Raw genomic sequence first — 116,091 nt, 5'->3', positions numbered from 1 at the left:
TCTCTTTCCTACAGAAGCAAATTTCACTCTAAGCACTTTTATTTTTATATTTCTGGCTTTTTATACAGCTGAATTATTAAGAAACCATTAAGGTTTATAACTCTTAGTTAAAAAGTAAGAGATTCATTAAAATATACAAAAAGCACTATGTAGCACCAGTGCTGCCAGTTCCAGTGACTTTTTTGCTGCTCTTTTGGAGAGCAGGGGCAAAAGCACAGCTGCTCATAACTCATTGCAACATTAAAATTATCTCTTGCACGTGGTATTGCTGTACAGCTTATAGAGAAAGCTGGTCAGCTGAATTTTGGCACTTCCAGGAATAGTTAAGGCACACAAGAAAGGAAGAACACATAACAGCTGCAGATACTTCCTTTGCCTGAAGAAGGGTGTTTGTATCTGAAAGCTTGCAAAAAAGAATTTCTTCAACTATTTTAGTTGGTCTAATAAAAAAGACCAGATTTACCCAAAGAACCTTGCCTGCCAACTAAAACCCCAAGTCTTCTAAGGGAAATATTAAACTGTGTAACAGTGGGGGGCGTGTTTGTGCAGCCCAGTGGCCTGTGGTTTGACTGGTGCAGTCCACATGACATACAGGTGGGCCTGCTGGTGGCTTCTGCCGAGCTATAGAAGTTAGCTCTAACATACTTGTTAATCCCACAACTCTACTGGTGGCGACTTATAAGACGGGAAAAATCCATCCATGCCAAAGGTAATGAAGATTTTACAAGTAGAATAATGGCTTCAGAGACACATTTGTGCAACCCAGCTGTTTTCCTTTAGGGTTGCATAAATGTAGCCAAGCACGAGTAAAAAGGATTCATATCTTTTTTAAAATGCCTTGTCAGATCTGCTTTTAGCTTTCCTACAGTACCAGTTATCATGGTACCTACAAACTGTGGCATAAACTCTTATCAGCACAAGGCTTTCTCTGAGACTATTGCATCAAGTACAGGAAGCAAAGTAAATTTATTGTGATCAAGACCAAATTACTTTTAAAGTCCACCATGATAGAGTTTGGTCTCAAGAAGTCTGCAGAAACAAGCCCCATTTATGAAACAGACGCATATCCCTTGTGACTGCTGGGAACCAGCCGAGAAACAATGTGCCAAGTGCTGGAAAATATTGCCGTCTCGTTCAGAGAGAAAATCCTGCTTCCATGCCACCCCAGGAAAGTAGTAATCTGCTCAGTCCTCAAAAAAACAACACAATGTGTATGTTTAATTTGGGATTGTAGATCATTACATGATTAATCTTTTTTAAATATAATTATATATCAATACAGTGCCATTGTTACTCTAGCTGTTTTGAACACTTATGTATCCTAACTCGAAGATAGAAACTGCAGCTAAGAAAACGGGACAGAGATGCAACATTGTAAGGATATAGAGCAAGTTGTGCATGTATTTCATGCTTCTCTGATTACTTGCTTGTCTTTTAACTGTTCAGATGGTGTTGTGACATTATCATTTTCATGCAAGACATGCATGATGAACTATAAATATTAGGGGTACACTGATAAAGATTTTTTGGGCCGATACTGATGTATGATTATTAACTAGCCATATTGGCCAGTACTGATCCGATTGTTCATATGCAGCCCAGCAGCTTGGAGAGCAGCGTCTGGCTGGTAAGTCTGTTGAGGGGAAGAAGCAGGGGTGGAGGAGGGAAGGGGTATGGGGGGGGCAGATTGAGCCCCCCCCCCCCACAGTGAGGGAGCAGGACTTGGCAGGGGCTGCACACCTGGGGCGCAGGACAGAGCCACTGCTTTTCTGGGGAGGGCAGAAGGCGGTTCTTGCCACTCTATGCACACCCAGGGGAGGCACAGGGGAGGTGTGTCTGTGCGCCGGGTGAGGGGCTGCCACTGCGTGCTCCAAACTGGGGGTTGTGCTGGCCTCTTCCTGGCAGAGGGGCTGGGCCAGGGCTGCATTTGGGGTGGGTGGGGGCGGGGCAGGTGGTGGCAGTGCTGGGAGGGGGGCTACAGCATATATGGGGGGGGGAACTGTAGCCCCCCTCCCAGTGCTGCCACTGCCCATCCCACCTCCACCCACACTGAGCACAGCCTCAGCCAGCCCCACCCCTGCCAGGAATAGGCCAGGACAGGCCCCAGCCTGCAGCAGGCAGCCCATCCTAGCCCCATGCACAAATCTCAGGGACACATGCCCCTCATGCCTCCCCTGAGCGCGTGTGCAGCAGTGGGAGCCGCACACTGGACAAGCTGCGACTCCATCCCACACCCCAACCTGGCTGTGCAGCACATGCCCCAGCCCCGCTCCCTCCTTCACCATGGTGCCTCCATCTGCATCCTTGCTGCCCCGCCCCCAGCTTTTTCTTTCCCACAGATATTACCAGCACAATGCTGCTCTCTATGCTACTAGGCTGGACTCCTGGCCATGCGCATGCTGGGGCTGCATACATGCGTGCGGCTTTTATTGGTGACATTATCGGCCACATCAGCAAAAAAAGGCTGGTTGCCGGTAATGTCAGTTTTCCTTTTATCAGTGTCAATACGATATGGACTGATATATCAGTGAACCTCTAATAAATGTCTAATTGGGAATGTAGGAAACTGCATTTAAATTCACAGGTAGATTGGAAATTTAGATGAGGTAAAAGATTATTTAAGTAGCATTCTTGCTTACATTTCTGAGAATTCCCTTATGTAACTGAAGGTACAACATTGAACTGGAACCATGGTTTATGAGAGTAGCTTTTCCATTATTTCCTTCGTAATCAAGTAATGCAAAGTCTGGATTTTGTGGAGTTTCTAGTCTTCTGTTCGTTAATAGAGGGACTAAGTTCCAGTGGCAAAAGAAGGAAGTTTACTTAGAGAATAGGCAAATAAGGCATTTAATTCCTCCTTTCCCTACTTAAATCAGGTGCACACTGTTTCTTTACAGGTATTTATGCAGCAGCAGCAAGTTTAGGAAATTGAACATTATTCTACTCCTGTATGAAAGAGCATGGAAGAATCGTAGGTTCAAATCAAGCAGCTCTTCCCTTCAATGATTTCTTAATATAGGACAGACAGATTGTGCACTCTACTCATGGATTTAACCTGAATAAAGATTGTAAGACTTGACCAGTATGTTGTGTGGTACCATGCATCCAGATCTAGTTATGCAGGAAGCCCTCATGCTGATCCATTTCCTATCAAAGGAATTAAGGATTAGATGTTTTTAAGGCATGATTCTCTATAGACACTGTGGAGAGGAAGTGCTGTCTAATGAACAGATGGAAGAAAGCAGAATGGACTGATCATGTCATGCATGCAGCCCTCCAGCTGTGCAAAGAGACCCCATTAAATGGAACAGTTTAAAACAAGCGATGGGAGTAGCTGTAACAAGAAGGCATCCCTGGAAGTACAGCTGCAATGGAGACATGGTGGTAAGAAACCAAGAGAACTGCATCAAGAGTTTTAAAAGGGTCTCTGGTTATCTATCATATTCAGGGCTGCTTCTCTGGCCTTTTCTTCTGGAAGGCACAGTTCACTCTTAGTGGGAAAGAAACATTGGCTACTTCTGTTGGTGTCCATCCTCCCCGACCTAGTTTTTCTTTGAGAGAGAATATTCAAGTCACCACTGTGAATGATGAATACATAAAGAAGGGGTTCCACTGGTGACCTTGTAATCTTTGTTCTTTCATGCACATTGTCAGCAAGGGTATAGGCTGTAGCCTACACCTCAGCTTGACGAATCCTCAGCCTGATGAAGGGTTTTTAAACCCGAAAGCTTGCTAAGAAAGTTTTTTCCCAACTATTTAAGTTGGTCTAATAAAAGATATCAGATTCACCCAGAGAACCTTGTCTATCATTATCAGCAAGGAATTTTGTGACTGTTTTTGTATGTAGTGTCCCGTCCCATTGTCGTCATCCCCCCTCCCCCCCCCCCCCCCCCAGTCCTTTATTGGAAAACTACCTCTTATCAAAAGAACCATTAGATTTTTTTTTTTAAGTTGGGGCCACATATTGCTTTTGCCTCCTTTGTTATTATTTCCAACAAAGATAAGGCTCTACATCATTTATAGCCTTTGTTAACAGCCTGCAAAGCAGAATAGAAAGACATAAAACACCAAAGGGATAAATGAAGTGAATGAGGTAAGGGAGGTTTCAGCTCCTGTCTAATAAAGAATGGGCTATGGTGCTGCTATAGTACACGACAAAAATGTATGTGTGTGTGTGGTGGGAGGTGATTTCTGTCCTTGAAGGAGTTGGTTCTAAAATAGGTGGAAAATGTTTTGTGAGTAATCATGGTCTCCACTGTCTATCTCTGTGCATGTTAGGAATCCTATTGTTGGGCACAGGATACCATTCAGCCTTTATTTGGGAGGCGCTCATTTCTCTGAAGAGGTTGCAAAACCTAACCCCATAGCGTGTAAAAGTCTTGAGGGATCCTTTTTACTGCCTGTTGGACTGAACATAAACCAGTTAGCCCTGCTAAGAAAAGCAATTGGAAGGGCAAGACATGCTAGGAGTATTTCCTGTTTTTGAGCATCTGAGAGAACTCCAATTCTGACTGCACTTTGCAAGATGCTCTTGGCTCTCTTCCTGAGAACTTCTCTGCTGATTTATTTAACTTCAGCAAGTTATGTAGACTTCGAAGAAGGTGAGTGAGTGGCACATTTCTTCTTTTAAAGAAAAATATTACCATTATTTCACTCAAAAATGAAAATTCAAATTGAAGTCTTAGGGGCTTGTTTCTGAAATTACACTGGAGAGATTTCATTGGCTTAGCCAGTATTAGATCAGATATGAGTCATATGCATATAGGAAATGGCAGGCTTTTAAAAAACATATTTTCTTTATGAATCACGTTAATGTGAAGTTGATATAGATTCTGGCCATTGATTTGTGTGCTAATATATAGAAACTTCTTCATGAATTTCATGTGAATTACTTTTCAAGAAGGACTCCATTGTGCCCATTATACATTCATAATAATGTTAGGACATCCAGAGCCCTGAATTAGCATTTACTAGTGTTTTAAATTTAAATGCCATAAATATTGCTAGGATTAGGAGGATATTTGTTTTTATTACACATGTATGAAAGAACATGAGTCTGGTCCTTAAGAATTGTTGGATACCCTATGTACCCTAACCCTAATTTAATTATAGGATTCCAGAATGGAAACTGGAAATAATTGAAGTTTATTAATAGAATGGTGGAGCTGAAGAATTTATATATCACCAAAGTCATTAACCAAGATTTTTAAAATTTAAAATATAGAAATTAGTAGGGGAAAACACATTTTTAATTGTATTCCAAAATTGAAATTCCTAGGTTATAAATCTAGAAGAGGACCGTTGTGATTACTTCTCTGTCCTCTGTATAACCCAAGTCTTAGGACTTCCAGGGAATGATTTCTGTTTGAAGTAGAGTGTGTATTCTGGAGGGTGGGTGGGGGGTACAGTGTTGATTTTAAAACTGCTAGTGATGGGAAATCCATTGCATATTTTATCCCTAGTCTCTCAATAATTGCATGTCTGTGTTAGCACCCTTGTGCTTTCAAGCCCTGTTTTGGTATTAAATGCATTACTTTTTCCCTCACAATTTTCAGGTAGTTCAAACTGTTTCTTGCTACTTACCCTGTAATTAAAATAGACTGAGTTTATTACAATATAAATTACTTTTTTTTTTACTTCGCTGAAATGTATTTTGTTTTTCATTGAGCCACTGAGACAAGCATATAGGAACATTCCTGTAAGCCAGTTGTTAAGAAATCCCATGTTCCTAATCTGTTTTCTTTACATAACAAACTGCTGAGTTGTGTGACAGATGTAACCTGTACTACACTTTATTAGAATAGTTTAATGAATGCAATTGCTCCAAGTAAAGTATGTGTAAAGAACTAGTATTCAGAACCAAGGTATCTTTAGTGCCACACAAATCAGAGGGAATCAGTAAAGGGGGGAAAAAGGATAAGAAACTTTTGTCTTTTCTTTTTTTTTTTTGCATCATCTTAATATGTGTTAGATTTTTCTGGCTTGCTTTTTAACTTGGAATTCCAGCCTTATTTACCCTGCCAGAGACAGTGGGCGCCTAAGGAAATGCTGGGATTATAACAGTGCCACAACAGTGCTACTTGGTGAATTGGGGCTTGGCAGTCAAGGGGAATGACTGGAGAGAGGAAGTGGATTATTAGTCTAATTATTCTGTTTTATTTATTGTTAATAAATTATTTACAATTGATTTTGGAGTCAGCTAAACTGCACCATATTTTCAGTGGTTTAGTATTCCTATCATCATGCCACTGTAGCTTTATCTCTCAATCAGTCCCTATATGTAAAAAGAATAAGTATTATTGAAATTGTGTTTGAAGAAGTAAACCTCTTATTTATGCTTCAGTCTAAACATGAGTTTCTCAGGTAGCTGTAAACCAGTTATTTAGAGCGAAGGAATGCTAGGTTCACAATGTTTTTTCTCCATACCTCAAGGTACCTGGTGGCTTGTGAACACTGAGATGGTGGGGCAGATGGAGCATCCCATGGGAGCACAGGGTTGGGTCTCCAGTGTGCTTGGCACCTGACCTGAAAGTGGACCAGAACCACTTCAGGGTCCACCGGGGAGCGCGTGGACTGCCCCCCCTCCAGCTTGGCGACTGGTGCCTCCTGGGCATGGGGGGGCACCCAGGGTCCCCCCATGGCCAATCGCCAATCCGGGGGGGGTCTCCCTGTGTGCTCAGTGGTGGACCCAGAAGTGGACTGGAAATACTTCCGGTCCACTTCCAGGTTCACCGCTGAGCACACCGGGGGGGGGACGGGACACGGTCCTGTGGGATGCTCCATCCACCCCAGCATTGCAGCATGCATGAGCTGCACCTGGTACATCGAGGTATGTAGAAAAAATATTTAAATCTGTGTTTATGGCTGAATCACTGATTCTCTGAGTCGGCATTGAATCTTCAATTTCAGTCGAATTGAATCAGGACAAGGATTTGAATCAATGAATCGAATCACTGTCCCTGATTCGGGCCGAATCTGGATTGAATACAGCCCATTTTGCACACCCCTAATAGCAATAGCTGAGAGTACAAGCCAGGCTTCCTGACTTTACCCTGTTCACTAGGTTGTGCCATCCCCTTCATACTTAGGCAACAGCAACCAAACATGTATCTGCAGTATCTATTGTGAGACTGTTAGCACAATTGGTCTGGAGCCCATTCAGGATGTGTTTGCACACATGGTGCCTGTTGTGCATTATCTCTGTTATAAATAAACTTCTTGCTGGTTGCCTTGCTGACAAACTGGCCCCAGGCAGGCTCCCCCCCCCCCGGACAAAGGAAACAACGGCAGGAGTCGCAAGAGAAACTAAACCAATTCTAATCTCACATAATCTTACTGCATGGAAGAATGAGATAACTCCACTAACATCAATAGGCTAGTTTCTATTTTCAAAATAATTAAGATACTGACTGTAGAATTACTCTGGATGTGTATGCCAAAAGAAGGGGCTATGAGCCTACATGCAGTTATGTGGTGCCCAGTTGGTATGATAAGTACCTACTAGCATTGCCTGTTGTTGTTTTTCTCTGGCAGTGTTCACTTTTATTCAGGACTTGGTGAAACCAGAACCAGATTTGTCACCATGGCCAGATGTTTTGTAGGTGCTGCTGCTTTTACTAAATGCAAACAGATAAGCAAAAGGGGACTTGTTCTTTTAACAGGAGGAGGAATAGGAAGTACCAGTCCAAATAAAGAACAACAGTTCTATGTTTGTAGTGAGCAAAGGCATAGGTAGCTATTTTGGCACCCTAGTAAGTATGTGTTTGGGGGTATGGAAGGGGTATAGGGAGGAGGCATTGTAACTAGTGCTGGAAAATGAGGCTTGTGTGCATCTGTGTGTATTAACCTTCAATATGGTAAAACAGTCCAACCTGCTGATAAAGGTGTTTCATACTTGAGGAGGACCTTGTGTGAAAACAGAAGATTCTATGCCTACCCTTATTACAAGAAAATCTGAAAGGAAGTTCGTAGTGGAGGCCCTTGAAATAGATGTTGGATTTAACAGTATGTCACTTGCAAGAAAGACAAGGTTTAAACAGAATTCAAAAGCTTAATAGGTGTCTTATAAATGAAGTATCTGAAATTTTATTCACTACACTTGTGCCCAGGAAGAACCTATTTAAATACGCTTGCTTTTAGCTTGAAAAGCTGTCTGTTAGGAATCCCTCAATTCAAGGATGATTCTCTGCTAAGGCACATTGATGCGTCTTGGTGACTGAAGGGTCCAATCCTTGAGCCACAGATCAACCTGCAGATGTTTTAGCTCTTTCTGCAGGAGAGAGTAGGGAGTAGGCTGTAAACTCGGATTCCTTTCCTTTTGCTTCTGTGCTGTCTCCTCTTCTTCATGGGCAAGGCGCTTTACCTCAAAACAGGCTGCCACTGGGTTGAGGTTGTGATGCCACTGGAGTCAGTTGGCATCCAGCTTGGAATAATCTGAATTAGAAATGTCATATGTTAATAGGGCAAGGGTTGTGAGAGATTCACAGGAAAAAAATGAACTTCTGTCTCAAGGTGGGGGGCAGGGTGGAAACCAAGCAGAAGTGCTGGTTTAAGCATGAGATCAAAGAGAAGTGAAAAGACTGGGATACTTTTTTTTTGTCAGTTACTTCATATTCAATTGGGAATTAAGAAATTTCCCTGTAGCTATTCCACTATAGACAGGACTGAACCTTGGCTCTTGTTTCTTCTTCCTAGAGCAGTACACAGCTTGCTTTATCTTTGCATGTGTGAGGACATCAGCATTTGTTCTGATAATCCCTAACATTGTGGTGATGTGCTTTTCAACATTAAAGATTTACAAATATTATGATTCTCTTGTAAGATGCAACTCTCTCCTGCTCAAGATTTACATTGGATTTAATTCTCTCTGGATTTACACTGTGCTTAAGTGAGTAGAGAAAGGGACCCTAACTGATTATCTGCCAGGAATACTCTGGAGCTTAGTTCCAAGTATTTTCTGTCCTCACCTAGTATCTGCTACAGAACTGCAGGGTTTTTGGTTGTGGTCCTGTTGGTCTAAGGACATAGGCAGGTAAGGTTCTTTGAGTAGATGTGATATCGTTTATTAGACCAACTGAGTAGTTGGAAGAAAATTCTTAGCAAGCTTTCAGGTGCAGTCACCTTTCTTCAGGCATAGGGAGTCTCTCAGAACAGCAGAAACTCCCTTTCAGTGGTGTACCATGGCTTTCCAGAGTCCAGGGGCCAATACTTGCATTTGCAGTCCTCCCAGTGGCTGATCGCTGAGTGGGGGAAGGGAGCCCCTGGTGGCCGATCACCAAGCATGGACCCCCCCTCTCCCCTGTAAGCCACTGTTCCCTATGCCTGAAGAAGGGTGACTCTGTCTGAAAGCTTGCCAAGAACTTTTTCCCAACTACTCTGTTGGTCTAGTAAAAGATATCACATCTGCCTACAGAACTGCAGAGCGTTAAGGAAATGAATGGAGTTTTACATGAAGTTGGCTTTTTCCTTTCATATTTGTTAATGTTTCTACTTATCCCTTAGCTTTATCTGAGATTTCAGTGGGAATTGAGCACCTATCCCCTAGGCACTTTAAATAATCCCAGCCTTACATAATGCTAAACCATTTGCATTCCTGGCTTGGTTACTTGGCTTCTGTAACTGGCACTAGGCCATTGTCCCAAATGAATAGTGACTGAGATGCTAAGAAAATGGAGAAAGGAAGGGATTTGTTTGGAAAGGGGAGTTGCCTCCTGAATCTTTTTATCCTTCCCCTGCCTGAACCTCAGGGTTGTTGGAAACAAGATTGGTAATTTGGATACATTATGTCTACAGAAATGAGACCCCTTATAAATACCAATTGTCTGTGAAAAGCAGGAAATTGACTTGTCTTTTCCTGCCACCCACAGCTAATGACCCATACCAGAATGAAACATTTAAACCAGGAACCACTGTGACATTTTGAAACACAATTAGAACATAAGGGCCTTCATGAGCTGTTCTGTTGAAGCACTAACTGCTCATAAAAGTGGAGGGAGTCATTCTCCAATATGACAAAAGTGTTCATGGCTTGTTGTACCAGGCTTTGCAGGCAGCAGAAATTCCTCAGAGATAGAATTAACTGGCTACAGCTGACAGGGAGTGGCCAAGTTGGTAGGACTAGTGACTCAACTGGAAACGCAATAGATTAGAGCTAGAAGCCTTTCTGTAGCATTTAAAAAAACTTGGTATTTGCTGCTTCCCTTCAAGCTTTCAGGTAAGAAGGGCTTGGATAAGCAACTGCAAGGGCTGCATCCAGAATTCAAGGTTTCTCTGACCTTACCCAGTGCAAAAAATGTATTTTGACATAACTACTTCCAGCTGCAACCTTGAGTCTAAGGATACTGTGTTGTAATCCTGATTCACAAATACACTCTTCCTCACAGAAGGATAATAATAGAATTCTTACTTCCTCCAGTCCAATCAAAATTATCTCAATCTTACCTGAAATTGAGTCTTAGCAGCTAGACTTATCAAAGCCCCAAATTCCAAGAGTAGTGATTCCATCTTTTCCATATGCCAGGGGGATCAGCAATAGTGGGTATAAGGCTAGGTACCATCTATATACTATAGATTACCTAACTAGCATTTCCCTAATAACCTGCCTAGTGATTTTTATACACTGAATAAGAGGAAAGACATAGTAGATTCCTGCTCTAGCGGGGCAGGTTGGGAGGGGGGTCACAGCTCACTCCTGTTTCTTTCATATAAGAAATCTAGGTTTAATGACACTCTCAAGCTCTTTAGCTATATTCCTTTTCTATCACCTGGAAAATAGTAAGCTGTGAACAGAAAGTTTGAGCTGATGTTTCAAAAGTCATGAACAAGAATATTCATACCAGCAGGGCAAAAAGGTTATTTGATAAGTTAGTACATTTCTTCATAACTTTCTGAAAGGTATCTCATTCCAGCTGTGTCCTTGGGCAGACCCATCAAAAACGATGATGTTTCTGTGACAAAAGACTACCTTGGGCTCAAAACACAGGAGGGAACAATGGATCAATAATAAGCCTGCCATCATTGCCTATCAAATCTGTACAGCCAACTACACAAGTTAAGCACAAAAAAAAAATGTGTGGAGTCTCTGGCTGTTGTTGTGATGATAAAGATACCTGAGTGAATCCAGAAGAATCATCACTGAGAATAAATACTGAAGTCATCAAAAAACCTAAGGAAGCCAGCTACAACTGACTAATAAAAGCTACAGCTTTTATTACATCATTAACCCAATCCAAAGACTTGTGCATAGCGCTTTCAAGTTATGGAAAGATAAAACAAGATTCTTTAAAGGGGAAAGAAGAGGGGAAATATACTGCTTGTGAGTATGTCAACTGACTGTTGTAACTATTTTGTATGTGCCCTTATATCTTTTTGTAAATGAAGCTAAACTAAGGCAGCTTTCATCAGAATGAAATAGCTGCTAAGTTACCAGTTTGGCGTCTGCTTACTGTGGGATAGAGTGAACACTCATGATCATTATTACACTTCAGGCTGATCCATTGCAAGTCTCTGCTCCTCCTCCAAACTTTTTCAATTAGAATAATTGTTTCATCTGTTCATCCCCTCAATTAGATCCTGTTGTGGAATGGATAGCTTCCTGCACCTGAGTCATGGAAACCAAAGCTGCTTTTCATTCTTCTTGATTCTGTTAGAATGATGTTCGCCCTGCAGGCTCCTCTCAAAATGTATCTCATACATAGAATGAGCCATAAATGGTACAATGTAAATTTCTCACAGATTGAGGCAGCATGATTAAGCATTCAGGATCATTGGGTACTGACACAAGTGTCATTTTGTTGTGCTATCAGACCTCTGAAGCACTCCAGAGCTGTGCTCTTACCAAAGTGCACAGCTGCAGAGTGCTTGAAAAAGGTACAGTCGCATGACAATTTGAACCCTCATTACATAAGTGTTCAAATGAAGGCACTCCAAAGTGGAGCACCTTGATTAACACCTGCCAGCACACACTGGGAGCAGGGCTTGGTTTACACAGCCCAGCCCTGCTCCCAGCACTGTCTTCAGGATGGGAGGGCAGGCAGCTCAGTCTGGGGTTTACCCAGCCTTCTCTGGAAGGTAGGGTGGGTGGACTGGAGGTGGGGGGCTACAGTCCACCCACCCAACTCTCCAGCAAAGGTTGGGCAAACCCTGAACTGAGTTCCCTCCCCTTTCTTTTCCCCACTCCCATCCTGAAGATAGCACTGGGGCTAAGAGCAGGAAGGGATGGGGCTAGGGAAGAGTAATTTCAGACTTTCAGGTGCTCCAAACTGCAGCTCGATCTCCCAAGCCCCGGGACCCAACAGCAAACATCTGTTGGGTTCAGAGGCTTGCTGTAACTCATGATGTTTCTTGCAAAGTGCCATGAGTTAGTGGGGAGCAGCATGTCTGTCGTCACCCATTGTGAACCAATGTGCACCTCTACACATTCATTAATGCACCTCAGATACTGTGAGTTTAGTACTTCCTTAATAAAGCACTAAACTAAATGCACAGTACCTACAGTTACTGCACAGTAGCACTGGCACACGTTTAGTGATGCTGCGCATTAGCCTAATAACACTGTGCAGTAGGCTGTTAGCGTGGTTTTTGCCATTACATGCTACTGCACAGTGTTATTAGGCCAATGCACAGTAAGTATCTTGTGTAGACTCACCCAGTATCCAGTTCCTGACAGTCTGTACTTTGAGAAGAGCTAATGAAACTAAGAATAATCGTCTTGTTTTACAGTTAATGGATTTTTCTTATCCTTTTGCTGTATCTCAAGTGACTGAAGTTATTCTGTCTTTGGCTTCATTGTTCCATATTACACTGAAAACTGGCCCTAATAGTCTAGACAGTACAAACCTTGATGTGCCTTATTGCTGCACTGATGTGTGAAGGACACTGAAAATATTTAAGATTGGGCCCAAACTGTGGTGCTAATTTTAAACCAGATTTTACTTTGTTCTTGCTCAGGCAAACAGCAGTTCTTTCTAAGTAAGGACTTCAGGTTTGGGTTCCTTATTTTAAAATATTATTTATTAAGAAACTAATTGGTATGTGTGCATGTTGGATGAGGACATGTTTTGAAAGTTTCCCCTAGAATGGAGTGTTCAATGGAAGATTCTCAAGATGACAGAATTTATTCTTCTTTTTTAAAAATATTGGTTATATTTAAAGAAGAATAATAAGAACGCTTTAACATCAAAGGTGCTTGGTAGAATGTAGGTAAGATTTACTGTACACATGTTAATACTATGGAGAAAGGAGATGTGCTGGTTTATTATTCCAAAGATCATTAAGAACCTTTAGATGGTAAAGACGTAATTACTATGTTCCTTATTGTTTCTGTCTGTGAATTAGGGAATTGCTAAATTAGGTTTTAATTGATAAACTGTGATGGAGATGGGATGATTCACACACACAAAAAAGACTGGATTAAAGATTCCAATGTAAACTTTGACTCACTGGGGTATTACTATCTCTTGTATTAATAATTTACATTGTAAAGTTTCCCCCAAATAATATTTAGATTGGCATAAAGGCACAACAGAATGGATACTATGCAAGTGTTTTTACAAAGAGAAGATTATTCTCCTAAAAGGAATGAACAATACACTAACACAAAAGATAAAAGTTTTGTATCTGACTCAGATCTCAAATCCATATTCTTCATTGACTGTATATGGAACAATGCACAATATGTGAAGGAAACATGCACTTTGGGCTTTACTCTTGCTCTTATGTAAAGAGAGAGATTTTTTTTTAATATTAAGAATAAAACTAATAATTTAAAGTTCAGCTCGTCCTACAGTGCCTTCTACCATATGACATGTAAAACCACACACCTGTCTGAGTCTCCTGAAGTCCCTAGATGTGACGTACATGTGCACCTTTATAAACTAACTAAATCAGGCTTATATCGCATAAGCTTTCATGAGCCCAAGCTCACTTTATAAATGCTGTGGAAGGACATGCAGAGAGCAGTGTATAAAATGGAGAGTGTGAGTTGAATACAAAAGACAGGAATGGAGGGAGATAATTTGTAAACAGAGAAATAACTTTGGGTCCTAGAGCTGACCAGGAACTTTGTGTCAAAATAATTTTCCAGTGACAAATACAATTACAGCTGATTGAAAATGTTTCAGAGGAAAAGTTTCAGTCTTGCTGGCATTTTTCCATTTATGTTGTAAATAATGATCATTAAATATTTTGTTTTTGGATCATTTCAACACTAATCAGATTGTTACGGCTTGTTAAATTGAACTAAAAGAAAGTTCACATCAGCTTGCCTTGTAGTTTGTGTGCTGCATGTCTCCATTCTAGCCTGAGGGTAAGGTTCTTTCACAGGCAGATCTAGGAGTTTGAAAGTTGGGGGGAGGCAGTGGCAGATGTGGCCAGTGCTACAATAATCCCACCCTCTGTCTCCCAGTCCCCTACCCTACCTTGTTCTGTGCCACAGCTGTCTCCAGCTTGAGCTGCTTCACTAGGTGCTGCATGGTGCTCACACCATGGCATGAAAGACATGCCTACAGCTCCACTTCCCCATGGCCCTGGACTTCTTGTTTCCACAACAGCAATGGTAGGCAGGTTGCTCTTTCTGTACCTTCTCCCTCTGAGCCCCACTGGATGTCACCCACAGGCCTAGGGGCTGTAGCTGAGCCTCCCCATCTTCCTCTCCACCCCCTACCGTTTTAGTTTGAGCTCAGTTCCTGCTACCCAGACTCCTCAGTGGACCCAGGCATTCGGGTTCCAAGGAACTGGAGTCACTGTTATTTCTTTTGAAGAGTTCGTGCTGTACTGCGGAAGGGAGTGCAGTCATAGCACTGTACTCCCCACCTCCATCTCCGGATGTACCCTTGGGTTCTTAGGCTGGGCTACATCTCTCAAAATGCACTGTCTCCTTTGATCCAGCTGCATTGGGCATTGTCAAAGACAAATGACTGCAGTGCCTCCTCATGTGGCATAAAGTCCAATTTAGGAGCCTGCTCCAGTGGGAAGAACAGGGGGCCATGAAATGCCAGAGCTACAGCATCTGTGAGACACTGGATAACTTGGGCAGTTGAAGTTTAACGTCCAACTCACTGGAAACCAACAGTTTTGATTTAGAATGTTTAGTTTTGTCATCTTCTCAATCTTTATTGTCTTCAAAACCTCCCAGTCCCCCCAAAAAGATTGGTATTTCAAACTCAGGGTGAAAACAAATGTCAACATTTCCTGTGGCGGTACAAATTCTGTTTTGTTTCTCAGGTGTACCTGCCCTTTTCTTAATTTTTGTTATATTCTTATGTGTAGGGAGATATATATATATTTACCCAAATATGCACCATATTTACCCAAATCCAAGATAGCTTTGACGACCCCTCCCCAATAATTAAATTCTACATATGAAAAATGTATACATTTGTTATAATTTTCCAGGTATAGCATCTAATTATCAGAGGGTCATTGTACATTTGCCTTCCCCTTTCCCCCCACTGCTACAGCAGGGAAAGCTGCAGGGGGGCTGATGGCTGGGGTGATCAGGCAACCCCCTCTCCCTCGACTCCCCCCCCGCCACATTTTCCCCTTGCAGTGAGCCCATCACCTGTGCCTCTGGTGCCTGCCCTGTGGCCTCTGCACCCTCTACTGTCAGATGCAGCTCTGGCTTCATTCCCTCTGTAGCACAGGGTACATGGTAGCATGGTCCCTGCCCATCCACACAGTGGAGTCTAGGGACTAGAGCTGTCCTGTTATTCATTAGCTAGGCAGGGGATGGAGCTTCCATGGGATCTATGCCTTGGGAGGGAATGGAGCCGAAGCGAGAGCTGTACCTGATGGTAAGAAGGACGGAGGGGGCAGAAGCCGTGGGGACAGGCAGGGCAGACAAAGGCAGTAGAGGGCATGCAGAGGCAGCTGCTGTGGCTCTGATTCTGGCCCTAACCCAGATTCTGGGACCAGTGTCCAAGTAGCAGCAGCTGTCTGCTCCCTCTTCCCCTCAAATGCAAGACAAAGCACTTTTTCCCTCATGCTGAACGGTGCGGGGAGAAACCTTGTCTTGGATTCACATAAATGTAGTATATATGTGTATATGTATATACATGAATGAAGTTTCAGTATTTAAACCAAGGAATCCTTGTTCACTTTTAGGTAGAATATTTTTGTTAAATATAGACTGTAATGTACTGAGAGTCAAGTTGAGTTACAAAACTTTAATTTTAATGTTTATACAGAAATCAACGAAACCATCACCTGTGCTAAAGACCAGATTGAGGTGGAGATTCCAAGTGATTTTTTCCTAAGCAAGAACCCTCCAATCCTTGTAAGTTCCGCTTGTACATCAAACTGCTCAGATGCTTTGTTTAAAAGAGTGTCTTCAAATACAGAAATTTTATTTTTTCTTGAGTGTAGCATCATTTCCTCTCGGACAGTTCTAGACCTGCATTTCATGCAGTTGTAATACTGTGCAAGCTCCTAGATTTTAATAGACAACAAGTGATGAGCCAGCTCTACTGTCATGGCTCTTGCTGAAATCAATGGAAGCTTCTGTGAAGTCAATTATATTTGGCCCTGTGAACTGTTATTCACACTGCACTTGCATTGGTACTTGAAGTCATTTGTATCACTTTCAGTTATGAATAAAACATAAACGTTTACCTTCTTGGCTCCTTTTAATAGTGTTCATGCTTAAGTTACCCAGATACTGAGTTATAATGTCCCAAAAGGGAGATTACACCAGCCAGGGAAATGCTACCTTTCATAGGTGACAGCCTGCTTTATCAGCTACTAGAAAGTAGCTTCTGCCTCTTGCCTTTGAAAGTCATGCCCAAATATCAGATTCCACAAGAATTAAGAAACAAAAAAGCTCTAAGGAAAACTATTGCATCTCTATCATTCGGGTATCAGTAGCATCCCCTTGATATGAGGATGACAGTCTTCCAGTAAGTCTTTCAGTCTTCCAGAGAGTTTTCCAGTTTTATCAATATCTTTAATAGGGCAAAAACTTGTTTTCCATTCAGCTCACGCACAGGGATATTTCATGTGGCTGTTTCTACTCACTTCTCCATAAACCATCAAACATTTAGGTTTTATATCCTATAGCATGAGAGAGATTTTTCCCTAAGAGTCGATTCTCTCTCCTCCTTGTCTGTATAGAATGCATGTATTTTTCTGCAATAGATGAAAACAAAATTTGATAAAATGTGAAATGTTTTCATTCTTTCATACTGCTGCATGTTTTGTTAGGAGAGCTATTTTCATATTGGTTATTATTTATTTCTCTCTGATTACATTGTCTACTAACTTGTTTATTTTACAAGTTTCTGGAATGTAAAATTTGAGGGTGTAAAGAACACCACATATGGTAATCACTCACTATTCTTTTGCCACCATTTTGCTGGAGCTGCTCTGGAAAGTGTGAGACTTTACTAGCTTGTCTTCGGCTGATAATTACAGCAGGGAGTGGTGGAGGATATATAGATATAGCTATATATACTTTTGGCGAATACAGCCAAGATACAGTCTGAGGGAATACAGAAACTATTTGCAGACTCAGGCCTAATTTAGTGAATGGTGTCAATCAAAAAACAGGACAAATTTTTTTTAAACCATTTATATATATATATATATATATATATATATATATATAAAAACAAAGGTCTTTCATTTAGGAAATGTTAGATTCCAGCATTTAAAAAAAAAAGTATGGGTTTTTCATTTTCAAACAACTTTTTTCACCCATTCATTTATAAGCTGATATAAATTGATAAAAGATTAGCCCAGAAAATTGTTTCTTTGTTATTTGGGGAAAAGAATGTTTCAGTTCAATCATAACTTTATTTGTAGTCCTGCAACAAAACCAAAATATCCTTTCTCAAGTTCTGCTGAGAATACTTAAATTGTCTTAAAAGATCAGGCATGATCACATTAGCATTTTTACCCAAATCCAAGCCAACTTTGAATTTAAGACTCCTTCCCAATAATTAGATTCTACACATGGAAAACTATAAATTTATTATAATTTTCCATGTATAAAATCTAATTATTGGAAGGTTGTTTTGAATTTTCCCCTCTATTGCTGCAGTGGAGAAAGCAGTGGCTGGGGGAAAGCAATGGGGAAAGCAGCACCACTGCGGGGGCAGGCATCTTTCACCTTATCTTCCCTATACTCCCAGTGCATAGCTTCTGCCCCAACCAGGCAGCTGGAATGGTGGCAGTTCTAGTTCCAGGTCCAGGACCAAATCTGAAGCTGCAGCGGTTTTTCTGCCAAAGCTTGGTCTACTGCAGCCTGAACTGCACCATGTCCCTTGTGTTCCCCTTCCCCCATTATCCTTCCTGCCCCCACACACCGCACAGTCTTCCCTGAGTCATGACTGCAGCTGGAGCAGGACCTACAGCAGCTGTCTGCTCTGACCATGCTCAAATCCAAGAAAAGCTTCTTTTTCCCTAGGTTGAATGAGGGGGGAAAACACTCGTTCTGGATTTGAGTGAATGCAGTAAATTAGAAAGCAGTGCTTGACAGCATGTTTAAAACAAAAAGGGATCATCTGAACTTGCAGGCTATAATTACATCCGCCTTCTACAGCAGTAAAGAATTAGAGGAAAGATTACATGACACTTATCTGCCACCGTTCCTCAGTACAATTCTGTAGGAAAGAGTTGCACACAGTATTATTGTCTGAATTGTGTCAGTAATATCTACTCAGATACGTGCAGTCTTGGCCCTGTTCCATCAAAGCAATTTGGGGAAGCAGTTTATCCACCTTTTTATATAGGTATACAAGTGCAGCTATTTATTGCTCCTTTCCCCAGCACCTTGGAAGCATTATGCAGTCCCTTGCATGCCTCCTCCTCCTTGTGGTCCATGGGCCCTCAGGACCAAAATTTGATCCCAGGGTATTTAACAGCTTGATTACGCTCTGAGAAAAGTTAAGTGGGAAAAGAATCAAGGAGGAGGGTTGACACATTCTGATTGGTCACTGCTTACTTTCTGTTGCAGTATGTAGTTAAGATTATTTTTCCTGGTTGAAGGTGAAATGTTATGTCTTGAGACCTGCATTGTTGTATAGATTTAAGTAGTGGTGATCTAAACATGAAATAGGCTTTTGCTAAAGATGTAATAAACAATTAAAAAAATAAATGATCATTTCATTTCAGATCTCTGATTTATACCTCAATGACCCTGCATGTCACGGTACTGAGACAGCAAACCTTTACGTGTTCAGCATTAAAAACAATTTCACAGACTGTGGAACTCAAATGGTAATATATGCACAAGATACTGCTGTTGTGATGAAGTCATCTTATATAGTTTAATTTGTGCGCCACAGTTATAATTAACTAGAACCACAGAATAACAAATACATATAACATTGAATCAAACAGCCTTTTATTTTCTGTATGTGTTTTATTGCTCAGTATTAATTTATTGTTATTCTAAACATTAAGGAAGACCCAAGAATTCTTATACTAATATTGAGTTAATACAAATTTTACATGTAATCTGAATTATTATTAGTAGTAGTAGTAAAATATCTTAGTGCATGAAATACATTGACAGTGGAAGCAAGGACTCGTGTCTATTGTGTTAAAGTATACATATCCTATCAGATCTTCTCTGTCAGTTTATTAACAAACTAATAATACAGGCCTATGTAAACTCGCTTTGTTACAGACAAATGCAAAGCCTTGCTCTCTCTCGCTCACTCGCTCGCTCTCTCTCTTCATCTCTCTGTGCGTGCGTGCGTGCGCACACACACACACACACACACACAGAGTCTGCATACAGGCAAAAGATGATATTCCATAGCTATAAAAAAGCCAAATGCTGCCATGAATAGTCCGTACAACTCTTTAGATGCAAAGGATTAGCAGTAGGGGCAATCTGAGAGAGAATCTCACCAAGAACCAACTTCCTCCAATTGCATTCATTTGACCAATAAGTACTATTATCATTTTTAGTATGTATTGCACTTAGCAGAGTATTGTAAATAAGAGGGCAAATGTATATGTGTGTTCACTGCAAAATATTTAAAATAAGACCAGAACTATTTCGAATTCAAAGTTATAGGGAAACAAATGACTAAAATCTTTTATCTTGATAGGAAGTTTGCTAGAAATCAAACATCTGTGCTATCTTAACAACTATCCTCATTGGCGAGTTTCTGATTGCACTATTGGCGTCACCTCTGCACCCATTCATTTGCCTCTAGAATACAAGCTACCAGGGCTTTAGTTATCTTCAGGCATCCTTATGACCATGTCTTAATAAACGGCTGATGCTCCACCTCAGTGAACATACTTTATCGTACATCTAAGCACAAATATAGCTATTATCTATCTGTACATCTGTCTCTTTCAGTCCTATTACAGGGTGGAAAGAAGCTATGCACTTAAGAGGTTTCTTACTGTTACCTGATATGTAGATAAGCTGGTGTTAAAATGTAAGCAATAGGCAAGTTAGGACTGGTGCTGTCTTATACAAAGTGAATTATGCACTTATCCAATATGCATAGAAGTAGGATATACTGTACGTTTAGAAAATAGTTTGTGGGTATTTTGAAGATTCTTTAGCTACAAATGTGTGGATTCTAGGGCATAGACAAAGAAGAAACCTTCATTAATGTGGCAGAAGATAAGATCAGATGCCATGACCCCCTATGCATAATACAGTTATCCACAGCACACAAAAAGGAAGATTGTTAGTCCGTAAGTATTGGCTTCATTTTGAAGGAGATTGAGAATGAAAGAAAGAAATAGCTTAAACTTATCAGCTGACATTTTTATCAGGCCTATGGGGTAGAGAGAGGCTGATTCCTTTGTCTGAAGAGCAAACCCAAGAATAAACTGCATGTAGGATTTTATAGCTGCTAATATGCATTATCAATTTCTGTATTTAAAGGAACAGTAACAGTAAGTAAACATTATAATAGGATCTGTACAGAGGCCCTGTGTGCTAGGCATGGTATAAACATGTGCAAGGACACAGTCCAAACTGCTGAAAGCTTATAATTTAAAATAATTTGTGACACAAAAGGAATTCTCTATGTACTACCATAGCCTTTCTTCCAAGTCATATAGATCCATTACTGCATACCCAGAGTTGGCAGCTGCCAGTGAGAATTAGCTATCCAGCATTCACTGTACTAGGTGCAGCTGCATTAAGTGGTACAGTTGGGGTATCTTGGCAGTGCTGTGGGGTGTCAGAGCTCTCGGAGTCGGGGAGAAAACATGACCTTTGTGGCAGCGGTGAGCCATGTCCTTGATCCCTGTATGTGATCAAAGCAAAGAGCTACAGGATATAAAGCTAAATAATAATGATGTGCACTCAGAGAACAATAATAAGCCTCATTTGAGTGCTACATTGTGCAGTTTTTTCAGTAACAGAGTTCAGGAATCACCTTGCATAGAAGATTGTTAGACGGTAGGTGGGAGACAAGTGTTGTCTGTCAGTTTAATGTTGTACAAGTGAAAGTACAGTGTTATATGGCATTGTGAGAGTAAGGTCAAGGGGCCATAAAAGCAGGTAAAGGAATTGTAAAATTTAGCAGATGTGGTGCTTTCCTGTAGAATAGGCTAAGGTTTTGACTATACAGCAGGCACAGGTCGCTCTGTTCAGTACAGTTCAAAAGCAGGTTATGTGTATTGTGGGCCTACTGAGGTATTGCTCCAAAAAAAGCAGATTTATGGTTGCCTGGATGTATGCCTTAACTTCTTAAAAACCAGGAACTGAAGAGTTTGAGTTTTGCTATGTTTGAGAAGAGTATGAAATACCCCCAAGCAATCTTAATTCTACAGTTTGCCATTGAATTTCCTGTCTTTTATAACCAAAGTCGAAATGCTGTTTATAGGAACAAATGATTGTTAAAGAAGTTGTTATTATGTAGGTTTGCAGCAAAGCTGCTGCTGTAGCTAAGTGAAAGTAAAGAACACTGTGTGGTTCCTAAGTAATTCTTTCTCATTCTGCACGTGTTTTAGTGAAATAGGGATTACAGCTAGGCTCTGAAACATTTGCAGTATTTAATTGCTAACACTGCCTGTGTAGGACCTCCTAGACATGTGGACTAGAGTTCAGATAACCTTACTGGGACAAGATTCCTCCAAATCCTAATACATTCACCAGAGACGGGGAAGGAACCTTGACAACCCCCACACCACATCACTGTCTGATCTTGGTCCATATGGGTACAGGGAAGGGATTCAGACCACCACTCCCCATAAAGGAGTAGGGATTTAGATCCCACACACAAACAACATAATGCACAAATACTTCTAGGGGAGCAGCTCCCTGAACCCCTGTAGGTGTGTGCATGCACGCAGAAGGACAGAATATGGGGCTGATAGCTACTCTAAACCCCCAGTTCCCTCCCTTTTGCTTCACCACCCATAATTATGTCACCCTTCTGCTCCTATGGTTCTCATTCCCATCTCCACCCCTTCTCCTCCCCTGACTGAAGCCCCCTATGAGATATGTGAATGTGTTAAATCTGCATGTGTGAATCTTAAGGTACTTTCTGTTGAATCTACTAATGCTATTGTATGTATAGTTTGACTTTGTTTACAATATCATAGAATCATAGAAAGTTAGGACTGAAAGGGACCTTAGGAGGTCATCTAGTCTAGCCCCCTGCTCAAAGCAGGACCAGCCCCAACTAGATCATTCCAGACAGGGCTTTGTCAAGCCATGTCTTAAAACCCTCCAAGGGTGGAGACTCTGCCACCTTTAGGTAACCAGTTCCAGTGCTTTACCACCCTCCTAGTGAGAGTTTTTCCTAATATCTAACCTAAATTTCCCTTGCTGCACCTTGAGACCATTGCTCCTCATTCTTTCATCTGCCACTATGGAGAACAGTCTAGCTCCATCCTCTTTTGAAACCACCCTTCAGGTATTTAAAGGCTTCTATCAAATCCCCTCTGTCTTCTCTTCTGTAAACTAAATAAGCCCATTTCCCTCAGCCTCTCCTGAGAAGTCATGTGCCCCAGCCCCCTGAATCATTTTAGTTACCCTTCGCTGGACTCTCTCCAACTTGTACACATCCTTTCTATAGTGGGGGCTGGGGGCAAAACAACACAGTACTCCAGATGTGGTCTCACCAGTGCAGAATACAGCAGAATAATTACTTCCCTCAATCTGCTGGCAATGCTCCTACTAACGCAGCCCAGTCTGTTGTTAGCCATGTTGGCAACAAGGGCACACTGCTGACTTGTATTTAGCTTATTCTCCACTGTAACCCCCAGGTCCTTTTCTAAGGAGCTGCTGTTTAGTCAGTCAATCCCTGGCTATGGCAGTACATGGGATTGTTCCATCCTAAGTGCAGGACTTTGTACTTGTCCTTGTTGAACCTCATGACATTTCTTTGGCCCAATCCTCCAATTTGTCTGGTCACTCCAAATCCTAGCCCTACCCTCCAGGGTATGTACTGAACCCCCACCCCCAGCTTGATGTCATCCATGAAGTTGTTGAGGGTGCAATCCATCCTATCTTCCAGATGGTTAATGAAGATTTTGAACAAAACCAGCCCCAGGACTCACCCCTGGGGCAGTCCACTTGATACCAGCTGCCAGCTAGACATCAAGCCATTGATTAGTACTCATTGACCCTGACAATCCAGCCAGCTTTCTATCCACCTTACAGTCCATTCATCCAACCCATACTTCCTCAACTTGCTTGCAAGAATGCTGTGGGAGACGGTATCAAAAGCCTTGCTAAAGTCAAGGTAGATTATGTCCACTGCTTTTCCCACATCCACAGAGCTAGTTATCTCATCATGGAAGGCAATCAGATTGGACAGGCCTGACTTGCTTTTGGTGATTGTTCCTAATCATCTTCTCCAAGTGCTTAGAAATGGATTCTTTGAGGACTTGCTCCATGATTTTTCCAGGGACTGAGGTGAGGCTGACTGGTCTGTAGTTCCCTGGATCCTCCTTCTTCTCTTTCTTAAAGATGAGCACTGTATTTGCCCTTTTCCAGTTGTCCAGGACCTCCCCCAACCACCACAAGTTTTTAATGATGTCCAGTGACTCTGCAATTACATCAGCCAACTCTCTCAACACCCTTGGATGCATTGCATCTGGCCCCATGGACTTGTACACACCCAGCTTTTCTACATAGTCCCTAACCTGTTCGTTCACTACTGATGGCAGCTCACCTTCTCCCCAAACTGTGCTACCAGGTACAGTAGTTTGGGAGCTGACCTTGCCTGTGAAGACTGAGGTAAAAAAGGCATTGAGCCCTTAAGCCTTTTCATCACCTGTCACTAGGTTGCCTCACCCATTCAGTAAGGGACCCACACTTTCCCTGACCTTCCTCTTGTTGCTAACATACTTGTAGAAACCCTTCTTGTTACCCTTCACGTCCCTTGCTAGCTGCAACTCCCATTGTACTTTGGCCTTCCTGACTTCATCCCTGCATGCCTGAGCAATAGTCTTATACTCCTCCCAAGTTATTTGCCCAAGCTTCCACTTCTTGTAAGCTTCCTCTTTGTGTTTAAGCTCACCAGCAATTTCTCGGCTAAACCAAGCTGGTCACTTGCCACATTTGCTATTTTTCCTGCACATCAGGACGGTTTGCTCATGCCCCGTCAGTAAGGTTTCTTTAAAATACAACCAGATCTCCTGGACTCCTTTCCACCCGAGACTGGACCCCCCCAGGGGATCCTGCCTATCAGGACTCCTGAGGAAGTCGAAGTCTGCTTTTCTGAAGTCCACGGTCTGCTGCTCTCCTTTCTTCCTTTTGTCAGGATCCTGAACTCAGTCATCTTGTGGTCACTGCTGCCCACATCCACTTCTACATCCCCCACCAGTTATTCCCTATTTGTGAGCAGTAGGTCAAGAAGAGCACGGCCCCTACTTGGTTTCTCCAACACTTGCACCAGGAAATTGTCTCCAATGCTCTCCAAGAACTTACTGGATCGCCTGTCAGTTGGGCAGCATTCTTTCCCACACTTGTGGCTGGAGTCATTTATTTGTTAATGCTTTGAACAAAATTAACATTCTCACCCCTTCCAGCCTAGCGCAAGAGTCCTGTTCTTGCATTGGCTCTAGGCACAACAAAACTAAACATAATTATAATTAATAATAGCAGCCACCTTTGGTGGAGTTACCGGAGGGATAATGTACCTACTCGCAGTTTATTATGCAAGTTAGGCTGTTTATGAATAAATAGCATGTGTCAACAACTCTTTTTTTCTATCACCTTTCAGGCTTCTGATGATACACATATTGTTTTCACCAACACCATACAGAGTAACTTTTCTGAAGTAATTACAAGAACCTTTATCAATATTACATTTGCTTGCCGATACCCTATTAATTACCTGGTGCAGCAGCCTAATGGGGATAATAAGATCAGTGTTGATATCAGGTAAATCCATTATTTTTTAATCTTGTACCATTAAACTGTCTAGAGTCATTAAAAACTGAGGCAAATTAAGCAAGAAGGTGGGTAGACTTCTTATTCCTCTGATACGTTACTTTTCACGTAGCTCCTTTCATCCAGAACTATAGCTAGTCCTTTTACAAGTTGTGCACAGTACAGTAATACTGGCTGGGGGGCAGATTGATTAAAATGAAGAATGATCTTATGAACACAATGGACTGGGATTCAGACACTTTGGGCTCTAGCTTTGTCATAGACTTTCTCTGTGATTTAAGGCCTCCTCTTTTATGTATTCCCAGTGCTTAAAAGTGTAGGGTCTTAATCACTCATGATACCTTTAGGCTCTTCTGTAACACAAATCACTTACAAATTTATCAGCATCCTTGAGATGCAGGCCTCCTGTCAGAGAGACTCTTTCTTGAAGCAGTGCCTCAGTGTGCTGCAGGCATTGTGGCAAATGTCTAAGCCCAAAATACAAAGACCAGAGAAGAGGCAATGAATTCTAGGGCCACAAAACCTCCTTCCAACCCTTGCAGCATGGCACAATGTGAGTCACAGTAAAGAGAGCACCCACAACAGATGGGAGTTATGACTGAGTCTGATGGTATGCATGAATACATTTGCAGCTCTTAGAGTGGCCAAGAAGTTAAGTGGATCTGGGCCTAGACTAATCAATTCAACATTAAATACTAGAAATGGAATCTGTCTGGGACATGGGAGCTGACAACCCTATTCTTGCAAAAAGTGCAGTTAGGGACCCAATTCAGCAAAGCATTTTAAACACCTGCCAATCTATACGCAATGACTTGAGTTTGTATTTAATACTTGGCTGAACTGGAACCTAACTCCTTAGTAACTGTTTTATGTATCACCTGGCAGAAAAAATCATTAGGCACCCATCTACTAGCCTGGTTTATAGTACATCTATATAGTGTTCCATGGCAAACCTGGTTTCTTTGAATTATTTTTTAATAAGTAATTTTGTTTCCTGAAACAAGAACATTTGAAGGTGAAAAAATCCAAAAACCTAGGTAAGAAGAAACACTAGGGGTCAGCAGCCTCTGACCCATGGGCTGGATCCAGCCTGCCAACCAAGTGCATCAGGTTTGCAAAGCTGCACCGGTGGCTGGGTTGGAAGCAGTGGTTTACCATTGGACCAAGCTTCATTAGTTTAGTCTGCTGCTTCTAAAAGGTTGCTGACCCATGCTGTAAGACATGCCAGGAGTAATTTCTAGCCCTGGTGCTGTTTACACAGCACCTTGCTACTTGGCCATTTGGGTTATACCAAAATAGTTATGGTTTCTGGGATTTAGGGTATTATAAAATATGCCCTTGTTGGCCCAGATCCCATCTTTATGAGTTAACTTTGTTCAAGATGAGACCTTTGGAAAGGAGGAACATAAGTTACCTCTGTGCTAGCCTGATCTGGGAACAGCCAAGGGAAAGGCCATGTTCTGTCTTAAATTAGAGATCTGATTTATATCATGGTTTCAGTGGCCAGAGGTCCATTCTGGCAGTTAGAAATAGTGGGAACATGTTGGCCTGTACCCGGTTCCTCTCAAGAGACCCCCAGCACTGAAGAGTAGGATGGTGGCCCACAAGGCAGCATGGCAGTTCATTACCCATTGAAAATACCTCTGGATAGGATAAAGTCTTCTTTGGGAGTTGAATTGCCTGAGGGCTGGATGTGTACATGGTGCTAGGGTGAGCAGCAAAAGCAGGAATTAATACAGCTGTCACTCATCCCTTGTTCAGACATGCATAACCAATGGGGCTCCATGCCCTGGATTTAGGCAGCAGTCCCCACCCCAAGGTGTCCTACCCCCAAATCCCCAGCTGCTCTACCAGTTTCACAGGGCACGTGACATGGCTTGGCTCACGAGCCATCAGTTTGACATCCCTACTATAACTTTATGGGTGTTTTGCATCACTGAAGCTATGTTAAGGACAGAGATTTTGTTTCATGAAATTGTCTTGTATATTAGTTCTGAATAGGAAAAAAATATTGTAAATTTTGGAATTATCTGTGAAAGAAAAATCTGGAAAAATGTATTGTCAGCTACATGTTTTGATTTTGCCTTTTAAAAATATTATATGATGCAAAGTTTTAAAAATTGTGAAATGAAAACAGACCAGTAACTAATGGAATATATTTTTCTTCAAAAATATAAATGAGTTGTTTCACTATTGTTAGAACTGGTTTCCTCTGAAACAATTTTTTGGGGAAATCAGTGGAATTTCCCAGACCAGTTTGAATGAACCATGTTCACACACAGAAAATAGTTCCAACTAAGTTTTTTTTACCAAACTCTACTGGAAGTGTTGTTAAGCAGTCAGCGAGGACCAAGAGCTGCACCCTTCTGAGGGTTTAGAGGAGTAAAGTACATCTAGTTCATTTCTGCTTCTCTATAGAACACACTTTACTAAACACGTTTAGACAGTGTGGTACAGTTTAAAATAGTCCAGCTTTATTTCTTTTTCTGTGAGATTATGCCCCACTGTCCCTTTCTGCCACAAATTTACCCATCATCATTGATTTATCTAAATTGCTTGCAGAACCATTACACTGAACACAGAAGATGGGAATTTTTCTGTCTCAATGATGCTGTACAAGGACCCAGATTTTGAGGACATGTGGACTACTATTCCCTTCCTAACCCTAGAGGACAACATCTTTGTCAAAGTCAATATGGTACTACCATAATTGATTTCTTAATAAATCCTTTGAAGTGTATAAACAATGCATAGCAAAGTGAAGCCAAAACATTTTTGCAATCATAGTACTTTACAAAGAGCCCAAGAGAGATTCTTCAGCATTATGAATGGTTTGCATTTCTGGAGGGGAGTGCTACGTAGAAGACAAAATTTCTGTTTTGAAATTGTCTGGTAAAGAAAATTCTGAAAAAGTCATGTGCATCCTTTGAAATGCTTTGTCTTGATGGTTAATCAAACAATACAGAAGTTAGTGCTAAACAGAATAAAAAAGCAATTATTAAGCATGTTTATAGATGTTAGGTGTTAGGGTCGGAAGGGACCTTAATAGATCATCAAGTCCGACCCCCTGCATAAGCAGGAAAGAGTGCTGGGTCTAGATGACCCCAGCTAGATACTCGTCTAACCTCCTCTTGAAGAACCCCAGGGTAGGGGAGAGCACCACCTCCCTTGGGAGCCCGTTCCAGACCTTGGCCACTCGAACTGTGAAGTTCTTCCTAATGTCCAGTCTAAATCTGCTCTCTGCTAGCTTGTGGCCATTGTTTCTTGTAACCCCCGGGGGCGCCTTGGTGAATAAATCCTCACCAATTCCCTTCTGTGCCCCCGTGATGAACTTATAGGCAGCCACAAGGTCGCCTCTCAACCTTCTCTTGCGGAGGCTGAAAAGGTCCAGTTTCTCTAGTCTCTCCTCGTAGGGCTTGGTCTGCAGGCCCTTGACCATATGAGTTGCCCTTCTCTGGACCCTCTCCAGGTTATCCGCATCCTTCTTGAAGTGTGGCGCCCAGAATTGCACGCAGTACTCCAACTGCGGTCTGACCAACGCCCTATAGAGGGGAAGTATCACCTCCCTGGACCTATTTGTCATGCATCTGCTGATGCACGATAAAGTGCCATTGGCTTTTCTGATGGTTTCGTCACACTGCCGGCTCATGTTCAACTTGGAGTCCACTAGGACTCCAAGATCCCTTTCCACCTCTGTGCCAACCAGCAGGTCATTCCCTAGGCTGTAGGTGTGCTGGACATTTTTCCTCCCTAGGTGCAGCACTTTGCATTTCTCCTTGTTGAACTGCATCCTGTTGTTTTCTGCCCACTTGTCCAACCTTTCCAGGTCTGCCTGCAGCTGTTCCCTGCCCTCCGGCGTGTCCACTTCTCCCCATAGCTTTGTGTCATCTGCAGACTTGGACAGAGTACATTTCACTCCCACGTCCAAGTCGCTGATGAAGACATTAAAGAGTATCGGTCCAAGGACCGAACCCTGCGGGACCCCACTGCCCACACCCTTCCAGGTCGAGACCGACCCATCTACCACGACTCTTTGGGTGCGACCCTCTAGCCAATTCGCCACCTACCGGACTGTGCAGTCATCCACATCACAGCCTCTTAATTTGTTCACCAGTATGGGGTGGGATACCGTATCGAAGGCCTTCCTGAAGTCCAAGTATACGACATCCACCCCTCCTCCTGTGTCCAGGCGTTTTGTAACCTGGTCATAGAAAGAGACTAGGTTGGTCAGGCACGATCTGCCCGCCACAAACCCATGCTGGTTTCCCCTCAGCATAATTTGTCCTGCCGGGCTCTCACAAATGTGAGCCTTGATAATTTTTTCAAATACTTTACCAAGGATGGAGGTGAGACTGACCGGCCTATAGTTGCCCGGGTCCTCCTTCCTCCCCTTTTTGAAAATGGGGACCACGTTAGCCCTTTTCCAGTCCTCCGGGACTTGGCCCGTGCGCCACGAGCATTCGAATATTCCCGCCAGTGGCTCTGCAATGACGTCGGCCAGTGCCTTCAGCACCCTCGGATGGAGCCCATCCGGGCCTGCCGACTTAAAGGCATCCAGTTCTTCCAAATGACTCTGCACCACCTCAGGATCTACGCATGGAAGTCTGGCGCCTTGCTGCTGCCTCTCTACAACCCCAGTGAGAGACTTGTCGTGCCCCTCGCTTAGGAACACTGAGGCAAAGAACTCGTTGAGGAGTTCAGCCTTGTCCCCCCTATCTGTCACCAATTGCTTCTGCCCATTTAGCAGGGGTCCTATTCCTCCCTGGGCCTTCCTTTTACTCCCTATATATCTAAAAAACAATTTCTTGTTGTCCTTTACTTGGGTTGCCATCCTCAGCTCCATGGTAGCTTTGGCCCGCCTAACTGCCTCCCTACAAGCACGAGCAGAGGAGGTATATTCATCTTTAGTGATCTCACCCTGTTTCCACTTTTTATGTGCTCCCCTTTTGGCCCTTAGGCTGTCCTGGATTTCTCTGGTCAGCCATGGAAGCCTCCTGGCCCCTTTCCCTCTTTTGCCTCGCTCGGGGATCGTCTTGCTTTGTGCCCAAAGGATCGTTTCCTTTAGGCACAGCCACCCTTCTTGGGCTCCCATCCCTTCAAAACTCCTACTCTGCAGTGCTTCCTTGACTAATCGCCTGAGTGCAATGAGATCAGCTTTCCTAAAGTCTAGCACTTTTACCCTACTAGTTGCCTTACCCACTCGCCGTCTTATGTTGAATTCTATTATAAGGTGATCACTGTCTCCCAGATAGCTACCGATCTGGAGGTCCCCTATCATGTCATCTCCCGTTGCCAATACCAGATCCAGTATGGCATTCCCCCTAGTGGGACCATACACCTCCTGTGTCACGTGGAGGTCCTGTACACAAGTTAGAAACCTGCGTGAGCGATGGGACCTTGCTGTCTGCGTCTCCCAGCAGATGTCCCGGTAGTTTAGGTCCCCCATGACTACCGCCTCTTTAACTTTTATGGTCTCCGAGAGTTGCCTCAGGAGCCCCGCATCTATTTCTTCCCCTTGGTGTGGGGGTCTGTAACAGACCCCTACTACCAAATCCCTTTCTCCTTGCCCCCCATGTAGCCTAACCCACAATCCTTCTACTTCCTCAGCCTCGGATTCTGTCTTGATGAGGGTTGATGTATATTGCTCACTGACATAAAGTGCAACCCCCCCCCTTTCTTCCCCGACCTGTCCTTTCTATACAATCTGTAGCCCTCAATATGTACCGCCCAGTCATGGGATGAATCCCACCAGGTCTCTGTTAGCCCCACTAAGTCATAGGTGTTTAGTGCAAGCAGGAGCGCTAGTTCATCCTGCTTGTTCCCCATGCCCCTAGCATTAGTATATAGGCACTTGAGCCCTGCGTCTGGTGCCTTTGCTGCCCCCCCGCTCCCAGTCCCATGGGGCCCATTGTTTCTTACCTTCTTGTTTCTTACCTGTTCTGTAGTGCTGGTCTCCCCATGGCTTTCAGGTTCCCAATGCTCTCTTTCTTCAGGCTGGTCTGTCCTTGTGGGTGCCACGTGGTTTGGTGGTCCACAGCTTCCCCTGCCCTCGTACTCCCCTCCCCCCGACGAGCCTAGTTTAAAGCCCGCCGGAGGAGATCCACCAACCTAGAAGAAAACACACGCTTACCTTTGGGGGACAGGTGAAGCCCATCCCAGCTGAGCATGTCCCTCGTCGTGATGTGCGGGTCATGGTCCAGGAAGCCGAAGCCTGCCTCGAGACACCACTGCCGAAGCCGCCAGTTGGTCTCTCTGATGCAGTTCTCCTGCTGTCTTCCTCGTCCGGTCACTGGTAGGATGGAAGAGAAAACCACCTGGGCACCGAACTCCTTCAGCACGCCACCCAGAGCACAGTAGTCTGCCATCAAGTGATCGGGGGTTCTCCTGGCCGCATCATTAGTACCCACATGGACTAGGACCATGGGGTAATAATCGGTGGGCTTGATCCTGGCCTGGATTACCTCCGTCACATCCCGAATCTTTGCTCCAGGGAGGCAGCATACCTCTCGTGCCGAGGGGTCCTGGCGACAGATGGGTCCTTCCGTACCTCTCAGGATGGAGTCTCCTATGACGAGCACTTGTCGCCTCCTCCTCTGGGTCCTCGTGGATCTCTTGATCTGTTTGGAGTGTGAAGAACGTGGTGTTTCTTCTTGCCCAAGGGTTTCCTCCTCCCCTTCCATCTCCTGCAGGGTCGCCAGGGCCTCGTACCTGTTCACCAGTCGGACTGGAGAAGCTGGTACCGGTTCACTGCGTGCTGCTCCGGTCCTGGCTGTGACCGTCTGCCACTCTGCTGTGGAGGGTATTCCCCAGGGTGCTTCTTCCTTGGGTGCCTTGGCCTGCAGGGAAAGGAAATAACTGTCAATTTCATCCTCCGCCTCCCTGATCCCCCTCAGCCTGCTAACATCCTCCCGGAGCTCCCTCACCTGCGCCTCCAGAGCCCTAAGACGGGCACCTGCTGGACAGGTGTGGGGGCCCCCAATCTCTGCTCTCCCCGGCCCTGCTGGGGATACCCCACAGGCCAGGAGGTAGGGGGACACCGGCTCCCCCATGGGCTCGGTCTGGGTGGAGGCCTCAGACCTGCCCCTGGTAGCCTTGTCCCCCTTGGCAGAGGCCCTAGCAGTACTCCTCGTCGACACCATTCTACAAGCTGCTGTTTGTAGACCTGCGCAGTGTCTACTCCCTACACCTACAGGAGTCCCACTCCTGGCCCTCCTGGCCCGCCCTCCGGCACGAACGCCCGCGCAAACGCCGGCGTGCTCTTACAGAGCGCGCCTGTTTGCGCGCTCTGTTCGCGCCGCGCGGCTCCCTACCGGCTCAGCTATATGGGACCCGGGGGGCTTCCCCTCCTGATCCGGCTCAGCTGCGCCGGGTCCCTCTGCCCCACTTACCTTCGGGGGATCAGCTGCTGCTGCCCCCGCTGCCGATTCCTCTGTTGTTGCTGCTGCCGCCGCCGCCTCCGGTCAGTTGGTTGGTAAGAAGGGCACACGTGCGTGCGGGACACACATGTGCTGCCTCCTCTCCTTCCCGCTGCTGGTTCCCGAGTTTATGATAGTTTATTTTGATACTTTAACACAGATGAACATAAAAGTGTAACAAAGAAGAATAATTTTCTGTCTGGAATGAGATTGAGTGATGGGGTTGGACAAGGGGACTATGGAAGTTGGGAGACAGGTTGCCTTTTCGACTAAGGCAGGAAACCAGTGGGCAGAGGGGATCAGGATAGCTGTCGGTAAGGAGCTCCTTCTCTCATCTCTGCTTTACAGCAATTGACAGCCTCTGGGCCTTCCTCCAAATATCCCTCACATCCATGCTCTCTCCCTGCAACTATATATCCTTATCCAATTCCTCTTGTGGCTATGCCTCTTTGAGAGGCAAATCCCCATCTTAGAGGATCTATTACATTTCCTTTAGTGGTGAATCATAGGAAGTACTTCAGAAGAATTGGCCTGAAGTGTAGAGTGGCATACTTAGGTAGTGCCATTAGTACTGTCCCTCAAGCCCTCTCTGCTGCAAATTTACCCATCATCTTGCCTGCTCCCACCATGTCTTCACCTTGATTATAAGAATGGGGGAATGGAGAGGTGAATACTTGAAGATCATGATGTTTCAGGAAGGAGCTATCATTTTCACTCTGGAGGCAGCCCCTCTGATGAACTTCCTGTGATTCACTGGATAAAAGTTCTCCTTCTGGTGAATTTGAGCAAGTCTGTTGAAGTTTATAGATTAGGATATTCCAAGATGTCCCTCTACCTCCTCCACTCTGCTGGTCACTCCCTTATACATCCAGCACTTCTGTAATGAACTTCTTATGACCTGTCAAAAGAGAGCTCCACTCTTGGGCAATGAAAGGTTCATCACAACAGATCTTCACTGTGTCCCACACGTGTGACAATTTATATGAGCACCCCCTAAATTGCCCAACAGCCTCTCCTGCCCCCACAGCCTGCTCCCAGCTATGTGTACCTACCATATTGCATTTTCAAATGCAGATTTATAGCAATGTTTAATGCTAAATTTTGATGTGCTTATGTTTATATATGAACAAAATGCAAGCTTTTAATTTTTTAAAATATTTTAATGGCCTGAAAAATTGTCACAAGTGAAGGCCATATTGGTAAGTTAGATGTTCAGTGTCTTTAATACTGTATTGATGTATATAGAAACTTCTGTATTAATGTTTCTAGTAGGCTTGTGAGGCTCTCAACTAGCAATGTGTGTGTAATGAATTTTTCAATCTCGCTTGTGGTTGAACCAAACCAATATTTTTTTCTTTTGCTTTTCTCCCGAAGAACCGTAGAGTTTTGAGGATTGGTAGGGGGAGGGAGGGAGGTGGAATCAGTTTCAGGTCAATTTAAGATATTTTATTCTATCTGAAATTAAATGTTCTGTTTATCATGGAGGGAGGGCTGGAACACATTAAAAAAAAGAAGTCATTTTTTAGAAGAAAATGTTGAAACAAAATGTTTCAAAGCAACTAATTTTCCCTTTGCTTTTAGACAAAATTATTTGCTGAAATCAATCCAAATTTGGGAGAGGTTTCAACCCTCCCTTCCCAGATTTTTCATAGAATGTAATATGCGTAGGGGGAAAAAATGACCTGCCTCTAATTAACATGCATCTGTATCTTGAAAAGGGTTTGATGTAATCATTTGTTACATCATTAGCTTCTCCAAGTTCTTCATAAACATGTATTAGGTAAAGATGAGACTAATGTCTCTTAAAGGCAGAATGCTGCATTCATCAAATTAATTTGTATCTGTCCTCTGACAGGTTCCAGGCCATCTAATAATCCGCCTTGAAAACTGCTGGTCCACACCAGCGAGGAATCCTTCTCATGCAGTTCAGTACTCTTTTATAGAACAAAGGTTTGTATCATAATATTATGCATTAGATACATTGTCTTAAACCTCAGAGCTGGTTGAAATGCTTTTAAGGAGTAATTTTCCTTTGGAAAATGCTGGTTCCATGAAAATGTAAGCATTCCATAGAGACATGTTGCTTTGGTTCAAATTTTCAACAAAATTTATCAGTGCATATTTCTATAAGTTTGAAGTGCTGTGTTTCAACTTTATTTTGAGTATTATGATATATTGGAGAAAAAATCAAAATGATAAGGTTTAACTTAATTGAAATAAAGCATTTTAGTAATGTAGGCTTCATATTTCTAAATGACATCTTTATTTCATAGCAAATGTCAACATTTAAATTTTTCATTCCAGCTTGTGACAAAAGAAAATCTAAGAATGCTGAAATTTCCCACAAACTGATTTTTAACAGCCCCTACTGAAAATACATCAGTTCTGTACTGTGATTATGAAGCCACCTATGTTACCATATGATCTTAAGTGGCCATAACATTTTATTTTTAATTTTTAAAAGTAGCTTATTTTTATTTTTTAAGCTTCCATTTCTTTAAAATATGTCTCTAAGCCTTACAGTTGGGAAGAAAAATGTTGAAAGCATGAGCTAACTGTAGACCACTATTGTGTGATCTGTCTAAGTCTGCACATAGCATCAACTTCTATAACAAAAATGAACTTCTGCAGATTTGTGGAATGGTGTCAGTGAACACTTTAAGCACATTTAAACAACTCTTTTGCTTTTTTTTTCACTGTCCTCTGAAGGGAAAGAGGTTGGTCTGATACAAATCTAGAGTCCTTAGCATGTAACTTAAATCTGCATAGGTTTGCTTTATGAGATTTAGGGTATTCATAATTTTATGAATAATTCTTGGCCTGCTAATAGGCTTGTAAACCCATTCATTGTAATTATCTGATATTTGAAGAAACTCAAATTTTGTTAGTTAGTTTTTGATCAGCCCCACTGAATTCATGGTGCTATTTCTTTTCTTCAGTTGAATGAGTACAACTCTTAGCATCAAGCCCTCAGTGGGCATGTCTGTACGAGACACTTTACTGCACATTAAATTAATCTAATGCACAGTAAAGCATCACCTTCTACATGTGCACAGCAACTACTGTGTAGTAAATTAAAGTGCCATTTGCTAGTTAATGGTACTAGAAAACTGCTTTAAATTAACATATGGAAGTGCATGTGTAGACACTGACCAGGAGCAAATTGCTTTCAGTCAGCCCAGGCAGCAGAGGGCCACAGCTGCTGTCTGGCTAAACCCAGGGCCAGATGAACCTTTTAGGGGGTCCTAGGCAAACAAACTCATGAGCCCTGGGCCAGTCAAGACCCCCCTCCCCACCCTGGTGCTGCCGCCTGTGGGGAGTGGGGCTTGAGCTGCCACTAGAAAGCAGCCACCACAGCAGTGAGGCCAGTGGAGAGGAGGGGAAGGGAAGGGAGGCGGATGGGGCCATTCACACTGGTGCCACCAAGGGAATGACTCGAGCCCCCTGCAGCTCAGGGCCCTCGGTGTTTGCCTATGCATTAATATAGCCCTGGCTAAACCCTGAGCCCTGGCAGGGAGGTGGGGAGAGCTGTTCCGACTCTGGGGGCAGCTCCCTCCCAACCACAGGGAGATTGGGGTTGGCCCTGAGCCCTGGAGGGTGAGGGGAGCTGTTCCAGCTCTTTGCAGCTGGAAAGGAGCTGCCCCCAGAGCCGGAACAGTTCCCCCACGCCCTGGGGTTCGGGGCTGCCCCTATCTCCCAGAGACTGGAGGGAGGTGTCTCCAGAGCCGGGACAGCTTCCCCTGCCCCTCAGGGCTCTAGGCTGTCCCTGATCTCCGTGGGGCTGGAAGGGAGCTTTCCCCAGAGCCAGGACAACTCCCCCCACTCCCTGGGACTTGGGGCTAGCCCGATCTCCCTGTGGTTGGAAAGAGGCTTCCCCTGGAGCTCTTCCTGCCCCCCTGGGGCTCAGGGCCAGCCCCAATCTCCATACAGCTGCAAGGGAGCTACCCCCAGAGCTAGGACAGCTCTCCCCACCGCCCAAAGTGCAGGCCTGACCCCATGCCTCCTGCCAGCTAGGGGATAGCACCTGGGGGAGTCTGGAGCTCCCTCTGGCTTATGCAGGGGGCCAGAGCAGGGCAGGAGCAACCCTGGACTATGCTGTTCCTGTCAGGCTGTTTGTTCCTGATGCAGGTGCACATGCAGACATGTGCCCTAATATGCCTGAATCTTCTGCGCAGAAAATTCAGGTGCATTCATTGCACATATAGCCATGCCCACTATGAATGCTGAGTGTTGAGTTCAAAATTTGCTTTACCCTTGCCATTTTACTGTTAGTCTTACAGGGCTTAATATTCTTCTTAAACCTCAGTTGCTGGACTCACGGGATAACATTCACATCTCAACATTCATTTTTAAGAAAAGTAAGTTTCTAGCCTTCGTGAACACAGAAAAAAAGTTTGAAAACATGACGTGAATGTGCTGTATAGACTCAGAAACAAGAAAGAAAACTGGGGTTGGTCAAAATTATTTTTCCAAAATCCATTGTTTTTCCCACAATGTTGTAAATCTGGTAGCAATTTTGATATTTCAATGAAAAAACTTAAGTCCCTAAATCCAAAATATTTTGGTCAAATCCCAAAATATTTTAATTCAAAATGGAACCATATTTGCTGGATGTGGAGTTCAGGTGCTTTATGTACCTCTTGTCCTCTATGACCAGGTCTCTTTGGCTAGACTGTGCCTCTCAGGGCAAAGGGTGATTGAGAGCAGGTAATGTGCTGCAGTCTGCTAAAACAGTTCAGCTTACAGTATTTGGCTGTTGTTTGGGCACTGTCCAGGGGAAAGGTAAACTCTATTTTCTGAGCAATCGTAGGCTGTCTAAAAATATGCTGTCCTTTTAAATGTCTCTGACAGTAAACAAGAATATTTGCATAAACACACATGAAGTAAACATGACTAAAGCTAATTCAGTATTTTACAGGAGTGAATGTTCATGAAAAAAATATCTGGGCTCTTTTTTCAGCCCTGCTTTAAATCACTGATTCATAGAAAGATAGGGTTGGAAGGGACCTTGAGGGCCTATCTATACTGTGGCAGCAGCGTGGCTCCATCGGGGCATTTCCAAGAATGCTCTATCTGCCAACTCTTGCTGACACACTCTAAAACCAAAAATACAGTGTGAAGACACTCCAGGATATCCCTCTGCAGCTGCTTTTGAAGCTTTGGTCTCTGGTGTGCTCGACTGTTGCTGGGGATTACCACAAGGCATACTCACTAGTATATTTCTGGATTTGGAGTGCGCCTACAGGAGCAGGTGGGCTGGGTGTGCTTGAGGCCATCCTGGCTTCAGCATGGCACAGCTGTGGTGTAAAACTGAGATAATCTAGTTCAGCCCTGGGCACTGAGTGAGGCAGAGCCCAGTACACCTTAGACTATCTCCAGTAATTGTTTGTCTAACTTTGTTTTTAAAACCCTCCAGTGAAGCAAATTTACCAGGTTCCCTAGCTAGCATCTACTGTTTCATTATCTTGACAGTTTTTTCTTAATATCAGCCTAAATGTTCCACTGGAAATTAAGTTTCTTTCTTCTTGTCCTTTCCCCTGTGGCCATAGAAAACAACTCATTGCCATCTTTATAATATAATTTTTTTTTAAATTGAGAGACTTTGAATGTCTTTCCTCATTTTTTACCCTCCTTAAAAAAAGGGAAATAAAACAAAAATATTGTAAGGATACAAAAAATTAATTCCATTTGAGGTGCATTTATCACAGAAGATAGTTTGGTGGAAAGGAAGCTCTTATGAGTTTACCCAATAGAACTCCATGCCTTTAAGCCATGAAATGTTCCAATTTTCTGTCTTGTCTTCAGGCAAGCTTGTCAAAATGGGAATGCTAACTTTCAGAAGATTTTGTGGTTTCATTTCAACATTTTCAGAAATTGTTTCAGTTCAAATTCTTAAATGCAGTGAAAATCTTCTATTAATTTTGACTTAATTTAGATTTCTACCTGTTCCCTTACTTTTATGATTGTCCTTTTTTCTGCATTTGAAAAGAAGAAAAAATATGAAATAAGAGACTGATTTTTTTTTTTCTCCTCCCCCCTCCCGCCTATATTCTCACACATTTTCTCCCCACTGGAATAAAGGGGGAAAAGAAAAAAAGAATATTTAAAAAGTGAGAGAAAGGAGAGAGACAGAGCAGAAAATGGGAAGCATTTTAAAAATAAAAAGTTTGGTTTGAAATAGTTGATTTTTTGCAACAAAAAATTAACAAGAGTATCAATATTATCTGAAAAACAGAAGACAACAAAAAATGAAAACATGTTTTTTGGGTTGAAAATATGTTTTAATCATTAAAAAATATGACCAGTCCTTCTTTAATCAGTTTGAAACAGCAAGTGCAGCCATTAGTTGGGTAAAATCACCTTTAGTGTTTGATACATCATGTTTCTGTAACAGACTAATTATTGCATACCTTTTATTTTACATAGCTGCCCACAAGTTATCAAGGATGAAACGCTGTCAGTTATCACAAATGGAGAAAGTGCAGATGCAATGTTTAGGATCCAGATGTTCAAATTTGTTGGTATCTCTTACAATGATGTGTTCCTGCACTGCACAGTTCAGATCTGTTACAATACACCTGCTGTTTGCAAACCGGTAAGGTTTGGATTATTTTTATGTGACAGGAGGATAGGAATTAAGTTGTTGTTTTTAGACCAAGCTGAGGAAACTGTATTGTATTGTAGACTGAATATGGGCTTGGCAATCAGAAGCTCCTGAGTTGTAATCTTTGCTACTTGGACGTTTGGGCAAAAGACCTAACCTTAGCTTTCCCACCTGCAAAGTGAGAATAGTAATTTTAAACCTAGGAACAATCAGCAAAGGTTTATATTTAAGATTAATGTTTATGCTGATAAATCAAATGAACCAAACACAAAATAGAAAATTTTACCCCTTACAGAGGCAGAATTTCCAGTGAAACCAATGAGTGTTTGCCTGAGTAATGTCACATAACTTGGATTGATATTTAAAATTATTTTTAGAGCTGTGTACCCAGCAATATTCAAACACATATAGAAGACAAGGACCAGGCTTCTGGAAGCTTACAGCTTAATTTAGACATGTATGTTATAGCAAAAAAATGTATAGCATGAACTTGCTTCCTTTGGATCAGAAGATGTAATATGGTATGAGACAGCATTAAATATTAGTGGATCTAACAGGAGCTATAACTAGTTGACATTTAAAAGCATTCAGTTAATGAATTATGGGCTGCTGAAATAGAAGTTTTCTAATGGGAGCAACATAATATTCCATCTCAGAAGTACACTTTTACCTAAAACTGTTTATGTAGATGGATGTTTTCTTATTATCTTATTAGCAATAAAACTGATTGTATCTTTCATCACAAAAGACAGAACAAAAGAGGAATCTTTTTTGACATCATAAGGGAAGATACTGTACAGTTTCCTCAATACTTGTGAGACATTGTGGTTCAGGCTGTAACGTCAGTGTGATAGTTGTTTAGTCATTAATAGCAGCTGCAGAATAATAACAGTGCTTCATACGTTGACTTGTTTCTTCAGAATTACCTCTAAAAGGCCACCAAGCTGACATTAAGCAGGGAAAGAAATCAAAGCAGAAGTCAGTATGACATTTTAGAAATTGCCTCAAATAAAACCAGATGCTAGTACTGAAAGTCACAAGACAGTATATCAACACCAGTAGTAAAGTCTGCCACTGACCATGTAGGGTTTGTTTTTGACCACTGATTCATGTATCATTTATTGCTGAACACCTTGTCTTGTCAGATATTTTTAAGTTTAAATTATATGCACTTCCTTTAAATAAAAAACCCCTTTTATTTGTAAAACAGAAACAAACCAACAAAACACTTTTCTCTGTTACCCTGTTATTCAAAAAAAAATAAAAATCAGCCAGTTCTCTTACCACCTTCATGATTCAAAATTTTGGGCGTATAACATCATCAGGAAAAATAATTATTTTTCAAAAGACAACAACTGAGTCATTCAGATTTGCACCTGATTTAGTACATATATTCTAAATATTAAAAATCCACAGACATTTTTAAGTCATGGGAATTAAAAAAAAAAAAAAATTGAAGTCTTATTCTTTTTCTTAACTTTTTACATTGGTGTAAATTGGGATTAGCTGAACTCACTAGTCATCTGAATGTATAAAACTGATGTGAGAGGAAAATCAAGCCCTAGAAATTTGGGCCAAATAAACATAGGGACAATTTGAAAGTGTCTAAAGTTCAAGCTGCAGTGTCACTGAATCCATGAAGCTATGCCTGAATGTGGCCTGTAGTGTAGATATATTTTTATTTTTCTTTAGCTGACAGGTTTTCCCCAGTTTTTGGAACACTAACATAATAAAATTGTGCTATTAAAACCCCGTAAAACATGCCCTGAAATGAAAACACCTCTGGTGTCTTGAGATACCAAAATTTGGGAGGATGTTAGGTGCCCATTGTTCATTAGAAAATTTGGTCTGCTATAAAATGCTTTCAGTATTTTCCATTTTGCTGTAAACTGCAGATTTGCCCAGGAGGCACTGGGCAACTCCTGTGAGTCAGCTCTCTTCTTCTGACATTGGACAACTCCATTATTCAGGGCATTCACAAATTTCCACCATCAGCACATGTGTTTGTGAAGCGAGAATAACTCTCACCCTAGTAACTCCTTTGCACAGCTGTGGGTGGAGGGACTGATATGCTCAGTGCCCAACCAATGGAATGGGGTTTTATTTTTGTCTGTGCAGCTGACCTGGATGTCCAGTCCAAGCGTATTGCAAGACCGTGAAAGGGGTAGAATTTCTGTCTCCTGATCTTTGTTGATATTGATGCTGAAAGTTTTTCTTGATTCCAGATCCTTATTTTTCAATATGAATTGATCTTTCAAACTATATTAGCTATTTGCTGAGATTCCATGCATTCAGCTCAGGAACCCTTTCAAGATTTGTTCCCAAGTGACCACACTTTTGGGAAAATCCCACTCCCCTAAAAGGATGTTGAGATACTCATAGTCATTACTGAGTGGGGTTCCCCTGATATCCCTGCCAAGAACTATACTGACTTTTTTTGGGAGTCTTAAATTTTGCCCTTAGAAAAGAGGAAAGTGTAAGGTAACCTGACTTGACCTGTGACTTCAAGAGAGGTAACGTTTCCTCCTCAGACTAGATATCATGTTCCGTAAAAGCAGAGACTCTTGGCTGGATCAAGTTAATTGTTTTGGTGGATAAGAGTGAAAAGAAAGCTTAATGAAAAAGCTAAATGTATTAAAATTGGAAGAGTCCTACACAGGACCTTCTGAAATAACCTTTTAAATGTGTACATTTATTGCAGTATTGCTGTACAGCCATCCCTCATCTCAGCAGCATTACTCACTTCTGGAGTTTGTCAATGTCAGGCTGAATGCTGTGCCTATTAAACTGGCAGAAATGCCCCTGATTCATCCACTTGTGATTGATCCATTTCAGCTTTGTTATGCAGAGCCAACCAGGTGCCAGCCATTCTTACAAGAGTCACAGTAACTATACTTTGCATCTGCAGTGCACCAAAACTTAAGCAGAGCTGAGATTTCTTGATACATATATTCCCTCTATATAGGCTTTACTGAGAAATAATGTACCTTTTTAATAAGGAAGCAAGTGGTTTCCTTTAACCAGACCTGTCAACATTTGAGAAGGAGAAATGGGAACACTTGCTGGAGTTTGCAAAGTAACTAACTGAACTCAGTGGGCATGCCTTGATCTCCCCCAATTAAAAAAAAAAGAAAAAAATACCATGTAAAACTTTTAATTATTATCCTAATATTTAATATTCTGCAATCCAGAAAGCAGATTTTAATACACTACTGTATCTAATAAGTTATTAGAGTAGCTGGTACTAATTCTGCAATATTTTTGCAGCTGGAGTCTGTGCATTAAGATAGTTAGGCAAGAGCCCTAAAGCTGGGTCAAATAGTCTGTCTTGAATCTCATTAATTGCTCTTGCTGTTGCTCTGCATGTGTATACACGAGAACAAATTAATCTCAACTGATCATTTGTTTCTTGAACACTCTTATCTACATTTTTTTTTTTTTTTTTTTTTTTTTTTTACTAAATGACATTAGTGCTTGTTGACAGGTGTACAGAACACCATAGACTAAGTGCAGTAATCAGCACCAATGCAAGCTGTTCCCTGATGTCCCTGGTAAACCAGAGGCATTATGTCAGGTTGCAGGGTCCTTCCATCTTCAGATCTGTTCAGTCATTTTTCCTTCTGCTGAGAAGGGCAAGAAAGATGCTGATTATGGTTCTGTTACGAAAGTGATCCTATTTGTGCTTTTTTTTGTCACCTTGTGAAACATAGACCACCACATTCATTTTATATAGGTCACTGAATAACCACCAGATGGTGGCAATTTAAATTCAGTCACAACAAAGCATACTGCCCTGAATGGCATGGCCCATCAGAATAGAAAAGCAGGTAAGTGTTTGCAAGATCAAGTCACTACAGTTCTGAGATAAATATGAGCTAGTGATCTATATGGGACAGCTTTGTTTTTTTCTGTTATGAGTTACCTGACTCACAGATGTTCCAGCTTCATAAACTCCAAGACGCATGTGAGTATTCACTTAGCTAAGACGGTTTGGACAGGGATGGTCCTGCCCTGAGGAGGGGACTTGGACTAAATGACTTCCTTGACATACTTTCCAGCCCTGCTCCTCTCTAATTTTACATTAAATATGGATTTGTATCTATAGGTGTCACTGTCCTCTCTTGTCTTATCACTAACATTTTCTGTTTACAAAGTTGGTGGAGTTGTTGATTCATCTAATCATAGGTTTTTAAGGTGATATGAGGAACATGAGTTTCTAAGGAATGTGAATGTGAGTTCCTTAACTTCCTTTTGGGAAGGATTTGTGTATGTAAGTGAGGGTACTTACTGTTTGCAATTTGTTTTACCAGAATTGTACTAATTATGGCAAAATTATTAGAAATAAGAGAGATGCATCATCATTTCCTACTCGCACTGTCTCTTATGGTCCCATCAAGCGAAAGATGGATGGTAATGAAGAAGCAAATCGAAGTAAGTGATTCATAAAGTCAGGTTTTAAAATACAATGCCTGGAATGATCTCTGTAGCATATTTTTAAAAGTCATAAATGTCACAAATGTGACATTAACAGATTTTTAAATGCACAAAAATCCAGGAAGATCAAGCTGACGCATACCATAAGCAATTTGCTTTCCTTTTGTCTAACTTGTATTATGTTGTATTTATTTATATGTGCCTCATTCTTCAGAGTGTTTCTGGATGGTTCTGAACATACTTACCCCTGCTAGAAAACATGACACAAGGAAAAGTTGGAAGAAATTGAGTTTAGTCTGGAGAAGAGAAGACTGAGGAGAAATTTAATAACAGTTTTCAACAGCAAATTGCAAAAAGGTTGTAACAAAGAGGACAGCAATTATAAAGAGGATGTCCTCTGTGTCCACAGGGGACAGGACAAGATATTATTTTAAATTGTATCAAGGAAGATTTAGATTGGATATTAGGAAGAGCTTTCTAGCTACAGGAGAGTAGGTAAATATTGGAATAGATTACCTAGAGAGGTTGTAGAATCACCGTCTCTGGAGATTTTTAATTAGACGAATATTTGTCTGGGATGGTTTAGACAGGGATGTTCCTTTGTTAAGTTGAGTTTGGACCAGAAGACCTTCCAAGATCCTTTTCCACCCTGTTTTTTTTAAGATTTTCTGATTCTATAATACACAGTGGCCCTGTGATATATGAGTGAGTTTTGATGGAAACCCTAAACATGAATTGGGGATGAGGGGTTATGTCCAAAAATTTAGAATATTTTTTTACATGGAAAAAACCAGGATCCCTGCTGATCACCAGTATGACTGATTGATTCAAATCAGCAGTGCCTAATTAAGCTACATATATTTAATTTTTGAGAAAAGGTATCAGTGAATTTGAATCAGTGATTTGAATTATTTTAGGTCCTTTGTTCTGTTTTAAAAAATATAATAATTATGTGTCAAGCCAACAGTACGTCTTGGAATTATGATATCCATTGAAATGGAAAATACAGTATTTAAGGATCACTGTCCTCCAAATTGGCCGAATCCAAATCTGAAGCCGAATGCTTGGTGCGTTGCACAGGCTTAGTACCCACTATTAAGATATGATACTGGATGAGACAAACTACTGGTCTGAGCCAGTATGAATATCCCTATTTTTCTATATGAATTTTGTCTTAGCCTGAAATCCTTGTTGTTATTTCAAAAATCACACATTAAATAACTGTTTTTCTCCTATAAAACAAATTATTTTATTAAAAAAACCCCAAAACCTGATATCACAGTTCATAGATTTTCTATGAGTCTTTTAGTTATCTCCAGAAATTGTTCTTCCCCATTGGTTAGAGTCAGGGACAGTATCTGAATATCAAAGGTCATTAGAATATGGTATCATGGAAAGGATCAGTTAGCCTTTATTATAGGTTAAAATGAAGAGCCTGTTTCTGATTTACAGGAAAGCATATACTCTATATCAGCTTGGCAGTTAAAGGGACCCATAAAGTGAGCGTAAGTGTAATCTCATAATTACTTTCTCTATATCTTCTTTACATTTCTACCACCTTATAGCTCTTTTTATCATCAGTGTAGTGTAAAGGGCTTTAGCATAAGCCAGAATCAAATCCAGTTTTGGACCACCACTCAAGAAAGGATGTGGACAAGTTGGAGAGAGTCCAGTAGAGGGCAACAAAAATGGTTAGGGGGTTGAGGTATATGACTTCTGAGGAGAGGTTGAGGGAACTGGGCTTATTAGTCTGCAGAAGAGAAGACAGAGAGGGGATTTGATAGCAGCCTTTAACTACCTGAAGGGGGGGTTCAAAGACGATGGAGCTGGATTGTTCTTAGTGGGGGCAGATGACAGAACAAGAAGCAATGGTCTCAAGTTGCAGCAAGGAAAGTTTAGGCTGGATGTTAGGGGAAAACTTTCTCACTAGGAGGGTGGTAAAGCACTGGAACAGGTTACCTAGAGAGGTGGTGGAATCTCCTTCCTTGGAGGTTTTGCAGGTTTGGCTTGACAAAGCCCTGGATGGGGTGATCTAGTTGGGGATGGTCGCACTTTGAGCAGGGAATTGGACTAGATGACCTCTTGAGGTCCCTTCCAACCCTCATTTTCTATGATTCTATGAATTTTATATGTTAAAGCCCCAATTTTCCTTTACATCAAGGGTCGGCAATGTTTTTAGGCAGAGCGCCAAAAATACCCGGAACCTTGACTTGTAAGATGTTGGCATGCTGGAACAGACGACTGGGGAGCCACAAAGGGACCCGATCCTAGTTGTGGCAGCGCAGCCCTGGTCCCTTTACTACCATCCTCTGAGGCATGCTTGCACCTGCCACAAGCAACAAGCTGAGCTAGGGTTCTGTGGACCCTGATGCAACTGCTTTCAGCCTCCCTGTCATCTGCTGTGAGCAGCCTGGGCTCTGTGGCAGGCAGCAGTGACCTGCTTAGAGCTCAGACCAGTTGTGGCAGGCAGCTGGGAGGCTGCAAGCAGCTGCACTGGGATCCATGGAGCCCCAGCCTGGCTCGTTGCTGGTGGCAGGTGCACACATGCCTCCGGGCAGACAGAAAGAAGCTGAGGCTGCATTGCCACAATAAGGATCAGGCCCTTCGCAGCTCCCACACCATCTGTCTGAGGCATGCATGCCAAGCAAAATGCCATCATATCCCATGCTCTGGCATGCATGCCACAGGTTGCCAACCCCTGTTTTACGTTAAGTCAATTTTACCCCATGCTTGCAGTGTGAAAGGTCATTGAAGTGAGCATAAATCACTTAGAGCAAGTAAAGGGGCTTTAGTGTCCATGGGAATTAAACACAATACAAGTATTTTTAAATGATTTTTTTTTTTTTTTAAATCTGAACGTTTCTTTTTGAGCCACTAGCACCTGATCTTAGACATGGACATTTTTGTAGTGCAGAGCCCATAGTAGCCACAAGAGTTCATGTGTAGCTTTAAAAACCAATCTGTGTCCTCTTTGCACTTCACTTATCTCCACACATCCCATGGCCACCCTTCAAAGGATCTCGCGGCACTCCAGGGTGCTGTGACATCCTGGGTGAGAAGCACTGGTGTAATCCAACTGCAACAAGTGGGATTATATCATAGCGTGCATTAACCATGCTCAATGCCTTCTTAATATCTCAGAAAGAGGATATGTTATTCCTGAATTTCCAGCCGATGCAGGGGGGAGGGGGGCATGATGCAGGCGCAGCTCACTCTGGGCGGAAGGGGGCAAATCCCTGAATTAATACGAAGCCAAAGAAGACTCCCAAAGGACAAATGATCTCAAGAACAATCATAACTGACAGATATGAAACAGTAGGACAAGGGACCCAGGATAATGAAAATAACCACTCTCACTATAAGAATCAATGAAGAAGAACTATACCTTGGATCTAACACATCCCCACCCTTCAGGGTTGTCTTTCTGCTGTTGTATTTGAAAAAAACTAGACAAAAAACCATAAGATCTGTTCCTCATTAATACACCCTAACAGTCCTTTCCTGCCTTCATTGTTCATGGAATTAGAAGGAAGATTGAATACTGGGTGAACAAGAGAAAGGGAGAGCACTTACAAGAATTCACACTCCCCACCAGCAAATCAACTGTTTTCATCTGCTTTTGGGTTTGGGTTCTCTCTTCCTAGATAAATGATCCTGGTATACATTTCTTTTGGAGAAATCTAAACTAATTTTTCTACATGTGTATAAGATCAGTTCATAATTAATGTAAAATGGGAAAACCCTGATCTGTGCCAAGTAACGATATAAGTTTGATTTTATGACAAGGAATTCTTCTGTAAACCTTTTCTGTTTTTTCCAGTCCCCACAGATGGAAGAAATCTTCCTCCTGTAGAAAGCTTGGTTCTTGGTGGAGTGCTAATGGCAGTTTTAGTTATAACTGGAGTCTTTGGAAAACTTTTACTTCAGTCAAGAAGAGCCTATCCTCCTATGCAAGCACAGCTCACTATGTCACATTTTCACAACTCAGAAGTACCATCATGATCCAGTGACTTCCCCATACTTGATCTGATGCACAGCAAGAGTCATAAGATGTAATAGGAACATAATCCTACCTCCAAGTAACCGTTATTTTACAAAATTAAATTTTTTATTTGGTTGCAACTGAATCATACGAATTATTGTGGTATGCTCTTCTGTTCACTTCCATGCCACTATAGTTTACAGAAAATGAGTACAGTTTAAAATAATGCATGATGAGAATTTTACTTTCTAAGATTTTATTTTTTGCAGGTTTATTGTGATTTTTCTCTATCAAGGAAAAATCTGTTCCCAGTTGTTTTTATGGTATAAGCACCAAATGACTTGTCACTTTCTTTTGAGTTTCATAAGACAAACAGAGACTGTTCTTTTGATTGAAGTTGTTGCTGAGTCACAGCCAAAAGTGTATGAACAGAGACTTTATCACTGTGGCTGTATTCCAATGACTACCAGGGCAGCAAAAATAACTCTTGTTCTCCCTTTCCACTTGAGTGGAAAAAATGTAATTCAGTGTCTCATCTTAGTGGGACTTAGACAGGACTCCCATGCCACCTGCACCACCACTTTAAGTATATGAAGAAATTAATTTTTCCATTTTTTGAGATGAACATAAATCCTTGATATCTTACTCTGACCATTTTCTTCTGAATCTGGGAAGCTGTTTCAATATGAATAAAATTTGTAGTCTAGACCTAATCAGATCTTTGTAACAGGGTAAAAGCACAGGACAGCTCAAGGTTTATTGCAGAAATACAGCTGGCACCAATTCATAGTAGGCTTTTTAGGTATTACAATATAATTGATTGACTATGAAGGTAATTGTGTTGACCCTAACCCTAACTCAGTTAGAATGCTAATGCAGATGGGATTTAAAATTGCCCTTTCCCTCTACTAAGGCATAGGTCTTTCATGCTTAAGGTTGGGAATCACAGGAGAGAGTATGACAGTTTCTGAAATTGTTTCTTTTATAATGTCAGTATGAAAGATAATATGGCACAGAATTACTAGTATTAGTGTTATTACTTTTCAGTATTACAATCCATATACAATTTGGTGTTTTGGGATCACACAAAACTTACACAGGAGCAGAATAGATCATAGGTGAAAGGGTCATAAGCAGGGATCCTGGTTTTCTCTGTTTAAAAATCCCCAAATTCTCTGATTAAAAACCCTGAAATCTGTGTTTTTCTGCAATTAAAATGAAACGCCACTATATACAGGTATCGGTTGAATACAATGTTTTATTGCTATGTTTACATTGTTAAAGCAGTTTGAAAGCCTACCGGTGCCTCAATCATTAGACTAAAATAAATTCTAAATACCTATATATTTTAGTGTTTTGATTTTGTTTTTTTTTATCATGGAAAATCAGAGCTTCCCCTGCCCACTTCATTCATCAGCATGTGGACCCAGCTGCAGCTGTCCCCCTCACTGCTGTGTGGTGCTGAGCAGCTGTGATATGCCAGTGCCCCTCTCTCAAGCTACAGTGCTCCCACCCTTGCTCCTGACCTGCAGCCTCCGTCACTGCAAGTGCCCCTCAATCCCAACCCACAGCCCCTCACCCCGCAGCCCTGCTGGAGCCCCTCTCTCCCGACCTGCTGCTCCCATCCCCAGTCCCCAGTGTGTAAGGATGGGGGATAGATAGGTGTGTGGGTGGGGAGGCCAACCATAGGTATGGTTAGGGTGGTCTGGGGGTCACCTACCCCCCCCCAGGTTTTTGCTGCCACAGAGGGGCATAGGGCTGCAGCCTGGCCAGTGAGTGGGACCTGGAATGGAGCCGCAAGACTCATTGCTGCTGCTGCCGAGACTCCCATGCCAGCTGTACCACTAGCAATGCGAGGAGTAATGGACCAGGGGGCCACACTGCCCTTGCCGCCCCCTGCCACCAGCTGCTTGCAGGCTGGGTCATAACTCTATCACACTGCCATAGCCCGGCCACCACTGCCACTTCTCCACTCAGGCTGCCCATGCTTCACCTCCCCTCCAGGATAGAGCTGCAGCCTGGTGCATGAGCAGCTGACAATGCAAGGAGGTAAGGGCAGCATGGCCCCCCTCCCCAGTCCATTACTTCTTGGGCTGCTTGTGGCATGGCTGGTGCAGGGGTCACAGTGACAGAAGCAGCAGCAGCATCAGGTCTCGCTGCCCTTCTCTACCCTCCTGCACTGATTCCTGCCCCCTGGGCCGCAGAGGCAGCTCCTGCTTGTGCAAGTCCAGCCACACTGCAGTCCTGTGCCCTGCTGTGAGCACAAAAATCTGGGGGAGCACATGTCCCCTATGCCCCCCCATAGACTGAACTGTGGGGAACTGCAGGAGCTGCTCTCCACCACTGCCTGGCTGCTATATACATGTGCGCGCACACACATGCACCTGGTGTCCCCTGCCTGATCACCCTCCTGCTCCCCCCAGGCCCAAGCAGCTCCTTGTAGGCTGGAACTCTACCAGCCTGTCAGGGGAAACCTGTGGTTTCCCATGCTTTTTTCCTTTAAAGGAGAAAATCTGCATTTCTCCACAGCAAACAGAAAACCTGGATCCCTGGTCATAAGGTATTGTCATAGGAGAGTAACAAAAAAAATGCCCTCAAAAAATCCTAGGAGGCATATCTTTCAACATGCTAGGTTTAAAACTTTGGCCCTGGATGCATATATTGAACTTGGTATGAGGTCACTGGTGTTTGTACACATTCCATTCTCAGACTGGGCATGGAAACAATGGAAGTTGTATGTGCAGATCTAAGGGTGGAACTTGATACCGTAAATTTTTATGTTTGATATTTATGCCCTGTCAAATGTAAGTGCTTGTGTATGTGCAAATCTTTTACTAATGTGCACATAATATGTTTACCTTTTTCACATTTATGGTCTGGACCAAAACTTTAAGTAAGTTTACCATACATAATACTTATGCACAAACTCTTGCAAGAAAAAAAAATACAGTTCTGAACTTCAGTTCACTTATAAATGTTTGCAACTTGCAAGGTCTTATGCAGTTAAAAATTATAAGAACAACTGGAATTTAAGGCTGTTCCTTGGGAAATAATTTGCAAATTTTTGTAGTCTTAAAAGTGTCTAATATTTTACATCTCATAAAATTACTGAGTAGCAGGAATTTCTCAGTTTGCCCATACAGTCTGACAGCATGGTCTTTGAAATAGGTTTGAAATAGGCTTTATTTCTGACCAAGAGAAAGCCAATGTCATCTGGTTCTATCTGGTGTGGCCAACCCATATGGATCTGGCATAAATTGCAGTCCAGCCTCTCATTGATTTCTGTGGAAATTTCATATACAGAATATCACCAGACACAGATACTCATTTTCCTCTCATAACCCAAATGTAGTTTCATTCATTTGGCTTTGAGCCAGCAGAAATAGCTTCTAGATTTATTCACCTACAGCACTGCCACAGGCCACGGAGTGCTAGAATCTTGTACCTACTTTGATGGAAGATGACTACTGAGCTAACAGTGCGATTGATTTTATCCAGGCTGCTTAACCAAAATGGCAGCTCATATTATGTTTGTTATTGGGGGGTAGGGGAAGAAGAGATGGAAACAGTTCACTGCATATCAGTGAGTCCATCCATGTGCGGTGATAGATTCTTCCCTGAGTCACTGAGAGTGCATCTACACATGTGTTTTAATACACAGTATCCTATTTTACTGCACATTAAAGTGTCACATCAAAAACCGTGCAAATATGCTAATGCACACTAAAATAGGCTACTGCACATTAAGCATCACTAAAAAGTGTGCTTTCACTACTGTGCATTAGGGTTAGGAGCTTAATGTGCATTTATTTAGTACCTCACATTGGAGAACACTTTTACATATGCTCTGGGAGTTGGGGTGCAGTGCTTTAATTAAATAAAGCACTGCCACGTCTCATGTATCAGCATCCTCACGCTTAAAAATGGCAGTAGGGGTGCTTGAAATAAAGCTCATTCGACAACCTTTAGTTCAAGTGCCCCCACCACCATTCTTAAGTGCAGGGATGCTGATACATGAGAAGCAGAAATCTGATGGAGTGCAGCAATTGCCACGCTCCAGCAGACTCGATGAACTGAGTCTGCTCCAGTGTGCTGTAATTCCAGTGCATCGGAGCAGCCTCCCTGCTCATGTATAGGTGCCCAGAGGTACTAAATTTAATGTGCATTGGAAAAAGCGCATTAATGCACTTGTAGGTGCACTCTGAATATCCATATATGAAAGCAGCCGGGGCAGGTAAACAAAAGGCCTGGTACCAGCACCTTGTGGCCCTGGGTGAATTTTTAGTATCAGGCCCCCCTTTGCCAGAAATAATTCTAATATTATAAAAGCCTTAGTCTGTCTGCCCGTCTGTCCATAACACTTTATTCGCACTCTGATTGGTTGTCTGACAGGAGACGGTGGTGGCGGTACAGTGGAGCGCTGCCATGATGGTGGGAACTGGAGCTGGAGGGTGGACAATAGGAAAAAATTACCTTTTTCGGGTTCTCTTTGTGTCCAGGCCCCAGGTGGCCGCCCAGTTCATCCATGCCTGCGTCTGGCCCTGCCTGGTACTAAAGGATTGTTCTGCTGAGTGGGAAAAAAATTAAAATGACTAACTGTACTTCTGCACTACCACATTGGCCATTATAAGGAAAAAGACTTCTCACAAATATGCACGGGGCTAAGGAATTAGAAATGCCGGGGCAGGTCCATCTCAGGCCAGATGTGGACTCCATCCTGGCTGCATGCAGTAGGACTATGGGAACTCTGCCAGCTGGCACCCACCAAGGTGAAGACACGTTGCCAGGAAGTAAGAGGAAACCCTGGATGGATCCAGGATTTTGTCAAGGGGGTGCAACCAGTGCTGCACCCCAGCCGGGGAGGGAAGCAGGGCAGGAATCCTGCTCTGGGCCGGCCCCAGCGTCACCGAGTCTTAAATATGAAATGATCATCCTGGAAGCTCAACATGGTCGTACTTGCTGAAAAACTATCGTGTACCAATAACATATGCAAATAAATCGTCGTCTTTACTTTCTATTGTTCACTGTAAGTCTCCAGTGAGGGAGCGAGAAACAGGTCCTCGAAAGTTGAAACCTTTACTTCGAGGCAAGCAGGGGCATAAAGTGCTGCCATCAAGCCCGAGAGTGGGCTAAGACTCCCCAAGAGCCGCTTGGGTTTTGCACGTGCTCCATTCGTGACCTGCCTCAAAAACGGTGGTGCGTTCCTAACACTTTTCCCCTCAGTGCTCCTACGTCGCGCAACGGTTGAAGTGAGCGTGTAAATACGGTAACAGTCGCGCACTCGCGACACCCCCTTCCCTCCGCCCCCAACGTCACAGGCGGGGGCGGGGCCGCATCCGGGCACTTGGCGGCGCTGGGAAGCCCCTTCCCGGCTTCTCCCGTCGGCGTCGGCGTGCGTCCGTGCGTCACCGGCGCCACGCCCCCTCCCCTCCCTTCCCCCGCCCGCGGCGGCGGTACAGACTCGGGGCCGGCCGTGAGCAGAGGTTTGCGGGCTCGGCGCGCGCGTGTGCGCCTGCGCAGGAGAGAGAGTCGCCGGCTGTGTGCGCGCGCGCGCGCGGAGGTCGGCGCCCTGCGGCCGGTGAGTGTCCGGGGGGTTGGGGCTGGCGCCGTCCCCGCGGCTTCGGGCCGCGCCGTCGCTGCCTGGCAGCCGCGCAGTAAACAAATGGCGGCGCGGCCCGACCTGGCAGCGCCCGCCTCGCTCCCCGGGGTGCGGCGCGGCGGGCCCCTCCCCCCCTCCGGTTGATAAGCTGTCCCTTGTTAACCTTCTGCCCTCGCTCCCCTCCCTGTCTCCTTTTTTATCTGTCGGCTGTGCTCAATGGCTGTGTTCAATCGTTGTGTCTCCAGTGGGCTCTCCTCTGGAGCCTGGACACTCAGGAGCACCGCGCCTCGGGCTGTCCCCACCACAGTTTCTGAGTTGTTCCGGTGGGGCCCAGCCCACTGCCTCCTTGGCACAGCATCCAGGCCTGTGTGTAGTTGGGCGACATTATCGCGTGTTCCTTTGTTTGCTGGAGTCCTGTCTTGTTTCCTGGGGGGACTGAGTTTTGTTTAGGATTTAGGAATCGGACTGAGGATTGTTTTGTCAGCTCTCTGCTTTTTTCATAGGGAAATAAACAGTAGTCCCATGACTGAGACTGGGGAATACCATGCCAGAGCACAGTGTCATTCCTGTCTTTCTGACTCTTCTTCTAGATGATGCTAAAGCAGAATTGCGAAAGGCGCTACATCCATAGATGTTAGGGGCTGGGAGGGACCTTATCCCCACAGTAATGTTAGTTACACTTTCTTCTTTTCTCTAGGTGCCCCACTGGAGGTGCTTGGGGCTTGAAAGTGCTGAGCCACTCAGCACTTTTCTCTGTAGTTGGTCAGAAACTTTCTGATGAAACAGTTTCCTGGAGGTAGGGCTGTCAAACTCATCAGGCCCTATGGGTCGGATCAGGCCCACAGACCAGCTGTGTGTGCTGGATCCAGCGCACGTGCCCGAAACTGGCCCTACAGGCCAGACCCAGAGCCGTGTCCAGTCCAAAACCCATAGGCAGCACCTATGAATGTTCAGGCTGTATTGTTGACAGCCCTGCCTTAGAAAATGCCAGAACCCCATATGATGAGTATGAAAGGTCTTTGGTTTTGCAGTCTTCCTCATGCAGGGTCCCTACCTGGATACCTGGCAGCTACAGGTCCAGGGAGTTTCTGGGTCTTCTTTGTATATGATGTTTTTTGTGTGATTTTTAACTATCTTTTCAGAACACTAAAATGTCCACGTGAACTAGAAAGCACTTTTGGCTACTTTCTCATATAGCATCTTTGTCATTAGCCATCATGGGCCAGAGGGGGTGAGCTACAGATGGGTGGAGGGAGTCCTAATCCTATATCACTAATTCAGAGCATGACCTCTGGCAAGTCTCTGTTTCTTGTTTGTATAATGAGGATAATGATGCATTTTCCTTTTACTGGAGGTAAGCTCATCTTTGGGAGGCAGTTGGACACCACAATGAAAAATACCCTGGAAAAGGCTATGCAGAAATGAATAACTGTTGGTTGTAAAGCTATCAGTTGTGTACGGAAGCCTTTAGTTGGTGATAAAAAATACATTCATCAAGCTGTCTCATTCTCTGATCACAGCACTGAATGAGTGGAGGTTCTGTGGAAAAGTATCTAATCACATAATTAACTATATTGTGCTGTGTATTCACAGGCCTCTGAATTATGGTTGCATCTGCATCCTAAGTTCTGACATGTCCAAGCTTATGAGTGTTTGACTTTGCGCTCTAATATTAACTGGGTTTTTAAAGTTGGCTTTTACTGTTATGAGCATTTTGACATCGTGTCTGAATATTTTTATGTTGTAATACTAGGCAGTACTGATGAATCTAAAGAATATGCCATAAACATTCCTTAATAGGTAGAGAGGATATAATTTAGTAAAAAACACTGTTTACTAAAGGCAAATAGTTATTTCACAATTGGTGCTATGAACAATAGCATTCTGTCAAATGGCAATTTAAAAAACAAGCATGAGAGATACTGTGGGCTAAATTTGAGATACTGCTTTCTGTACCAACCCCCCCCCCTTCCAATTTTTCAGCTTAAAAAAATTAAAGATCCATGATACAGGTTGCTTACTGAAAATTACTGATACCTGTTGCAACAGCTTATTTTTAAACTTAACATGAGTGCCAAAAATTCTCTCTCTCCCTCTTTTTTTAGTGATATATTAATAAGTCAGGCTCTTAGTTGAAGTGAATTCAAGTAATTAAGAAGTCCCAAATCTGTGTCTTTAAAGTGTGTCTTATACAGGGTCACTGGTTCTTCCAGAATGCTGTGAAGTAAGGGGACTGAGTGACACTTCAGTAATGAATAACACTGTTTTAAGGGCTGTGCTTTATTTACCACTGCCATAAAGCAGTCAAGCACTGGTTTTAGCTGAGTCATTATTGTCACCAGTCTTTGAAAGGGTTTGAATAGGGCTTTTCAACTGGAGTCTGTGGAAACTACATCTTAGTTACATATCTGCTGGCATTTGGGAAAGATATTTTAATTAGTAAATATATGACAGGGATGGGCAAAATATGGCTAGATCTGGCCTGCTGAGGAATTATGTCTGGTACATAACAGATCTCTCAGCCCCACCTGGTCCAGGTGCAGGGGACAGCTTAGGCTGTGGAGCAGGTGGCCAGTCCAACTGCCCCTAGGTGCACAGAAGCTGGACGTGGCTTCCCTGCAGCCCCTGTGGTGGTGGCTCTCTCTGCCTGGCTGCTGCTGCCAATGCTTCTGCCACTGGCCCTGCTGCTTGGAACCCTGGTTCATCTGCCCCGTAGGGATGCCGGACAAAGCAGGTGGGTGGGTGGGGTCTCCATGGAGACCAGCCAGGGATTGCTGTGGGCAGCGTGTACACAGGAGAGGGATGGCATATAGAACTGCAATGGGCGGTCAGGGCCAGGGTTACAGGGCGGGGACAGCACAGGGCCTGGGCGGAGCTGCAATCAATTGCTCTCCCATCCACAACACCTCCCCTCCTTCCCAGCCTGCAGCAGCTCACCAAAACTCCTTAAGTGGCCCTCCCGCCCAAATAATTGCCCACACCATCCCTGATGTATGATATCACAAATTGTTGATTCATTATGTTCCATAAATATTTATATACATTTTTTTACCAAGTCTTTGTTCAGATGGTTCTGTCAGATGGGGAGTGTTTTGAAAAATGTGGTGCTTGAACATTCACTCAGCAGTGTTTTGTCAAATATATGCCTAATAATCGTATGATGTCTTGGCTCTTCAGTTTTAACACTACTGACATGTTCATTCTTACAGGTACTTTCAGGGCCTCAGTGTCTTATTTGTCCAACTCAAAGGTGTCTTTTTTAAGGCTTAATAGAAAAGTATCTAATTTTTTCCTGTGCTTTAAATTACATCCCTGTCCCTGAAATGAGAAAAAATTACTAGTGAAAGCAGTCTAAGAATTCTGGTGATTTAAAACTTAACTAGCTTGGGGAAAAAACACTGGAATGTGAGTGAGTGATTTGAATGTTTTTATACTACTGAAGTGTTTGGAAGTGGATAAGTTGATATTCTTATTTTTTAATATCTCCTTTGAGTTTACAAGGTCCCCTTCCTCTTTGAAGGAGACTGGGCTTTTTGGAAGATGGACCAGATGTCCCTTAAGGTCTCTTCCAACCCTGTGATTCTATGATTCTGATAATCTTGCTGTTTACATGTGCACATGATATATTCTTTTCCCATCCTCTGTCTTAACCTTAGATCAGTGAAGGCCAACCTTTTCGGTAGGTGCATCCACATCCTCCCTGAGTGCAGAATCTGTTGCTCTGCTTTTTGGTCCCTTCCCTGTTCTACTATTTCTTTCTCCCTCCCTGATTGCCACTTGTCGCACACGTTGCAGGTTGGCCATCCCTAGCATAGACTGTAATCCCTTTTGGGACAAAAGTTTCTCTCAGTACTTTATATTTTTTGTGCTGCGTCTTGCATAGGGTCCAGGTTGGAGCCTCTAAGAGGTGTTAGTACTGTTAATTTAAATACAATGATCAGGTTTCAAATGACCATTTACCCATATTAAATGTATATTTTATATATAGCCCCTGCATTTCAGTGCTCAGTCAGTGGGGACATTGTTTTGGGACACTTTTTGCTTGCTTTTAAAGTTACTCATTTTGGTATGGGAACCAGGGAAAGTCTGTGCAGAAATAACAAAAAACAGTGTATAAAGATATTATGCCCAATGTGTATAATTAAACAAAGGCCAGGAGCCTTAAAGTTTTGACAGCTCTGTTACCACAACATACCTGAATTAAAATATTAAGCTAACACCATCTTAAGAGCTTAGTTAAATATATACAAGAGGGTTTATTTATGATTTTGATTATATAAACAAAAATGTCAGCCCTTGTGCAATAATTCAGTTCTTTGTATTCATTAGTATAAATATAGGTACACACTAGTTTATGTGGCGGTTATCTCTCTGATTTTAGGAGGAGATAGAAAATGTTCGTAAATAAATGCCAGTTGAGGCTGCCACTATGCTATCTTTTTTTCCCTTTGTTCATATTTCCTCTCTAGTATTCATTTCAGTAATGTCTGAGTATCTGTGTTGTGGTGGTGATGTTTATCTAAACATTTGTTTGGGATTAGGTCACATATTTTGTATTACACTAGCATTCAATGTTCTCTTAAGGCTGCTAACATTCAGCAGAAGCTGTAATGGGATCTGATCTGCCATCCCAATGGCATGATCGTGCCTCCTGCCATGTCCCCACGTGTATGGCAGGGGGCATGATTGTGGCATTGGGAATAATATCCAATGGCAAGCTGTAATGGGATCTGATCTGCCATCCGAATGGCATGATCATGCCTCCTGCCATGTCCCCACGTGTATGGCAGGGGGCATGATTGTGACATTGGGAATAATATCCAATGGCAAACTGTAATGGGATCTGATCTGCCATCCCAATGGCATGATCGTGCCTCCTGCCATGTCCCCACGTGTATGGCAGGGGGCATGATTGTGGCATTGGGAATAATATCCAATGGCAAGCTGTAATGGGATCTGATCTGCCATCCCAATGGCATGATCGTGCCTCCTGCCATGTCCCCACGTGTATGGCAGGGGGCATGATTGTGGCATTGGGAATAATATCCTAATCAGGTCCTATTGCTGATGTAGGGAGAGATCAGGATCGTGATTACACCAGTCTTGAAGGACTCTAGTGCACTTCCAAGCCTGGGAGTGCTGGTCATACGTTCAGTTTAAGGTGCTGTGGAAACCAGCTACAACGTTTTTACATTCATTTTGTGTGTAATAACTTTGTGGCTTATTCCCTGTTTTATTGCACTGTAAGTGAATGAATGTGTGGCTGGTTTACTATTTAAAACATGATCCAGTAGTTCAGTGTTTCTCAACCAGTGGGACGTGAAGGTCGTGTAGGTGGGACTTCAACTCATTTGAAAATGTCCATTAATGATTAATATAATACTAAAATGCATGTAAACATAAAAATACACTTCTTGGGAAAAGTGGGGTTTTGTTTTCATCATGGTGGGACTGGGTTTTTTTGACTAAATGGTTGGTTGGTGGGGGATGCAAGGTGCAAAAGGTTGAGAACTGCTTTACTAGTTAATTGCATCTTTAGTGTGATATCTGCCAGGGACCTAAGTCCCTACTAGTAATCCACGGTTACAGGTATAATGGGAGGATATTTGTTGGTACCAGAAGGCTCTTAAATATAGCTGGTAGATATTTAAATTTCCAATATGTGGAGGCTGAAACTAGACAATTTTTTAAATGGAAACAAAAAATGAAAATTCCTAGATTAAGCAATGGAAGCTATAAACATAGGATGCAATACATTCTCTATCACTTAGAACAGAAGTTGGACTTGCCCAAGAGGTGAAATCTATATGTTGTGCAAAAAAATCAGTGTAGATCACAATGTCCAATCTTGATTGATAATGAAATATATTTTATCTGTTCATTGAAAGAATTATTAGCCATTTATGGGCAAGTAGACCTTTGCAAAATGTCTAATGTAGTGTAGTGCCAAATAAGGTACTTGTCCTATTTGAAGGATTGTGCACCTAGGGAGTGGTCCTTACAGTCTGAAATAAAGCCTTTATGTCTGATTTCATCTTTTTCAGAGTCTGCAAAACACAAGGAGTCATACTGAGGTCAGGTCAGGTTCAGTAGTGACTTTACACATGAAATCAACTGGCTCTCTAGCTGTCTTCCCTTTGCCACCATCTTAACAGGTAAAATGCTTTCATGTCTGTACTATGCACTAAGTATAACTTCCCCTGGTATAATTGGCATGTAGAAGTCAGTTGCCTAAAGTACATTAAGGCCTTGTACTTCTTGTTTGGGGATCATGACAAGGAGCATACATTTGGGGACTATGATAAGAAGTCAAAATTACATGGAAAATAGGTCACAAAAGTACTGTAAGCCTAAGGGAATCCTAGTGCATTGTTTTAAAATGGTGGCTCATAAATTGAATTTGTGTGAGGTAGTCCCATCACAGAAATAGTTGAATTTTTAAAGTAAGATTAAGTTGATTTCTTACAGAGACAAAAGCATCAGCTGAGGAGGGTCCAGTTGCAAAGTAGTACAGTCAGTTTCTTTTTCATTTCTTTTATCTTTAAATTCTATTTTAAAAGGCAATTTTCACAAAAACAAAAGAAAAGTGAGGCATGACGTACAAATATTCATTAGAACGTAAAATATGGATGGGCTCAAAACTCCCAGGAACTAGTTAATAATAATTATTTATAACGAAAATTGTGACTAGTTGTAATGCGTGTTTGAAATACTAGCGTAGTTTTACTGCCATAGAGGCAGGTGAGGTTATAACTACCTCTTTGAGACATAAATTAATAAAATTTTGTCTACAAGAAGGATGAAGTGGCGATTTATACGTAGAATTTAAAAATGCTTAGGCAGCAATTACTTACCTAGGATCTGAGCCAACTAATTGAGATGAAAAATACCTATGCCACCCTGCATTGCACAGTTTAAGAACAGATTGGTTTGGTTTCTGTTGTGTATTTAACTGTAACGTTGTTTTACTGAAAATTGGTTGTCAATAATTCAGTAATAAAATTTAAAATTCTCTTTCGTTTTGTTTTGTTCGGGTTTTTTTGGCCCCCTTTCATTTTTTGTCCTCTGATGAATCCTGAATTGTCTTCAGTTATTCTTCTCCTTTTTTCTTTGTTTTGTCTCTTCCTCCCATATTTTCTTTGTTTTTCTCTAAATGTTTTTGTTTCCATTGGTTTTTTTCTTGCATCTCATTCTCACATCTGTCAACCTACTCTCAACAGATGCATGCACCCTCTCAAGAATATGGTGTGAAGTTTTTCTTGCAAACAATAAAATTTAAACTTCCTAGCCAGAGACTTCCATGAAAGGTGACAGGGCAGGCCAGGAGTTTGGCAGTGTCCTTGAGCCACTTCAGATGAGCAGGATTCCTTTCATAGTGCTTTTTCTAGATCTTGCTTTGGAAGAGCTAACTTTTGGGTGAGGCAAAGGAAGCTTGGTCCCTACTTTTGTTTTTTGAGTGCCATCTTCTTCAGTGACCAGTTTATTGCCTGCTGCTTCTACTGATGGTTTTCCCAAGCACTTGTTAACGTGCAACTCCATAGGGTTCTGAACAGATTCTGTTCAGTTTTGGATGCAGTTTATGAAGATCTGAAGAACAGAAACACAAGATCAGTTTACCTGCAAAGTTGGCCAGATCTCGCTGCAACAACATACATGTTATTTTTGTTGGCAAAATATCTTCAAAAGTGTAAGCGTTAAAAACTTTTTAGAAGAGAAAAACTTAGATTCTACTGAAATAAGTATTGTTAGTCTGAAGAAAAAAATCTCATAGCAAGGAGGAAAAGCAGTCTTTTTACCAGCTGTGATTATACAAGACTAGAAGATAAAGATTAGATTGAGTTTGTTTGTGTATATTTCCAAACACTTGAGATAAAAAAGATAATCATTTATAGCCCAAGAGATTGAGGGTATGTGATTGGAGGGGATGCAGGCATTCCATTTTGAATTTGAAAAAATGTGCATATATAGAGCAGCTCAGCAGGTGGAACAGAGCAGGTAGAGTTGCTGCTGGAATACTGGGCACTCGCTGTTTAAATCCATTATTACACAGTTGTTGTGTTACACAAATATTAAGGTAGAGTAAATCCATGTGGTTGTAGCAGCTGGAATTTTAATCCTTTTGATTATGACAGATTTTCAAAGCTTGTTCTGGCAGATTTGGTCAGCTGACTGTATAGCATGTACAATAACATCAAGTGATCCTACAAATTCTGAGAGCAGTGGTCACCTCACTGGAACTGGATGTATTTTTAGTTTTCTCTGCTAGTAACCGTCAAGCTTGGATACTTAAGCATCTCAAATGAACTGAACCTAGTTGCTGACATTACATAACCAGAAATGTACAGCTGTTCTTTCTGGATGTAGTCACTGATTTGACATATAACTTCTTACCAAAGTACTAGTACAGAATTAGTTTTGTCTAAGGTAAAATAAATCAATAATTTTCAGTACATATTTTAATTGCAAATAATTTTCGATGCTTTCTCTAGACCGTTCACACCATTGTACAATAATTACTCTTTGAGTGTTTATTCTTTGAATTTTATTTTACTATTTAAAGAACACCTTTCATACCAGGTTAAATATTGAGGTGCTCTCTAGTGAAAATTCTTCCTCTTTTTTTGCCTTTTTTAAATAAGTTAACTTGTAGTGTTTACATAAGGTCTTTCTCCCTGTTTTCAGCTAAGTAGTAATGATAAATGTAATGCTGCAGTCTCTTAAATGTAGAATAAGTGCAACAAAACATTTACTTGCTGGATTAAATGAAAGATATGAGGGAAACCAGTTCATGAAAAGGACAAAATAGTAAAAATAAGGAGATTCATAGAGTACTGACTTGTAAAGTTAATTGTAAGTGTTACAGTGACAAGTAATCTCTCTCTCATGCATTTTGATTACTCTTAAAATTAATGTATGTGGCTTTAAAATTTGAATTCTGTAATTGGAAGAAGTATAAACCTTAACTTAAACAATCTGTGTTCTGCGTAACTGTATTAAAATATTGATAAGGTTATGATTGCTTTGAAACTATTATTAAACCATTTTAAAACCCAAATTATCAATGCTTTTAAAAACTACCTGGACAATAGTGTTTAGTAAATTGTTTTAATTGGCATCAGTTAAAATAAATGCATAAAAAGAACATCTGAAAAGATCCAGTGCTGCATAATAAATTACAAATAAAATGTTCCACTGACAAATCTTATCACCTAGTGCTCCCAAGTTTAAACTCTGTACAGCACAGAGAATTTTGGTGAATTTGTAGTGTTGTCTACCGACTCCATTTGCAGTTTTTTAATAGCACAGCTAAGAAGCATTCTAAGTTGCTCTGTTAAGAACAACAGCAACTAATATTTAATGGCTAGATCCAGTTTGATCCTGTATCAATTTGAATCTTAATATGTGAAATTTAGGGGCTCCTACAGATATGCAGGGAGCCTGCTCCGACACGCTGGAAATCCAGTAATTAATCGAGTCTGCTGGAGCGTGGAAATAGAAGTGCTCCAGCAGCCTTCCTCATCACATGTATCAGCGGCCCCATGTGACTCTGTGCTGGAAAAATGGCAGTGGGGCTGCTTTAAAATAAAACGCGTTCAGTGAGCTTTAGTTCAGAGCCGCACTGACATTTTTTCAGCATGGGGATGCTGATACATGGGATATGTGAGTACTTTTAATTAGCACAGCTCGCTAATTAAAGCACTTGGTGCTGCGTCCCAGTGCATATGTAAAAATGGCCTGCTTTTGTGGGACAGAGATCCACTTGCACACTAGTCTAGTGGCAATATCATTTATTTATGGAGACTTGGATTCTAAGACTGGGTCCTGTGGACCGCTACACCCTCATCTCCTACTTCCTTGGAGAGCACTCTAGCACGGGGTTATAGACTAGGATCTGAGGGAGTAACCTCTATCCCACTGTGGCTGGGCCAGGGCACCCAAGACTGCACAAGTCATGGGACTCTACACTCATCACTTCAGAGGCACCCAGGTCTCCACTTTGACACTGTTGGGGTTCTAGGTACATACAGAAGACCAAAGTAAATTGCTCTGGTAGGGCAGGGCTCCTAGATTTTAGGCAGTCAAATGCATAAATGCCTCTGAGACAAAATTGGGTCTTGTCTTTGCACGCTGTGACCTGTGAAACTCTAATAAGACAGAGAGAATTGAAAAAGGATGTATGAGACACATACGAGACATTTAAAATGCATCAAATATTAAGAAGCAGATATATATAAAACCTCACATATATTACTGCATTTAGTTAATAAGTATAAATTACTACATTGTTTAATTTGGCACTAATACAGTGCCTGCTAGCAATATTTGAAGTTTCAGTCTGGGAACCCAGAAAATGTACATCCAACTGTTGTATTAAGGACACTGTTTATTTCTGATATGTACATCTTTTTGTCATACATTAGATTCCCTAATGGAGGGCTGTCAAGGATAGAGGTGGCCATCCTGATCTGGCCTCTGGAGTCATGTCATCTTCTCCAAGGTGCTGTCTGTGGGTCTTGGACTGGCTTCCCAGTGCTGCATGCACCAGCCCTGGCCCCACATGGTGCATGCAACACCCATGCTAGAGTGACCCCGTACTCTGAATTTAGCAGCAGAGGGAAAGGGGATAAGCTGTGGTGGCAGTCAGCTTCCTGGGTTCCACAGCTGTGTGGAAGCTCTGTGCCTGGGCTCTGGCCACAGCTTGTGCTAAGTAGCTGGTGAGTTCATAGTTTCTGGTAGGAGCCCATGCTGACATGTTGGTGAGCTGAGAGAGCTCACTGGCATCCAGGATTGCAGCCAAGGTAGTAGAACTACACCTCCATTGGCCATGTGCTGCATTCACGGTGAGCTCTTTTCACCATGCATGTGCCACACAGCCAAAGGCAGTTTGGCCATACCCACCCCTTGTGATTCTGAATCTGCCCAGGTCTGCACTCAAGATCTGAAGAAATTCAGCATATATGTGGCCCTTCCATGCTTACCTTTAAAATAACTGTTGAGACAATACAAGTTTCTATCTCTTCTCCCAAGTAGAGAGGAGCAGTACAATTCTCCTCAACTATCTCATTGATATTATTGCTACCTCAGCAATAATACTTGCCTTTCATCAGAAGCCCATCTCTTCCTTGCTCCTCATTTTTTCCTCCTCACCTTGATGTGGAGAGTTGTCAGTGAGAATTAGAACTTGTTAGTAAGACTGTTTTTGTTTGGTAAGCCGGCATGAAAAATAGTCAAGAACAAACTTACCTTTTGAGCTTGGAAATGAGCTGTTTATCAGGGATAATCTTGCAAAAAGACTATCTTTTTATGGAATTCTGCCGTTTAGCACTTTCTCTATTTGGTTCAAAAGTAGAAACAATTTGCAAGCTGCTTACTGCCTGGGCTAGGAATGAGAGATCTTGGTCTTCTGCCAGGGGGACTAGAAGAAAGAAGAGGAATACTTTTTTCTTTATTTAAAAAAAAAAAATCCCATTTGTTCTCAACAGCATCAGAAGGGGAAGGATGCATTTTTCAACAGCTGTGAAAAAGATTATTTTAATTTAATGGTATTTAGTTTACATATAAGTGCAGGAGTAATTTTTGTAATAACTTTTGGCAGAATAGTAAATAAACCTAGCCCCCAATTTTGCCTTTCGATAGTTTAATAAACATGTTTTGGCTTTAATTGCTATAGACCAGTTATTCTCAACCAGGGTGCCTTGAGATCCTTTCATAGGTGCTGTGGGGTGTCATGCAGTGTTAGTACTGTTGTACAAACAGGCTGAACCCAGAGATTTCAGATAGGAATCCATCATGTTAAAAACCTTCTGACCTGTTGTGATCTTTCAGAGTTCTTTGCAACAGATGAATTTCTATTACTATTTTTTGTAGTAAAAAAAAACTAGTGAAAACTAAGAGCTGGCCTTTCCCAAGGGGTGCATCAAGCCTAAAATGCTTGAGAACACTGTCACAAAGTTGGCACTAAATCTGTGGGATAAAATAGGTTGTGTCTAAGAAATCTGTGATAAAAATTGCATTTTAGTGAAAATATGATGAGAAGGTAATATGTTGCATACATATAAAAATAGATTCTTCAGAATGGGAAGAGTAGTCCACTGTTTTGTCTAGCAAGTGCAACACATGCTGCTTTGTTAGAAGAGTTCAGAAGAGGGGGTGGCCAAAACATTTGAGTTATGCAACTTAGAGAAGGGGCATTAAAATTGCTCTTAATGGCAAAATGTGAAATCTTAGAGAATTGTATAAAAATTATTTAATGAGATTTTAAATATATGCAACAAAAGCACTTTAAGTTACTGAAAATGGAAAATATGAAAACTTGCCTTTCAGCTTGGACAACAAATAATAATGATCCGCTTCACTTTTGTTTGGTTTATTTCTAATTGCCTGTGCTACAGATTTCTTCTGGAGTAGCACAGTGCCACAATGTTTGGGCTGGAAACACTGCTTGGTAATTCTTATTTGCCAGTGAAATAAAATCAAACATGGAACTATTTCAGTTTTATCCTTCTTAGGTTTTTTAGGCAGACTTTTTACAAAACCTAATTTGGGGGAGCTAGTGAATCTGAGGGGAAGATAAATTGGATCTGACATTGTTCCTTTAAGTCTGTGAAGAAACTAGTGATTTAAGCTTGTTTTAACTACTTTACTAGTTTATTCTTTCAGTAAAGTCTTTTATGAGTTTATGTATGAATGTAAACAGCTTTAAGGAGGGGAGGGAAGGTCTGGAAAAATGGGGCTTTTTCTTCTCTTCAAATTTGAATTAATTCCTCAGTGATATCTTCAAAAAAAGGATAAAACCAAATTAAATGAAGGAAGCTGAAATATCCTCTCAAAATACAATGCAAGTGGCATGATGGTGAGAAATAGAATGCTGTTTCCTCTTCCCTCTGTACCAGACTAAGAATCCAAGTGCTCAGTGCCAATATGTGGTACAATGGGCCTGCTTCAAAATAAAACTGGTCACATGATCTGACCTGCTTTTTATTCTGGAACAGGCTCCAGTCATGTAGAGTTCCTTTGTTGCTCCCACAAATGCTAAGTAGCACTAGCCTAATCGTATTGGAATGTGCATGTTTTTGCTGGCACTGAAAGGATAGTAAAAGTCCCATGCACTGGAGCTTTGAGCATAGACTTTCATAAAGGTGCAGCATTTTTTAATTTTGAGCCTAATTACTTCCCTCAGCTGTGACCAAGCAGCCTGCTAACAGCTACTTGTCATATAAAGGCTTCAGTCTTAGCAGAACGGAGGCAAAGCAGGTGGAAGATCTGGGGCTTCAGAGATACAGGTTGAGAGAAGCAGTGGAAGGAGCATGGTAGGGAGACGAAAGACAACTGAGCAGGGAAGATAGAAGGCAATCCAGGGAAGGTATGTACTTAACGCCTGGCCTTGGGCTGGAATTCAGAAGAGAGGATGGGTCTTTATTTTCTCTCTATTGTGGAAGGAAAACTTGAGAGAATAAATTTGCTTTTTTGTTTCCCTGAAGGGGGTGACACACTGTAAGCTACCATGTACAAAGGGTAATGGTCGACAGAAAGACTGCTATACCAGACTTAGCCATGAGAAAAGTGCCTTGGACATTGCCAGCCCACAGATTTTATTTGAGATTTGCTTTAAACTAACTTAACTTCTTCAGTAAGCCACTCCTGGGAGGTACTGGTAGTGAAGATCTGATGGCATGTTCCAGGCAAGTGCCCTTACCCTTGGGGTGCCTACATGCTCTGGAAGAGGCCTCTAAAAGGGACGACTGTAGCAGCAGACCAAGAACCTCTCCAGATTGGATCTGTGATGGATCAGTCTTGGCAAAGATTCAGTACGTTAGCTAGATTTTAGTTAGCCTGGCTAGCTCATTCTAGTGTTATAAAAATATTTTTCTTTTTTCTTTATGGGTCCTGTAATGGATCAGAAAGGAAGAAGCCAGTATTTAAGAGGTCGAACCTCTTGTTCTTCTCTGTCCCCTGAATTGGTCACCTATAAAAAATGACCAACTTTCTTGGGAAAAGGATACTGTTCTTCATAGTGCACAGTCTATAGCCTTTTACTCCAGGTAGGTTTCAACAGGCTCCTAAGATGACTATTTTAGGAGGCACCATCGGTTAAACCCTCTGGTTTTTTAGCCAATGATTCATTCTGGAAGTAATAATAACATGGTAAAGACATTAGCAAACAGGTATCCAACAGTGAACCAGATCAATATTGGGACATCAGTTTTGTCCATATTCATGTTAGGAAGCCTGTATTTGAACATCTGAATGAATGTCATCTTTGACTCACTGATCAAAACATCATTCACTATTAGCCATAACATCTGGTTTTCTGCAGGACATATCTGTTTTCCATCTCCACCCTAAATTTTTATCCAAGTAAAATTTTTCATCTTAGTCAATATCTCTGCCAATAATTTTTCCCAGAACCCATTATCATGGAGTTTCATGAAATGAAACTCCAAATGTTGGATGTCAAGACCTTTCGCTTTCTCCATAAAAAAATGTTCAGAAAGTCACTAAACAATATGGACACTAAAGAGGTTAGGTCATGGGTGTTAAACTCATCTAGTGGTGCAAGACTAATCTGCAGGCTGGATAAATGGCTCAGGGCCACATCAGGCCCCCAGACCCTTCCCACCCCTCCAGCTTTTGTGTGTGTGGGGTTTGGTTTGGTTTGGTTTTTTTAAACTAGCCACCTTTCTATTCACTCGTAACCAGAGTTCTTGAAGATAGACTCTGCACATTCACACTCTCCACCTCCTTGTTGTTGTTACAGTCCTGATTATAAATTAGGACCTTAGAATGTATAGACTCATCCTCAGAAGTAGAAAAAGGTACAAAAGCATTCTGGTGGGTACCGTTATAAATGTTCTTCTATCAGGTTTCTACAGCCCACATGCCCAAGTATGTAAAGGCACCAAGTTCACCTTGCAGAGCTCTAGTACAAGTGAGTAACCCTAATTGCTGACTGGAACTTTTTGGGGAGAAAGGAGGCTTTAAATTGTACATTTGTTCCTAAAACAATAGGTAGTAATCAGTATATTGTTCATTTGCATTCTGTATACATTATAGACCAAGAACATAAAATGATAAATAATTACTTTGGTCAGCTAACATATTGAATGATTTTTATATATTGAATGAATTACTTTGGTCAGCTAACATATTAATTTGTTTTTTGTCTCCTTTCTCTTCTCACTCAGAGCTGGGCTTGCAGTCATGGAGGAACATCAGCAGCATTTACACTGTGTAAATTGCATCAGTCGGCGTTGCATGACCAGACCAGAGACTGGGGTTTCCTGTGACTTGATTGGCTGCCCCTTGGTTTGTGGAGCAGTTTTTCATTCATGTAAAGCTGAAGAACATCGCATTTTATGTCCACTTGAAAGAGTGCCTTGTTTGAATAGTGGCTTTGGATGTCCTTTTATTGTAGCCCGAAACAAAATTGCTGAACATCTAGAGATGTGTCCTGCAAGTGTAGTATGTTGTACTATGGAATGGAATAGATGGCCTGTCAGTTATGCAGATCGGAAATCTTATGAAAATCTAAGTAAAGATGTTGATGAAGTGGAACAGCTAGATATGGCTTTAGCCCTTCAAGACCAGCGCATGCTTTTAGAATCCCTCAAGGTAGCAACAATGATGTCAAAAACAGCCAATCAAATACCAGAACCCAGAGAACAACCTTCAGTTAAATCAAGTATCCCTGCTGCAACACTTTCAAATGGTTTACTGCCTGCTGATGAAGATTCTTATAGTGCACTTTATCAGGCTACTGTAGAAACAACAAAGAGTTTAGCTGCTGCATTAGATATCCTAAACAATGCTACAAGAGATATAAGCATGTTAAGTTCAAGACTCTGTATCTCTCCATATGAGATGAAAGAAGATATCCAAATTAAAGAACAAACTTTTAATGGAAGTATGCAGAGTGAAAAGTCGGCCCATGAATATCTGGATGAGGATAATTTAGGAGCAGTTGGTGGAATTGACTTTGATGTCTTGAGTCAAAGTTCACAATCAGAACAAAATGGCTCGAGTGATTTTTGTTACAATTTAGTACAAAAACATGACTTGAATTTGAATCTTAATAATTCTTCAGGGCTGTGTAATGGCTTCCATTTGGAAAACGTAAGTGCAGAGGTGTTGGACCAGAATGAAATTCTTGATGTATCTGATTCAAAATCATGTAATGTAGCAAATGGTGAATGTATTGCATCTTCTGATGATGGAGCATTGAAGACTTGCAGCTCTTTTTCTGTAGCAACACAACAGCTTAGAGAAGTAATACCACCGGACAGCTTGCTTAATGGCACTGTTAGTCATATACTGCTACCACCCCGTAATGTTAGTGAAGAAGAGATGTTAGAAAGACAAGTAGAGCAAGAAAGATTGCGAAATGTGGATGTGTTTTCTTTAATGAGGCATCGATCATACAATTTCCTTGTTGACCACTATTGGTCTACGCCAAAAGAAGACAAAGCTGTTGATACCTCAGATTTGGAAATAACAGAAGACCCTATGGGTCTTCAGGGCATAGATCTAATCACAGCAGCTTTGTTGTTTTGTTTGGGAGACTCTCCTGGTGGAAGGGGAATATCTGATAGTCGCATTGTTGATGGATATCATGTTGATTTTGGAACTCAAACATTCTCTCTTCCTTCTGCAATATTAGCCACTAATACAATGGTAGGGGAAATAGCATCAGCTTCTGCATGTGATCATGCCAACCCACAGCTCTCAAATCCAAGTCCTTTCCAAACACTTGGGCTGGACTTAGTACTGGAATGTGTCGCTAGATACCAAACAAAACAGCGTTCAATGTTTACATTTGTTTGTGGACAGTTGTTTAGGAGAAATGAATTTTCTTCACATTTTAAGAATGTGCATGGTGACATTCACGCTGGCCTTAATGGCTGGATGGAGCAGAGGTGTCCTTTGGCATATTATGGGTGTACATACTCTCAACGTAGATTTTGCCCTTCAGCGCAAGGGGCAAAGGTTATACATGACCGCCATTTAAGGTCATTTGGAGTTCAGCCTTGCATATCTACGGTATTAGTTGAACCAGCTAAAAGCTGCATCATTGGACTGCGTAATGACCATCTGAGTAGTCTTCCTTTTGAAGTTCTACAACATATTGCTGGTTTTCTAGATGGCTTTAGTCTGTGTCAGCTTTCAAGAGTGTCACGATTAATGCGAGATGTATGTGGAAGTTTGCTTCAGGCACGTGGTATGGTCATACTGCTTTGGGAAAAGAGAAGGTATCCAGATGGAAGTTCTTCATGGCAAATAAAAGAAAAGGTAACTTCATTTTTTGTAGGGAGTGGGGATGGATGGAAAAAAGTTGTTAAATGGGCCAAATATTTGTATATATTTTCTGTAACTTAGTAGTATATTTTACTGTTTGACATGATGTCTCTGTGAAAAGACAGCCTTTGGAATCCCTTGTATTCCATGAGTCTTCTTGAAAAAAGGTTCTACTTTAACCAGCTATTAACTTTTGTGCACATTCACCATATTTGTAGCAGTGGGAAGGTATAGGATTTGAGCTAACCTCTGTCTTTTTGCCATGAGAATATATAAAATAATAGATTTGTAGTGATGGAGAAAAAACTTAAATTTCTCAAAATTTGTCTGCTGCTGTGGCTTTATTTGCAGTTAATTTGTGTGAAACTGGGAATTTCATTTGTGACGTTAGACATCTCAAAGAGAGGAAAGTACATTTCACGTAGTTATAAACCACCTCATCATCGTATTTAATGCCTTAATTGGTCCTGGGTATGACTGTAAACTGCATCTGACTGGAGGGCCTGGTGGACCTGCATGTTGTCATGTAGCTCCTATAAAATACCAGTGTTGCAACCATGGGACTTCTTGGTTGCTAAGGGACATCACCCTGGCAGAAATGCGCCTTCGCTGATGTGTTAGGCAGTCAGCAGCCATTCTTATCTGTTGCTCTCTGATAGAAGCTACTACCATTGAGGCACTAAATATCTGGACTTGGTTTGGCCTTTGGATTCTGTCTCAATGATCTAAAGTGGGGATGGTAGGTCTTGGGCAGCCTCTACTCCTCCATACCCTTGCTTAGGCACACATGTTGAAGGTCTTGGTGTGATGGTCGCAGGACTCAGTACAAGCAGACATTCAAGTTATGTTTATGAGGTATGTAACTTGGCAGCTACATTTTCAGAAGTTCAGAATGCTTACAACTTCCTTTTGCTGTATTTGGAATTGTAGAATCTCAGCAGTAGACATCTCAGTAGATGTCTGACAGTCAGGTCCTCACTTCAAGTCATACCTGTAACTTCTTTGTTCTGTAACTTCCTGATAGTCAGTTTACAAATGAAATTATGGTTTTTACTTGTCTTTAATGCTCACCCTACAGAGTCAGATGGGAAACTGAATCTGAAATTTAGACTGGTTCAAACTGATTGGAACTAGTGATCAGTAAGAACTGGTAATGTTGATTTTCGGTAGAGCAAATTACTCTATCACAAAATGAAGTATTTGCTGTTGCAATTCTTTGAGTCTATAAAATAAGCCAGTTTGATGCCAAGTATAACTTGTTTTTCAGGTGTGGCGATTCAGTACAGCCTTTTGTACCGTGAACGAGTGGAAATTTGCTGACATCGTGAGCATGGCAGACCACTTGAAAAAATGCAGTTATAATGCTGTGGAGAGAAGGGAAGAGGCTGTCCCACTGCCATGTATGTGTGTAACACGAGAACTTACTAAAGAAGGACGTTCACTACGATCTGTCTTGAAACCTGTACTTTAAATTTAAGAAGTCACTCCACTTGCACATACACTCAAGCACCTGATATAACCTCTGTGTAATATTACGTGACACTTTATTAATGTACTAAAGATAATTTCTAGTTAAATCTACTCTGTCACTATGTATATAAGGTTTTGAAGTGACATTTATTTTTTATAATGTTGATTAGTTGAAAGTAATGGAAGTTGCCTTAATGTTTGAAAAAAAAAATGGAACTTGCTGGACAGGGTAGTTTTATCTAACTTATATAATTTTAAAAAATCCCTAAGGTGTGTTTTCTGATCCACTGGTGCCCATGTTCTGTTGAATTAATAACTTTTCAGAAATGGTCTTTAAAAGATCTGCACATTCAGATGGAAAACTTTGAATTGTAGAGAGAGAAGTTCCTGACCAAACACACTTTATGCATTTGGACTTTTTTAACAAGTTATGATCTAAATATTCAAAAGTTGAAAATAATAACAAATTTTGTAATGGGTGTCTCAGACAAATGCATAATTTTATAAGTATATCTGTGAAGTTTTCTTAAAATATAATCAGTATTCTAGTGTTCTTCCTAGCTAACACACAAGTGACCTAGGATGTGCATTTTTTTAAAATTGTAGCAATCATCTAAGTGAACTCTGATTTACAGCAGATTAATTTTTAGCACAACTTCCTTTTGAACAGTCAGCAAAGGTTGCTTGTCTTAGGAACTATTATTTCACTTTTGGCAGAAAAACTGTTAGTTAAAACCATGAAATATTAGCCCTTGATGTTCACCTAGATTGGCATTTGAGTTAAAATAGTTTTCCAATTCCCCTGCTCCTATAGCTGGTGAAGGAGAAAATGCTTCAACGAAACTATTTCTAGTCAGGAATTGGAAGTATGTAATAAACAACTGTAGATTTAAAATGCAGCTAATGAAAGGGCTTTACTTGTTTTATGGCATTGTGTAAGATACTGTCTTTCCTTTCTGTTAATTTGTCAGTAAAATGCTACTCTTACTGGGGGGCATTTTAAGTTGCCTAAGAGTATCAAAATGTATCATCTTCATAAGATGAGACAGAATCCATTAATTGCATAAGGCATATCTTAAATGCGTGTTCACCCGCATATTTGATTAAATGAACAATTCCAAATTGTTTCCTCTGTCTTCCATGAGATAACTTGTATAGCCTTTATGAACTGGAAACACATGCTATGAAAAATGCCCTCATAATAGCAAAACTGCCATAGCTTATCTCAAAGTGACTTTCAGACTTGTTTGAATTGGTATGGGTGTTGCTAGCCTGTTGCATTTAATAACTGTGCTGCAAGCTAATTCAGATAGACCAGTGTTTGGAACAATGAACTACAGTATGTATTTCCACTTTAGGAAAAACAAGAAACTATTAAAAGGAGGATGTTTACAGAAATGACTAGATTTAAAGCTTGTAATTTCTGTAATAGACACTTGTTTATGGCTACCCTGGCAACAGTTCACAATTGCAGTATCTGTGTGTTTCCCATGCTGGGTACAATCCAGCTAAACAATTGCTGCCTTTCTCTGTCCAGAATGCTAAGGATGCTCCAGAAAGAAAACAAATCCAGTTCTGCAATGCCATATGGTGAAACTGTTGAAGAGTTCAAGCAAAAGTTTTTCCTGGATTTTGGGATCATGTGTCTTCTCTTCAAAAATTTTTTTTCTTTCCACCTTGGCTGCTTGGAAACTGAGAGAGAACCTACTACAGAAGTTTTCAGTTTGTAGTAATTTTCCACACAGCCATGGTGGTAGCTAATGGGAACATGGATGGATATACTAGTTTGGACAAAGAAACTGGGTTTAGCTGGAGATAGAGGGATTCATGTCTTCTGGCACTCTAGGTAAATTGTAATGCTAGGTAACTAAAAACCAAGAGAAATAAACTTCAGTTCTGTATCTCTCCGGTACAGGTAGGAGAAACCGGAGTTGTCAGAGTGGAAGAACCCAGACTGTCCAGCCAACATCTTCTTTTTAAAGAATAGGTAAATCAGAATCATGATTTTTTTATAGGAGAACTGGGCTGGGAAGAGGTGTTCTTGGTGTCTAGAGAGAGGAGGGTACTGCAATTGCAGGAGCTCATGTTGACAGAATTTAGCCTGTAACACGGTGCAACTATGCATCTAAAGCACCATCCGTTGTCCTCATTTGTTAAAATAGGTGTGTTGAATACTAAATATGTTCCTCTTATTGAAGATAACACTACGTTTTCAATACATGCACTTTTGTTTTCAAATGTAGATACTGGCTTTTTCATTGTGTTACTTTTTATTTTTATGAAAATCCAGAGCTATTAAAATATCAATGCTGTAAACAAAATCTTTGCCTTGTAAACTGTTCCAGATGCAGGAATACAATACATAGTTAGGATAACAACATTTATTTTACACTGCTATGCAGTTTGTAAAACATCAGTGGTATGTAGTCAGTCTGTCAAAACTTGGCTGCTTGTTCATATTTGCCCTTGGATTTTAAAAATATACCTCTCATTTTCCATATCACGTGGTTCCCTTGTATTTCCCTTATAGCTTACATAGCTGTTCCATTCTTTGTCTTTTATCTGATGCCACATTACTACCTTGTTTAAAATATTGTTTTAAATCATGCAACATTTTTGCAATGTCTGTTAAAATCTAATAAAAAACAATTGGAGTTTCTCTTTATTTGGTATGAACATGGTTTGTTTGTTTTTTAATCAAGCTTCTGGACAGTCCCTTCAGGATTTAAATGTAGAATTCTGTGGCTTGCTATTTGATTGCAATAATGGGTATTCTTAAAATCAAATTACCATAAAGGAATTTGTGTCAAACTTCTGAAGACTATCACAAGTTATACAATATGTAAACACACTTCATGTTAAATTCCTGAAGATTGCTAATTTTACACTAGTTCCCTCAACTAGATTTTCCACACTGGCCTGTGTTCATTTGTGTTTTCTTTTGGGGTTCTTCTTGCATAAGCATATTCCAGAGGACTAATTATTTGACTAAGTTATGAGGGTGGTGTTTTAAAATGCTTGTGATGTCTTTTGCCATGCATCTTGCTATACAATCATTTTGATAACTAACTTCAGCAGGACAGTCTAGCTAAGACTGTTTGGTCCAGTGTGGACTTTTCCAGTGTGTCATGGAGAAGATTTAGATTGATTTGTGTTTTCAACACATTCAGAAAATGTGTTGGACAATCTCTGATCATCTTGTGGAGGGCAGGATTCCATGGATTTATGAAGCATCAAGGGAAAAGAGCATTCATGACAGTGCAATACAATCAGGTGATGATGCTGAAGATTCTGGTAACTATGCCCTATCCCCATTTTCAAAGCTCCTGTCTGAACTTTCTCAAGCAGGGTACTATGAAGATGTTCAATTTTGAAGAGTGAGGAGTTCAAACTGGAGGAGCTACTGGAAGAAGAAATTGGAAAGACTTAAATTGATTAATCAAGCTGGCTGAAGCAAGAGGACCTTCTTAACTTGGGTACAGTGTTCATGAGAGTGCAGGGAGTTTGTAGTAATTCCTCTAACTGCCTGTATTCATACCATGGCCAAAGAAATAGGTTAAATTCAGTAGTATCCCCCACATCCACAAAAGGTAGATTGTGGTGCTGGTTTTCCATGCTTAGAGAGGCATGAGCAGTAGTTGATAAGGACAGAGTTGGTAAGGTCTTTCACTCCTTACCTAGACTGCCCTTCAGCCCAGTTTCTCTTGCTTTGAATTTTCTGCTTATGCTAATTTTGTGTGTAACAGTAAGGACAGAAGGGAAAGGCATAAAAATAACCATAGTTTTTTGGTAAGCTTCAACAGCTGCTGCTAAGGCACTGTGGACTAAAACCCCCCAGACTGTGTTCTGAATTTGTGGTTAGACACAAAAAAAAGAAAAAAAAAAGTCAAAATGAGAGTTACTGTTTTGACACAACCAAACCATGAAACTTCCAATTAATTACTCAGACAAGACTTTTACTTGGGCAGAAGTGGCTGAGTGTTTATTTAGAGCCTCAACAGCCTGCTAAATATGGAGCCAGGCAGCAGAAGAGTGGGTCCACGTACATGCGTGTGTGTGTATGTATGCACTGGCATGCACACTTCCATATTGAAAAATGCAAGGACGGTTGTTTTGCTAAAGTAGGAATATGACATGAACACTTTACCCTAGACAAAAAAACTAGTCAGAAAACGGAATTTCTGCTCTGTGGAACTTTCCCCTCTTGGCCTATACGTTCCATGTGCCTATGCTTTGCCCTGCTCCTGCTCTGGAAGCAGAGAAGGAGTAGAGGCAATAAGGAAAATCCATATGGTACCCAGATACATTCCCTCTTAGAGTGAGACTAGAATCAAAGTAGAGAAAGGGAAACCTAGAGATTGAGAAACTCTCAGATGCTGACTATTCATCGTTCTACCTGTCACAGCAACTGAGGAGGAAACCAGTAGTTAAAGAAAGCAAATTAACAGGTGCAAAAGTACATAATTGCTGTATTTACTTTTCTATTACAGGTGTGCATGTGATGTAGCTTTTCATCTACGTAGTCATTACCAAATTACAGTGATCTGTTGGTATTATAGTAGAAATGAGTCATGCAGGGATTTGAAGACAGTACTGGCTATATGAATATTTCCAGGGAGCATGTGGTAAGCATAAGGGGAGACAGGAGAATATGGGCAAAGTGGACAAGTAATAGGCAAAGGCTGGTAGAGTTACAATGGTGAAATATCTAAATAAAGTAAATAGATCTGTGCCCTTCATACCTTCTTGTCCTTCCATAACTTTTGCAATGGTAGCTACTCTGTTGAGCTGTTTTCACTCAAGTTCCGCAGTGGTCCAGTTAAAGTTTCCTTAGAGGTCCTGAATCAGGTCCTCATATCACTGATGAAATTTTGAGCCCAAGGCAACATGCTCCCTTCTTCATCTGTTCATAAAAAAAAAAAATCATTCTTTATAGTAATTACCTCAGCAATTAGTCCTCGTGGTGGTTTCTCCTAATGCCTGCTTCTATCCAGGTAAAATTTCTTTGAGAACCCACCCAAAGTTTCTGCCTGAGATGGTTTCTGAATTTCACCTATTAACAGATTAGCTTTAAGAGTTCTTAACAAGATTTGCTCTTTCTGATGTAAAGTTTTGACCTATTTTCATGTGTTTACACTTTTCTAGAAGTCTTCACAGCTATTTATTTTGCTAGTTGAGACATGAAAACCACAGTCATAGCCCAGAGTCTATCCAACCAGATTTTGGGCTGTATGAAACTGCTGTGAGACTTCCAAGATGGAGCCACTTTCTATGATACAGGTCCACTTCACCATGATAGAGCCACTTTCATAGCTTACCTATGCTATGCCTATCAGAAGCTCCATCAAGAATTGCAACATATCGGCTGGCCTACCACACTCCAAGACCCATTGCTGGTGGATCCCACTCCATGTATGGGGGGCATTATTTTGGAGTCACCCACTTTGAGTATGTGTATGTAGACAACTACTGGAAGGAAAAAAATATATACTTACCAGTAGAGTTCTTCAAGTTGTATTATCTACAAACACGTTGGCATCCTGGATTCTGTTTCTCAAAGTTACATGCAGTATAAGGCTTCATTTGAGAGGAAATTGAAGAGCAGAAAGTGCACACTGCCATTTATTTCCTGGCTATCTGGGGACAAGGAGGATTAAGATTCTACTCTACAGGTAGGGCAAATGCCTCCCATTGGAGGCTCTGAGTAAGCTTGCCTGCAGCAATACACCTAGTAACAACCGCTTCCAGTGTGTACACATTGGATTTCATTTGTAACTGATTCTGAACTGTGAGGTTTCCTGACTGGCATAATCACTTTCTTAGATGCTTTTAGTAATAACCCACATAGAAAAGAAAACTTAAATTGTATATTTAACAATGTTAAACCAAGTTTCTTCAAGCATTATAATGACTCTATCCTGGAAACCTATCCACATGTTTTTCAAATATGCATATTTCTGATAAGAAAAATGTGAGGAATCTGATTTTCCTCTTGCTTAAGCAGTTGATCTTACTTGATTCTAACTAAAGAAAATTATTTTGAATTGAGATCACTTATGAAAATTTCATCCCAAAGAGAACTGTGTTCACTCAAGGTTAGAAGCTAGTGGGCATGTCTACACATGCAATTAATGTGCACAAATAAACTCTAGAGTTATTGCTCCATTTTTTTGCCCCCAGGGGTGCTATTAGAACCTGCGCCCAGGAGCAAAAAATTCCAGAGCATATTGCTCCAGAGTATTCATGCGCAGCACATGGAGCCTGGTTGGAGCAGCCTGGGCTGGCAGGGGACCTAGGGATCAGCCTGCCAGCCCAGGGCTGCTCCAATGGGGTTCCACGTACTACAGAGGAGGGTTGGCTGAGGCATGAGGGTGCTTCAGTGCAAGGCTAGCTGGCAGGCAGCCCCCCACTGAAGTGCCCTTATGTCCCTAGCCAGCCTCACCCACAACACATGGAGCCCCGCTGGAGCAGCCAGCATAGTCTACATGTGAGCTGTGGCACACGAAACAACACTGCCACAGGGTAGTACTTGTGTTTAGCCCTACTACCCTGTGGTGGCATTTATTAGTCTACTAGGGTTGCACATATAGACAGTGATATTACTATGTAGCTAATTTTAATTTCTGCAGTAAACATCTCGTGTAGATGGGCCCAGTGAAATCCAGACTTGGACCTTTTCTCGGCCTTAACTATATTTACTACCATGGCATGCTTATTGAGTAAATATTATTTACTAAATAACGGAAATAGGTCTGTATAATTCAATATATATTTTAATTTTTCTGACTATAGAACTGTCATTATGCCAAAAATGTTGAGGCTTTGATATTTTTTGTCTTGCAATGAAACTGACACCTTTTGATGTACTCTGTGAAGAGAGACAAATGCACATCCTTGAATAGCTGATTAAGGGCACTGACGGGATTGACTCTACTGAATTTTCCAGGACAGTTCCAAATTTTGGCACAGTGTCCCCTGATACCCCTGTATGTGCCCTGATGCTAGTGACTCCTTGAAATGGGAGTGCTGTCCTGAATTAATTAGTCCTGGGCTGATGCCAGACAGTATCCTGCTACATTTACTAAGGGGATGCAACCTAAGTCAGCCTGGCCTTGTTGGAACACAACTCTATTGCTTCCTGTTCCCAGAGATACACCCTCAATGGGAAGTATAACAGCAGTTATGCAACGTTGAATCTACCACAGAACTATGCTAAGGTATCTCCATTAAGTAGATGCAGAAGTGGAGTAGATTTCTGTTTCTGGAAGTCGCTGGAGCATTTGTGGCTATGTCCTATATTTTGTTCCACAACATTTGGCCACTTCAGATTTGAGAGACCCAGGTTCAAGTCACCTCCAAATCAAGCAGAGCAGGAACTTTAACCTATGCCTCATGTCATGTTGTGAGTGTTACAAAGTAGTATTGGTTATTCTGGGCACTTCCACAGTAGAAAGAGGGGTCAAGTTTATCAATGTGACTAGAGAGAGTATTCAAGATGAAAACTTTTGATGATGATGGAAGTTCTTTTTTTGAGTTCGCCTGTTGATAACCGGGAAACAAGAAATGAAACTTCAATATACAGAAGATAAGGTGAAGACTAAGGACAATCTAGGTATGACCAAAATACTAAATACTGTTCCATTCTTCAGTGAGGGTAAAGGATGTTTACAAGGCAGTGGTGGCAGCAAGAACTGATCAGGGGGTGGAGCCCATCTTAATGAGCTCCTGCTGCCACAGTGGGGCTCACTGAGTCGCTTCACTTTTGCATCCAAGCACCAAGGGTGGGAGCATGTTTGCAACTGCGGAACTTTAAAGGGCTGCTATTGCTTGAACACAAGAAGCCAATTAAAGCACCAGAAATTTTAAACGGGTGTTACCAACAGCCCTTTAAAGTTCCCATCACCCTTGCTGCAGGTAGTGGGAGCAGAAGCTGATTGGGGTTCACTGTTCCCAGGTCAGTCCCTACTCTCACTGGTGCCACAGGGTAACAGTGATGGCAGGGGCATTGTGGTAGTGGACCCCATGGATGGCTTTGAGTGGCAAGTTAATGGGGCAAGCCTATCAGTGAACTTCAGGCATGGTGCAGCATTTCTACTGGCCACAGCAGCTATGAAAGAGTTGCTCCACCAAACAACAGATTGGTGGAGTGGCTCTGTTTCAGTGGTGCTATGTAACAACCACCGCAGCGGCAGACCGGTTGTGCTCCTCTGCTGCTTCCCCTCTATTCTCCCACGGTTGGAGAGCATGCTTTGAGGCAATGTTATAGCTCTCCAGCTGAAGGGCTCTGCAGGCACTTGAATGTGTTGGTATGCACATGCTATGTATTTGTAATGCTACAAATGTAATGTCCAAGGCCTCTGATGGTGCTAGACCCTGCATATTGTTGTTCCCAAGCCTACAGTTTGCCTCTCTGGGCCCTGATTCTGATCTCCTACCATTGTAAAGCTGGAGTTACTCTACTGAAAAAATGTATAATGTTTCGAAACCTTATTTATAAGACAGGATGAAAGATTTTTAGAGCTTCTGTTCTGCTCCAGAGGACTGCTTTCACTTCCTAACCCATAATCCAAGATGGATAAGAAAAATCACTTTTTTATTTCTTTATTGCTCACTATAGATCATACAGATATAATCACATTACAGTGAATGAATGAGGATGCTAAAGCTATTAGTGTGCTTTAGTTATCCTGTAGAATTCATACAATCCTAATTTGATTAATAGAGCAAAGATATTTAGTTTGGTTTTGCTTCCTTGAATTCAGTGCATTTTAAAATAATAAATTACCCAGGACACAAACATGGATAAATACTTTACATCTTATTAATTAAAAAAAACAGTCTTGTTCATAATGATGATGATGATGATGATTTTAGTTTAGTTTTATTTTGGTTTAATTTTAAAACACTCTTTAATGAAAAGTGATGTTTGTTGGACTTACTTTTTTTTTTAAAAGCTGCATTTATGTAACCTTTTTTTATCTCTGGGTGCCAATAGAGTCTTTTAGCTAAAATGTTATATATTTTTGTTTACTTCCATGTTTAGACAATTGTATGACAACAGTAGTATATTAAATTAGAGAGAGCGAGCTGATTTGGGAGAACTGAGTGGAGCTTTTATTTAAAGTGCATTCAAATTATTTGCCATGCAATTTTTGAAATTTGCAAATGAAACTCTTTGCTTCTCAGAATATTTCTCAAATACAAAAACTCTAATCAGTTCTGGAAATTTTGAAATGAACTCTAATAGGTAGTGTAGAATCCAACCATCAATTTGTCAGCTGCTAGGTATAATTCAGTACGTTTCCCTTTTATATTGTGAATTTGAGTTATGGATGATGATGTGTCCTTAAAGACCAAATTACAATATTTGCATTCATTTCAGAAAGGCAGAAAAGAACTACTACCATAAGAAATTTACATAATATTCAAATCGGTATCTAGAATTTAATTAGACCATTAGAAACATGACAAGTTGATTATATTTGAGTTATAATGAAATTCATAGCTGTCTGCACAAAGTACTGCTGGCAGCAGAAGCAGCAGCATCAGTAGAGGAGTAATTCATCATCATCTTTTGAATTCACACATTCAAGGCAGTGAACAATTTCTCCCCATCATAGCTCACTTCTCACATCTTATAATTTTCCTTGTCGTGTTCTAAAAATGGCATATATTAAGCATGTGCTCTGTGGGGATGGGGTGAGTGTGTGTATATATGTGTGTGTAAATATGTAAAAGACTTTGTAAAAAGTAATTTCAGGGTTTATTTTGAGAAAGTTTCAAACTTCCATAGGAAGTACGTATCTAAAAATGTAAATGAGTGTCTGAATTTACAGAAGTGTAGAATTCCAGCAGTCTCCCAGTGACGTCAGCTAGATGACAATTTCCTTAGAGAGTTGGGTCATTTTTTTAAATCCCTCACTTTAGGCATCTAAATCTGAAAAAAATTCTCATAATAATTTGATAATAGTCATAGGAACTACTGGTTAATTAATCATTACCAATCTTAGTTTACAAGTTATGAATATATAAGTGGCAATCTAAATTGTGTGGGTATGTGTATGTATAGTATAACAGGAAACAACTATGACTCTAAATTTTATGGTAGTGTGAGAATTATGTTATAGCTGTGTAGTCCATTAACCATGTCTACAACTTCACTCTTATGCTACTGTAACATGGATGATATCGAACAACCTGATGGAGAATGCCATGCATTCAAAAGCTTGTCTAACTTTATCCCTACATAGTTGGTCCAAAAAAGGTTTTCCTAACAAATCCTTGCCTTTCTAAACTTGAGTGATTTAAAAAGCATTCCCTATGTTGTCCAAACATATTAGTATAACTTCTGCTATCAGGTAAAGATAGGAAAGTGCAAATTTGTATTGAAATCATTATCTTTCTAAGAAGTGTTTAAGAAAAATCTAATTTTGCTCTTCTACAGAAAATGCATATTGACCAGGCTAGATATTTTGGTGCAGAAAACTATGGGGAGCTTCTGTTTAGTATCTTTGTATCCTAAAAATCTCAAGGTTTTTAATTTTACTCAGTCACAGTAGTTCATTGAAGCCAGGTGGTATGAGATACTGTGGTATGATGTATGGATAAAAACAGACACTGGGTTTCTCCCAAAACCTTTTATCCTGGGATCCTGTGGACTTACGAGCTCATTGTGCCATTTTCATGACCCATGAAGTTTCTGAGATGATAATCTTCCCCATAAAATCATGGGTAAATTGAGTTAATTGCCATTCATTTTAGGGACAAGGTATGTGTATAAAAAGCTATTCCGCTCTTTTGTCCCAGGTTTTGATCTAGTAGAATAACCTCACATGTGACTTTACATTTGTTTTTACCCTTGTTCATTGTTCCAGTGATATGAAATAATGTGCAAATCTGTAATAACCATCTCATCAGCAAATGGCTCCAGGGTTTTCCTGTAGGATGGATTTGCTCGGCCATGGTACCTGAGATTATTTTTCAAGCCTCTGACTTTCATTCAGTAACTTGGCCTGTGGCAGATATGTCTACGTACTCACGAAAAGAAAAATGTGTTTGAATGACATCCATATCCTACTAAGTGTAAAACCAGAAAAAGTGAAGCCGTTAGCTGATTTGTCGTAACTACAAAAAGTGCTTTCAGTAAACCAGTAGTGGAAAAACCTTATAATCAGCAGGGAGAGCCATTACATTGATTTGAAATACAGTATAACCTCATAAATCCAGATATAAAAAATCTGGAATTATCAAAATATGGCACTTCCCACCGCTGCTCTAGGACCAGCTGTCACTCCCCCCCACCCCGAATGCAGACGGGAAAGCTTGCATGCGGCAGCTGCCACTTCCATTCACTGCCCCGTGGTGCCACTCCACGTGCAGCCACTGCTACTCCCCGCCCCCAGCCTGCACAACCAGCCGCTGCACCAATTTAAGAAATCTGACATTTTCAAATTTCTGACAGGTGCCTGGTCCTGAGCACGCCAGATTTACAAGGTTATACTGTACTTGATTTAAATAGAGTTCTGTTTGTTTCTCTGTCATTTTTTTGCTTACAGTTCTTCCAGTGGATGACTCTGTACTAGACAAGACAATACACTGTTCTTCATTTTTCAGATTGCTACAATGAATATATACCAAAAAAGATGTGTTAAAGATATGAGCTGCAGGCCAGACCTGACCCACACATCCCCATCATCCAGCCCGCTGTGCTGCCTGTGGGTCTTGCAGCAGACCTGCACATCACATGTGGTGTATGTGAGGCTGGTTCCAGAGTGCACTCCACATGGTGTGCAGGGCCAGTTCTAGTGCATGCATGGAATACAGAACCAGGTCCGAAACATTTACAACGCTAACAGCACACAGGGCTGGTCCAGGGTGCTAGCAGCACCCTGGACTGGATGAGCCTAGTGCACTGGATCCATCATGTGGGACTCATCTGCGGGCTTCATTTGGCCTCCGGACTAGCTCTATGCCACTCATCTTGCTTGTGGACCAGCCCTGTGCCACTAAGTCTGCCTGCTGTCAGATGAGCTTGACCCCTGCTAAATACCATACTTACTTGAACCTAAGTTGAGGTTCCCCTGCCCATTCAACATGGGGAATTGAATCATAGACAATGAGAGTTGGAAGGGAACATCTAGTCCAACCACCTGCTCAAAGCAGGGCAATCTGCAACTACATCATCCCAGCCAAGATTTTGTCCACCCAGGTCTTACAAACCTCCAAGGATGGAGATTCCACCACATTCTCTGGGTAACCTGTTCCAGTGTTTTGCTAACCTCCCTGTAATTTTTTTTTCTAATATCCAGCCTAAAACTCCCTGACTACAACTTGAGACCATTGCTCCTTGTTCTGTCATCTGTCACCACTGAAAACAGTCTAGCTCCATCCTCTTTGTAAGGACCCTTCAGGTAGTTGAAGACAGTTATTAAATTCCCCCCTCAGTCTTCTCTTCTCCAGACTAAATAAGCCCAGATCCCTCAGCCTCTCTTCATAAGTAGGGACCTACTGAAATCACAGAAGAAATGCACTTCACAGAGGCTCCTTTAATCTTGCAGTTTGCCCTGCATGCCCTCTTGCTGCTAATTGGTTGAGGGGCCCTGATGGCCTCTGCCACTTGGTGCTGACCGGCTGGGAGGCAAAAACTGCACCATATTTAAAACCATGGTTTTTGCCTCCCTGCTGATCAGCGGTGAGGGGTGGGGCCGCTCTACCAATCAGTGGCGGGGGGCATGCAAGGGAACCTGCAAGATTAAAGGAGCCACTGCACAGTGCAGTTCTGCTGCGATTTCAGTAGGTACCTACTCATAAGTCATGTGCCCCATCTCCCTAACTATTTTCATTGCCCTCTGCTGGACTCTCTCCAATGTGTTTACATCATTTCTGTATTGGGAAGTCCAAAACGGGATGCAATACACCAGATGTGGCCTCACCAGTGCCAAATAACGGGGAAGAATCACTTCCTTCAATCTGCTGGCAACACTCCTACTAACACTCTTGCAACCCAGCTTTGCAACAAGGGCATGCTGTTGGCTCATATTCAGCTCACTGTCCACTGTAACCCCCCAAGTCCTTTTCTACATTGCTGCTTAGTCAGCCAGTGCCCAGCCTGTACCAGTGCATGGGATTCTTCTGTCTTAAGTGCAGGACTTTGCACTTGTCCCTATTGAACTTCATAACATTTCCTGTGGTCCAATCCTCCAATTGTCAAGGTCTCTCTGAATCCTAACCCTACCCTCCAGCATATCTACTACTCCCCCCAGCTTGGTGTCATCTGCAAACTTGCTGAGGGTACATTCCATCCCATCTTTCAGGTCATTGAACAAAACTGGCCCTAGGACTGACACCTGGGGGCACTCCACTTGAGACCATCTGCCAACTAGACCTTGAGTCATTCATTACTACCCTTTCAGCCTAACAATCCGCTAGTTTTCTTATCATCTTGCAGTCCATTCATTGAACCCATACTTCCTTAGCTTGCTTGTGAGAATTGTTGGAGACCATATGAAAAATCATGCTAATGTCAAGATATACCACATCCACTGCTCTCCCCACATTCACAGAGTCAGTCATCTCATCATAGAAGGTAATCAGGTTGGTCAGGTATGACTTGCCTTCAGTGAATCTGTGCTGAATATTTCTAATCACCTTCTCTTCCTCCAAGTGCTTCAAAATAGTTGCCTTGAGGACCTGTTCCTTGGTTTTTCCAGGGACTGAGATGAGGCTGACTGGACTGTAGTTTCCCAGATCCTCCTTTTACCTTTCTTAAAGATGGGCACTATATTTGCCCTTTTCCAGTTGTCTGGGGCTTCTCCTAATTGTTATGAGTTTTCCAAGATAATGGCCTCTGCAATCACATAGGCCAACTCCCTCAACACCCTCAGGTGCGTTGTGTTTTGCCGCATGGACTTGTACATGTCCAGCTTTTCTAAATAGTCCCCAACCTATTCTTTCACCACTGTTGGCTGCTTACCTCCTCCCCAAACTGTATTGCCAGGTGCAGAGTTTGGAAGCTGACCTTGCCTATGAAGACTGCTTGAAAAGCTCCTCTTCCTGAATTTGCATACAAGGTGGGGGAGGCAGTGAAGGCAGCTGCTGAGGCTTTGATTCTGGCCCCAAGCCCAGGTCAGGGCCAGAGTCAGGGCCACAACAGCTGTCTGTCATCTCCTCCCCACACCCCCTGCCCTGTTCCACTTGCCCCCTCCCACTACTCCCCTTACTGTCAGTATGGCTTTGGCTCCATTCACTGCTGGGGCTTGGAGCACATGGAATCTGCATCCTCTGCCCAGCTGCTCAGGAACAGTGCAGCTTCAGCTCCAGGATGCTGTTGTGTGGCTGGGCAGAGGGCATAGTTTCCATGTGCTCAGTATTAAATGGAGCTCGAGTCATATCTGACAGTAAGGGGGGAGGGCGAAGACAGAGGCTGTGGGGAAAGGGACAGAAGCTATGGGGAGCAGGCAGGGTGACAGAAGCTACAGGGGGCAGAGGCTGTAGGGAGCCTGTGGGGGATGGAGGGAAGAGTCTGTGGCAGGCAGGCACCAGGGCAGAGGCAAAGGGAAGCAGGTGGGCAGGAGGTGCAAGCACTGAGGGCTTTCCCCACTGCAATAATTGGGTGGATGAATTTATTATGACATTCTGATAATTTGATTCTATACCTAGAAATTGTAAACAAATGTATACATTTTCCTTACGTAGGATCTAATTATTGCGGTGCAGGGGTCATCTTAAATTAGAAGTGATCTTGGATTCAGGTAAATAATACTAATAGGATCCATGTGTTTAGAAAAGTCAGTGTGTGTCAACCTTGGGGTCATTCAGAAGGCCATGGTAAAGCAAGTAGGGATGATTGGAACTTAAATTACATGGCCACTGTGGCTCTTTCCATAATTCCCGATCTGGTTTTGCAGGAATAATGCAATAACACTGGAAGTAGACATTGGGTGGCATGGATATTCTTGAAAGTTACACCGTTGGAAATAAAGATCCAAGGAAAACTGTTTGATCCATCTCTAGATGTTTTGGAATGTCCTGTACGCCCAGATATTCAGTAGAAGAATTTGTATTTTATTCATTAGGGTAGTGGATGTAGACGTTATGCGAGGGTAGATAAAAAATCTTATTAATTTGCACATTCAAAATTGGAATATAAAGGAAAATAGCCCATATATTCATTTTGGTATAGATTGTTTAAAATACAGAAGCATATGATACCATATTTACCCAAATACAAGATGACCCTGAATTTAAGATGACTTCTCAATAATTGGACTACACACAGAAGACATACAAAAAAACTAGACCTCTTGGTTCCAAAACTATACCTTTTAATAGACCAACTGGGAAATCGCAAAAAAACTGTCCTTGTCTGCAAGCTTTTGGGATCAAAGTCCCTTTGTCAGGCTCTGGGAAAAGTATAGATGGTACAAGCTGGTAAAAAGTCCCCATAGGTAGGAAATAAACTTCATTTTTGCACAGAGAGAGCTGAAGATGGAAGGCTGTCCCTCTGGGTCCATGAGAGTGTCTTTGGGAGCTGTGTTGAGTAGCTCTTTGATGTGTTGATCAGGTAGAATTCCTTCCCTGGAGGTGTCAGATGGCAAGCAGGGAAGTAAAAAAAATCTTTCTTGTTGTTGTGCAATGAAGTTTAAAATCCAAAATTGGCTATACATGTAAAATTTATAAATTCTACACAGGGAATATTTATAAATTTATTGTGACTTTATATGTGTAGAATCTAATTATTGGGGGATCATGTTAAATCTCTGCCACACAGACAATTGCAGGTGGTGGAGGTAGAGGTGATGAGGGAGCAGTAATGGGGCAGGTGGTGGGAAATGGTGGGGGAGTCAATAAAAGGGGATGTGGTAGGGCAGGTGGGGGGCATTCATGAGGCAGGCAGTGTGGAGGCAGTGGGGCAGACAGTGAGAGAGGTAGAGAACTTGCTCCCTGCTGCCTGTTCTCCCCCCTGCCCCACCTCCCCCTCCCCACAGCCTCAGGCTGCCCTGATTCCCCTTTCCTCTGTTCCCTCCTCCTCCTCCCACCATGCTCCTTCTGCCACCCACAGCCTCAGGTCCCCACCCCCTTCCTCCTGGCTCCCCTCTCTGAAGTCTCTCCCTACTCCTTACTTTTGCTCCGTTCCTTGCTATAGCCTGGCTCAAGAGCATGGCTCCAACCCAGCCCCTTAGCAGCAGTGTTGGCTCCACACCATTGCTGTTATGGGGCAGGGTGGAACAGCAGTGTTGGCTCCACACTGCTGCTATGGGGCCAGGCGGGAGCCATGCTCCATGCCTGAGGCTGCAACAGGGACTGCCTGCTGGTATGGAGCAAAGGTAAGGAGTACAGCAGAGGAGGGAGAAGGGGCATGTGGGGGGAGACTAGGAGTTGCAAGGGAGGAGTGATGGGGCATGAAAAGGGGTGGGGATGAGAGAGGCAGTTCCAACTCAAGCCTCAAACCTGAGCTGGGGCTGGAGACACAACAGCTGCCTGTTCACTTCTCCCTCTCCCCCCAACTCAATTGTAAGGTGAGGGGCTTTTTCCCCCCAATTTTAAATGAGGAGAAAAACTTCATCTAATGGTGTAAATATGGTATTATATCACCTTAATAGGGGCTTCATACTTAGCCTTTAGTGGCTGTGTCTACACAAGACACTACTGCACAGTGGTTACTGTGCATTTATTTTAGTACTTGTGTAAACAAGTACTAAATAAATGTGCACTAACCACAGTTGCTGTGCAGTAGCTCTTGCAAATGCCTTTTTTATGACGCTACTGAGTAGTAGGCTAATACCACTGCACAGTAGCGTCACATCACGGTTTTTGCCGGGTGACACGACTGCTGACTGCAGTCAGCATCTTATGTAGACGCGCCTAGTTTTCCTGTCCTCTGTGTAGCGGGCTAGTAGGGGGTGCTCCTGCGCTGAGCCACCCACCTCAATGTGCCCGACCACCTACCAGGCTCCAAGTGCCTCTCTGAGGGTGCCTCACATCCAGCCAACCCCCTTCCTGGAGCACACCCGCTAGTCTGGGGGTAGAGCTGCCACCACCCAGGGACAGGCTTGATCTTAGTACTGCAGCTCCTGGGAAACACAGGCCTAGTAGCCGTCGAGGGTACTTGACTCACTTCAAGAACTTGGGGTGCTTCCTTCAGTCGGAAGCACAAGTAGTGGCCTCCCTTAGTCAGCCGAACCAATGGGAACCCAAGGCATAATCTAGACCCACTCCCAATAAGTCTCCCATGCTAGGTACAAAGGCGAACGTTATTGGTTACAAGGAGTAGGGTTGGAATAGGGTACAGAGCTGAATAGTATCAGAGAAATTCCATAGAACAAATAGGGTGGCTGGAGTGGCCTTTGATCATGCATCTGAGTTACTGCAAACTATATATCTAGTTAGATCTCAGGTAGCTTACTCACAAGTATCATCCAGAGGCAGGTGGAGATTCCCTCTGGAGGCAGGCAGTTCACTGATCATGAGTTTTGAGACAGAGCAAGTTTCAGATGGTCCAGCTCTTCTCTTTCTCTCTGAGTTTTCATCATGGCTACCTTCCCTCCTCTTGGGCAGTCCTTAACTTATAAACCTTATGTCCTTATTTACCTGGTCCAGTGGAGGCCAGCACCTGTTGGCTGTCAGCCAACCAATTTGAAATGCATCACTGGTTGCTGGGCAGACTGGCAGTCTCTAGCCCACCAGGGATCCCAAGCCTCTCACCCAGGTATGTGATGCCAGTCACATAGGCAGAGGGAGCAGGTTTCCCCCCTCCCTCAGGAATGTATCCAGCTCAGGTTGCCTAAAGAGATAGGGTAAGGTGTGTACCCTCTGCAGGGCCCATACTAACCAAATTGTCACAGAGCAGAGCTTTTGGGGAGAACCAGAGGTGGCCTTCTGCCACACTGTATACACCCAGTTCTGTCTTTCCTGTCACCCTAGCACTTTTCATGAACATTATATTAATTCCTCTTTCCCCCCCTTAAAAAAAATACTTTGTATAGTCACTCAGGAAGTCTACAGGACGACCGGGGCAAAGGACTCCTAGACTTGCTTCTGGCCAAAGGGGATGACCTAGTAAGCAATTTGAATATAGAAGGGAAACTGGGCGACAGTGACCATGAGATGATCACTTTTTCCATCCACTGTAGGTCAGGGTAATCGGCCAGTAGGGTAGAAATCCTTGATTTTAGGAAAGCTGACTTCCACAAGTTCAGGAGATTGGTTGGCGAGGCCTTATAGGACCATGGTCTGATAAGGGAAGGAGTACAAGGAGAGTGGTCATTCCTCAAGGAAGCAATCCTAAAAGCTCAAAGAAAGTCCATTCCCTTCCATAAGGAAGGCAGCAAAAGGGCTGGAAGACCCCTTTGGCCCAAAGGGAAGTCATGGACCTCCTGAAATCAAAATGAGAAGCCTATAAGGGATGGAAGTCAGGAATAGGTACCAAAAAGGAGTACACAGCAATAGCCCACATCTGTAGGGAGCAGATCAGACAGCAAAAGCACAAACTGAATATAAACTGGCAACCCAAATTAAGGACAACAAAAAGTCCTTCTTCTGATATGTAGGGAGTAGGAAAAAAAATAAAGAAAGCATAGGGCCCCTGATGACTGAAAATGGACATTTGATAACCAACACTCAAGACAAAACCAAACTCCTGAATGAATACTTCACATCAGTATTCCACCACTCCAAGGGTGTTCATCCTGCATCCTGTCAAGCAGGCTGATCATGATGGGAGTGACCACCCTCCCATAGTTGGCATAGAACTTGTGGGGGAGCACCTATAAAGACTAAATGTCTACAAGTCAGCAGGACCAGGTGAAATACACCTGAGTGCTAAAAGAACTGGCCAACATCATTGCACAACTTATGGCAAACTTATTTGAAGATTCGTGGTGTTCAGGAGAGGTCCCAGAAGACTTGGAAGAAGGCCAATACGGTGCCTATCTTTAAGAAAGGGATAAAGGAGGACCACAGGAATTACTAGCCAATCAGTTTGACCTCAATCCTGGGTAAAATCCTAGAAAAATTATCAGAGTCCATCACTAACAGGCTAACTGAAGGCAGTATTCTGAAGGATAGCCAATATGGCTTCGTTACGAGCAGGTCATGCTAGACCATCATGCCAGACCTCATCTCCTTGTATGATCAGGTAACTCACCACCTGGATAGGAGAAATGAGGTTGATGATGTATACTTGGATTTCAAAAAGGCCTTCGACCTGGTCTCCCATGATGTCCTCATAGTTAAATTGGAAAAATGCGGCCTTGACTACTTTATGGTCTGGTGGCTAGGTAATTGGCTCTGTGGTAGGACCTAAAGAGTACTTATAGGTGGGACTGGGTCATCATGGAGAGAGGTGACCAGTGGTGTCCCTCAGGGCTCAGTACTCGGACCAGTGCTTTTCAATATGTTAATCAACAATTTGGATGCTGATATTAAATGTGAACTGGCAAAGTTTGCTAATGACACCAAACTATGGGGAAGCGTGGTCATGCTCCAGGACAGACTGGCACTACAGGTCTACCTGGACAGGCTTGTGAGGTGGGCAGACCTCAACCTGACGTAATTAAATACAAAGAAATGCAAAGTGCTCCATCTGGGAGAAATAATCCACAACACGCTTAGAGGCTCGGAAGTGCTACACTCGCCAGCACCACAACTGAATGAGACCCGGGTGTTCTGATAAACAACAAAATGAACATAAGCCACCATGCCTCTGCCGTAGCTGGCAGAGCTAATCAAATGCTGGCATGCATCTACCAAGGCATCTTGAGCAAGGCAAAAGATGTCATCCTCCAGTTCTACTCAGCCTTGGTAGCTGGAGTGCTACATCCAGTTCTTGGCTCTGCACTTCAGGAAGGATGTGGAGAACCTTGAGATAGTCCAAAGGAGGGCCATGCACATGATTAGAGGTCTAGAGAGCAGGTCATATGAGGAGAGGCTGAAAGACTTCGGACTGTTCAGACTGGAGAAGAGAAGACTGAGATGGGACTTGGTGGCAGCCTATAAGTATATCAGGGGATTACATCAGGGCCTGGGGGAGCTACTATTCACCAAGGCCTCCAGGGGAGAACTAGAAATAATGGGCACAAACTGATTGAAGATTGCTTCAGACTAGACATAAGAAAAAAACTTCTTTACAAGTTGAGTACCAAGGGTTTGGAACAGACTCCCCCCAGAGGTGGTACAGTCATCCACCCTGGAGATCTTCAAAAAGCATCTTGATGCCCATCTTGCTGGGGTCATCTGACCCCAGCGGTCTTTTCTGCCAAAGTGCAGGGGGGCTGGACCTGATGATCTGTAAGTTCCCTTCCAGCCCCTAAAAACTGAAACTATTGCCATGAATTGGGGGTTGGTAGAGTGTCTTCATAGTTTCTTGAAGTTGTTTTACTAACATGCCATGTGCAGTCTCTGTGTATAGGTAACATCAAGCTGAGATCAGCCTTATTGTTCTTATGTCTGTATAGATTGTAGCATTTGATATACATGTAGTTTTTACATATATAGCCAAAGCTATTTTAGTGAGGTGATGATTAATTTATGTGGCTCTCACCTATTCACATTTAGAAGAGGTAATCACTGAGGATTAGCATTTGACAGGGGTTTGTTTACTCATCACCCTTGCATATGTGTTCTGAGGCATGGTAGCCAGACCGTAACCAGACAATGGTGAATTTACATTTTACAAGGAAAAGCTCTATCATGAAATAATACCTTGAAACAAGGAGAACATTTCCCACTAAAGGGAAATTAGGAGAGAGATAATATATTAGGTTAGGAAATCTCCATGTCTGAAAGGGATACACATGTTCTCCCAGTTTATAGTCTGGAAAACATGCACTTATGGGGGCTGGAAGTTATGAGCATATTGTGAGCCTCCCCCCTCCCCCCCCCTTGCAGGTTCAAACCCAACAGGTGATGTATGTGAACAGCCAGAGAAAAATATATTTAAGCCTGGTTTGAGAGCATGGCTTTGTCTTTAGCCTCTCCAGGGACAAGGGAGACTGGAGTCTGTTAGCCTGAGCTGGTAAAAGAAATTGCTGGAGGTCCTGGTGATAAGGTCAAAGGGAGAAACTGCTTTTTAACCCATTGAAGCTGGCTTGATTTTAAGGTGCAGGGTAAGAACAGGCTATTCTGATTTTTTTGTTTGTTTGCTTGTTTATTCTTATATCTCTGTATCTCAACACATGGTTACTAATTTATCATCTTGTTGGGTTTTTTTGTAATAAATCCTTTTTATTATCTTTTATCCTCTTATAAACTACTCAATGTCAGTGACACTTGCAGTTACAGGGTATTTGATCATACAGACATGCGCATCTTCAGAAAGGGAGATCCATTTTTTCCGAGCTCATAACTAGACAAAGGTATGATCCTTTTAGCTGGCAAAATCCCCTCTGCTAAATAAGGGCTGGATCCCCTCTGCTGAACAAGATAGGTAGGGTAGAGACACTCTAGGTGCTGACAGATGTGCAAGTCCCTGCTCTAACTCATAGTGCTTTACATGAAACGCCATAAGTTAGTGACACCCCCCCCCACTACCTAACAGACATTTGCCTGTGGGTGGGTGGAGGGAGGGATCAAGCCTGCCTGCCTGTCATGCAATTGGAGCTGGGCTGATGCAGCCCACCTCCACCCTTTCAACTCTTGTTCTGTGTGCAGGAAGGGAGGAGGAACAAGGTGTGGGCTGGGGTTTGCCCAACCTGAAATGAAAGAAGTGGGGGCAGGCACACCCCAGCCTGCAGCTCCCTTCCCACCCCCCCCCCTTCCTCCCTGCAGACAGCACTGGGGGCAGGGCTGGGATACATCAGTTTAGCCTCAGTCCCATGACAGATGTACCCTAGGGACCTGAAGTTCTCTAAGGTGCTTCTAAGTGAAGTGCCTGCATCTGATCCTTCATTTGATGAGGGTTAATTTGTCACATGTGTCACAGCATGGCTGTAGAGTGCTTTCAGAGGGCTCCTGATCACATGATAAATATAACTTCTATTTGTGTCCTCTGGTACATCACAGCTGGTTCTCAGGGGTTTGGGGCAGAAGGGCTCCCCAAAGATGTGGAAGCACCACCAGAGGTGTCTGTATCAAAGATGTCCCTAGGCTGCATAGGGGCCAGGGCATTATTTGAAAACTAGAAATTTACATAAAGAACGATACTTTCAAGAAAACAAGGGTCTTACGACCTCAAAGTCCTATTAAAGAGTTTCAACATTCCACTACAAGGAATTCATTAAAGAATTTCTAAGTACTAAGAAGAATGGCTAGCTGATGTTCAAAATCATTGAAGATTGTGCAAAAGTAGTTGTAACAATGTAATATATTAGAGAGAGAAATTAAGCTACATTGAACCAAAATTCAATTGGTTTCCCAGATCAGGAACTTGTTACTTAGCAAGAGAGGTAAATCTGCTAATTCTGAAAAGCAATTCTACTTATCTTCAGTTCTGCGTAGCAACTGGGAATTAAACTGGTTTTAGAAAACCACATAGCTGTAATTGTGTTTGAGGTTAAAGATGACATAATCAAGAACCATTTATTGTTGGTTGAAATGGTGCCTGTCCCTACATCTGCAAATCCCTAAATTCCTCTTAAGTTTATCCCAGATTCAAGAAACTTTGGGCATATGTATTCCATGACATCATTCCTGTTGAGAATACCCATGCAGCAAAGTATGCAAACAATTTTAAGTATCAAATATATGTAAACTGAAAAGGGATTGTTAAGGAGGACAATTAGCTCTTGTTGCTGGTAATCCTGCTGGAAATAGCTACCAAAACAGAAAAGCAAAACAAGATTAATGTGTATTAAATGTTCATTGAATATTTTTTATGTGGATAAGGTCTTGATGCAATTAGCAAACAGATAAGCATCATTTGAAAATGGATAAATATGGCCATAAAGTCTATGTATTGCAGTGTTTCTCAACATTTTCCAGCCCAAGGCACACTTACATTAATAAATTTTTTTCCGTGGCACACCTGTTAAGGCATTCCCCAGCCTCATACCTATTGTAGCTCAATGCCATGGCAAAATTCCACAACACACCTGTTCATTTCCAGTGGCACACTTTTGTGCCACAGCACACTGGTTGGGAAACACTGTGCTATTGTACAAGGCCTTCATCCAGTCATTGGGATTGTTCATGTGCTTGGTGTTAAATATGGGGTTCTGTGCTTTGTTAAGGCTTAATATATTTTATTAGTACAGTATAAATCGACCATGTTGGGGTCAAGATTTTCAAGTCCTTTCCCTTACAGTTATGGGTGAGTTATAGGTCGGGGTGGGCAATTATTTGGGCTCACAGGCCACACAGGCAGTTCTGGGGAGCTGTTGCAGGCTGGTCAGCATGCCCCTCCTTGCAACAGCCCAGAGCCCGCATGCCCTGTGGCTCCTCCCCGCCAATGCCACCAGTGCCCAGCAGCAGTTGAGTGCACAGCCCCGACCTGGCCTCAGCCCACCCCTCACCCACACCCTCTCTGGACTTGTCCCAGCTGGAGTGGATCAGCTGGAACCTGTGCACACAGCCTTGGCCTCAGCCCACCCAGCACCTGCTCCAGACTCGCCCACCCATGCTGAGTCTGCATAGTTCAAAGCCACCCCATCAATTTAAAAGCCTCTAGAAAGACTCAGTAGGATTGGAGCGATGTTGAAAAGACCTGCAGTTTTCATGCCTCTGCTGGATGCTGTAGTTCCTTTTCAGTGGCTTGCTTGAATATATACTGAGTTTTGTTTCAGAAATTATCTAATGCCACAAACCACTTGTGTTAAATTTGAAATTGTAAAGACCTTTCTCCAGGATTCAAAGAATCTGTGGTTAAGTGGCTTCTGAATCAAGATTCTAAGCTAGGAGATCCTTGTCATGAATGTTGTTAGTATAATAAGCAGTCATAAGTTCTTTGTGATAAGTGGACTTAAATTCATAGATTTGAAAACCTAAAGAGACGATTGGGTTCATTCAGTCCAATACCAGAATTTCAAACAATGCTTCCTGCTGTAGCCTATAATTTCTGAAATAAAGCACGAATTCAGTTGTGGAGTCCAATGAATGTATAAAATGGAAGTTTCACTTTAAATGTGGAATAAAAGTCCACAGCTCCTGTGTTTATTTTGATATTTAATTTATTTTACACTGTTCATTTTTCAGCATACTACTAATTGTCATTTTTAAATTTCAGAATTAATGGTCAGTTGATCATTTGTACCTCCCTGATGCCATTGATTCAGGTTACCTGCAAGCACCATCAGGTATACACTAGATTAATATTTTGAAGTTTTCCTTTGCAACCCTGTTGGAAATTACTCAGCTGTTGATAGTCTATGTAGATCCATTGGATTTCATGGAGCTGTGTTATATATCCTTTGTCTATATATTATACATCTGTTCTATAATTTTATTTAAACAAAAGATGGACCAGTGGAGCACAACTCTTCAGTGAATTCTGCCACATATTCTATAGCTGAAAGACTGTTGAACACATGAAACTAGGTGATACTGATCGAAAGTGTAAAATAGGCTGGTAGAGCAATGTAGTCATATAAGAGTAAGTATATTAGATTTGATGACAGTTCTTTTTGTCTCTATATCTATGGAATAAACATTGTGAATTTAAAAATAAATACTAAATGCTGTTGCATAATTGCCACAACATACTAGTCTTATTTTGATAGCTGTTGCTAAATATTTAAATTAGTAGATGTTATAGCCTATTTCTTTCAGCTTCATTTTTGACAGTCTAAGTGTGGCGGAATATATAATCAACTTAAGTGTTGTGACTTTCCATTTATGAAAATACAATTCAGGGGATGTTATGATAGAAGTGCACAATTTAGCCAGCTGAGGGCCACATACAATTTGCATTTTCCAGTGAAGGGCTGTCTAGGAACATGTACAGTCTGGCCGAGGCACCAAATTGCTGATATTAGCAAAGCAAGCCATGGATTGCATACCTTCTCTGGACTAACCTACAGTGACCTTAAGGCTAACTTTCTTTAAAGCTAAGGCATTTTTTAGAGTCCTTGTCTGTTCACTTTTGAAAAGATGGTGACTAGATTTGCTCCTCAGTTTTGATGGCTACTATCTATTCCCAGTTTTAAATTGTGAATCCCATTTTTTATCACCTCGGCTCTTTTTTTACTGTCATCATCGGTGACCTCTTACAGTCGAGGATGATCACTCCCACGGGTCAAGTAAAAGGAATGTGGAGGAGTCTGTTGATAGCTAAAAAGCTGATTCTAGAGCCACAGAATCTCTGGCAGATGCCACAGGTGGTGGTTCAAGGGAGGATCGGACAGGGGTTTTCTTGGTCTTTTCCTTTCCTCCCATTTCTGTTGTTTTTCTGCCTCCAGGGTGAGATGGTTTTCTGCTAAGGAAGATGTACCTTCTCTCCCAAGGCCTCACCATGTAGCCCTGTTGCTGGCTAGATTTTCCCAATTTGTGGTGTCAATGCCAAACTTCTTAGTATTTGCCTTGAGGGTGTCTTTGAAGTGCTTCCTCTGGCACCTGCATGCCCTTTGTCCTTGGCTGAGTTGGGAGTATAACAGTTGTTTTGGTAAATATACATTAGGCATGTGCCTGCAATGCCTTGTCTACTGCAGCTTCCAATCAATGCTTCCAAACTGGTGGTGTTAGCATTGGTGAGGACACTGGCATTTGTATGACAATCCTCTCACTTTATGCCAAGGATCTTCTAGAAGTAGTGCTGGTGAAGGCATTCCAGGCTTTTCAGGTGGTCCCTGTAGGTCACCAAAGCTTCACAGCCATAGAGAAGAATTGGGGTTACCACAGCCTTATATAATAGGAGCTTTGTTCCAAGTCTTTATGTTGTGATCTTTGAACACACAATGATACAGTCTTCCGAGGGCAGAGCTGGCATATCAGATCCTACACTGGATCTCCTCATCAATTTTGGCTTTCTTTGAGAGATGGCTGCTGAGGTATGCAGTGTTCAACATTCTCTAACTCCTGTCTGTCGATGAGGATCTTTGCCAGGGGCGTTTACTGACCCAGAGCAAGCTGGTGAAGCATCTTTGTTTTTCCAATGATAAGGGTCAGTCTCAAGCACTGGTATGCTTGAGAGAAGCAGTTAAAGGCTCTTTGTAGGTACTCCTCAGTATGAACAATGACAGCACAATCATTGGTGTACTGAAGTTCCACAGTTGAGGCTGATATAACTTTGGTTTTGGCAATGAGGTGGGAAAGGTTGAAAAGGTTCCTGTCCATCCTGTACTCAGTGCTGATGCCATGGGGCAAATGGCCACAAATAAGCACCTTGATGACTACAAGAAAGATGGAAAACAAAATTGGTGTAATCACGCAGCCCTGCTTGACACCACTTTGAATGGCACAGGGCTCTGTAGAGGAGCCACTGCATAGGATGCGTGCAATCATCTGGTCATCAAGGAGTCAGTATGGTGATAAATTTCCCTGGGCAGCCAGACTTCAATAAGATCTTCCATAGAGCCTCATGGTTATCAGAATTGAAGGCTTTGGTCAAATCGATAAAAACCATATACAGTTCCTGGTGTTGTTCTCAGCATTTTTCCTGGATCTGCTGAGCCACCAAAATCAGGTCTATGGTGCTTTTCAATGATCTGAAACCATATTGAGACTCAGAAAAGATTTTTTCAGTAAGACGGGGTGGTCAGTTCAGCAGAATTCGAGCGAAGATCTTCCCAGAGATGGAGGGGAGGGTGATACCTTGATGGTTTCCACACTCAGCCTCATTTCTCTTATTAAAAATAGTGACAATGTTGGCATTCCTTAGGTCAGTAGGAATTTCCTCACTGTTCTAGATTTTGAGAAACAGTGTGGAGCTTGTTGGTCATAGTTTTCCCACCAACTTTGAAGACCTCAGTTGGTATGCAGTCAGGGCCAGATGCTTTGCTGTTCTTCACCTGCATTATCGCCTGGTAGATTTCTTCAGAGGTTGGTAGATTGGCAAGTGCTTCTCTTACTGGATGCTGTGGGATGGATTTGATGGTTTCATCAGTCACCGTCAAGTCTCAGTTCAGGAGCTTTTGAGTAGTGCTCCTTCCAGCAGTTTTTGATGGACTTATTGTCTTTGAGGAGCACACTGCCATCCTCAGAGCTAAGTGAGGTAAGTCCACAAGAACTTGGTCCATACACAGCTTTGATTGCACTGAAAAAGCTCTGCATGTCATGATTGTCAACAAATTGTTGGATTTCTTTCACCTTCTCTTCCCACCATTTGTTTTTGACTTCTTGAATCTTCCTCTGGGCTTCTGCTTTAAGCTACTGAAAATTTCCTTGCTTCTGACTAGATGTAGGATAATTTTGCCAGTCACAGAAAGCTTTTCTCTTCTGATCAAGAAGGGCTTTGATCTCAGTGTTATTTTCATCAAACCAGTCCTGATGATGTCGGGTGATAAAGCCAATTGATTCTGTGCAAGCCTCATGGGTGGTTTCTTTTAGAGCTTGCCAATCTTCCTCAACGCAAGTGTTATAATTTTTAATCCTAAGATTGTCAGGTTTCTTATTAGCTATGTTTGGAGGGCTTCACAGATCTAGGGATCTGAAGGCATTTGATGTTGTGCGGTCTTCTAACTGATTTGATTTGCTTTCGATGTTTCAACACAACTCAGATGTGCATGATTGATCTCACTAAATGATGATCAGTCCAGCAGTCATTGACTCCTCTCATGACACAGGTGATATGGATATCTTTTAGATCATGCACTCTTACAATAACATAATCTGTTTTGAGTGGGAGTGTTGCATGGTGAGTAAAAGGATGCTGTTGGAATTGACCTTGCCTGCTCCTTCCTTCCCAATGGTGCCCCTCCACATGTGAAAGTCCCAGCCAACTATCTCACTGAAGTCTCCAAGGAGGATAATCTTGACCTTTTCCAGGATGAGAGTCAGGATTTCATTAGGGTCAGCATAAAACTTAAACAGATGAAGCTCAACTTTGAGAAGTGTAAAGCGATCCATCTGGGGACGAACAATCCCCAACATACTTACAGGCTTGGTGGCACCAAACTGACTAGCACCAGGACTGAAAAGAACTTAGTGGTAATAATAGACCATAGTATGAACATGAGCCAGCAGTGCAATGCTGTAGTCAGGAGGGCAAACAATACTCTGGCATGCATCAACCAGTGTATCTCAAGCAAAATGAAGGAAGCGATTCTTCTGTTTTACTCAGCATTGGTGAGACTGCAGCTAGAGTACTACATCCGGTTCTGGTTGCTGCACTTCAACAAGGACATGGGAAACCTTGAGAGAGTCCAGAGAAGAGCCACCAGTATGATCAGAGACTTGCAAGGCAAGCCATATGAGGAAAGGCTGAGAGACTTGGGCCTCTTCAGCCTAAAAAAGAGAAGGCTGAAAAGGGACGTGGTAGTAGTTTACCATTACATCGGAGGAATACATCAAGGGCTTGGTGAACAACTGTTCACCAAGGCACCTTTGGGGAAAACCAGGAGTAAGGGCCACAAGCTCCTGGAAGACCGTTTCAGACTTAACATTAGAAAAAACTTCTTCACAGTTACGGTGTCCAGACTATGGAATAAACTCCTTCCAGAGGTGGTGCAATCACCTACCCTGGAAATCTTCAAGAGGATACTGGATGGTCACCTTGATGGAGTCACCTGACCCCAGTTGTCTTTCCTGCCTAGTGCAGTTGGGCTGGGCCAATGATCTTGCGAGGTCCCTTCCAGCCCCTTACAATTTATGAAAACTGCTCTTTGTGGTTTTCCTCAGCATCAAGTGTTGGGGCGTATACATTGATGACGGTAGCAAATAAATTATTGGCCAGTTGGAGATGGAGAGTCATGAGGCACTCGTTAATGTCGACAGTCATTTGGCTGACAGTCTGGTTTTTAGTGGCAAAACCAACATTGTGTCTTGCCTGTCATTTGCAGGTTTTCCTATCCAGAACATGTAGCCACCCCCTCCCTCCTTCAGATGGCTTTCATCTGTATGTTTGGTGTCACTGAGAGCAGTGGTATTGATGTTATATCGTAAGAGTTCTTGGGAGACTATAGCTGTTCTGTGTTCAGGTCTGTCACAGTTCAGGCCACATAGTAGGCTTCATACACTCCAGGATGCAAAGGACATTTTTGTGTTTCGACCACAATTTGAGCAATCCCCCTGGAAGTGGCTCTCCAGTCAGGTAAGATAAAGTGGGGCATCTTTTCTAGGCCCCTCTCCAGGCAGAGTAAGCAGAGGGGATCCTAAAAAGGACTGCTCAATTGTGATTGAATCTGCTGAATCACCCTCTTGTCCCATACCAAGGGTGAAGCAACCACCATGTCACCACTGCCTAGGGACTCTCGGATATTACTTCTTCTGTTCCTGTTGCCACCCATTCATTGCTGCAGGACTTTGTATAAGTTATGGGCATTGGTATTTGTTATTGTAGAGCTGTTGGACCAGTAGGAGAAGCCTGCGCTTGACATGTTTTATGTGAGGAGGCTGTTGCCTCCATGAACTGCCACCTTGATGGGGTGGCGAGGCTTGTGTGTAGATAACCTTAAGAGCAAAACTACTGGGAGTCTTTTACTCTTGGTAGGGTCACCCATGGCAGTAAGGTCAAAGGTGAGGTATCAGATGAAGAGCAGTCCAACACAACACAATCACCTCAACAGTGCAGCAGGTAGATGCAAAAGGCATAGTTAACAGCTATGAAGGCAGATGAAGGCTGCAGTGGAAGAGTAACCCCAGCTGTCTTGGATCTCCCTGCCATTGGACACAGGTGACTCCTCTGCAAAGATCTGTGCGTTTGTTTTTTCTACTACATTGTCCTTCACAGTGTAGTTAGGTACACAATCTCTTCCCAGTACCAGTATAAAGAAAAACAAGAATAGGGAAAGATTTTAAGCCTAAATTTCTTTAGGCAAATAGGAAAAGTTGTTGTGCGCTGACATGAGAGACCAACTACACCATCTTCAGAGCTGTAGTATATTTTTTATACTTAGTGTACTCAAAAACACTTAATGATCCTGAATTCAATAATGCATCCACCTCTACTTTAAAAAGGCAATTGAAGCACAATTAATGCAACTAAATGGACACCAAGATTTCAGAAAGATTCTTAGTGCCTAATATTTTCCTCTCTGCTACTGGGGACTTCTTGATGTATTGTTTGCCACAGTAAAGGCTTGTAAATAATAGTGGAAACTAAGCAGGGTCTCTTTCTTTAAGCATTGACAGAATGGTAAAATATAGGAATTTTCTACCAACCAGTAGATGTTGCCAAAGGGTATTTGTTTCTAAGGAAACAGAAATAATGAACACTTGCAGACACTGCATTAATTAGGCACTGTTGAAGCACGGTTCCTGTCCTCAGTGAACGTTTGCTTTCGAAATGAAAGGATTACATAACATATGTCTCTGCAAAAGAAACACATTTTTCTCCTTATGTAGTCATATGGTATGTGTCGCATTAAATTCAGGTCTGCTTGCTCTCTGCTGACTAGTGGAAGAATATTATGGTGTTGCATACAGTCAAGTATCTTCTGTATGGTGCCTCATTTCTAGAGGGCTCAATATCTTTTTTACCCTTCTGCTTTTAAGATACGTGTTTAATTGACAAGCTTGACTTTTTTTGGTAATAACAGCTTAGTTTTAAATCCTGTAAATTATAATTAAATCGGCTTTGTAATGTTTGCATCTGCTGTTGCATGTTACCTTTGATCTGAGTATATCAAAGTACTTTGTGAATAGTAATGAAGCTTTGGCACCCTTGTGAAGTAGGTAAGTGCTATTTATACAAACCTAATGAACAAGATCCTCTTCCTCCTTTGGCCCCTTTATGCTAGTTCAAAGGGTCAAAATGATGAAAGAGGTAATAAAAGCCCAGGGGAGGATTTTTCTAGTGGCAAACACAGTAAAATTAATCTATAAAATTCAGAGGTGGATTAAGATTTATTGGGGCCCTGCGCAAACACAAAATTGGAGTCCCCCTACCCCTGGCAGGAGCTGGACTCCAGCAGCAGGAGGGGCCCCTTCCCTTCCTGGTGCTGCCTCTGCCAAGGGCAGGGTGGGACTCTGTGACCTGCTGGGAAGGCTGGGTGGACCCAGCTGGGTTGCGGGTGGGATAGCACATGCCTGCCTCTCCTCCCTGCTCCCCGCACCCTCCTTCCCCTACCACGGCCAGAGCAGAGCCCAGCAGGGCAAGGGCAAATGTGGGCTGACTGCTGTGGGCTTGGGGCTCTCCATCACACCCATGCCCCCTGGACGAGCCACCTGTAGCTCTGTCCTGCTCCCAGCCCCTGCCCCACTCCCTCCCACACTGTGGGGTCTCTATCTGTGCCCTCCCGCCCCCCCCTCCACTACACTTACCTGCAGGGAACTGGCTGCCCAGCTGAGTTCCTGGCCATGTGCAGCCACACACATGCACAGGGACGGCTTGGGGGAGCTATAGCCACCCCAAATTTTGCCTTAGTGCCCCCCGCCCCTGCCACCCTCCCAGTGCTGTCACTGCTGCCTGCCCACCCCATTTCCACCTGCAGCCTGCAGAGGCACGGCATTCCTGGCCCGGGTCAACGTGTAGGGCTTGCACACAGGTACACATGCACCCCCTGTGCTTGGCAGTGCACCCCCTGCAAAAAACACTGTCGGCGGTGCCTGTGGGCAGTCGCTGCTTGCCACTCTGCCGCTGGCACTGCCGGCAGCATCTGCAGGCAGTCCATGCAGGCTGTCCTGACCACCACTGACACTGCCAGTGGCACCTGTGGGTGGTCGCCAACCCCTGGTCAGCACTTGCCACTCCCACCCCCTGCTGCTGACAGTGCCAGTGGCATCTGTGGGAGCTCCCTGCTCACATGCTGGGCTCCTGCCACCGCTGCTGTGCTGCCGCTGATGCAGCCGTGCCGGCCCACCCCGCCGCCAGGGGCACATGCCATTTATGCTCCTGGCCCAGCCGAGCCCAGCCCCCTCACTGGGAAAAAGGCTGGTGCCACCTCTGCATCTCTTGGCAGCCCCAAGCAGGACCCCTTGCAGGCTGGAATACTGCCCACTTCAAGGGGAAACTGAGGCATTCCGTGGCCCCTGACTGGCAGGGGTGCCTGGGCCCAGGCCCTGCTGGCCCATGAGTTAATCTGCCTATGATAAGATTGTCCACCAAAGACCTTCTTATAGGTTATAGTGTAGGAGGTTTAATTTGGTGTAAGGAAAGATAGACATGTTGAAGACAGGCTTACATAATGCAGTGTTGCATTAATTGTGGTCAGTTGCAACCAATAGAGCCTGGAAGTAGCTGAAACATTATAAACCCCTCACTTCATGGGCTGTGAATTCCATGCTGTATTGTGTCAAGTTCTTCCCACTGGCACCCTATGATGTCTGTAACATCAAGGTTTAATTTTATACCTATTTTCTTGATCAGTAAAGAAAAGTGAGAATTTGAACAAGTCTGTGTATCAAGCAAATAAAACCCTGAAGTTATTTTGACTCCTAGCATCACTCCTCCTGAAACTGCTACCTAGGTTTCCCTTTATATATTTTTTCCCCTAAAGCTTAGTATGTTTATATCCTTTAGGCCCATTAGTCTTACTTTGGTCCTGGGGAAGCTCTTTGAGAAAATTATCCAGTGAAGAACCAGCAGGGGGGATGATGCTCAGGGGCAACCAGCATGGGTTCATTAAGGGCAGGTCATGTCAGACCAACCTGATTGCCTTCTACGATCAGGTCACAAAATCACTGGATGCAGGTGTCACGGTGGATGTAGTCTTTCTGGACTTCAGGAAGGCCTTTGACACTGTCTCCCACCTCATGCTCATTAAAAAGCTAGGTGACTGGTACTAATGCCTACACAGTCAGATGGGTTGCAAATTAACTAGGGGGTTGCACCCAGAGAGTGGTGGTGGATGGGTCAGATTCGACCTGGAGGGATGTGGGCAGTGGAGTCCCCCAGGGCTCGGTCCTCGAGCCCACACTGTTCAATTTCTTTATTAGCAACTTGGATGAGCGGGTGAAAAGCACCCTGTTCAAATTTGCTGATGACACCAAGACTTGGGGCGAGGTGGGCACGCTAGAAGGGAGAGACAGGATACAACTGGACCTGGACAGGTTACAGGGGTGGGCAAATGTGAATAGGATGGGATTCAATACTGACAAGTGCAGGGTACTGCACTTGGGCAGAAAAAACCAGCAGCATACCTATAGGCTGGGGAACTCCCTCCTCAAAAGCACAGTGGCAGAAAGAGATCTTGGAGTCATTATCAATTCCAAAATGAACATGGGGTGCCAATGTGAGGACACGGTCAGTAAGGCTAACCGCATCTTGTCATTTATTCACAGATGCATCACCAGCAGGGCCAAGGAGGTGATCCTCCCCCTCTGTGAGACATTGGTCAGGCTGCAGTTGGAGTACTGCATCCAGTTCTGGGCGCTGCACTTCAGGAGGGATGTGGCCAGCATTGAGAGGGTCCAGAGGAGGGCCACTCACACGATCGGGAGGCAGCAGGGCAGACCCTACAAAGAGAGGCTACGGGACCTGAACCTGTTCAGCCTTCACAAGAGAAGGCTGAGAGGGGATCTAGTGGCCGTCTATAAACTCACCAAGGGGGACCAGAGGGGAATGGGTGAGACCCTGCTCCCCCGAGCACCTCCCGGAGTAACAAGGAATAATGGCCACAAGTTGATTGAGGGTAGGTTCAGGCTACACATCAGGAGGCACTACTTCACAGTCAGGGCGGTCAGGATCTGGAACCAACTTCCAAAGGAAGTGGTGCTTGCTCCTACCTTAGAGGTCTTTAAAACGAGGCTTGATAATTACCTAGCTGGGGTCATATAAGGTTAAACTTACCAGGAGTCGTATGAGCCCAGTATTCATTCCTGTCCGGGGCAGGGGGTTGGACTTGATGATCTGCTCAGGTCCCTTCCGACCCTAGATCTATGAACCTATGAACCTTTGTTTTATGTTGGAAATCTTTGGGAATATCTGTACCAGTTCTGTAGCACTCCTGAATGCATAGGTGAGCAGTAAAACCGTATGCACCCCACCTCTTGTTGCACATGCCAAAACCAGAGATTTGAGGTGGTGAATCCACTTTGCAGGGTGTCATCCACAACCTCTGCCAAGCATATATCAGAGAGAAAGCTCAAGTAGGGGGACACTCAAGGCACTCAAGGCACTTCACTTCATTTGTGGATTTGCATGAGTCAGCAAGCAGGGCAATGCATTCAGGAGTGCCGAAGAAGCTGGATACCCTATGTGATGCATTGCTCCCACCCCTTAGGTCTATATTATGGTGACTTTTGCTGGAAAGTACTTGGCCAGCAAGATTTTCTAGCTTCAAAGTTATTTTTGTAATTAAAATTAAAATTTCACTTTCCTGCATGAGGTCAAGTACCTTGGTAAAAAGAAAAGGAGATGCCAGGGATAAGGGTTAAGACTCAAACCTCCATCCTAAGTTGTCTATTGTGGAACTCAATACAAGTATTAATGTTGTACCTAAGTCCTGGCTCAGGGGTAAGAAGGTTTATTGTGACCTCTTCCTTCCTGAAATTTTTAATCAAGTACTTATCTTTTTTCCCCCCTCTTGCCTTCCTTTAGTATAAGCTAAGCACTAAAGAGTGATATATATATATATTTTTAAAAGATACATTTTTAAATAAATCGTTACATTTTTTGTCTTCCTCCAACACGCAATGAAGCCAATAAGGCATCTCTGGCTTCAGAGGTCATTGATGAGGCCCATATAGCATTACTTACTATTCACAAAATCGCAACACCCCCCCCCCCCAAAAAAAAACAAAAACAAAAACAAAAAAACCCAAGAAAATGTAACTAAGAGAACTATCATGAAAAAGACCATAAAGGAGACATGAACAAAGCAACTACTATTTATGCCTGCCCATTTTAATTAAATATAAACTATACTGCCCATGGAATAAATCTTTAGCAATTCATGTCTTAATATGAATGCCACAGTGAAATCTTACACCAGTGACACTGATGTTAAATTAAAGGAACAGTTTTTCATCTATAGACTAGATTCAGTAGAGAACACACATTTCTTCATCATATCAATTCGCAGCATCCATTTGAACAGCTTAAATGTTAAAAATAAAAGGAACTATTAGCACATCAAAGGACATTTTATTGTGTCTTTGCAGTGGTAATTATTGTTAGAAGTGTGCAGTTACGTGGTTAAAGCCCTAAAAAGAAAGAGAATGTCTTTACAAGAGTCCTTTATTAGGTAGTACATACAGTCATGATATAATTTGCTCAATAGTATTTCTTACAACTTTGAAAACAAGTTTTAATTGAAGCCAGTGAACTCAGCCAGTAGTTCCCCTGAAAATAACTATATTAGTATAATATGAAAATAATTAATTTTGTTAAAGCAGTTAATATTCTTTTTTTTCCTAGGATTAAGCCAAATCCTAAAAGTAAAGTTATATTAGCTCTTGTGAAAATCTATGGTGCATAAAATTTAATTTGGCTCAGATATTTTCATAGTGATATTAATGTTTCTATAGTATTGTCAGCCTTTGAATTTTATTAGTAATACAGGTTTCTGGACTATGAAACACATACTCAAAACAGGAACAATATTACTCTATAAGAACATTACCATGTATTCAAACTATCTTACATTTTTAAAGAATAAAAATTTTTATAGAATGGTGTATAGCGTTGTCCTCTCATATATTTCAGTTTAAGTCTGAGATTTAAATGTAATTGCTACAACCAGCAAGAAGTCCCCTGTGGTTTAGTCGTAGTGTCCTTATCTACCACACTGAAGACTTTGGTTTAATTCCCAGGCACACTGGTGGTGCATGTGAATGCATGTGCAGCCCCTGGAAGTGTCAGATGTGAAGCTGAAAGTGCTGGCAGAAGTAAACTTCTGGTTTCACTGCTGGCTTGGTGATTAGCTGCTGGGGGATCCCCCCCCCCCCCGACTTGGAAGTACCAGTTGCCCTTGCCCAGATGCTTTCGTGAAGACACTTACTCTTGAAGCCCTAACTATAGCCATGGAAGCACCAAACATCTGGACTCAGTCTGGTTTTTGGATTCTGTCTCAGTGCCCTAAAAGGAAGATGGAAGGTCTGGGCAACCTCCACTCCTCCAAAAAATGTTTGCCCAGGCATATGCATCAAAATCTGGGTGCCCCTCATGCATACACCATGATGCAGGAGGATTGACGGTTGCCACTAAAACCAGATATTTTTCTTATCATAATTTATAGTGTCAGTCTCACAAAAAAGACACTCATGCATTATATGCCAATTTAGTTTGCCTCTGAGTTCTTATCTACTGTGCTATAGCACCTAAGCAGTCTTATTCCCATTTCCAACAGAGTTTTATGGGATAGCCAGATTCCTTAATATGTTTAACATTTCTCCTCCTGATTTCACAGTATAATAACTAAATAATCTGCTGCTTTTCTCTGGTACTGTAATTTCAAGTCAGAGCCAACATGAAAGTCACTAAGTTAGACTTTAATTATAGTGGTTGGACATGTTCATCCTCTGTTCAACAAGTCCCTTATTAGCTTCAGATTTCTCTTATTAGCTTAACCATTTAATATTACTTCTAATATTACTTCAATTTATGGTGCTTCTTAAAAGAAAAATAATGGTGATCTAAATTTTCAGCAAGGAAATCTCTCTGCTCCAAATTGCCCAATTCATTAATACATCTTGTATCAGTCATAGAAATGAGATGAATGTTTTTGCATTCCTCCTGAGAGAGACTGTTTATAAGTGCTATCTTTCTATTTATGTTTTTGGTCTTCTCTCATTATTTTTGTTACAGCTTCCCTACACATATTTTAAAAACTGTCCAGCTAAGGAAAGAGAGCCTGGTCTAGGAGATACATTCATGTACTAAAAAGCCCTAGCCCCAGCCTCAGGGCACTGGGAGCAGCCTCACCTGGGCAGATGGGATGGAAGCCATGCTGGCTGCAGCTGGGAGGTGGCAAATGACTGGGTCAGCTTGCAGTGCTGCACAGGTTAAGGTGGGAGACAGGGCGAGGGCTGGGACTAGGGCTTTACCTGCTGGGAGGTGCTGGGGTACCTCTGCTGCCTTTGAGCAATGGTGCAGAGCACTGGCTGCACAGTCCTAGCACCTGGGGTGGCTCCTAACAACTCTGAGCTGGAGGCAGGCAGGGTGCTGAGGCCCGAGCACAGCTAGCATCAGGGCCTGCCTTGTGGAGCCGGATGGGTGGGTGCATGGGGCTGCTTCTGCTCGGCATTCCCTATGATGCCAACAGATGCCAGAGCTGGAGCCACTGTTTGCACCACCACCTCCTCCTTCTCCCCATTCCCCCTCACAGGCTGGATAGTATCAGTTGGTAGGCTGAATACAGCCCACAGGCAATATTTTGCCCACCCATGATTTAAACAGATCTTTCCTGGTTATAGTGACCTTGCATCCTCCTGTGTTCGTAGTGCAATTGCTATTAATTGACTTCCAAGTAGGGAAAATTTGGATTAGACACAAAGCCAAAAAACACTCAGAAGGATAATATTGCAAAGAACTGAGTAGAATAATAGAGGATAACTGGGTGGCAGTTAGTGGTAGCTGCAAGTTGGGTTATGATTAAAGTTGGTCAGAAAAATATGATTGAAACTGTTTTGGTTGCACAACGCTGCTTTTTCTGTACAATTTCTATCAATTCTGACAATTTCCAAAAGAACTGTCATTTCTAAAAATTAATTTCTGAACACAAAAAGGAAGTTATTTTTTATGCAGCAAGTATAAAGCAAAGCTAAACACATTTATAAGATTTTGAAGAATCAAGGACCTACGTAGGCATATCCAGAATTTTAAAGAGGGGAGTACAGCAGATGTGACTGGTGCCACAGCTCAATCATCAGCTAGGAAAGGGGCTCCAGCTGCACTTCACCCCCAGATTTGCAAGGGACCCAGGAGGGGTGAACAGGGAGCAGACGCAGGAAGGGGGGAACCACCCATAGTCACAGTGTGTAGCTGGTTGTGATAGTTGGAGCCCCCTTGGCTGATAGGGTTAACCTGTGGGGGACCAGAAGGGAATAGAAACCTTTCCACCACTGCTACAGGGTCCCAGCTCGAGGCTGCAGGAGCAGCTGCAGGGCTCAACCAAGGAGAGTGGCAGCAGGAGGCAGTCCCTCTCCCACTTTCTGCCCCTTCATCCTGTGGCCCCCCCCCCCCCCCCCCAAACCATTCTGAAAGGTCACAATGGTTTTAACGTTGGATTCCTGTGTGAAATCTCTGGGTTTATCTTGTGAATCGTGTTTATATGTTTAACAGTGATAATATTGTGTGGCACCTCACAGCACCCTTGAAAGAAGCTTAAGGCACCCTGGGGGTACCACAGCACCATGTTTGAGACTCGTTTTAGCAGTTCAAACTGCAGGGGGGTTTATTTTTCTTTTTGTCTTAAAATAAGGTTGAGAATGACTCAAATATTGTTTATAGTAACTTCAGTATGGGAAAGACAGCTGATATGGGCTTTTTATTCTTGCAAATAAAGGCACAAGATCTAAAGGCCAGAAGCTGAAGTTTGCCAATTCAGTCTTAAAATACAACACACCTTTCTAGCAATGAGATTACTTAAAACACTGGAGCAACTTACGGAAGGCAATAGCTCACCATTATTTAGCCTTTGAAACAAAATTAGGTATCTTGCTAAAATCACACTCTTTAACCAAACTGGGGAAAAAATCTATGGCCGTTTATACATGAAGCCAATCTTAGTTGTATTTTCTGGTCCCTGAATCTATAAATATATAATAATATGCTTAAGTAATATGTTGACCCTTTCCTAATATTCCAAAAGAATGCCAGCAGGTTTTATTGCGCCCAATTCTTTTCTCTTTCTCTCATAAGAACAAAATGACTAAATTGCAACCTAAAAACCTCAGTTTGCAACCGTTATGTTGACATGTATGAATATGTTTGCTTTCCTTGTTTTATGTACAAGCATCTATTCATGGAGAGCTTTGCTGAATCAATATCCACAATAGTGCTAAAATGTTGCTCAGAAGGCCTTGCTTCTGCTGGATATGTTGGTGGCAATATATTTTGTGCTTATCAGCAGCAGGAAGCAGAATCCCTAGATTATTTATAATATAAAAAGACCGGACTTAATGAAGCATAAATTATTCAAAGCTTCTGAGCTCTTATGAAAAAATTCAAGAGCTTTTCTGTGTGCTATTACATTTTGCACAGGAAGAAGCAATAGAAGAAATTAGACAAATTTGTATAACATGGGGAAATTGTAAACATGGTACATTAGAGCATATTAGAATGAAAAATGAGGGTCTAAGTTCCCTGAGGTATTGATCATCCACAGGGACAAGAGCTGTATGAGCTCAGTATCTTCAACAGTTAGATATGTAGATTCTCAGCAGACAAGGTTCTTTGGGTAAATCTGATATCTTTTATTAGATGAACTCGAATAGTTGGAAAAATTCTTCTTTGCAAGCTTTTGGGTATAAGTACCCTTCATCAGGCTGAGGAAACATCTGCAGTTGGTGTGTGCTTTTCCTGAATGGAATGGATAGTAAAGAAGCCAGAGGCTGGTATACATGCATATATTTATTATTTCTTTCTTAGTCTTTAAAAGTATTGAATGCGCTGCTGTTTTGTTTCAGTGGGGCCCTATGTAAAATTGGAAACCTGGGAGAATAGGGGAGGAGGGATTTGTAGTTACTCAGACTGTGGATATAAGAATTCCGATTTCACTTTCTTGAACGGTGCTTCCCAACCTCTTTCTCAGCATGATCCCATGCCGCCATGTGCATGCATGCACACACTCATGCACATGATGTATCCTGCCTGATCATAGGTTTCATAGTTTCATAGGTTTCATAGGCATTAGGGCTGGAAGGGACCTCGGAAGATCATCGAGTCCAGCCCCCCGCCCAAAGGGCAGGACGTCAGCTGGGGTCATAGGATCCCAGCAAGATAAGCATCCAGTTTCATCTTGAAGGTGTTCAATGAAGGCGCTTGAACAACCTCCGGTGGCAGGCTGTTCCAGACCTTGGGGGCTCGGACAGTAAAGAAATTCTTCCTTATGTCCAGCCTGAAACGATCTTGTAGTAGTTTGTGACCATTTGTCCTCGTCATCCCTTGGGGCGCTCTGGTGAACAAACGTTCCCCTAGATACTGGTGGTCACCCCTGATAAACTTGTAGGTGGCCATCAGATCACCCCTGAGCCTGCGCTTTTCCAGGCTAAAGAGCCCCAGGGCTCTCAGCCTGTCATCGTAGGGTCTGCTTCCCTGACCTCTGATCATGCACGTGGCTCTTCTCTGGACTCTCTCAAGCTTCTCCACATCCTTTTTGAATTGTGGAGCCCAAAACTGGACGCAGTACTCCAGCTGCGGCCTCACTAAGGCCGAGTACAGGGGGAGAATGACGTCCCGGGATTTGCTTGAGAAGCATCTATGGATGCAAGCCAGCGTTTTGGTCGCTTTACTAGCCGCAGCATCGCATTGCAGGCTCATGTTCATCTTGTGGTCAATGATGACCCCCAAGTCTCTTTCTTCCATAGTGCTAACCAACATAGCACTGCCGAGCCTATAAGGATGCTGCGGGTTTTTTTTCCCAAGGTGGAGAACCTTGCATTTATCGGTGTTGAACACCATCAGATTCTCATCCGCCCACTTGCTGAGCCTGTCCAGGTCAGCCTGGATCATCCGCCTGTCTTCTGGTGTGGATGCTTTGCCCCAAAGTTTGGTGTCATCGGCGAACTTGGCCAGTCCGCTTCTGACTCCAGTGTCCACATCATTAATGAAGACGTTGAACAGTATGGGTCCAAGGACAGAGCCCTGGGGGACCCCACTGGTCACAGGACACCACGATGAGTGACTTCCATCAATTACTACCCTCTGGGTCCTACCCCGGAGCCAATTTTCCAGCCAGTGGATCGTGGGGGACCCAAGGCGACAATTGGCCAGTTTCTCCAAGAGACGATCATGGGACACCAGATCAAAGGCTTTTTTGAAGTCAAGATATAAGACATCAATCTCATCTCCCTTGTCCAGGTGATAGGTCACCTGGTCGTAGAAGGAAATGAGATTGGTCAAGCAAGACCTACCCGCAACAAACCCGTGCTGGCTATCCCTTAAGATGTTGGCGTCGGCCAGTCCATTAAGGATGGCCTCCTTAATAAGCTTTTCTAAGATCTTCCCCGGGATAGAAGTCAGGCTGATGGGCCTATAGTTAGCCGGATCCACTTTCCTCCCTTTCTTGAAGATAGGCACCACGTTGGCCTTCTTCCAGTCTTCGGGCACTACACCAGAGCGCCAGGAGTTTTCAAAGATCCGCACTAGAGGCTGGGCTATGATGCTCGCCAGCTCCTTGAGTACCCTGGGGTGAAGATTGTCAGGGCTGTCTGACTTGAAGGTATCCAGCTTCTCAAGATGTTCCTTCACAAAGTCAGCATTAATGGAGGGCAGGGGATCACACTCACCCGGACTTCCCGGCCCTGTAGCGGGCACGGGCGTCCCATGGGGCTGATGAAAGACCGACGCAAAGTACCTATTTAATAGGTTGGCTTTTTCCTGGGCGTCAGTTGTCAGTTGCCCCATCTGGTTCAGCAGGGGTCCAACGTTGCCCCTGCTTTTCCTCCGGCTCCCCACATATCTGAAAAAGGACTTTTTATTGTCCTTGATGCTCAAAGCTAGCTGGAGTTCAGTTGCAGCCTTGGCTTTCCTGGTCTGCTCCCTACAGGACCGGACCAGTGCAGAATAATCCTCCTTGGAGGTGATTCCCATCCTCCATCCTTTGTAGGCCTTTCTTTTTAGCCTCAGGAGGTCTGCTAGGTCCCTGGAGAGCCAGGGGGGCTGCTGTGCCCTCTTGCTGCTTTTCCTCCGAGATGGAATAGACTTAGTTTGTGCATTGAGGATCGCTCCCTTGAGGAGCAACCACTCTTCTTTAACTCCCCTCTCCCTGTGGTCACAGTCCCTTAGGGCCTCACTGACAAGCCTCCTGAGCTTGTCAAAGTCGGCTTTCCTGAAGTCAAGGACTTGCGTGTTGCTGACTGACTTGCCAACTTTTCGGCGGATGGTGAAGGTGATCAGCTTGTGGTCTCTGTCACCCAGCTTCCCATCGATCACTAGGTCGCCGACTAGGTCCTCCCCAGTAGCCAGCACCAGGTCGAGCAGCGCTTTGCCTCTCGTTGGCCCATAGACTTCTTGAGTCAGGTAGAGGTCATCCACGCACGAGAGGAAGCTCTGCGACCGCTCAGATTTTGCTGAGCGATCCTCCCATGAGATGTCTGGGTAATTGAAGTCACCCATGACAACCATGGTCCTGGAGCAAGCTGCCTCAGCCAGTTCCTGGGCAAACTCCTGGTCTAGCTCAGGACTTTGGGTGGGAGGTCTGTAATAGACTCCCACCATTGTGTCCCCTGTGCCGTGTTCCCCACGGATTTTAACCCAGAGGGTCTCCAGCCGTCCACCCTGGTCGCCAATATCGGCTTGCAGGGACGCGTAGCTTTCCTTAACATAGAGAGCTACACCCCCGCCCCTTTTCTCTACACGATCCCTCCTGTACAGGGTATAGCCATCTATCCCCGTGGTCCAGTCATGGGTGGAGTCCCACCAGGTCTCCGTGATCGCTCTCCTCTTGCTCCACCCAGCCCCAAGCAGCCCCTTGAAGGCTGGAAGTCTGCCAGCCTGCAACAGGAACCCGCTATTTCCTGCTTTTTTTTCTATGATTTTCATCATAATCAGTCAACACTGTCAAGTGTCTTTGAGATCCCAGATGGGGTCATGACCCCAAGGTTGGGAACTACTGTTCTTGAGCATTAGAACTTTATTATTTATTTCTGCAGAACCCATTATTCTAGCTTTAGGATGAACGGAAGCTACTGTTAGCTGGAGGTCAATGAGACTAAGACAAAAACATGGTGCTTTTGACACTATTTGTCATAGGTGACTCATAGGGGAGGCACTGGGGAGGGTGGGGGCATGTGCCTCCCCTGAGATTGGCCAACACTGCCACCAGCTTCCATGGGCAGTCGCTGCTCACCACCCCATCCCCGCTGCCAACACTGGCGTCTGCAGGCAGTCTCCTGCTCGCCAACCATTTTGGTGGATGGGTCGGTCTCGACCTGGAAGGGTGTGGGCAGTGGGGTCCCGCAGGGCTCGGTCCTTGGACCGATACTCTTTAATGTCTTCATCAGCGACTTGGACGAGGGAGTCAAATGTACTCTGTCCAAGTTTGCAGATGACACAAAGCTATGGGGAGAAGTGGACATGCCGGAGGGCAGGGAACAGCTGCAGGCAGACCTGGATAGGTTGGACAAGTGGGCAGAAAACAACAGGATGCAGTTCAACAAGGAGAAATGCAAAGTGCTGCACCTAGGGAGGAAAAATGTCCAACACACCTACAGCCTAGGGAATGACCTGCTGGGTGGCACAGAGGTGGAAAGGGATCTTGGAGTCCTAGTGGACTCCAAGATGAACATGAGCCGGCAGTGTGACGAAGCCATCAGAAAAGCCAATGGCACTTTATCGTGCATCAGCAGATGCATGACGAATAGGTCCAGGGAGGTGATACTTCCCCTCTATAGGGCGCTGGTCAGACCGCAGTTGGAGTACTGTGTGCAATTCTGGGCGCCACACTTCAAGAAGGATGCGGATAACCTGGAGAGGGTCCAGAGAAGGGCAACTCGTATGGTCAAGGGCCTGCAGACCAAGCCCTACGAGGAGAGACTAGAGAAACTTGACCTTTTCAGCCTCCGCAAGAGAAGGTTGAGAGGCGACCTTGTGGCTGCCTTTAAGTTCATCACGGGGGCACAGAAGGGAATTGGTGAGTATTTATTCACCAAGGCGCCCCCGGGGGTTACAAGAAACAATGGCCACAAGCAGAGAGCAGATTTAGATTGGACATTAGGAAGAACTTCTTCACAGTTCGAGTGGCCAAGGTCTGGAACGGGCTCCCAAGGGAGGTGGTGCTCTCCCCTACCCTGGGGGTCTTCACGAGGAGGTTAGATGAGTATCTAGCTGGGGTCATCTAGACCCAGCACTCTTTCCTGCCTATGCAGGGGGTCAGACTCGATGATCTATTGAGGTCCCTTCCGACC

At 42.8% G+C, this 116,091-nt stretch overlaps 2 protein-coding genes and 1 long non-coding RNA gene across 6 annotated transcripts; all 3 read left to right on the top strand.

The window, feature by feature from the left end:
* Nucleotides 1-2,041: 2,041 nt before the first annotated feature.
* Nucleotides 2,042-5,637, top strand: LOC132243593 (uncharacterized). The gene is made up of 2 exons (XR_009455261.1): nt 2,042-3,384; nt 4,279-5,637. It is a non-coding gene; the product is annotated as an uncharacterized LOC132243593 (long non-coding RNA).
* A 3,728-nt stretch (nt 5,638-9,365) lies between these two features.
* On the top strand, nt 9,366-49,100 carry LOC109283392 (uromodulin). The gene is made up of 9 exons (XM_059713786.1): nt 9,366-11,314; nt 16,185-16,273; nt 19,108-19,212; nt 25,152-25,312; nt 27,884-28,019; nt 34,592-34,686; nt 39,163-39,331; nt 43,651-43,771; nt 47,595-49,100. Exons 3-9 carry the CDS (start codon nt 19,210-19,212, stop codon nt 47,774-47,776), a joined length of 867 nt encoding a protein of 288 aa, XP_059569769.1. The 5' UTR covers nt 9,366-11,314; nt 16,185-16,273; nt 19,108-19,209; the 3' UTR covers nt 47,777-49,100.
* A 4,062-nt stretch (nt 49,101-53,162) lies between these two features.
* Nucleotides 53,163-74,782, top strand: FBXO30 (F-box protein 30). 4 transcript variants are annotated; one of them, XM_019488369.2, is made up of 6 exons: nt 53,163-53,334; nt 59,400-59,510; nt 63,777-63,853; nt 68,541-70,641; nt 71,915-72,047; nt 74,033-74,782. In XM_019488369.2, exons 3-6 carry the CDS (start codon nt 63,837-63,839, stop codon nt 74,095-74,097), a joined length of 2,316 nt encoding a protein of 771 aa, XP_019343914.1. In that variant the 5' UTR covers nt 53,163-53,334; nt 59,400-59,510; nt 63,777-63,836; the 3' UTR covers nt 74,098-74,782. The 4 variants fall into 4 exon arrangements, with proteins under 4 accessions (XP_019343914.1, XP_019343913.1, XP_014461043.1 ...); XM_019488368.2 differs by having other exon boundaries at nt 71,915-74,782; XM_014605557.3 differs by lacking the exon at nt 63,777-63,853 and having other exon boundaries at nt 71,915-74,782.
* The last annotated feature ends 41,309 nt before the right edge of the window (nt 74,783-116,091 follow it).

Source organism: Alligator mississippiensis, chromosome 1 (assembly GCF_030867095.1).
Source record: "Alligator mississippiensis isolate rAllMis1 chromosome 1, rAllMis1, whole genome shotgun sequence".
NCBI lineage: Eukaryota > Metazoa > Chordata > Crocodylia > Alligatoridae > Alligator > Alligator mississippiensis.
Note: the sequence above shows the minus strand (reverse complement) of the source record. Positions and strands in the feature narration are given on the sequence as shown.

Coding starts and splice junctions, on each gene's coding strand:
- FBXO30 (XM_019488368.2), top strand. Junction 70,642..71,914: donor CATGGCAAATAAAAGAAAAG/GTAACTTCATTT, acceptor CTTGTTTTTCAG/GTGTGGCGATTCAGTACAGC.
- LOC109283392 (XM_059713786.1), top strand. Junction 28,020..34,591: donor TCTTTGTCAAAGTCAATATG/GTACTACCATAA, acceptor GTCCTCTGACAG/GTTCCAGGCCATCTAATAAT. Junction 34,687..39,162: donor TACTCTTTTATAGAACAAAG/GTTTGTATCATA, acceptor TATTTTACATAG/CTGCCCACAAGTTATCAAGG.